This window comes from Trachypithecus francoisi, unplaced genomic scaffold (genome assembly GCF_009764315.1).
Source record: "Trachypithecus francoisi isolate TF-2019V2 unplaced genomic scaffold, Tfra_2.0 Lachesis_group8, whole genome shotgun sequence".
Lineage (NCBI taxonomy): Eukaryota > Metazoa > Chordata > Mammalia > Primates > Cercopithecidae > Trachypithecus > Trachypithecus francoisi.
This window is the reverse complement of record NW_022681473.1, coordinates 2,711,107-2,852,350: the sequence shown is the minus strand read 5'-3', so window position 1 is coordinate 2,852,350 and position 141,244 is coordinate 2,711,107. Positions and strand designations below refer to the sequence as shown.

The 141,244-nt window shown below is 49.3% G+C and overlaps 2 protein-coding genes and 2 non-coding genes across 16 annotated transcripts; all 4 read left to right on the top strand.

Moving 5' to 3' along the window:
* The first annotated feature begins 23,602 nt into the window (after positions 1-23,602).
* CARS1 (cysteinyl-tRNA synthetase 1) lies at positions 23,603-79,956 on the top strand. Its single transcript, XM_033207803.1, is given in 24 exon segments — positions 23,603-23,673; positions 32,964-33,008; positions 33,011-33,211; positions 39,269-39,360; positions 40,538-40,626; positions 41,597-41,693; positions 42,215-42,313; positions 43,309-43,458; positions 52,232-52,372; positions 52,591-52,679; positions 53,869-53,990; positions 60,588-60,700; positions 61,647-61,775; positions 62,156-62,285; positions 62,391-62,494; positions 62,957-63,054; positions 63,626-63,815; positions 65,116-65,184; positions 68,544-68,625; positions 74,328-74,408; positions 75,849-75,916; positions 78,259-78,318; positions 78,809-78,892; positions 79,632-79,956. Coding segments are annotated over 24 exon segments (2,493 nt in total). The 5' UTR covers positions 23,603-23,648; the 3' UTR covers positions 79,767-79,956.
* LOC117081913 lies at positions 32,437-32,598 on the top strand. The gene has a single exon (XR_004436377.1). It is a non-coding gene; the product is annotated as a U1 spliceosomal RNA (small nuclear RNA).
* Positions 79,957-89,837: 9,881 nt separating the features above from the next.
* NAP1L4 (nucleosome assembly protein 1 like 4) lies at positions 89,838-138,460 on the top strand. Of its 13 annotated transcripts, none has more exons than XM_033206493.1 (16): positions 89,893-90,023; positions 102,401-102,431; positions 103,310-103,368; positions 105,497-105,596; positions 109,507-109,648; positions 110,220-110,306; positions 111,837-111,968; positions 116,986-117,057; positions 122,221-122,360; positions 123,579-123,724; positions 126,662-126,684; positions 127,944-128,063; positions 130,701-130,730; positions 131,185-131,241; positions 133,215-133,252; positions 137,260-138,453. In XM_033206493.1, exons 2-15 carry the CDS (start codon positions 102,418-102,420, stop codon positions 133,218-133,220), a joined length of 1,128 nt encoding a protein of 375 aa, XP_033062384.1. In that variant the 5' UTR covers positions 89,893-90,023; positions 102,401-102,417; the 3' UTR covers positions 133,221-133,252; positions 137,260-138,453. The 13 variants fall into 13 exon arrangements, with proteins under 13 accessions (XP_033062377.1, XP_033062384.1, XP_033062378.1 ...); XM_033206489.1 differs by lacking the exon at positions 133,215-133,252 and adding an exon at positions 93,880-93,914 and having other exon boundaries at positions 89,917-90,023; positions 137,260-138,445; XM_033206495.1 differs by lacking the exon at positions 89,893-90,023 and adding an exon at positions 90,157-90,490 and having other exon boundaries at positions 137,260-138,445.
* On the top strand, positions 117,830-117,952 carry LOC117081876. The gene has a single exon (XR_004436350.1). It is a non-coding gene; the product is annotated as a small nucleolar RNA SNORA54 (small nucleolar RNA).
* Positions 138,461-141,244: the final 2,784 nt, after the last annotated feature.

Below are 141,244 nucleotides of genomic sequence, written 5' to 3'. Positions count from 1 at the left end.
ACCTGGTCTCAGTCCCCGGCCCTCCCCTGCCCTGGGCCACACCATTTGAGGGGCTGTGCCTGGACCACCTGGGCTTCTGTTCCACATCCCAGACTGGACAGGAGAGTGCAGGAGCAACTGCAGCCTTTCCGCAACCTGCCCCTGCCCCCGCCCCCAACTCCACTCAGAAAATATTGTGGGAATGAGGGAAGGAGGAGGGACAGACGCGGGGGGCTGCTGGCTGGGTACCAGAGCTGGAAGGGACCCCCAAGACATCTTGTGGGGAGAACAAGGCTAGAGGTGGTGCTTGCCCTGGCGGGGCTGGGGAAAGGCAGGCCAGCGAGCAGCCTCCTTTTCTCTTCTCGCCCGCCACCATGCCCGGCTAATTTTGTCTTTTTAGTGGAGACGGGGTTTCACCATGTTGGCCAGGCTGGTCTTGAACTCCTGACCTCAGGTGATCCAGCCGCCTCGGCCTCTCAAAGTGCTGGGATTACAGGCATGAGCCACCACGCCCGGTCAACATAGTGTTGTTAACGGTAGTCACCATGTTATACATGGCAGTTACTCCTCCTGTCTAATGACATATACCCAAAAGTAGAATCTCTGAAGCATGCAGTAATTCTATTTTTACTTATTTTACTTTATTCTTTAAAAGTGACAGGGCCAGGCACAGTGGCTCAGGAGAATCACTTGAACCCAGGAGGCGGAGGTTGCGGTGAGCCGAGATCGTGCCATTGCATTCCAGCTGGGCAACAAGAGTGAAACTCTGTCTCAAAAAAAAAAAAAAAGGAAAGAAAAAGAAAAAGAGTGACAGATAAAGTTGAATTTATTACAGTGTACACCATGATCTTCTACAGTATGTATAAATTATGGAATGGCTAAATCAAGCTAAGTGACATAAGCACACCTCACATAGTTCTTGTGATAAGAAGACTTAAAATCTACTCTCTCAGCATTTTTCAAGAATATAATATATTGTTGGTTTTTCATGGGTTTTTTTTGTTTGTTTAAGAGGAAGTCTGACTCTGTCGCCCAGGCTGGAGTGCAGCGGTGCAATCTTGGCTCACTGCAGCCTCTGCCTCCTGGGTTCAAGCAATTCTTCTGCCTCAGCCTCCTGAGTAGCTGGGATTACAGGCGTGCACCACCATGCCCAGCTAATTTTGTCTCTTTAGTTGAGACAGGGTTTCACCATGTTGGCCAGGCTGGTCTTGAACTCCTAACCTCAGGTGATCCACCCACCTCGGCCTCCCCAAATGCTGGGATTACAGGCATGAGCCACCAGGCCGGTCAATATATTGTTAATGGTAGTCACCATGTTATACATGGCAGTTACTCCTCCTATCTAACAGAAATTTTGGAACCTTTGACCAACATTTCCCCAGCCACCTCCTCACCACCTCTCCAGCTCCTGGTAACCACCATTTTACTCTTCACTTCTGTGGGTTCAACTTTTTTAGACTTTGCACGTGAGTGAGATCGTGCAGCATTTGGCTTTTGGGCTAGCTCATTTCACCTAACATAATATCCTCCAGACTTACCCATGTTGTTACAAATGACAGGATTTCCTTCTTTTTTCTTGCTGCATTGTATTTCATTGTGTATACATAGCACATTTTCTTTATCCATTCATCTGTTTATGGACACAGGTTGATTCTCTATCTTGGCTGTTGTGACTAGTGCTTCAATCAACCAGGAAGTGCAGATATTTCTTTGATATACTGACTTCGCTTGTTTGGAGCATCTACCTAACAGTGGGATTGCTGGATTATATAGTAGTACTATTTAAAATTTTTTTTTAGGAACCTCTGTACTGTTTTCCATAATGGCTGCAATAATTTGCACTCCCACCAAGAATGAGCAAGGGTTCCCTTTTATCCACAGCCTCACCAACAGTTGTTATCTTTGGTCTTTTTGATAATGCCCATTCTGATAGGTGCGAGGTGGTATCTCATTGTGGTACTAATTTGCATTTCCCTGATGATCAAGATATTGACTATTTTTTCATATACCTGTTAGCCACTTGCATATCTTCTTTTGTGATATGTTTATTTAGTCCTTTGCCTATTTTTTAATTAGGCTGATTTCTTGCTATTGAGTTGTTATATATTCTGGATATAAACCCCTTATCAGTTGTATGGTTTGCAAATATTTTCTCCCATTCTGCAGGTTGTCTGTTTACTCTGTTGACTGTTGCATTTGCTATGCAGAAGCTTTTTGGTTTGATGTAATCACATTTGTCTATTTCTGCTTTTGCTGACTTATTTTTAATTTTTCAAGGAACTGTTTTCCACAACAGTGACACCACTTTGCACCCCCAGGAGCAGTACTCAAGGGTTCTAATTTCTTCATTAACACTCTCTTTTCTGTTGTTTTGCTTTGTTTTGTTTTTTGATAATAGTCCTCCTACTGGATCTGGAATGGTATATATCATTGTGGGTTTGATTTGCATTTTCCTAACGATTAGTAATGTTGAGCGGTTTTCTTTTCTTTTCTTTTTTCTTTCTCTTTTTTTTTTTTTTTTTTTTTTTTTTTTTTTTTTTTTGAGGCGGAGTCTCGCTCTGTCGCCCGGACTGGAGTGCAGTGGCCAGATCTCAGCTCACTGCAAGCTCCGCCTCCTGGGTTTCGCCATTCTCCTGCCTCAGCTCCCAAGTAGCTGGGACTACAGGCGCCCGCCACCTCGCCCGGCTAGTTTTTTTTTTGTATTTTTAGTAGAGACGGGGTTTCACCGTATTAGCCAGGATGGTCTCGATCTCCTGACCTCGTGATCCGCCCGTCTCGGCCTCCCAAAGTGCTGGGATTACAGGCTTGATCTTTCTCTTTTTAACGGACGCGAGGTCTCTCCATGTTGCCCAAGCCGGTCTTGAACTACTGGGCTCAAGTGATCCTCCAGTCTCAGCCTCCTAAAGTGCTGGGATTACAGGCATGATCCATCGCATTCAGCCAAGCATGTTTTCATCTGCTTTTTAGCCATTCCTATATCTTCTTTGAAGAAATGTCTGTTCAAGTCCTTTGACTTTTTTTTTTTTTTTAGACAGGGTCCCACTCGGTTGCCCAGACTGGGGTGCAGTGGCATGATCACAGCTTACTGCAGCCTCAATCTCTGGCTCAAGCCATCCTCCCTCAGCCTCCCAAGTGGCTGGGACCACAGGTGCATGTCACAACACTCAGCTGATTATTTTTTATTTTGTGTAGAAACAGGGTCTCCCTATGTTCCCCAGGCTGGTCTTGAACTCCTGGATTCAAGTGATCCTCCTGCCTCGGCCTCCCAAAGTGCTGGGATTACATGTATTAGCCACCGCACCTGGCTGGTGTTAGTTCTTCTTTAAATGTTTGGTAGACTTGGCCGGGCACAGTGGTTCACGTCTGTAATCCCAGCACTTTGGGAGGCCGAGGTGGGTGGATCACTTGATGTCAGGAGTTGGAGACCAGCCTGACCAATGTGGAGAAACCCTGTCTCTACTAAAACTACAAAAATTATCCAGGTGTGTTGGCAAGCACCTATAATCCCAGCTACTCAGGAGGCTGAGGCAGGAGAATCACTTGAACCCGGGAGGTGGAGGTTGCAGTGAGCCTAGATCATACCATTGCACTCCAGCCTGGGCAACAGAGCAAGACTCCATCTCAAAAACAAAAAAACAAAAAAAAAAAAGAAAAAGAAAGAAGAAAAGAAAGGAAATTCCTAGAGCCAGGTTTACTCTTCTAACATCGCAGCAAAAAGCCTCATACCAGGCAGGCTGGTGGAGGGCTGCCGAGGTGAGAACTAGCGAAAACCTTCTAGAATAAAGACCTGGCTTGCCCTTAGGAAATATACCTAAGGGACCCCGCACTGTCCAAGTGAAATGTTAGTGAGATTGCTAAAAGAAAAACCTTAGCCAAATTAAATTTATTTATTTTTATTTTATTTTATTTTTCATACAGAGGCTTGCTCTTGTCACCCAGGCTGGACTGCAGTGGCTCACTGCAACCTCCACCTCCCAGGTTCAAGCGATTCTCCTGCCTCAGCCTCCCGAGTAGCTGGGACTACAGGCACCTGCCACCACGCCTGGCTAATTTTTTGTAATTTTTTAGTCAAGACGGGGTTTCACCACGTTGGCCAGTGTGGTCTCAAACTCCTGACCGCAGGTGACCCGCCTACCTCAGCCTCCCAAAGCGCTGGGATAACAGGCATGAGCCACCGCGCCTGGCCTAAATTTAAGAGTTTAATTGAACAAAGAATAATTAAGAATGGGGCAGCCTCCCAAGCCAGAGTAAGTTCAGAGATTCTAGCACAGCTAGGTGGCGGAAGCAGATTTATGGACAGAAAAAGAAAGGAAGGTGATGTACGGAAACTGGAAGTGAGGTACAGAGACGGCTGGATTGGCTGCAGCTCAGCATTTGCCTTATTTGAACATGGTTTGAACAGCTGGCCACCTCTTATTGGCCAGAACTCAGTGACCGCTGCAAGAATCGACCACAGTCTGTTTACAACTCCATTTAGGTTTTAGTTCATGATGCACAGAGAAACCTTTAGGCTGAACTTAAAACATGGAAGGAGGCAGCTTTAGGCTAAACTTGATTTAACAGGATGTCAAACGGAACATGCCTCCTTTTCTGCCAGGTCTCAGGTCCTTCGGTGGAAACCAGCATAATGATTCATATGGAGGCAGCAGAGCCTCTGACCCCACGGAGCACTCACCTGCTCTCATTTGCAACACGGGCAGTTGGGCGGTGAGCTCTGTCCGGGGAGGCGGAAGAGCTGTCCTCCTGCTGACCACTAGCTCACCCTCAGTAGCCTCAGATTCTGAGGTCGGAGGGAGCCTGGGGTTCCTATCGTGGCTCACAGCACAGCTGTTGGGAGAAGCAAACCCAACACAGATAACCGAAGCCCTTGGAGGCCACCAAAGCAGTCTGTCAATCATTTATAGGAAATTGTAACCACCCAGAGATTATTTTGATCCTAAACTCCAAGACATAAGTATGTCTATTTTCTCATTCCAGGTGTGAGCCTCCTGGGCCTGGATGGGCAGACAGCACAGCCCAGGATGCCAGAGTGCCCTGGTGCAGGATCTGACCTCTGCCCAACCTCTTGCCCAGGTGAGTGCATTGGTGAACCCTGTGGGAACCCCCACGCCCAAGGAAAGTGTATGAAGTGTGACCAGGTGACACTTACAGCCTTCCCCAATGGCCTGGACTCCTGCCACCATGTTCTACCTGCTGTGAGGGTGGGTGCATGGAAGGCATCCCCTGTGACCTCAAAACCTGCAGCCTCTCGGTCCAGCAGTGGCCAGGCTGGGAATGTGCCCTAAAGAAGTCAATAAAACTGAACCTAATATTTAGTCATGAGGATGTTTGCTGTTTAGCTATGAAAATTTAGGAGAGGCTAGGCACGGTGGCTCACGCCTGTAATCCCAGCACTTTGGGAGGCTGAGGCGGGCGGATCACCTGAGGTTAGGAGTTCAAGACCAGCTTGGCCAACATGGAGAAACCCCATTTCTACTAAAAATATAAAAATTAGCCAGGCATGGTGGCACACGCCTGTAATCCCAGTTACTTGGGAAGCTGAGGCATGAGAATCACTTGAACCTGGGAGATGGAGGTTGCAGTGAGCCGAGATGGCAGCATTGCACTCCAGACTGAGGGACAGAGAAAGACTCTGTCTCAAAAAAACAAAAAACAAAAAAAAACCTTAGGAGAAAGCCAAATACCCATTGATCAAACATTTGAATAGAGGAACGGAACTATCCAGCAAATGGCCATTGATCCAGCATTTGGATAGAGGAACCAGCCAGGACAGTTTTGGCGCTCAGCAGTTGCTGGGAAGATGTGGCTGCAGGATTTTTATTGGCATAAAAAATGGTTCCCAGCCAGGCATGGTGGCTCATGCCTGTAATCCCAGCACTTTGGGAGGCTAAGGCGGTCAGATCACCTGAGGTCAGGAGTTCAAGACCAGCCTGAACAACGGAAAGGCCCCCCCCCATCTCCACTAAAAATACAAAAAAATTAGCTGGACATGGTGGCACACGCCTGTAACCCCAGCTACTCGGGAGGCTAAGGTAGGAGAATCGCTTGAACACGGGAGGTGGAGGTTGCGGCGAGCCGAGATCATGCCATTGCATTCCAGCCTGGGCAACAAGACTGAAACTCTGTCACATACACAAAAAAAATTGTTTCCAATATATTTTCAGAATGGGACAAAGTAACAAGAATTGCACTTATATTCTGATCCAAATTTCAAAGCAACGTTTTTTTTCTTTGTTTTGAGGCTGAATTTGGCCCTTGTTACCCAGGCTGGAGTGGCTCTTGCCCAGGCTGGAGTGCAGTGGCGTGATCTCAGCTCACCGCAACCTCTACCTCCCAAGTTCAAGTGATTCTCCTGCCTCAGCTTCCCGAGTAGCTGCGGTTACAGGTGTGTGCCACCATGCCCAGCTAATTTTGTATTTTTAGTAGATATGGGGTTTCGCCATGTTGACCAAGCTGGTCTTGAATTCCTGACCTCAGGTGATGCACCCGCCTCAGCCTCCCAAAGGGCTGGGCTTACAGGCGTGAGCTACCACGCCCAGCCTGATGAGAATGTATGCTTTGTAGGGCATCACTCCTCAGACTCCTTAGATAAGAATTTGGGCAAGACTTAAAAAATCAGACTTTAGGCCTCAGTCCTAACAGTTCATGTGCATAGGCACCTGGCAGACAGTGAGGTGGTCTGTAAAGAGCGAGTTCGCCTCCTCTCTTTGGAAGCTCTGTGTTTTCATTTCTTTTCTGGTTTTGTGCTGCCATGCAACTGATGCCAACAGAATGAGGCCAGTAATAAAATGCTACTGGCCTCATTCTGTTTGCATCAGTTTACAGTCACCCTACAAAAGTACGTGGATTACTTTCTGTCCTTCTCCTTTCTCTACCAGGAGAGCAGACAAGGAGGATTCAGAAATCTCTAGCTCCTCCTTCTCAGAAATCCTGGATGACCACAGTATCTTCTAGGCTTGAGGAGATAGCTTTGGTCAAGGAGACCATGCTTACCCACTCCAGTGCCCCTCTGCCCTGCCCCCGCCAGCTCTCTGCTTTCAGGCAGGATGATCACCTCCAGAGCCCAGTTTCTTCTGTAAAAGTCCCACCCGGCAGGCACAGCTGATGTGAGTTGAGATATACAATGATGGACCTGGCACTGTTCCCACTGCCCAAGACCCACACCTGGCACCCCATTGAGGCTGTGCCCTGAGGTCATGGCCTCCTGCTGCCATGGGAGAGGTCTCCAGTTCAGTCTGGCTGCTAGAGAAGCAGCTTCCACAAACAGCTTAGACAGGAAGGCACTCACCAGAGAGCCGCTGGGCAGTGGGCCGGGCTGACGGGGGTGCAGGCGTGATGATTCCCAGGGATGGCAAAGCTCAAGTTCACAGCCTGGGTTAGGTGTGGATGGCATGCCTGCAGAGCCCCTGCTACCCACACACCAGGCCCTAAACGCTGTACCCCCCCACAGCCAGATGTGGGCTCTGCCACTAATGCCAACATTACCACTGGTGGCACAGGCAGCCAGCTGCAGAGAGACCCTCAGTGTCTGCTTCTTCACGTACCAGATGCCAATGGCAAGTCTAAGGCCGGGCACCCACCAGGGACCCACTTGTCTGGCTTCTCCCATTACTTCCTCTGTTTTAGCACTGAAAGTGCAGTGTCCTGGGCAAGCCAGGATGGCTGGTACCTTCACTCCCTGAGGCTGCTGGAACAAAAGACCATAAACACATGGCTTAAAACCTCAGGAATCGGCCGGGCGCGGTGGCTCAAGCCTGTAATCCCAGCACTTTGGGAGGCCGAGACGGGCGGATCACGAGGTCAGGAGATCGAGACCATCCTGGCTAACACGGTGAAACCCGTCTCTACTAAAAATACAAAAAACTAGCCGGGCGAGGTGGCGGGCGCCTGTAGTCCCAGCTACTCCGGAGGCTGAGGCAGGAGAATGGCGTAAAACCCGGGAGGCGGAGCTTGCAGTGAGCTGAGATCCGGCCACTGCACTCCAGCCCGGACGAAAAGCAAGACTCCGTCTCAAAAAAAAAAAAAAAAAAAAAAAAACCTCAGGAATCTATTCTCTCGTAACTCTGAAGGCTCCAGGGGAGAATCCTTCCTGATTCTGGCTTCAGTGGCCTTCTGTGGCTGGGGCCGCATCACTTAGTCTCTACCTCCATCTTCACATGACCTTCTCCCTTCTGTGTCCAATCTTCCTGTGTCACCCTTCTTATAAGCACACCTTGTCACTGCATTTAGGACCTACCCTAAATCCAGAATGCTCTCATCTCAAGATCTCCCCACTACCTTTGTTTTCTTGAGACAGGGTCAGGCTCTGTGGCCCAGGCTGGAGTGCAGTGGCACAATCTCAGATCACTGCAACCTCCCCACCTCCCAAGCTCACGGGATCCTCCCACCTCAGTCTCCTGAGTAATTGGGACTACAGGCATGCACCACCATGGCTGCCTAATTTTTGTAATTTTTTTTTTTTTTTTTTTGAGATGGAGTTTCACTCTTGTTGCCCAGGCTGGAGTGCAGTGGCACAATCTCGACTCACTGCAATCACCACCTCCCAGGTTCAAGCGATTCTCCTGCCTCAGCCTCCCAAGTAGCTGGGATTACAGGCGCCCGCTACCATGCCTGGCTAATTTTTGTATGTTTAGTAGAGATGGGGTTTCAGTATGTTGGCCAGGCTGGTCTTGAACTCCTGACTTCAGGTGATCCACCCACCTCGGCCCCCCAAAGTGCTGGAATTACAGGTGTGAGCCACCGTGCCCGGCACTTTTTGTAATTTTTGTGGAGATGGGCTCTCACTCTATTGCCCAGGATGGTCTCAAACTCCAGGGCTCAAGCTGTCCTCCTGCATCAGCCTCCCAAAGTGCTGGAATTATAAGAGTGAGGCCCTGCACCCTGTCTTTTTTCAAGGGTCATTATTCTTCAAAATTACATTGTCATAATAAATGATGGATGTTTCCAAAAGCAGCAAGTAGAGAATATGACTACTACATGACTGATTCCTCGGTAAACTCAAATCAAGAAAGTGTAAAAGAAGGATCTCCGGCCAGGCACGGTGGCTCACACCTGTAATCCCAGCACTATGGGAGGCTGATGCGGGGGTGGATCACCTGAGGTCAGGAGTTTGAGACCAGCCTGACCAACATGGTGAAACCCCACCTCTACTAAAAATGCAAAGATTAGCTGGGTGTGGTGGTGGGCATCTGTAATCCCAGTTACTCAGGAGGCTGAGGCAGGAGAATCACTTGAACCCAGGAGGCAGAGGTTGCAGTGAACCAAGATCGTGCCATTGCACTCCAGCCTGGGCGACAACATCAAAATTCCATCTCAAAGAAAAATAAACAAAGAAGGATTGTTCATGCCCAGGGACCTGTTGCACAGACTCCTGTCCTTTCAACTTTTAAGTGCTCCCAGAGAGTCTCAGACTTTCCACCCCTCCTGCATCGCTGAGTTTTTTTGAGTCAAACTTTCCACAGGGTGGATATTTTTCTCCCTTGATAATACTGCCTTTCCTGTTTTAGTTCTTTTAAACAATGAGTATTGCATCAACAACTGTTTTTTTGTGTGTGAAATTCCTGGCCTTCATGTTTTTTTACTTCAAGTACATTCATGCGTAACAGCTCCTGAGAAGTGTGCTCAGCTCTCCGGGCTGCCTGCTTCTGAATGTGTACTTGCTGGATTTACATAGGCCCTATCTGTGGGCTTCTTTTCCACAGCAAATTCAGATGAGGGAGTGTGGGGCTGATGCTGCGCCCTCACTGTCTCCATCCTGCCCTCCTGGCTGGTAGTTCGTAGCTTCCTTCTTGGAATCAATTGTGCCCTTGAGCAAAGTCCTGCCAGTGATGGCGAGAGGCAGAGGCCATGGTACCTACTTTTCTCGTTGTTTGTTTTTTCAGACAGAGTTTCTCTCTGTCGCCAGGCTGGAGTACAGGGGGCACCATCTCAGCTCACCGCAACCTCCTCCTCCTGGGTTCAAGCGATTCTCCTGCCTCAGCCTCCTGAGTAGCTGGGACTACAGGCGTGTGCCACCATGCCTAGCTAATTTTGTATTTTTAGGGTTTCACCATGTTGGCCAGGATGGTCTCGATCTCTTGACCTCATGATTCACCCACCTCGGCCTCCCAAAGTGCTGGGATTACATGTGTGACCCACCATTCCTGGCCTCATGGTACCTACTTTTAAGAGCTGAAGAGCGGCTGGGCGTGGTGGCTCCTGCTGTAATCCCAGCACTTTGGGAAGCTGAGGCGGGCAGATTCCTTGAGTCCAGGAGTTTGAGACCAGCCTGAGCAACATGGGAGACCATGTCTTTACAAATAATGCAAAAAAAAAAAAAAAAAAATAGCTGAGCGTGGTGCCATTCAACTGTGGTCCCAGCTACTCAGGAGGCTGAGGTGGGAGGATTGCCTGAATCTTGAAGACTGAGGCTACAGTGAGCCACTGCACTCCAGCCTGGATGACAGAGCGAGACTCCATCTCCAAAAAATAAAAAAAAAATCAATGTTAAAAACTTACCAAAACAAATACAGACTTTTTTTTTTTTTTTTGGAAAGAAGTGGGTCTTTTTGTCACGTAGCTTTGTTACCTGTGACAAACTGTATACATAGAAACTTAGTACAACCTAGAAAAACTTTTTCCAAAGACTGTTACCTCTTTCAAAGTAGAACTGGTGGAACTTATTGAATCACAGTGGAAAACACAACTACTTAGCCTAATTAAGGAGAGAGGGGTACTGTCTACTTCCATGGTAACTGGACATGGGAAAAAGGCCAATATCTGTCATCTCTTTGGGGACCTGTTTTGCATGCCCACCCCGTCCCCATCTTATTGTTTGTTTGTTTGTTTGTTTTGAGATGGAGTCTCACTCTGTCACCCAGGCTGGAGTGCAATGGTGCGATCTCACCTCACTGCAACCTCCGCCCATCGGGTTCAAGCAATTCTCGTGCCTCAGCCTCCCAAGTAGCTGGTATTACAGGTGCCTGCCACTGTGCCCGGCTAATTTTTGTACCTTTAGTAGAGACGGGGTTTCACCATCTTGTCCAGGCCGGTCTTGAACTCCTGACCTCGTGATCCACCTGCTTGGCCTCCCAAAGTGCTGGGATTACAAGCATGAGCCACTGCAGCCCAGCCTTATTATTATTATTATTTTTGATGTACAAACAAACGAACAATAAAACAAAATTAAAAAAAACTAAGGTTGTAGAATTATAAAATTGCTTCAGCCTCAGAACCTTAAGTAGGATGCCCTCGAATTGACTTATGTTAGTCCTTAGGGAGTCAACATGTGTGCTGCTGCTTATTTAAGTACAGTTTAGTTGAAGCCCAAGATGCAATGTCCTCCCCAGGCTTCTTAGACGCCTTCCTCTTCCCGAACCCCAGAAGAGGTGGGCACCTGAGTGGAGAATCTCAGGTGACTTAATTGAGCTTGCCAGGGCCTACTCTATTGAAGAACTGGGTTTTCGTTCTTGAGAAGAAACTCATGGAAGGGCATGTTTCCTATCAAGGTTCACATATTAATTTTGTTGTTGTTGTTTGAGGTTCTGTTGCCCAGACTGGAGTGCAGTGGCAGGATCTAGGCTCACTGCAACCTCCACCTCCTGGTTCAAGCAACTCTCCTGCCTCAGCCTCCCTAGTAGCTGGGATTACAGGCACATGCCACCACGCCTGGCTAATTTGTGTGTGTGTGTGTGTGTGTGTGTGTGTGTGTGTGTGTGTGTGTGTGTGTGTGTGTGTGTGTGTATGTGTTTAGTAGAGATGGGGTGTCGCTATGTTGGCCAGGCTGGTCTCAAACTCCTGACCTCAGGTGATCCACCCACCTCATCCTCCCATAGTGCTGGGATGACAGGCGTGATCCACTGTGCCCAGCCAACATACTAATTTTTTTGTTGTTGAATTTCCTTGGTGCTTCTTATGCCAAGCAATTATGAAGAATTTTTGCTTTTCTTATGGAACATTTCATGAAGGCAACAAAGTTAGAACAGGCAAGTCCGGAGTGGGAAAGCTGTATCTACCTCATTTATTTTTTATTTTTTGTAGCCATAGAATCTTCTATTCTAAGACTGCCGAAGTAGTCCCAGATCCTGTCTAAAACCTAAGAGTTGGCCAGGTGTGGTGGCTAACACCTGTAATATCAGCCCTTTGGGAGGGTGAGGAAGGCAGATCACCTGAGGTCAGGAGTTCCAGACCAGCCTGGCCAACATAGTGACACCCTATCTCTACTAAAAATATAAAATTTAGGGCTGAGTGCGGTGGCTCACGCCTGTAATCTCAGCACTTTGGGAGGCTGAGGCGAGTGGATCAGCTAAGGTCGAGTGTTCGAGACCAGCCTGACCAACATGGAGAAACCTTGTCTCTACTAAAAATACAAAATTAGCCAGGCTTGGTGGCAGGCGCCTGTAGTCCCAGCTATTGGGGAGATGGAGGCAGGAGAATTGCCTGAACCTGGGAGGTGGAGGTTTCAGTGAGCCGAGATCGCACCTTTGCACTCCAGCCTGGGCAACAAGAGCGAAACTCCATCTCAAAATAAATAAAATAAAATAAATACAAATTAGCCAGGTGTGGTGGCACACTCCTGTAATCCCAGCTACTCGGAGGCTGAGGCAGGAGAATGGCGTAAACCCGGGAGGCGGAGCTTGCAGTGAGCTGGGATCCGGCCACTGCGCTCCAGCCTGGGTGACAGAGCCAGACTCTGTCTCAAAAAAATAAATTAAATAAATAAATAAATAAATAAATACATAAATAAATAAAACCTAAGACTTGATGCATTGGTGGGACGAGCTGAACGTTCAACATGGTTTTGTGATGGCTTATTTTGTAATCTCCTTTTGTAGGTGTAATAGTGAACAAGTGAAACATTGCTCTCATGGTTTAACAAGAAAGGAGAAAGAGGCCAGGTACGATGGCTCACGCCTGTAATTCCAACACTTTGGGAGGCTGAGGCCTGTGGATTGCTTCACCCCAGGAGTTTGAGACCAGCCTGGGCAATATGGCAAAACCCCCATCACTCCTAAAAAGACAAAAATTAGCCCAGTGTGGTGGCATGCACCTGTAATCTCAACTACTCAAGAGGCTGAGGTGGGAGGATCACTGGAGCCTGGGAGATCAAGGCTGCAGTGAGCTGTGATCATGCTACTGCACTCAAGCCTAGGTGACAGAGTCAGACCCTGTTAAAAAAAAAAAAAAAGGCCGGGCATGGTGGCTCAAGCCTGTAATCCCAGCACTTCGGGAGGCCGAGACAGGCGGATCACGAGGTCAGGAGATCGAGAACATCCTGGCTAACATGGTGAAACCCCGTCTCTACTAAAAAAAATACAAAAAATTAGCCAGGCGAGGTGGTGGCGCCTGTAGTCCCAGCAACTTGGGAGGCTGAGGCAGGAGAATGGCGTAAACCCGGGAGGCGGAGCTTGCAGTGAGCTGAAATCCGGCCACAGCACTCCAGCCTGGGTGGCAAAGTGAGACTCTGTCTCAAAAAAAAAAAAAAAAGCACAGCAATAAAGAAAACAAATTACCAATATCATTTTTCACAGAATGAGTAAAACTATTCTAAAATTCATATGTAATCAAAAAAGAGCCCAAATTGCCAAAGTAATCCTAAGCAAAAAGAACAAAGCCAGAGGCATCACATTACCTGACTTCGAACTATACTATAAGGCTACAGAAACCAAAACAGCATGGTACTGGTACAAAAATAGACACATAGACCAACAAACAGAAATAAAGCCACACACCTATAGCCATCCCATCTTTGACAAAGTCAACAAAAATAAGCAATGGGAAAAGGACTCCCTAGTCAATAAATGGTACTGGGATAGCTGGCTAGTCATATGCAGAAGAATGGAACTGGACCCTTGTCTTTCACCATATACAAAACTTTTTTTTTTTTTTGAGATGGAGTTTCACTCTTATTGCCCAGGTTGGAGTGCAATGGCACGATCTTGGCTCACTGCAACCTCTGCCTCCCAGGTTCAAGCAATTCTCCTGCCTCAGCCTCCGTAGTAGCTGGGATTATAGGCATGTGCCACCATGCCCAGCTAATTTTGTATTTTTAGTAGAGACGGGGTTTCTCCGTGTTTGTCAGGCTGGTCTCGAGCTCCTGACCTCAGGTGATCCACCCGCCTCGGCCTCCCAAAGTGCTGGTATTACAGGCGTGAGCCACCGCGCCCGGCCACCATATACAAAAATTAACTCAAGATGGATTAAAGAGTTAAATGGAAGACCTCAAACTGTAAGAATCCTAGAAGAAAACCTAGGAAACACCATTTTGGACATTAGCCTTGGGAAGGAATTTATGACTAAGTCCTCAAAAGCAATTGCAACAAAAACAAAAATTGACAAGTGGGACCTACTTAGACTAAAGAGCTTCTGCACAGAAAAAGAAACTAGCAGCAGAGTATATAGAAAACCTACAGAATGGGTAAAAGTATTTGCAAACTATCTGTCTGACAAAGGTCTAATATCCAGACTCCATAAGGAACTTAAACAATTCAACAAGCAACAAACAAATAATCCCATTAAAAAGTGGTCCAAAGGCTGGGTGTGGTGGTTCACGCCTCTAATCCTAGCACTTTGAGAGGCCAAGGCGGGTGGATCACGAGGTCAAGAGATTGAGACCATCCTGGCCAACATGGTGAAACCCCATCTCTACTGAAAATATAAAATTAGCCAGGCATGGTGGTGTGTGTCTGTAGTCCCAGCTACTCAGGAGGCCGAGGCAGGAGAATTGCTTGAACCCTGGAGGTGGAGGTTGCAGTGAGCTGAGATCACGCCACTGCACTCCAGCCTGGTGACACAGCAAGACTCTGGCTCAAAAAAAAAAAAAAAAGTGGGCAAAATACATGAACAAACATTTCTCAAAAGAAGACATACAAGCAGCCAACAAACATGAAAAAATGCTGATATGATCTGGCTGTGTCCCCACCCAAATATCATCTTGAATTGTACTCTCATAATTTCCCACATGTTGTGAGAGGGACCCAGTAGGAGATAATTTCAGTTATGGGGGTGGTTTCCCCTATACTGTTCTTGTGGTAGGAATAAGTCTCACAAGATCGGATGGTTTTATCAGGCGTTTCTGCTTTTACATCTCTCGTCACTTTCTCTTGCCGCTGCCGTGTAAGAAGTGCCTTTTGGGAGGTTGTAGTGAGTGGAGATCGAGCCACTGCACTGTGGCCTGGGCAACAAGAGTGAAATTCCATCTCAAAAAAAAAAAAAAAAAAAAGGTGCCTTTTGTTTCCTGCCATGTTTCTGAGACTTCCCCAGCCATGTGGGACTGTAAGTTTGATTAACCTCCTTTTCTTCCCAGTCTTGGGTATGTCTTTATCAGCAGCATGGAAACGGACTAATACAGAAATGGGTACCAGTAGGGTGGGGCATTGCTGAAAAGATACCCGAAAATGTGGAAGTGGCTTTGGAACTGGGTAACAGGCAGAGATTGAAACAGTTTGGAGGGCTCAGAAGGAGACAGGAAAACGTGGGAAAGTTTGGAACCTCCTGGAGATTTGTTGAATGGCTTTGACCAAAAGCCTGATAGTGATATGGGACAATAAGGTCCTCTGAGGTGGTCTCAGAGGGAGATGAAGAACTTGTTGGGAACTGGAGCAAAGGTGATTCTTGTTATATTTTAGCAAAGAGACTGGCAGCATTTTGCCCCTGTCCTAGAGATTTGTGGAAGTTTGAATTTGAGAGAGATGATTTAGGGTATCTGGCAGAAGAAATTTCTAAGCAGCAAAACATTGAAGAGGTGACTTGGGTACTGTTAAAGGCATTCAGTTTTATAAGGGAAGCAGAGCGTAAAAGTTTGGAAAATTTGCAGTCTGACAATGTGATAGAAAAGAAAAAGGCCGGGCACGGTGGCTCAAGCCTGTAATCCCAGCACTTTGGGAGGCCGAGATGGGCGGATCACGAGGTCAGGAGATTGAGACCCTCCTGGCTAATACAGTGAAACCCCGTCTCTACTAAAAAATACAAAAAAACTAGCCAGGCGAGGTGGCGGGCACCTGTAGTCCCAGCTACTCGGGAGGCTGAGGCAGGAGAATGGTGTAAACCTGGGAGGCGGAGCTTGCAGTGAGCTGAGATCTGGCCACTGCGCTCCAGCCTGGGCGACAGAGCGAGACTCCGTCTCAAAAAAAAAAAAAAAAAAAAAAAAAGAAAAACCCATTTTCTGAGGAGAAATTCAAGCCGGCTGCAGAAATTTGCATAAGTAACGAGAAGAGCTGAATATTAATCCCCAAGACAATGGGGTAAATGTCTCCAGGGCATGTCAGAGGTCTTCACAGGCCTGGAGGCCTGGGAGAAAATGGTTTTGTGGGCTGGACCCAGGGTCCCGCAATGTGTGCGTCCTAGGGACTTGGTGCCCTTTGTCCCAGCTGCTCCAGCCATGGCTGAAAGGGGCACTTCTTACATGGTGGCAGCAAGAGAAAATGAGGAAGATGCAAAAGCGGAAACCCCTGATAAAACCATCAGATCTTGTGAGACTTATTCACCACCACGAGAACAGTATGGGGGAAGACACCCCCGTGATTCAAATTATCTCCCACCAGGTCTCCCTGACAACACGTGGGAATTAGAAGAGTACCATTCAAGATGAGATCTGGGTGAGGACACAGCCAAACCACATCATTCCACTCCGGACCCCTCCAAATCTCAAGTCTTCGCATTTCAAAACCAATCATGCCTTTCCTACAGTCTCCCGAAGTCTTAGCTCATTTCAGCATTAACCCAAAAGGCCACAGTCCAAAGTCTCACCTGAGACAAGGCAAGTCCCTTCTGCCTGCGAGCCTGTAAAATCAAAAGCAAGCTAGTTACTTCCCAGAAACAACGAGGGTACAGGTATTGGGTAAATACAGCTGTTTCAAATGGGAGACACTGGTCAAAATAAAAGGGTTACAGGGCCCGTGCAAGTCCAAAGTCCAGAGGGGGAGTGGAATTTTAAAGCTCCGAAACGATCTCTTTTGACTCCAGGTCACATAGATGCAAAAGGTAGGTTCACATGGTCTTGGGCAGCTCTGGCCCTGTGGCTTTTCAGGGTACAACCTCCCTTCTGGCTGCTTTCACAGGCTGATGTTGAGTGTTTCCACTCAGTGCAGCCTTGACTGCTGGGCTCAAGCCATCCTCCTGCCTCAGGCTCCCAAGCAGATGTCCACGACAGAGAAAGGGCTGTGAACAGCGGTGAGTTCCACAGCGGCACACTGCACAGCTGTGAGAGAGGACTGGGGGTCCCTGCACACCACAAGGGGTCCCACAGAGGTGAGGGCATGCTACAGGATGGTATGCACAGCATGACCCCCTTGATGTCAGCTTACAGGCATGTACTGTTCGACACGTCTGCTCCAGGGCTGTTCAAGAGGGTGGTATAGTTATAGACAGAAGACGAAGGCTGACGTGGGATGCGAGCTGTGCATGGTCAAGTTCTTGGTATCAAGCCAGGAGAGACCTGCTACTCGAACCAGGGAGGTCCTCGGGGGAGTTGGGGGGTTCCGGGCTGGGCACTAACAAAGCCCACCCCTCCGTGTTCTGCCAGATGTTCAGCAATGGGTTGACAAGTTTTTCAAATACAAGCAGGATTTCTTGGTTATGAATTAAAAGCGTTTTCATTCCTTCACAGAAGTTATGGTCCCAGTTAATAGAAATTCATTTCACGTCTCTTCTTTTTGCTTTCAGAAGAGGCAAATGAGCCCGGCAGCCCTGGAAGCATCATGCTGTTGTTTGGGCACATCCTCCTGGAAATGCCTGACCGTGTCTCAGAGCCCCGGCACAGTGCTGGATGTTTAGGCCTTCACACGGGCAAAGCAAAGTCCCCAAAACTTCCAGGAGTTGGTGTGGGGCAGCCCCAGGCCTTCGCGCCTGCACCCCCAGTTTTAGCCTGTGTCATGGTGTTTGCATTCACCTTATTGCAGCTCCAGGTGTCTGTGCTGGAAGACTGAAATTCTGGTTGTTTAGACCGCTGAGTGGAAACTGAGGCACAGAGAGGAAAAGGGCTTCATCCAAGCATCCCAGAGCTGCAGTAACAAATGACAACAAACTGGGGTGTTCAAACAATCAGGATTTACACACCCACCATGTACCCACAACAATTAAACATTAAAAACAGAAACAATAGGAATTCACACATCAACCATGTAGATTCCCACAATAATTAAATATTAAAACTAAAAGCAGAAACAATCGGGATTTACACAACCACCAAGCACCCACAACAATTAAACATTAAATATAAAAACTGGCGGCCGGGCGCGGTGGCTCAAGCCTGTAATCCCAGCACTTTGGGAGGCCGAGACGGGCGGATCACGAGGTCAGGAGATCGAGACCATCCTGGCTAACACGGTGAAACCCCGTCTCTACTAAAAAAAAAAAAAATACAAAAACTAGCCGGGCGAGGTGGCGGGCGCCTGTAGTCCCAGCTCCTCGGGAGGCTGAGGCAGGAGAATGGCGTAAACCCGGGAGGCGGAGCTTGCAGTTAGCTGAGATCTGGCCACCGCACTCCAGTCCGGGCGACAGAGCGAGACTCCGCCTCAAAAAAAAAAAAAAACTGGCTGGGCGCGGTGGCTCACGCCTCTAATCCCAGTACTTTGGGAGGCTGAGGCAGGCAATTCACCTGATGTGAGGAGTTCAAGACTAGCCTGGCCAACATGGTGAAACCCCATCTCTACTAAAAATATAAAAATTATTACATGGCTGGGTGTGGTGGTGCATGCCTGTAGTCCCAGCTACTCAGGAGGCTGAGGCAGGAGGATCACTTACACCTGGGAGGCAGAAGTTGCAGTGAGCTGAGATTGCACCACTGCACTCCAGCCTGGGTGAGGGAGCGAGACTCTGTCTCAAAAATAATAGTTTTAAAAAACCAATAGGGGGCCGGGTGCGGTGGCTCATGCCTGTAATCCCAGCACTTTGGAAGGCCAAGGCGGGTGGATCACGAGGTCAGGAGATCGAGACCATCCTGGCCAACACGGTGAAACCCTGTCTCTGCTAAAAATACAAAAACTTAGCCGGGCATAATGGCGGGCGCCTGTAGTCCCAGCTACTTGGGAGGCTGAGGCAGGAGAATGGCGTGAACCCGGGAGGCGGAGCTTGCAGTGAGCCGAGATCGCAGCTACTGCACTCCAGCCTGGGTGATAGACTGAGACTCCTTCTCAAAAAAAAAAAAAAAGGCAAAAAACCGATAGGGATTTACATGCCTACCATATACCCACAACAATTAAACAGTAAAAACAAAAACAGAAACGAAAGGGATTGATTCTTTCACAGCTGTAGAGGCCAGAAGTTCCAAATCAAGGCATCTGCGGGTGGGTTCCTTCAGGGGCTCTCCAGGAGCTCCTTCCTTGCCTCTCTCCTGGCTGCTGGTGGCCACTGGCCATCCTTGGCTCGTGGTTACGTCACTCCAACTGCTTCCCCCTTCACATCTATCTCTGTATCTCTGAATCTCTCTTCTCATAAAGACACAAGGCTCATTCTAATCCAGATGACCTCATTTTAGCTTGATTATATCTGCAAGGACCCCATTTTCAAATAAAGCCAGCCAGGTACAGGGGCTCACACCTGCAGTCCTCTCACTTTGGGAGGGCAAGGCAGGAGGATCGCTTGAGCCCTGGAGTTCAAGACCAGCCTGAGCAACATAATGAAACCCCATCTCTACAAAAAATATAAAAAATTAGCCAGGTATGGTGGTGCACATCTGCAGTCCCAGCTACTCAGGAGGCCAAGGTGGGAAGATCACCTGAGTCCGGGAGGTTGAGGCAGCAGTGAGCTGTGATTGCACCACTGCACTCCAGTCAGGGTGATACAGTGAGATCCTGCTTCAGTAAATGAATAAATAAATAAATAATAAGTAAAAATCAAGTCACAGTCACAGGTACCAGGGGCTAGAACATGGGCATAATCGTTTTGGGGGGAACACAGCTCAACCCACAACAGGCTTGTCTTGGGACCCCCCAGGAGTTGGTAGCAGAGCTGGGAACTCACCCATGTGTGTTCATCTCTAACACTGCGCTGCCCCGGCTTGCAGGCCATGTGGCATTTCTTTCCCTAAAAGTGGTTTGGGTAGGACCTGAGCTGCTGGCTGTGCCAGCAAAGAAATGACTCTGCTTTAGTCACCGCAAAGCGGTGGGTCCAGCGACATCCTACTGCCCACGGACACTGAGGGGGACCATCCATCCTCTGGCATGGAAAGAGCAGCGTTCTTGGAGAAGAACTTGGCCTTGGCCCTTAGGAGACTCAAGGGAGAGCCCTGCATGGTGGCCACTGGTGGCCGAGAAAAGCCCAGCTGCCCAGGGAAGGTGCTGTTCACTCACCCACTGCCCGTGGCCCAGGGCCAGACCAAGGCATCAGCCCCTCAGCCATCCAGAACAGGCCAATGATGCATCAGGATGGGTCTGCACTTGCGGAATATTTAGTAGGCAGGGTTCTGTGTTATGTCCTTACCCTACGTGCTCTTGTGAAATCCTCATTATCAGTTTCCTGGGGCTGCCACGCTTGGGGGCTTCAGTAAGGATTTATTGTCTCACAGAATCTGTCCCAGGTTCTCCCCTGACTTCTGGTGAGTTGCTGACAATGCTTGGTGCCCTTTGGCTTGTAGAAGCATCGCCCTGATTTCTGCCCTTATCTTAACATGGCACCCTCCCTGCTTGTCAGTGTCCAAATTTCCTCCACTTAAAAATTTTAATTAATTGGCCGGGCACAGTGGCTCATGCTTGTAATCCCAGCACTTTGGGAGGCCGAGGCGGGCAGATCACCTGAGGTCGGGAGTTCGAGACCAGCCTGACCAATGTGGAGAAACCCGTCTCTACTAAAAACACAAAATTAGCTGGCTGTGGTGGTACACGCCTGTAATCCCAGCTATTCGGGAGGCTGAGGCGGGAGAATCTCTTGAACCCGGGAGGCGGTGAGCCAAGATCGCACCACTGCACTCCAGCCTGGGCAACAAGAGTGAAACTCCGTCTGAAAAATTTTTTTAAATTAATTTACATATGTGTATTTATTTATTTATTTATTTACTTATTTATTTATTTTAGAGACAGGGTCTCACTCTACACTCAGGCTGGAGTGCAGTGGCACAATCATAGCTCACTGCAACTTGAAACTCTGGGGCTCAAGCCATCCTCCCTCTTCAGCCTCCCAGAGTGCTGGGATTACAGGCGTGGGCCACCATGCCCAGCTGAAATTTTCCCTTTTTTTTTTTTTTTTTTTTTGAGACGGAGTCTCGCTCTGTCACCTAGGCTGGAGTGCAGTGGCGTGATCTCGGCTCACTGCAAGCTCTGCCGCCTCCCGGGTTCACGCCATTCTCCTGCCTCAGCCTCCTGAGAAGCTGGGACTATAGGCGCCCGCCACAACGCCCGGCTAATTTTTTTGTATTTTCAGTAGAGACGGGGTTTCATCGTGTTAGCCAGGATGGTCTCGATCTCCTGACCTCGTGATCTGCCCGCTTCGGCCTCCCAAAGTGCTGGGATTACAGGCATGAGCCACCATGCCTGGCCAATTTTCCCTTTTTACAAGGATATCAGTTATACTGGATTAAGGTCCACTCTAATGACCTCATCTTACGACTTTATCATCTGCAAAGACCCTATTTCCATATAAGGTCACATCCACAGGTCCTGGTGGTTATAGGACTTCCACATCTTTTGGGAGAGACATAATTCAACCCATAAGAACCTGTGACCCAATGTGCCATCCCAACGAACTACGACACCAGGGGGATGCTGAGGTTCAGAGAGTGTCCTTGCCCTGGTGGTAGGGCTGGGACGCAGCACGACTGAGGAGGCGGGACCCACTGCTGCTGGACACTGCAGCACTCTTAGACACAGCTTGGCCACCTGAGCAGGTGATCGTTTTCCAGTTCTGCTCTGCAGACTTTTTTTTTTTTTTTTCCAGTAGAGATAGGGTTTCACTATGTTGGCCAGGCTGGTTTCGCACTCCTGACCTCAAATGATCTGGCTGCCTCGGTCTCCCAAAGTGTTGGGATTATAGGCGTGAGCCACCGCGCCCGTCCCCACTTTGCAGATTTAAAAACAAGACATCTGGAAGCTCAGAGAAGTTAAACTCACCCCAGATCTTACAGCCAAACTCTGGTTTGCCTGACCTGATGTCAGGAGGCCTTCTCAGTGCGAGAAAGGAAGGGCGGGGCAAGCCTTAGCCGACTGTTTACCTCCAAGAGGCTTCTGACTCTCCTGGGCGCCTCGGGTTCCCTCTCCAAGGAAGGCATGTGGCCGAGCTGGGCTTGGGTGATTCATGGTCCTAGAGTGATGAGTGAGCAACAGGCACCGTGAGAGTCATGGTAGGACCTGGCCAGACCTTCATCCCCTAAGTCCTGGACCTGGTCCCTTCTTTGGGATCAGTTGGGATCTCACAGAGGCTCCCACATCCTGGGCAACAGTTAGGGCACATGCTACAGGGGCTTTGCAGAAATGTAAACAAACTCTTCCTTCTTGTTTTTGTTTGTTTTTGTTTTTTTGCCACCAATAGAATTTAGAATTAATTAATTAATTAATTAATTATTATTTTTATTTTTTTGAGACAGAGTCTCCCTCTGTTGCCAGGCTGGAGTGCAATGGCGCAGTCTCGGCTCACTGCAACCTCCACCTCCCGGGTTCAAGCGATTCTCCTGCCTCAGCCTCTCGAGTAGCTGGGACTACAGGCAAGCGCCACCATGCCCAGCTAATTTTTGCATTTTTAGTAGAGACGAGGTTTCACCATGTTGGCCAGCATGGTCTCTATCTCTTGACCTCGTGATCCTCCCACCTTGGACTCCCAAAGTGCTGGGATTACAGGTGTGAGCCACCGCGCCCGGCCTTAGAATTTATTATGAAATTAGACATGAGGTTCCAAAAAGTAACTAGAAGATTTTTGATTTTTTTATTTTTTGAGAAAGGGTCTCACTCTGTCACCTAGGCTGGAATGCAGTGGCATAATCATAGCTCACTGCAGCTTCAAACTCCTGGACTCAATGATCCTCCTGCTTTGGCCTTCCAAGGTGCTGGGATTACAGGCATGAGCCACTACTCCTGGCTAATAATTTTTCTTGACATACTAAAATTCTGTTTCTCAAATAGCATTTCCTCTCATTTTGGGTGGGTGCACGAACCTTGGGTGGGATATCCTTGGGAGATGACATCATGCCCACAGAGGGCAGGAGCCCTAACGGGGTTGGGGATGGCTCCAGAATGGGGTCTGAGAAGGAGATGGAGAAGCCTGTTCACGGAACACTTCATAACGGCTTGCTTTCCGCAGGGTCATTGGCAGGGCGGTCCCTAGGTCTGGAGCGCGCTTCCCGTCCATCCCCAGGCCCTGCTCCAGGTCGGCCTCCTGGGAACCATCCCGTCTCACACCCAGCCCTGAGGCCGCCTCTGACCTCCAGGCTGGGCCTGGTCCTCACGGCGCTTAGTGCAATGGTGACTTAAACACCTATTTTAGGACGCTCAGTCTTTAGTGCCTGTCTCCCCGCGACTGGGCTGACTACTCCCAGCACCGACACTGAACGCTTTGCCGCGCGATGCTCCGGAGAGCGGGTCGCCGGGGTTGAACTACAGCTCCCAGCATGCTCCGGGCCAGCGACAGCCTGAGCCGCTGGTGGTTGCCTAGCGACCGGGCGTGTCCCGGAAGACGGGCCCGGCGCGGGGCGGGACTTCCGGGGCGGTGATTGCATCAGATTCTGGGAAGTGTCTGTAGCCGCAGCTGTGGGTCCGGGATTCCCAGCCATGGCAGGTTCCTCCGGACAGCAGGGTGAGCGGCGCGGCCGGGCCGGGCTGAGGGCGGCTAGGGTGCTCGGCTCGAAGGGCGGCGAGTCCTTATGTCTGAGGGGCCTGGGTGTCTGGGGTCTGAGGGGCGGCTGTGTCCGTGGTCTGAGGGGCGGAGGCGCCCGGGGTCTGAGGAACGGCACGTCCTTGGGTCTGAGGGGCGGCAGTGCCCGGGGTCTGAGGGACAGCAAGTCGTCGGGTCCAAGGGGCGGCGGGTCCTGAGGTTCGAGGGGTGGCACGTCCTAGGATCCGAATGACAACGGGTGCCCGGCTCCGAGGGACGGCCACTGGGACCCCTGCGTGAGGGTCTGCCGGACCCGTGCCTGGAGCACAGACCCGCGGGGACCCGAGCCTGGCCGGGGAGCTGCCCAGACCACCCAGCCTCAGTTTCCTCACTTGGTTCCTGCCGAGGTCCCCTTGCATCCTCACCCCGGGAGGTGGCCCTACATCAAACAGCCTCTCCCCAGCCGGTGCCTGGGCGGGCCCTCGCCCCCTCTTGTCCCAGCTGGACTTTGGGGGGGAGACAAAGGCCCAAGGGTTGTTTTGGTTTTCTGCCCAGACCTGGCAGCTTCCGGGAGGTGGGCGGAGGGCACCTGAGGTTGGTACTTAGGGAAATGGGGCAGAGGACGCCAGGGGTACGCGTACACACAGTAAAAGGGCTTGGGGCTTTAGGAAGGCTTTCATCTCCAGTTCCGCAGGCAGTCCACTGCAAGCTGATTGTGAGAGCATTACTGCCCCACTTTATTGCCAACCTGGGAGGTTCCCCAGGGACACAGCTGTGTCAGCTCCCCCAGTCACTCATGTCACCAGCGGGTAGACCTCGAGAGACCAGTGGGTCTTGTCTCACTGTCCCTCAAGCAAAATTTTAGGTGCTGAAAAGGCAAGAGACTGAATCAGAAAGCCCAGATTCTTAACAGTCTGGAGCAGGCTTTCCAAAGGAAACATTGTCAGTGTCTAGTTTTTCATTTTCTTGGCTGCAAAAATTAGATGCAAGTTCTTCTAAGATACCTCCAGCCCCCATCTTCAGTTTAGATTGCACCAAGATTTCCTTGGCATCCGGTGGTGCCCTTTGCCCCTGAGAGTTTATTGGGTTATAGATAGGTAGTTCTGACAACCTGGGTAATCTGGCGGCGTGGGGACACCCAGAGGACAGGGCTACACTCTTGTGCCTAGTGGCAGGAGGTAGTCACCTTCCAGGCATGCCACCTACCACCCTACCTGTGTGCCTGGATTCCAGCACCATCTCCACCTGTCCCAGAGCCAGGCAGTCCTCAGAAGTCACCCAGATTCCTGTAAAACAGCATCATGGGGCCGGGCGCGGTGGCTCAAGCCTGTAATCCCAGCACTTTGGGAGGCCGAGACGGGCGGATCACGAGGTCAGGAGATCGAGACCATCCTGGCTAACACGGTGAAACCCCGTCTCTCCTAAAAATAGAAAAAACTAGCCGGGCGAGGTGGCGGGCGCCTGTAGTCCCAGCTACTCCGGAGGCTGAGGCAGGAGAATGGCGTAAACCTGGGAGGCGGAGCTTGCAGTGAGCTGAGATCCGGCCACTGCACTCCAGCCCGGGCGACAGAGCAAGACTCCGTCTCAAAAAAAAAAAAAAAAAAAAAAACAGCATCATGGTTAACAGCCCCGACTCTGGAACCACATTGGCAGGGCCAGGGTCCCAGCTCTGCGCCCCCCTCACAGCAAACCATGGGTAATGGCTCCTACCTTGGAGCATGGAGCGTAAATGAGTTAATAGATGGGAAGGACTTAGAGCAGTGCCTGGCACACTCAGTAAGTGCTGTGTCCATGCTGAAAACTAGAGCTTGTTTGTTTTCAAAGTAAAAATGTGTTTTTGTTCATTTGTGAACGTAAACGACGTATTAGGAGTGTTTTATATCTTGTTTTTAAAAATAGCTTCAAAATTTTAGGTTTTCAGAGCCTTGTAAGAATTGCCTTCTTTTTGGAGCTTGGCATATAGCTTGGGATTGCCCACTCCCGGCTGTGAGGGCAGCAGGCAGATTGCCCAGTCCTCAGCCTGCGCACAACATCTCCAGCCGGTGTTCTTCTGCCCCAGGGCATGGCCCACCTGCCCTTTACTATCAGCTCCTCCCATCACACACACACCTCTCAAAGATGAGAACAGGAAATAAAATCCAATCGTAATTGCTTTCAGTGGTCATATTCCTTGATTTTTCAAGGAGGCCCTCATTTTTGTACCATCTTCCGAAAGTTGACTCAGAACGTCTGTTTCTTCTTCAATGTCTCATTGGGTGTACAGCTTCTCCTTTGTAGTCTTGAAGGTGCATAGGCTTGATGCCTGTCCAAGGGCCTGGTTATTTCAGAAGGATGAGTTTCGTTTCTGAGATTTCTGGGGTAGGCGGAGCCTACCTCAGGGCCTTTCCATACAGACTTGGGATACCACTTGGGTGGCTGGCTACTCATTAGGTCAGACTTATAGTTTAATTTTTATATAGTTTAATTCAAGGGTCTTCATAATAACACAGCCAGCATTTTTTCAGCATGAGTCTGTGCCAGGCACTGCTCTAAATGCTTTACATCTGTTCTCTCCTGCCACCCTTGGAGGAACCCCTTTGAGGAAGATGCTGCTGGCATCTTGTACAGATGAGAACCCCGAGGTTCAGAGAAGTCAAGCAATCTGTCCACCATCATGACTAGCCAGAGGCACAGCCAGGCTCCCAACCTGGGCAGCCTGACTCAGTAGGGACCTTAACGACTGTGCTGTGCTGCCTTTGATGATTCTCTTCAGACTCAGAGTAACTCAACCGAGTGAGTTAAGGCAGACGAGAATGAAGCGGATGCCCTTCGATGTGTTCCCCAGAGCCGCATGAAATGTTTGCTCCTCTATGAACTCAGGTACCATATTTCCAGATATTCGAAGAGTCTTAGGCAGTACCCTTGGGATAGAGATCAAGCCATTTCCAGTGTGGGTGCTCTGGGTGGCAATATGGCTGTCTGATCACCCCACAGGCTCACTGTGAGGGATGTTGGATTTCCCTAATAAGGAATAACCTCCCTGCCAGTAAGGAGGAAGATGGAGATGCCATTCTTGGGGGTGAGAGAGGGTGCCTGGGGGCCAGCTTTGTGAACGAGTGACAGCCGGACCTCCGGGGCTGGTGATCAGGAGAGATGGAGGCAGGGCGGGTGAGTGAGCCCTCACCTGTGGGAGGAGGCTCTGGTGTCTGCGAGTGGGTGGTGTTGGCTCCTAGTTGGTGAGAGCAGGGGTGCATGCCCCTCTCTCCTCCCCACGATTCATGTCTGGGGCTTTTTCCAGTCCTCTTTCTGAGCACTTCTTGGATAGGGAGTGGGTCACTAGGAAGGACCCAAGAGGAGCCGCTGTAGAGGGTGGGGGGCGGGGTGGGACCAGGGAAACATTTGCAGAAAGGGAGTAACCTGCAGGGTGAGGTGTTGCCTGGACACCCACAAGATGAGGACCCTAGTGGGACCTTAGTAGTAGCAGATTCAGAGGGCAAAGAGTCAGGGTGAGTGCGGGGTGCAGACCCCACCAAACCCAGGCACTTCTTAGGAGCTCAGACCTGCTGTAAAAGGGTCTGCATTTTTGTGAGCTGCCCACCCATGAGGAAGCTAGTTTAAACCTTACTTGCTGGGCCCACCCCAGAGATTCTGATTTGGCAGGTCTCCGGTGGGTGCAAGAATGTGACTTCTGTGGAGCCCCCAGATTCTGCTGCTGATGGCAGACCAGGACTATGCCTGGAGTGGAGCTGGGAGAGCCTCAAGGGAAGGCAGGAAGAGAAACAAGGCAGCCGATAGGAGGCCAGGCGCGGGGGCTCACGCCTGTAATCCCAGCACTTTGGGAGGCCAAGGTGGGTGGATCACCTGAGGTCAGGAGTTCGAGACCAGCCTGGCCAATATGGTGAAACCCCATCTCTACTAAAAATACAAAAATTAGCTGGGTGTGGTGGCAGGCGCCTGTAATCCCAGCTGCTGGGGAGGCTGAGGCAGGAGAATCGCTTGAACCCGGGAGACGGAGGTTGCAGTCAGCTGAGATCATGCCACTGCACTCCATCCTGGGTGGCAAGAGCAAGACTCCGTCTGAAAAAATAAAATAAAATAAAATAAAATAAAATAAAATAAGTAAATAAATAAATAAATAAATGCTGATAGGAAAGAGCCAGAGAGAGGGAGAGGTCGCACCGCCATGGTTGTTTGGCGTGTCTGGGATGGGGTTCATTTGGTGTAGATTTGTTTTGGTATCTGCTGAGTGAGTGCTTGGTACTTGCATTTGATTTCAATAAATGTTCTGTAGAGACTCCACCTTTGTAGCCAGTGATAACCACCCTCCACCTCTGGGACATTGCCATGTCCTTCAATGTGTTGATGAACTGAACTACAAGGTCACCCGGTAGTGGACATTCCTTCCCATGGGGGCAGAGCAGGCGTTTTGGCACGGAGTGTGCAGGCTCTACAGTGAGGGCCAGTGTCGAGGAACAGGCCCCTGGGAGGTTTTCCATCAGCTCAGAAGTGTTCTCATCTGATCTCAGCATCAGACTGATAGACCACAGCCTGGCTCAAACCCATGACCACTTGAGAGCTGATCTATTTTTATTTGTTTCCTCGAGACACACTTAAATGCAGCTACCACAATTACCCAAATGCCTGACTGCATCCATCTCATGGAAGCCTATCGTTCTCCTCTGCTTCCCTGGGCACCAGCACCTTTCTGCTCTGAGAAGATCCTTCTCAAGCGTGGACTTGATTCCCTTTTGATGAGTAGTCTAGGCTGCTCTAGACGGTACATTTAAGAATGATGTGATCCAAGATCAAGGCAGATTTGGTAATAAACTTTTAAAATAATAAAATTAATTAAATAAAAATGAGTGTGTGATCCTCAGGAAAACTCCAGGAAATTCTCTGTGTGTAGCATGCGGCTATTACCAGAACACTAATAACACCAGAGCGATTATGATAATAATGATGGCAAGCGGGGCCCCTGACTCTGTGCCAGGCAGCTTTTAAACATTTTACAAGTGTAATTTGACTTAATGGCCTGCAGCTTTACAAGGCGGACGTTCTGAGCGTGTTTTACCACGAGGAAATGCCGCCATGGGTGTGAGTGTAGGCACTCAGCCCTGGAGGGCGTCAGGGCCGCCCCTCGGGTCTCCAGAGAGCGGATCTGCGGCAGCTTCAGTTCCCAGGCTGCTTCCTCAGCACTCAAAAGCCACTGCAGCCGTTAGGACATTTTATGTTTTTCTCATTTTAAAAATAGCAGATGCTTACCGCAGAAAATGTGAGCAATGAGGAAAAAGGGAATTAAAATCACCTGTAACCTCCCCATCAGCCACCGTCACTGTCAGTGTTCGGGCTGTTGCCGGTGGTCTCTTCATCAGAGTGGATTCTGAGTGTGAGAGGCGCGTGCCCGTCAGCTCGCTGTCGGAGCTGGAAGCCGACGCTGTGCCACTGTTTCTTAGGGTGCTGCTGTTGTCTGGCCCAACCCAGGCATGAGCAGTTGCAGAAGACCAAGGCTCAGGGAGGGGACAGGAGAGGAGTGTGGAGGGTCAGCATCGGGGAACAGCTTTCGAACTGTGGCCTGACCCATGAGGGGACGAGGCTCACCTTCCGGCTCTGTCCATCCCTCTGGCAAGTTCTCTAATCTTTAGTGAACTTCATTTTATCATGAAATGGGACCACTGCTGGCGGCTGCAGAGCTGTTGGAGGGAAATATCCAGCTAAACTAGAAGTCTCCTGGTTGGAAGTTGCTCTGCAAAAGAGTTCGTAGGAGTCTGATATTTATTTAGAGTTAGTTTTCCAGGACCTCGCTTTGGGGAGCCTGGAGCTGCCATGGTGGGTCTGCCTCCGCCTCCGTCCTCCCTGGTCTCATCTCCAGCTGGGAGGAGAGCGCATGTCCATGTAAGCAGCCTCCTTCCTCTCTCAGAGGGAAGCCCCGGCAGTGCCAGTGCTGACACTGGGCCTGTAACTGTGGGGCTGGGGCAGGTGAGCTCACAGGCCCTCAAGGGCTCCCGGCACCCCCCTGGCACCTTCAGCGGGGCCAGAGTCCACCCCTGTGTTTCTCTTCCTCGGACTGTTGGAAGAGCTGAAGTGAAAAGTGACTTGTTCTTGTGTCTCTGGTATCTTTGGGCAGCAGGGCCCCTGCTAAGCAAGCCCTTGGGGGCTCAAAGCAGCAGAGGCTGTGGCCGGTTCCCAGCACTGGTCCTTGTGCAGGTGTCCTTCTGAGAAGCGTGCGTGAGGCCCAGTGCCATAGGGGAACGCCAGCCCACCACCGGTGGCAGGCACTCTGTGGTGCCATTCTGCTGTCCACTCATCTGTTCCCTCGGCAACGTTAGCTGGTATCTGGAATGTCACACGCTCAGTTGTAGATGCTGAAGATCGAGCAGTGACTAAGGTAGATGGAGCAGTGGGGCAGATGGTGAAGGAAAGAAACGCGTGCATATGTTAGACAGGGGTGCTGTGGAGAGAAACAGCAGCCAGACTCGGGGTCTAGAGGCGGGCACCATATGGACTGAGAGTCCTTGAAGACCTGGTGGAGAAGCCAGCACCCAGCAGAGCTGTGAAGGATTAAGGGGCCTGCTGGTGTCTGGGGAGCATTCCCCCTAAAAAAGGAGCAGCAGGTGGAGGGGACCCATGACCAGGGTATGGAGCGCCAGGTGGGGGCCCATGGCCAGCATGAGGACGGGCTTGTGCTGCTGGCGAGGTGGGTGTTAGGGGACAGTAATGTGAACTTTCCCTTTTCAGCAAAGCTGCAGGAGCCCTGTGGCTGTGAGGGGAGAGCCATGCTGGCTACAGGTGGCAGTGTCTGACTTGCAGGAATCCAGGTGACAAAGGCTGGCTCTCAAGTCCAAAGCCTCTTGAGTTAAAGGCCCTGGATCCTCCCATGGGTTGGCTATAGGTGCTCATAAGGAAAACTCATAAAGGGGTGTGATTCCAGTTTTGGCTAGAGAGTGTGCCCAGAGCTTTGCTTCTGGGTGCCTCTGGCTGCTTGGAGTGGGTGGCCATCTTATTGGAGTCAGATGGGCTGGTGGCTCCGTGCAGGGGGAGGGAAGCAGGGCAAGTTAGAGGGACACTGCACTCATCATCCCAGCAGCGAGAGTCATCCCAGGAAGTCATTTTAAGCCCTGCATCCATGTTGAGATTTCAGGAAGGGTTTCCCACACAGTGCCCACCCCTTTACTGCAGGTGGCTTCAGGATATCCTCTCCGGCAGCCACAGAGGCCGGGCCCTGGGGCATCACGTGGCTCTGTGGGCTCCCTGGCGGGTGAAGAACTCGACCCAGGGGGACATTCTTGCTGCTGCAGCTGTGCACTCCGTTCTGACTCATCTTTGCTGACACCACAGCATTGTCAGAAATGCTAGTTATTGGCCTGACACTAAGGGTTTTCCCCAGCCTAGGCAAAGCAGAGAAAGGCATTTGTGTGCAGTTACCTCCACAACACACTCTGCTCTCTGTTTTCAGAAGCTGCGTGGGTCTGGTTGGGGTGACTCTCTGGCTCTATGCCAGGGAGTAAACACAGAGATGGGGGACAAAAGGAAATGGGAGAGGGCAGAGAGGGGGACTGTGACATGCAGGTCATCCATGCCGCATGGCCGTGATGTCGGGCAGCTTGTGCCCAGGAAGGGGTGGCCAGACATGTGCTTTCCCACCCTGAGTGAACTCTGGGGTGGGAGGGTGTCTGTGTGGAAGGAGCAAGCATTGGTCCTTTTCCCGCAGTTCTCTCAGCAAGCACAATCACTGGTTCAAGGTTTGGATGCACTTGTGCTCATGGGCGCAGGAACCAGACTCCCTCCCCTGGCCGGAAACATGGTACCATCTGCCTGCTGTGCCCCCACTTTAGGGAGGTGGGCTGTGGACACAGCACCTGGTCCCCAACTCTGGTGTCGGAGGTAATTGCAGGCAGATATTCCTTAGAATGGTGAGACAGATTTTATTCCCTAATTCCTGACAGTAAGGGAAGGAGCTACATTCCCTGCCGATTCAGCAGAGGTGACTTTTGAATTTAAAGGGAGAATGATTAGCTGGGCCTGGTGGCATGTGCCTGTAGTCTCAGCTACTCAGGAGGCTTAGGCTGGAGGATCACTTGAGCCCAGCATTTTGAGGATGTGATGAACCTTGATTGCACCACTGCACTCCAGCCTGGGCAGTAGAGTCAGACCCAGTCTCTAAAAAATAAAAATAAATAAATAAAAATAAAAAATGAGGGAGAATGAAGGCGGAGAAGGAGGGTGAGCGGGGGCTCAAGTGAGCAATGCCATGGGGCTGGTCAGCGTGCATGTGCCGAGGCAGCCTTGTCTGCAGCTGGCAGTGGTGAAAGTTAGGGTTCTGCTGCTCCTCCCGATGGTGACATGCAGAACAGCGGCTCTTGGGTCCTTGAGTGACACACCTGAGTGGTGGAGGTGCATGCTTACTGCTTTGAAGGCTCTAAGGAAGGAGGCTGGGGCCTGGAGCGAGGGGCCAGGGGCCAGGTGAAGCTGGCTGGAGCAGCCACGTTATCCTGGCAGCCCTGTGCTTTCTTGGGCTGGTCCTTTGAGGGGGCTCAGTCTTCCTGAGGCTGTGGCCTTGACCTGCAGAAGGCACACTAGGGTCCAGCTGTCTCTTGGTACAGGGGTGTAAATGGCACACATTGTCAATGTGGGGTTCTCCCTACCCCTCATCCCCCAGCACCCAGAGGGAGAGGGTGCCACTGCGGCAAAGAGACTTGAAGTTGGTTTGGTTTGGGAGATTTTTGTTGTGAGTTTTAAAACATTGAGGTAAAATTCACGTAACGTAACGTACTTACCTGGCAGGAGGGATACCACGATGGTGTAGGCAGCTCTCCCGAGGCGAGGCTTATCCATTACACTCCAGATGGGCTGACCCCTGTGATTTCCACAAATATCGGAAACTGAATTGCACAATTTGTGATAGTGTGGAACCGTTTTGTGCTTTCCCTGATAGAAAAAATAAATTAAAAACTTAAAAACTAAGTAATTTATATGACATAAAATGAAAAGTGCATAATTCCGTGGTATTTGGTGCACCATGTTGTCACGCAGCCTTCAGTTCTGTCTAGTTCCAAAGCATTTCATCACTCAAGAGGAAATCTGTCCATACCTGTTAGGTAGTCACTCCCCCGACCCCAGTCGACGCGCTGCCCTGTCCCTTTGCCTGTTCTGGATGTTTGGCGTCCAGGGAAGGGCTTGAGCACCTTTTTCCTTGGTTCCGTGCCATCCCCTGGTCCCTGTCTTTCTGAGTTCTGCCTGGCGGCCTCTGGGCTGCCTGCCTGCTGCCTGACACCGTGTGCCCTCTGTCTTTGCAGCTCCTGACTACAGGTCCATTCTGAGCATTAGTGACGAGGCAGCCAGGCACAAGCCCTGAACGAGCACCTCAGCACGCGTAGCTATGTCCAGGGGTACTCACTGTCCCAGGCAGACGTGGACGCGTTCAGGCAGCTCTCGACCCCGCCTGCTGACCCCCAGCTCTTCCACGTGGCTCGGTGGTTCAGGCACATAGAAGCGCTCCTGGGTAGCCCCTGTGGCAAAGGCCAGCCCTACAGGCTCCAAGCAAGTGAGTAACAGAGTGGGTTCCCTGGCCATTAGAACCTCTCCCCCCAAGGTCAAGGGCTTTCTCCCTCACCCTGGTGCTTACCTGGCACCTGTGGATACCTCAGAGGGAACCTCGCCCAAGTGTGTCTCGAGCAAGTGGCCTGGATGGGCAGATCCAGCGCTCGCTGGGTGGAGGTTGGGATAAAATCATACCCTGTGGAGTTGGGTATTCAGGAGCGAGATGTTCACATCACTATTGTGGCAGAATTGCCTGAGGTGGTGGGGTGCAGAGCTGCTGCGGCTCTGGGGTTCCACGTAGCATGCCCAGGCCACGGGCCCTAGCCTTGTGATTTTTAGCTAAGGCTGTGCCTGGCTCTGGTTGACTCAGTTCTTTCTCTTTATTTTTTCCATAAGATTGCAGTGTGTCTATCCTCCAGCTTTAAAATCGTTGTATCCTAAAGTTTTTCTGTTTTTTTTTGTTTTTTTTTTTTGAGGTGGAGTCTCGCTCTGTCGCCCAGGCTGGAGTGCAATGGCGCGGTCTTGGCTCACTGCACCCCCCGCCTCCTGGGTTCACAACATCCTCCTGCCTCAGCCTCCCGAGTAGCTGGGACTTCAGGTGCCCGCCACCACGCCCAGCTAATTTTTTTGTATTTTTAGTGGAGACGGGGTTTCCCTGTGTTAGCCAGGATGGTCTGGATCTTCTGACCTCGAGATCCACCTGCCTCAGCCTCCCAAAGTGCTGGGATTACAGCCGTGAGCCACCGCGCCCAGCAAATCCTAAAGTATTAATTGACATTGAACTTTTTAAAAATCAGAAATAAGTCATTTTTTCTCTTTGAGATGATGTCTGTCCCATAGCTCCAGCCTGTGAGTGCTGGTTGTGTCTGGGAAACGTGGCTGTGGTTATCTGAGGGAGATACTCTTGGGTGCCTGCATGGCTTTGTCACTGTGGCAAATCTGAGGGGGCTCCATGTCATCACTGAAGTATGCCTTTGGGTGGCTCAGCTCCTCCTGTGGCTGTGGCCACTCCTCCACCTTCATGTGGGGGCAGGTTTTGTGCCCTGGTGATCCTGGCTGTACCTGGCGGCCTCTTGAGGGCTTCTCCAGACTCCTTTGGGGCCTGGGATTTGGCACATGCCACCCTGCCTCTGCCCCATCGCTATGAAAACCCCATCGCTATTAAAAATACAAAAAATTAGCTGGGCATGGTGGTGGGCGCCTGTAGTCCCAGCTACTCTGCCATGGGTCAGGCCTCTGCTAGACCACTGTTTGAACCAGGGTGGAGGTGGGGATGTCACATCTCCTAGGGGCTGTGTTTTCTGGATAACTCTGCAGCAGACACTCCTTCCCCGGCATAGGGTGGAGGCCATTGCTGTGCAGGTCATCTCCTTCCCCATGTAGCCATTCCTGCCTGAGCCTCCAGTGTGGTCACCCAGGTGACACCTGTGCTATGAGGTGCCTTCTCTCCAAGTGCTCCGGTGTCAGGTTGTTGCCCCTGCCATGTGCCGTTCCAAGACACAGCCAGAGAGGGGCGGGATTAGGGGGTGGAGTGGGCCTCGTACCTCCAGCTCAGCAGTGGCCTGTCCAGTTTTCCCTCATAGGGACTTGTTGAAAGAGCGGTACAGACACAAGCCTCCATCCACACTGTGAGATGAAGGAAGGGTTTTGCTCCTGCAAACACCTTTTAACCTACAGAGAGGAAGCAGAGCCATGTTGCTGTGTAACAGAATGGACCGTGGATAGCACTCATGGAGTTGTTGTGCCCTCCCCAGGTTCCAAATCCCCTCATCACCCAGGCTGCCCAAGAGGCTGTCAGGGACTGCTTGTGCCAGGAATGATGGACATTATGTCAGGCGACCCTCACTCAAGCTTAGTGTACACTGAGCAGGGGCTGAAGAGGGAGGTGGGAACTGGAGCCTGGGACTGCTAGAGCATCCAGTGACCTCGAGTGGGTCTGAGGCGCCATGGAGTCCAGTGGAGTGTCCTCGCTCATGTCCCCGGGATGACGGTAGCTGTGGATCTCCCTCCATGTAGCTGTGAGAATCAGAGCCGCTGCCCCCACTGAGTGGGAATGCCCTCCATTTCCATTGCTCATACTCCCCAAGTATGCACCTTCCCTCCTGGCACGGTAGGCCACGTGCCCCTCGTCCTGCTCACCCTTCCACCTCTGCTGGCCATCCCAGCAGCATCAAATGTGCCCGTGTCCGGCCCTCAGCATGCCCGCCTGTCACCAGCCCCTCCCATGTGCCTTCTGTGTCCTTTCTCCGAGACCATGGGCCTCAGCAGCCCGAGGGATCTTCTCAGACGTGGAAGGCCTGTGCTTGGCCAGGCGCGGTGGCTCACGCCTATAATCCCAGCACTTTGGGAGGCCGAGGCGGGTGGATCATGAGGTCAGGAGATTGAGACCATGCTCGCTAACTCAGTGAAACCCCATCGCTATTAAAAATACAAAAAATTAGCTGGGCATGGTGGTGGGGGCCTGTAGTCCCAGCTACTTGGGAGGCTGAGGCAGGAGAATGGTGTGAACCTGGGAGGCAGAGCTTGCAGTGAGCCGAGATCGTGCCATTGCACTGCAGCCTGGGCGACAGAGTGAGACTCCGTCTCAGGGGAAAAAAAAAAAAAGGAAAGGCTCTGCTTAACCCCCAGGGCTCTATTCCTGTGAAACCAGACCCCTTCCAGGGGGATCCCTTCCCTGGATCGCCGGCCTCCAGCACGGAGGTCCACTGGATATCAGGACGTTGAACTTGTTGGGCACTTCTCGCCCACAGTGGAGGCTCAGCCCTTGCAGCCTGCCGGCTTCTGCCTGCCCCCCTGGGAAGGAGTGTCAGGCACACCCTTCACTGAGGAGGGTGTGGGTCTGTCAGATGCCGAGGCCGTGGTTTTATGAACGTGAAGGTTTGGTGTTGCTCTCACCCCTCGGATGGAGGACCCTTAACTTCCTGATGAAGGATTTCTCTCCGTGAACCCCTTGCTTGGGTCCTGACTTCTCTCCATGAACTCCTTGCTTGGTCCTGATTTCTCTCCGTGAGCCCCTTGCTTGGTCCTGATTTCTCTCCGTGAACCCCTTGCTTGGGTCCTGACTTCTCTCTCTGAACCCCTTGCTTGGTCCTGATTTCTCTCCGTGAACCCCTTGCTTGGGTCCTGACTTCTCTCCGTGAACCCCTTGCTTGGGTCCTGATTTCTCTCCGTGAACCCCTTGCTTGGGTCCTGACTTCTCTCCATGAACCCCTTGCTTGGGTCCTGACTTCTCTCCGTGAGCCCCTTGCTTGGTCCTGATTTCTCTCCATGAGCCCCTTGCTTGGTCCTGATTTCTCTCCATGAGCCCCTTGCTTGGGTCCTGATTTCTCTCCGTGAGCCCCTTGCTTGGTCCTGATTTCTCTCCATGAGCCCCTTGCTTGGTCCTGTCTGCATCTGATGTGATGTAGGCAGACACTGCTTGCCACTTCCTGGCTTCTCTCTCCATCGTTTTATCTTCAGCCTCCCACATCCCTGTTTCGAAGGCATGTCTCTCACAAGCGGTTCATAGTTGTTCTGTTGTTGGATCTCTCAGGTCAGGGTGGGACTGTGGAATCAATGAATGTGTGTTCATTTTTTCCAAAGAAACAAAAGCACAGGCCGGGTGCGGTGGCTCACGCCTGTAATCCCAGCACTTTAGGAGGCTGAGGCAGGCAGATCACAAGGTCAGGAGTTCGAGACCCGCCTGGCCAATATGGTGCAACCCCATCTCTACTAAAAATACAAAAACTAGTGGGGCGTAGTGGCGGGCCTCTGTAGTCCCAGCTACTCGGGAGGCTGAGGCAGGATAATCGCTTGAACTCGGGAGGCGGAGGTTGCAGTGAGCTGTGATTGTGCCGCTGCACTCCAGCCTGGGTGACAGAGCGAGATTTTGTCTAAAAAAAAAAAAAAAAGCTGGGGGGCAAGGGTCCTTATGTGGTATCTCTCAGTTCTTCCCTTTTGCAAATCTGAATTTGTGTATCTGGGCCTGGTAACCCGTTTCCTGGGGAGCCCATCACCAGCTGTGTGGAGGTAGCAGCCTTCGGGGAGCTGGAATGCTGGCTGTGGCCAGGCTTCTTGGACGAACTTTCAGTCCTGGGAACCCTGGGCCCTTTCATCATAGCAGGGCAAGTGTGATGATCCCGTGGCCTCATGGCTGTGCTTCTGGGCAGTGTCTCCAGCTGTCTGAGATGGCAGCAGCGTCCTATGGAAGGAGCTCCAGGGTCTTAGGGAGGGAGGAGAGTGAGGGATCCTAGAGTGACCGGTTGAATGCCTGCAGGCATTGAGTGAGATTCTCCTTCAAGGGCTTGGGAGGCATTTAACGTAAACTGAGGCCAAGCTACACTTGGCCTCAATAAGCACATGATGTTTGATTAGGATTGGGGGTTTCCTATGCTTTAGAATCTGACCACCTGTGACTGCTGGAACTCACCTAGAGTGGGGGCTGCTGCTGAGCACTGGACCTTTCTCCATCTCCTGCCCCATCTCCTATCTGCCCACACTTCCCTTCCTGCCCAGACACACACACTGCAGCCGCCCTCCTTCCTGCCCTTGGCCTGTTTGTCATCAGCGTCTGCCGTCCTGGCTTTTGTGGCCCAAGCAAGAGCCAGGAAGCCAGGAGATGGCTGGTGCCCAGGACCAACTTCCCCGTGATCGCTGTGTGGTGATTTGCTGGCCATGCTGCCAGACTCTCTGGCACAGAAACCAAGGACAGGAGGAGGCAGGATGCGAGCACCCTGGTGAGCTGCCAGGTGACCTGCTGGGGTGGGCACAGGTCGGTGCCAGGAGTATCCATCTTGTAGGCCTTCCTGGTGCCACTCAGCAAGACATGTGAAACCCTTCCCAGGGCCAGGCACCAGCTGGGGTCACAGGTGTCCAGCAGAGCATAATGCAGAACCTGGACCTGTAGGCGACAACTGTGGAGGAAAGTGGGGATCTGCTGAGGGCGCAGGGCAGGCAGGAGTCAGCTGAGGACAATGGCCAAGTCACCAGGTACCGTCCTCCACACCCAGCTTTGCAGGATTGACGTTTCAGAGGATGAATAATCACCCTGTGGCTGCCCCTGGCCCCAGGGACAGAGCTCTGCCCTTTCAGGGGTCCCAGACGTAGGTTGTGTAAGGACAGCCTCATGCCAGGTTGGAAGACAGGCCTAGAAGCAGTGTGGTCAGAGCAGCCCAGGCAGCCCGCAGGCGAGTGGAGGGGAACAACTGGGGAAGTCTGGCTAGGAGGAGGTGACTGCACCGAGGGGCTAGCTGGCAAGGGTCTCTGCCTGGGGGCTGAGAGGAGCTCAGGTTATTTCTGAAGGCAGTATAGACCTGTGTGGAGCTTGAAGCCCAGTGTCTGGATCAGAGTCTGCTGGGCTGCGGGCCCAGAGCTGGGAGCCAGCCACTCGCTTCTGCAGTGTCCGAAGTGGTAAGGAGGGGCTGGGCTGGAGCCAGTGTTGCCTGCTGGCAGTGGCCACGGTGGGGTCCTTTCTGCTCTGACTCCTGGCCTCTGTTGCCAGGGCTTGGAGGCTTGGAGGTGGCCTCTGTCCCAAGAAGAGTCCCCAGAATCCTCACTTTGTCCAGGTGAGGGATTCTGGGAGGGGGAGGTTCCCAGGACTGTGGCGGCACAGACTATACCTTGTCAGTGTTGAGCCCTGACTGACCCAGGAGTGCCAGGTGGTGGCGTGCTCACTGCCAGCAAGGGGTCAGTATTTGAAGAGCAGTGGAGTGTGCTGAGCACGCTGTGTAGGCATTCCTCAGTGCTGCTGGGGTTCTAAGGGTGTTACTGGGGTATGCTGCCATACAGAATATGAGAAAGCAAAAGAAACACACCGTTGTCAGGAGGCGGAGCTTGCAGTGAGCCGAGATCACGCCACTGCACTCCGGCCTGGGCGACAGAGCGAGGCTCCATCTTAAAAAAAAAGAAAGACGCAATTGTCATTGACCTGCGTGATGTTGACCGAGGTTCATGTGGTTTCACGTCGTGTAAATTTCATGGAAAACTGTAGTCCTGTTGTAAAAACCAAGTCTCCAGACGAAGAGGTGACTTGCACTTCCTGGTGCTGACCCTGGACCCTGACCCCGCTCTCTTCGCCTCCCAGGTAAAGGCCGACGTGTGCAGCCCCAGTGGTCCCCTCCTGCTGGGACCCAGCCATGCAGACTCCACCTTTACAACAGCCTCACCAGGAACAAGGTAAGGAGGACACAGATGCTGTGGTACATGCACACGATGGGAGGCAGGACGGCCCCTGTGCCTTGTCACACAACAGACTTCTCCATTCCTTGTGTTGGGCTCTGGAGTTCCATAAATCCAGGTTTAAGATCCTTCAGTTACTTCCATGTTAGAATCTCTGTGGCCCGGGGCAGAGCTGTCCTCTGAAACTCAGACACATGAAGGATCACGCCTCATGTGGCAGCCTGCCCATGGCTTCTGGGCATGGATCACCCTGGCTTGTCTCTCGGACTCTGCCCAACTGTGAATACTTGAGGTCATCCACAGCCAGGCCTTTCAGGAGGACATGTGGTTGCAGCAGGTGTCACCATGTGAGCCAAGCAGGATGGGCAAAACTGTAAACCGGCTGGATGTTGTTGGGAGCACAGCAGGTTTTGAGAAGAAGGCAGGATTGGTTCCTAACAGAATGGAGTTTGCATGGTTTGCTTGGCTCAGGGCATGGCCAGTGACTCCAGAGATTTCAGACCAGACTCTGGCCGGGGGTGCTTGGATTTCCATCAGGGAGCACGTTCGGCAGACAGAGTCAGGTGTGAGGGAGTTCATGGCCTTCCTTGGGAAACTGGTTGAGGATACTGCCCCCAGAGAGGTCTGAGGATGCTGGGATGTTGGGGGGTAGTGCCAGAACAGTGGTGAGCAGCACCACGATTCAGGGGTCTTGGCTTCCAAGCCGGGCTCCTCCAACAGGGACTGACCCTGGCCAAGTGCTGTCTGCCTCAGTTTCTTTATCTGTTAAAAGAAAATGACATAACCTGCATCCTAGAGTGTACTACGTATTGAGTATTTAACTCAGGGCCTAGCACATGGTAGGTACTCAGTAAATATTAGCTGTGTTATGGTTAAATAAGCAGCATTTCAGCAATAAATAAGATCATGGATTCCCTTTATAGCCTCCCTCCAGAGGTGAGTAGAAGCCCACGGAGGAAGAGGCTCCACCCAGCCAGGGCTCAGTCGGTGGGAGGTGCCGTACACATCACTGGGCTCCCACTGAGACTGACTTTTCACAGTAAAACAAAATGGTCTCTGTTGAATTGTTTACACAAAACACAAACCACACTGTGATGTTTGTTGCTGTTTTTGGTAATCCTGTGCAGTGTTTCTTGCATTTCTTGTGATCGTCATTCCTTCATTCCTAACAAAGGAAGTGTTCATACCTCAAGATGGGAAAAAGGTGACGTGGTATTGCTGTGGGCCAACCGTCTATGACGCATCTCACATGGGGCACGCCAGGTAGGTCCACTGTGGAGTGTCCCTGCGGCTTCTGCAGTTGTACACAGAAGTCAGAACCATTGGGATCTGCAGCGGGAATCTTAGGTCCACAAAAATCTTAGATCTGCTACAGAGACCTGAGATTTGAGGAATCAAGCCTGAATTTCTTCTCTTATTTTTATGATGAAAATTTTAATTCCATAAGTAATCCATATTCGTTGCAGAAAGACTACAGATCACCAAAAACAAAATGTCCGTAGCCTTACTGCTAACATGCTGGACTCAACCTAGGCACTTTTTCTCATGTACCTTAAAGTTTTCTCTCATCCCTCAGGCCCTGTTCGGGGCCCCCAGATGCTGAGTTCCCGTGACACTCAGACCTGACAGGCCTGAGGCTGAGTTGGCTGTGACCCCCCCGACCACTGGATGGTCATGGCTGTAGCTCCTGATGAGTAGCTGGCTGTAGATGCCACAGAGTCCTTTTATTTGTTCATGTTTTAGTTGCAGTGCCAAGGACATGTATAGTCAACCCTTGAACAACCTGGAGGGTAGAGGGCGTGACCCTCTGCACATTTGAAAACCCACACATAACTTTTGATTCCCCGAAAACTTCACTACTAAAATAGCCTCCTGTTGACCAGAAGCCATACCAATAGCATGCCAGTCAATGAACACATATTTTGTATATACATTACATACTGTATTCCTAACGATAAGGAAAGCCAGAGAAAAGAAAATATTATGAAGAAAATCTTCAGGGAGAGGACATATATTTACTATTCGTTAGGTGGAAGTGGATCATCATGAAGGTCATCTTCCTTGCCATCTTCACGTTGAGTAGACTGAGGCGGAGAAGAGGGGGTTCTTGCTGTTTCAGGGATGGCAGCGAAAATCATGTATAAATGGGCCCGTGCAGCTGAGACCTGTGTTGTTGGAGGTTCAGCTGTACATATCGTCTGGTCTGGAAATGTTTGTTTTTTCGTTGCTTTAGGTCCTACATCTCTTTTGATATCTTGAGAAGAGTGTTGAAAGATTACTTCAAATTTGATGTCTTTTATTGCATGAACATTACGGATATTGACGACAAGGTAAAGGGAATTTGGATGGTGTGAAAGAAGATAGGACTTTCGCAGAAGTAAATAAAATAATAATGTAGGGTTGAGCTAGCTTGTGTTTTGACCTGATAAACATCATTTTAATCCCCTTGATGAGTTAATATTACCACTTATGCTGCTGATATCATTTCTATGATGCTCAGACAGGTTAGAAACCTGCGTGTTGCTCAGGGGTCAGTAGCCCCTGGTGTTATGCAGAAGGAAGGCCTCCCATAGCACGCACTTCAACATGTGGCTTGCAGGGGACGCTGGGGCCCCCGGGGCTCATTTCGTTAAGCGTCACAAAGATCACGTTAGGCCTTGGGCACTACTTGGCAGGTGGGAGATGGAGGGTGGTGTTTCTATTTGATGATGGTATGCATGTCTGGGGCCCACGGTTGTCTGCCACCACCCTCACCCTCACTTAGACTTGGCCAAGGGAGAGAGTGGCCTGCTGCAGAGGGACGCAGCTGGGCTCCAAGCTTCACTCCCCAATGTCCGCCTTCCCTCCCCAGATCATCAAGAGGGCCCGGCAGAACCACCTGTTCGAGCAGTATCTGGAGAAGAGGCCTGAAGCGGCACAGCTGTTGGAGGATGTTCAGGCTGCCCTGAAGGTGGGCCTCTTGCTGTCTGCTCTAGAAACCAAACCCTGTGCTTTCTTTTCTCGGTCCTTTGTAGGTTACTGTCCGTAGGGTAGTGTCAGTCTCACAGGCTTTCACAAAGTGTGTGTTACTCAAGCCGGTTCCATCAGGGGCACTGAAGTCTCGATGGGTAAGGTCCCCTGGCCTGTGACAAAGTCACCAGGAAAGATGCACTGGGGTGGAGTGGAGGGTAGGTGACCTTCCTACCACTTACAGGAAAACAACTGAATTCATCACGGTGCCACTAATTACACTTATAAAAATGCTTACCAATATTGCTATCTAATTTTCAATGCCAAGGTCACAACTAAATCAGAAACTTCTGCCTGAGATACAAAAGCTATACTAAGCTTTTTAATTTGGTAATACTGTAAATTTCCAGAATCTTTTGAAGAAGTTAGTTCTCTCTAGTATTTTCATTCTGAGTAACCATTATTATATAGTTATTTTTATGACAATAGTAAGAATAGGTCACTTTACTGTCTACTAAATATCCTTAGTAATTACAGTAATCATTACGGATATGTTTATGGCATTTTATCTCTGGACTTAAAAACAGGAATGAAATTAGAGCTTAGCAATCTTTTAGGTCAGTGAGGCCTGAGTGCCTTCTTGATGGAGGTATCTGCAGCACACCTCAGAACTCACTGGGTGGCCCACTTTTCCTCATCCCCAGAACAGCCCTAGAAATACTGCTCTCACACCCATTTTGCGTTGGAGAAACTGAGGCACAGAGAGGTTAGGTGCCCTGTCCAGGGGCACACATGAGAGGGCAGTACCAGGAGCTCCTGAGCGGGCTGCTTCAGTCTCCCTTAGTTACTTACTGCCCTGCCACTTGGGGTGCAAACTTCTCTACCTCTATGGGGCCATGGGAAAAACTGGTCTGTTTTCTACCTGGAATCACCTTTATGAACTTGGGGCTTTGCTGAACAGTATCTAATAGGTTTGACATTTCTTTATGGTTGTAGCCATTTTCAGTAAAATTAAATGAGACCACGGATCCTGATAAGAAGCAGATGCTTGAACGGATTCAGCATGAAGTGCAGCTTGCCACAGAACCGCTTGAGAAAGCTGTGCAGTCCAGACTCACGGGAGAGGAAATCAACAGCTGTGTGGAGGTGAGGCCTCACACGTCTCCAGCCAGCCCTTTCAGCTCACGTCGGGCCGTGCAGAGATGGATCTGTGTGCGCGGATTGATTCCACAGTTTGTCTTAGTGGAAGACGCGCTGTGTCTCCTGTAGCCCCACTGTGGCAGGTGGCCCTGTTCTGTGGTGGCTGAGTCAGTGCCCCTCCCCTCCCACACCCTCTTGCCGCATTTCGTGGGTGCAGAGCCTGTGCCGCTGGAAGGAGACTCGGGATCCACACCCTCCTGGCACTCCCATCAGATAGGCAGGAGGTGCACTTGGAATGTGGGGAGGCCGCCTTCTGTGGAAGTGTTCCAGGATTCTCCAGTGGACTCTCCCCACACCCACTGGAGAAGGAGGAGCAGGGATTACCAATGAATTGAGAATTGAGGCCTGTGGGTGCCTACTGAGCTTGGGGCCTTCACGTTGACCAGCTCTGCTGCCCCTGCCAAGATCTCCTTCAGGCACAGGGGAGAGACCTGGGTGCAGAGGGGACCCTGCCCTCTTCCTCAGGCCTTCCCCCTGTGGCTGGCACCCTGTCAGGAAGGCCTTCTCCTTCGTGCCAGCGCCACCTGCTGGTCACCCTTTAAGAACTCGATGGAAAAGAGAAGAGATGGCTGCAGCTGTGCGTGGAAAAAGAGGCCCCACTTAGGCGGCAGCCCTGCCTTCCCTCACCACTGCCCTGGCCCCACCTCAGTGATGGGGCAGGGAGTCCGCGTCTGCCCTTCGCCGGCATGTTTCTTTCTAGTTTGGTCTCTTCTGTGTCCTGACTCAGCCGATTGCTTCGTTGTGCCTGTTTCCAAACTTCATGGAAACGCGCCACGTGTGTGTAGTCATGAGTGTGCTTTCACCCAAGCTGTGCTTCTGGGATGGACCCGCATGTGGTTGCTGTCACTCCCTCAGTGCCTACCTGGGGGCTGAGCTGTTTGTCTGTTCTCCTGGGACAGGCAGTTAGGTGTCCTTGTTACCAACAATGCTGCTGTAATTTTTTTCCCAGTTTTTCCACTAATAAATATATTTTTAAATTGTGGTAAAACACACATTATAAGAAATTTACCATCTTAGTCATTTTTAAAAGCTTTTTTTTTTTTTTTTTTTGGAGAGACAGGGTCTTTTTGTGTCTGGTTTATTTTGCCCAGCGTAGTGTCCCCATGGTTGACCCATGCCGCAGCACGTGTCAGACTCTGCTTCCTTCCCGTGACTGAACGATGCTCTGCTGTATGTAGATGGGCCACGTTTTGCTCATCCTCTCACCTGCCCGTGGGCACGTGGATTGTTTCCACATGTTGACGATTGTGAGTAATGCTGCTGTAAACCTGGGTGTACAAATATCTGTTGGAGTTCTTGCTTTCACTTCTTTTGGGGACATACCCAGAAGAGGAGTTGCTGGGTCATATGATGATTCCATGTTTGAGAGTCCACGTAACCACTGTATTGTTTCTGCAGTGGCTGCGCTATGACACATTCCCGCCCATAGTGCACCGGGGTTCTGTTTTCTCCGTATCCTTGCCAAAGCTTGTTGTTCTTCATTTTTTCCATTCTAGTAGGTGTGAGGTGGTATATCCTGTGGTTTTGGTTTGCATTTCCCTAATAACTAGTGACGTGGAGCATCTTTTCCTGAACCGTGAGTTGTTTTGTGTTGTCTCTAGGTAGACATTTGCAAGTTTCTTTAGGCCATATACCTGCGAGTGGAATTGCTGGGTTGTATAGGATATATGTGGGTGACTGTGTTGGGGGTTCCCAACACTGCCCACACATTCTGGGGTCCTCTAGAAGAACTCATGAGACTTGGCATTGACTTACCATCTCGTCTGAGGTTTCCAACAGTGACACAGCGAGGAGCAGAACCTCAGGCAGAGTCTTCAGTCATCCACGGACAGGCTGCTGAAGCTTCCTTCCTCCCTCCCATGAGGGGACACAGCACGCTTTCCCCCACCAGGAAATACTGCAGCCATGTGTGTGAAATGTCCCCCCAGGGAAGCCCATCACATAGCCCCCTCTGCCTGGCACATGCCACAATACCCGGCTCCCCAGAAGGAAAGCTGGGGTTCCACCTGCATGAGCCACAGTGTTTGTTCAACAGCCCACGGGGGCTGCTGCCACAGAGCTGGTTTTCCCGGCCTCTTAGCACAGGGGACATTTCAGCTCCTGGATGCCAGCCAATGGCCAGCTCTGCAGGCAGGCGTTTCTCAGGTGGCAGACACAGGCCTGCTAGGCTCGTTCTTATCTGCACAGTAGCCATATCAGAAATGTCTGTGGCCAGGCACAGTGGCTCACACCTATAATCCCAGCACTTTGGGAAGCCAGGGCAAGAGGATCACTTGAGCCCAGGAGCTCCAGACCAGCCTAGGCAATATAGTGAGACTGTTTCTACAAAAAATTTAAAAATTAGCCAAGCGTGGTGACACATGCCTGTGGTTCCAGCTACTGGGGAGGCTGAGGTGAGACAATCACCGGAGCCCAGGAGTTTGAGGCTGCAGTGAGCCATGATCGCACCACTGCACTCCAGCCTGGGCAGCAGAGTGAGACCCAGACTCTTAGAAATAAAGAAATGTCTATGCAAATTTCTTCTTCCTCTGCCACATTTCGGGTGTGCTGTGTATTTGCACATACACCCACCCCACATTTGTATTGTCAGATGCTTCCCTTTCAACAATGCCATGAATGCGAAGTGCTGATTTCTTTGGTTTCAATGTCCCTTTTTCCAACCTCTCCTGAGACTGAGCATCTTGTCACGTGCTTGCTTCAAGCTGTGATTCTGTGCTCCCATGTCTCCCCCTTTCCCATGTGGTTATTGGTCCTTTTCTTACTGTTTTGTATCATTCTTATGTCTTCCGATACTGATTTCTATGATTTGAATGTTTGTCCCCTCCAAAGCTCCTGTTGAAACTTAATCCCTAGCGTTACAGTATTAAGAGGTAAGGCCTTTTAGAGGTGATTGTGTCATGAGAGCTCTGCCCTCATGAATGGGTTAATGGATTAGTGGGTTATCACAGGGGTGGGGTGGTTATCATGAGAGTGGGGCCGTAACAGAAGCCAGTTTGGCCCCTCATGAGGCCCCAGCCGTGTGATGCTCCACGCCACCTTGGGACTCTGCAGAGAGTCCCCACCAGCAAGAAGGCCCAGAACAGATGTGGCCCCTTGACCTTGAACTTCCCAGCCTACAGAATTGTAAGAAATACATTTTCTTTTAAAGTTACCCATTCCCAGGCCGGGCATGGTGGCTCACGCCTGTAATCCAGCACTTTGGGAGGCCGAGGTGGGCAGATCAAGAGGTCAGAAGATCGAGACCATCCTGGCCAACATGGTGAAACCCCATCTCTACTAAAAACACAAAAAATTAGCTGGGCATGGTGGTGCGCATCTGTAATTCCAGCTACTGGGGAGGCTGAGGTGGGAGAATCCCTTGAACCAGGAAGTCAGAGGTTGCAGTGAGCCAAGATCGTGCCATTGCACTCCAGCCTGGCGACAGAGCAAGACTCTGTCTCAAAAAGAAAAAAAAAAAAAATTTACCCATTCCCGGCCAGGCACAGTGGGTCACCCCTGTAATCCTAGCACTTTGGGAGGCTGAGGTGGGCGGATCACCTGAGGTCGGGGATTTGAGACCAGCCTGGCCAACATGGCAAAACACCGTCTCTACTAAAAATACAAAAATTAGCTGGGTGTAGTGGCGGGCGCCTGTAATCCCAGCTACTTTGGAGGCTGAGGCAGGAGAATAGCTTGAACCCAGGAGGTGGAGGTTGTCATGAGCGGAGATCACGCCACTGCACTCCAGCCTGGGCAACAGAGTGAGACTGTCTCAAAAACAAAACAAAACAGAACAAAAACAGACTAAGACACAAATTATCTCCGTTACATGTTGGGTCTCCATGTGTTTGTGTCTCCTAGTTCTGTTTTGTTGGTCCAATTGTCCAGTCCAGACCAGGTGCAGTGGCTCATGCCTGTGATCATAGCACCTTGGGAGGCCAAGGCAAGAGGATCCCTTGAGCCCAGGAGTTTGAGATCAGCCAGGACAACATAGTGAGACTCTATCTCTACAAAACATTTAAGAATTTAACATTTTAAAAATTCATAAAAATCGTCCAGTCCTGCAGGAGTGTCGTGCTGTCTCACAGGTATGTGACGGGTGAGAGGCCCCATCTTGGTTTTGTCGTTAGGTGTGTTTTGAAGCCTCAGCTTGTCAAGTTCCATGTAAGACACTGTTGGGATTTTACATGTTGTATGTAAGAACCAGTATCTCAGCCGGGCGCGGTGGCTCAAGCCTGTAATCCCAGCACTTTGGGAGGCCGAGACGGGCGGATCACAAGGTCAGGAGATCGAGACCATCCTGGTGAACACGGTGAAACCCCGTCTCTACTAAAAATACAAAACACTAGCCGGGCGAGGTGGCGGGCGCCTGTAGTCCCAGCTACTCGGGAGGCTGAGGCAGGAGAATGGTGTAAACCCAGGAGGTGGAGCTTGCAGTGAGCTGAGATCCAGCCACTGCACTCCAGGCTGGGCGACAGAGCGAGACTCTGTCTCAGAAAAAAAAAAAAAAAAAAAAAGAACCAGTATCTCAGATCCAGTTTTGTTGTGTTGATCCTCTCTAGTCTTTTTGTTTTTATCAGTTTTTGTCCATTCTTTATTACTTCTTTTCTTCTTTTTTCTTTGGATTTATTCTATTTTTCATTGTCTCACTTAGCAGTTTAGCTTATTTTCTGATTTAAGAATTTAAGGCTATACATTTTCCTCTGAGTATTTTTGCTGCAAAATTTGACATCATGTACTTGTGAACAATTTCTAATATCCATTTTGGATTTTTTAGCCCAGGAATGATCTAGAAGTAATTATCTAAAAGTTAATTATCTAGAATTACCTAGATAATTAACTTTCCGAATTTGAAATTTCCGAATGGATGGTATTTTTTCGTATTAACTTATTGTTATTCCCTTATAACTTAATTACCCAGTGGTTGGAGAGTATGGTCTGTCCCGAGCTGGATCGGAACAGAGACTTGTGTTGTGGCCCCTGTTGTGTGCTGGCTTCTGAATGTTCTCTTGTGCTTGAGAAGACTTTGTCTCATCACCTACTGCACAGTCCCACACGCCATCCGCTTAGCTATACCTGTTGGCCATGTTGTTAATATTTTGTGTGTCTTTGCTAATTTTTCCTGCTGGCTTAGCCTATTCATACAGTTTCTTAAAAAACAAAAACAAGAACCAAAACAAAACTCCTCCTCTGATGGTGAATTTGTCTGTTTCTCCTTATTTTTTCACTTTTTAGAAAAAAAAAGTTCTTTTTTGAGAGTAGATTCTGGTTCACATCAGAAATGAGAGGTCATATGTATATCCCCTACCCACCTCACCGTCACCTCCCCCAGTATCCGCACCCACCAGAGGGTACGTTTGTTACAGTCAGTGAACCTGCACTGAACGTCATTGCCCTGAGTCTGTGGTTTACATTAGGATTCACTCTCAGGATTGTACATCCTGTGGGTTTGGACAAATACTATCTCGTATCCACCATTACAGTATCACACAGAATAGTTTCACTGCCCTGAACATCCTCTGTGCTCCAGCTATTGTCCCTCCCTCCCCACCCCAACTCCTGACAACAGCTAGTCTTTTTACTGTCTCCATAGTTTTGCCTTTTCCAGAATATCACATACTTGGAATCCTACAGGGTGTAGCCATTTCAGATTGGCTTCTGTTTGAGGGAGGGGGAAACAGTGTTTAAATTGTGTAGGGATTTCTCCCTCACCCAACCCACCTCTGCCCCAACAACCCGTCAGTTCTCTAGCAAGCACGCTGGGAGTCCTGTAATTTAATTCATTTCCACACAATCTGCCAGGAGGCAGTGTCAGATCTGACAGGTTGAAGGCTTAGTCCCGTAAGACTGTCCCCAATTCAGATGTCAGTTGAAAGTAGTAGTCTGTTACCTGTACTTCTGACCTACTAGTTATTGGCCGGGTGCGGTGGCTCACGCCTGAAATCCCAGCACTTTGGGAGGCCCAGATGGGCAGATCACGAGGTCAGGAGATTGATACCATCCTGGCCAACATGGTGAAACCCCATCTCTATTGAAAATGCAAAAATTAGTTGGACGTGGCGTCACGTGCTTGTAATCCCTTCTACTCGGCAGGTAGAGGCAGGAGAATTGCTTGAACCCAGGAGGCGGGGGTTGCAGTGAGCCGAGATTGCACCACTGCACTCCGGCCTGGTGACAGAGCTAGATTCTGTCTCAAAAAAGAAAGAAAGAAAGAAGGAAGGAAAGAGAGAGAGAGAAGAAAAGAAAAGAAAAGAACAGAGTGCACTGGTGTATTTTGGAATGCTTCCTTTCCCTTCTTGCTATTGGAAACACAAGGGATTTTTCTCCAATATTCACCGTGAGAGCCTGGTCGGGTTCCTAGAGGTAAAACTCACAAAAGTGTGGGGTCCCCTTTGATTGGGTCCCTGGAGTTTTCAGCTGTCTGGCTTGCCTACACCAAGCATACAGCAGTTTCTCAGTTACAGTCCCCCAGTAAGTTTTCAGCTTATGAGTCTCTGCTCTGGTAAGTTGTGACTCTCTGTCTTCTCCTGTTGGTCTCTCCAGTTTGGGAGCCAGTGGTTTGCCCTATGACCTTACTTCTCTTACGGATCTAAGAAGAGTTGGTTTTTCAGTTTGTTCAGCTTTTTACCTATTGTTAGATAGAGTGGCAACTTCCAAGCTCCTAACTTACGTGAAACTGAAACCAGAAGTCTCTTATCTTTTTGTATTTGTACATTTTGATTGTTAATCTGTATGCTTGACTAGCAACATTGAGTATTCCAATCCTATCATCAGGCAAGTTTTAGAAACATTATCGTAGAAGTATTGGTGGGAAGCAGCTCTTGTCTATCTCGAAGTGTGTATGTCTGCCTGTTTGTTCGAGGTGGTCGCTGTCTTCTGGCTTCCATTGTTGGCTGTTGTTGAAAACGTCGCTTGCCCTTCAGATCACTTTTCTTTGATCGGTAAATATGCCTCTTCTATCAGGCACCTTGTAAAAATATTCTCTCTTTTCAGTTTTCTGCTATTTGACTAAGACATTATAAGAGATTTGTTTTTACTTACCCTATTGGATATTTTGTGTGCTTCCTGGGTCTGGATTGTTGCCTGGGTTTCGAGAAATTCTCAGATGCATCTTCAAGTATCACTTTTACTCAATTCCCTCCCTCTTCTTCTCTGGGATGCCAATTAGATGTGGGTCTCATCATTTCATCTCATCCTTCTCCGTGTCTCTTAACCTGTCTTTCATATTTTCCTTCTTGTCTCTGTTCCATTTTGGATGACTTCTTCAGTTCTGTCTTCCTGTTCACAAATTCTCCTTCAGACAGGAAGTGAAACACAGTCAGTCACTCAGTAGGATGTGCAAGACTCTTTCGCCTGTTAATAGATGTCATCTCTGCAGGTTCCATTTGCTTCTGTTTTCAGATCTACCTGAGCCGTCTTGCTGGCCTCTCCCTGCTTGCTAGTGCGTATCTGTCAGTCTCCTTATTTCTTTTAGCATGTCATACTTAGTGGATTGTATTATGTATCTGATAACTCTTGCATCTGAAGCGTCCATCTGTTTGTGGTTTCTGCTGACTCCCATTCACAGTTGCTCATGTGCTTGGGCGTTTGGTGCCTTGATTAGGACATCAGTTCGTGCTGGGTCATGGCCTTGGTGACCCTGAGGGCCAGGATGCACGTGTCCCTGTTCTTGGGACAGGCCCAGAGTTTGCTTTCCAGGCAGCAGACTTGACAGCCTCTGCTCCCCAGAGCGCACACCCTGCTTTTGGTGCTTGTCTACCCACTGGATGCCCCGCCGTGATGGGAGGGTGCGCTCATTCCTGCAGACGTGCCTTGCCGCTCGCAGGCCTGCAATACGTTAACACATCTGTTTGATTCAGGAGCTGTAGGCAGGGACTGCGTCAAGAGCCTGGCCCACATGGGCCCTGTTCCCCTTCTCTGTCTGTGTTGTGGCTTCTCTTCCACCCTGTGTCCTCACTGTCTGCCAGGCCATTTTCCTACACTTTTTCCCTCTATCCTTGGTTCTTTGCTTCCCATCCCCGTAGTAGGCCACAGACCATCCGCTTGGTGCCACGCCCTGTCCTAGGTCCAGGTCAGTGCATTGTGAGCGCTAGGTCCCTCCAAGGTAGGCGGAGGGTAAACGTTTCTCTCTTCTGACATGAGTGCATTTGAGACATGTCTCATGCCTACAGTGTGTGTGATCAGTACCTGGGTCACACAGATGCCATGTTGTGCTGGGATTGGTGGTTTTTCCTCCCATTCCATGGTGTGTCAAGTGGGGATGGCATCTTCAATCAATGGCATCAGGGAGATAGGGCTTTTGAGACCTCCGGGACCAGTGCCTTGCCTGTCTCTCCTAACCTCTGGCCGTCTCTGTCATGAATCTTTTCCTGAACGCACCAAGTGGTTGTGCTGTAGATGACACACTGTGTACTCCTGCCCAGCCTCTGCCCATGACCCTGCCCTGCACGGCTCACCAGGCCCACCGTAGCCCTCCCACCTCTTTGTGCCTCTGCACCCACGGTCCCCTCGGCTCTGCTCTTCTGAGTTCATGTGAGACCCGCCCATTTGTGGAGTCTTGTGTTTGTCCCAGCCGAGCCAGTTGTGTAAGCATCGCTGTCTCCCTGGGAGACGGTAACTCTTCACAGATCAAGGCCAGCACCTTTGAATTCAGGGCACTGATGGGCTCACACCAACTGCACAAGATGTGCTCATGCAAAGTATGTGGCCCACTCCTGGGTTTTTGTTTCTTTCTCTTCAGGTGTTGCTGGAAGAGGCCAAGGATTTGCTCTCTGACTGGCTGGATTCTACACTTGGCAGTGATGTGACTGACAATTCCATCTTCTCCAAGCTGCCCAAGTTCTGGGAAGGGGAGTTCCACAGAGACATGGAAGCTCTGAACGTAAGTGTCACCATTGTTTCATGCTGGCTGTCTTGCACTAAGGGCCCTGATTTCTGAATTCCTGTTTTGGCAAAGCTGGCTCAATTAAGTGGCCAAGTCAACATTGAACTTGAGTTGAGGGGCATAATGGGCTTTTCGTTTTATGAATTAGTAACGTTTTTATGGAGCGTGTGGTTTTCAGAAGGGAAAATCCCAGGACTTTCTCATGTCTTGCTCAGGTTCTCCCTCCAGATGTCTTAACCCGGGTTAGTGAGTATGTGCCAGAAATCGTGAACTTTGTCCAGAAGATTGTGGACAACGGTTACGGGTAAGCACAAGGGCCCTTCCTAGGGAGGGAAGGGAAGGGCTGCAGAACATCGCACAGGGAGGAGCTCCCCAGCTCTGAGTCTGAGTTCGGGAAGCAGAGGAGCAGGTGTTCTGGGGCTGCGTAGCTAGAAGTCCCCAGCAGACCCTCCTGAAACTCTGGGCCCCACCCAGGGGCTGAGGAGCATGGGTCTGCACTGCTCTGGGGGCCATGGTGAGAACCTAACCCAACATCTGCTGGGAAGCTGGGCAGCCGAGACCACTGGTCCCGGGGCCCCAGAGCTGCATAATGGTGAGTGTGATACTGCTGGGCCTTCACAGACGTCAGTGCCATTGCACGGACATTTGGAGAGCGCCAGTCCTGGTGTCACATCCCGAGGGAGAGTGCGTTTCATCAGCATCTATTGCTTGGCTATGATTTTAGTGACTTTTTGTTGGCGAGTCCATGACACACTTCCCTGGCCTGTATTGTCTCAATCTCCAAAGTAAGCATTTTCAGAAATGGCCAACAAATGGGAAGGCAGACAGGAACCTGGTTATCTGTCTGTAGCGCTCAGCGCTGTACCGCGCCCCCGCTCCCAGAGACCCACGGTGCCCAGCCTCAGGTTGCTTCCCTCCCACAGGAGCCGCACTGGCTGGATGAAAGAGAAACGAGAGGTTGTGGCAGTGCCAGGAACGGGCAGACTCTTAAGCATTAGCGCTGCTTCTCTCCCCACTTAACACAGACTACTGTGAGGCAGCATAAGAGGCTGTGCCAAGCTGAGAGGCACGGGCAAGCCGAAGCTCAGAGAGGACGAGTCATTCCAGACTGGAGGAATCTGGAGTGCTTCGTGGAGGCCAAGAGCCTCAGCTGGCCAAGCTGAGGGTGTGTGGACATTCAGGGAAAGGCGAGGCCACACAGGAGTGAGGATGGCCGCAGCCCTGAGCAAGGCAGGGTGGGAGCTGCATGGGTCACAGGACGCCAGGCAGAGGGATGAGCTGCCAGGGCAAGCAGGCCGCCTCCTCAGCGGGATGGGCCCTCGTGTTCCACTCAGTCCAGACAGCTGATGCCGTTTTCAGTGGCCACTACAGAGAGTAGATAGGCCACAGATTTCGCAGTTTTATAGCCCTGCTTTATTTTGTTACTGTCATCCTGCTGAAACGCTTTTGGGTCTGTTAGATTCCCCCCACCCAATCCTTTTTTTGTTTTCCAGCTATGTCTCCAATGGGTCTGTCTACTTTGATACAGCGAAGTTTGCTTCTAGCGAGAAGCACTCCTATGGGAAGCTGGTGCCTGAGGCTGTTGGCGATCAGAAAGCCCTTCAGGAAGGGGAAGGTGAGGAGGGCATTCCTGAGAGCACTGTGCACTCTCCCTCCTGGCACAGCTTGGGTTGTGTTTACTCTGCATGGCCACGGAGGCTGCGCTGAGCCCACCCCTCAGTCTCTTGGGAACAGTGCTTTTTCACCTGAAGGAATTTTAGGAGTTTTCTACACTCACCATTATGTAGCTCTAAGACCATGAAATGTGTTTTTTTTAATTGATACATAATAATTGTGCAATTTACGGAGTACATGTGATGTTTTAATACATGCACGCAATGTGTAATGATCAGGGTAATTAGGATGCTCATCATCTTAGACATTTATCTTTTCTTTGCATTGGGAATGTTCCAGATCTTCTAGCTATTTTGAAATATACAACAAATTTTTTGGTAACTGTAAAAAACTACTGTGCTGTTGAACACGAACTTATTCCTTCTGTCTGTGTGTTTGTGCCTAGAAGCCAACCTCTCTTCACTCCGTCCCCCTGACCTGACCCTTCTCAGCCTCTGGTGACCACTGTTCTACTCTGTATCTCCTTGAGGTCCACCATTTTTTAGCTCCCACATAAGAGAGAGAACATGTGATATTTGTCTTTCTCTGCCTGGCTTATTTCACTTAACAGAACGTCTTCCAGTCCCATCCATGTTGCTGTAAAAGACAGGATTTCATTTTTTTATGGTGCGTTATTTTTTTTTTTTTTTTTTGAGACGGAGTCTTGCTCTGTCGCCCGGGCTGGAGTGCAGTGGCCGGATCTCAGCTCACTGCAAGCTCCGCCCCCCGGGTTCCCGCCATTCTCCTGCCTCAGCCTCCCGAGTAGCTGGGACTACAGGCGCCCGCCTCGTCGCCCGGCTAGTTTTTTGTATTCTTTAGTAGAGACGGGGTTTCACCGTATTAGCCAGGGTGGTCTTGATCTCCTGACCTTGTGATCCGCCCGTCTCGGCCTCCCAAAGTGCTGGGATTACAGGCTTGAGCCACCGCGCCCGGCCAGGTGCGTTATTTTTTAAGAAACAAAGGACAGTAAACACAGTGCTGTCTTGAGAAACATAGCAGCCCCTGGGGCCTGGATTCTCAGGCTGGTGTTTGCTGGCTGAGCATGTGAGGTTTAGGGGGATTGTGGGGTGCCGGGATGTGTGCTGAGTGATGCATATTTGACAACAGCCTCTGCACCCATCTGGATCCAAGTGCTTCAAACACAGATATCGGGCTTTTTATAGACCAGGCAGAATTATATTGGGAACCCTTTCATTGGCGTTTTCTTCATGTTTTTTCCTTAAGTGAATCTGGGGACACATCCACAGGAGGCAAGGTTGGAAGCCTCCCTGCAGAGTGGGAATTCCCTCAGTGTGCCGGGCACGTTCTGTGCCCCACCCCGCCTGCCCTAGTGTTTCTGGAAGACAAATTTGGCCATAAAAATGTTCATACTTTTTGATCTAATTTTAGGTCTCTCTCCTAAAGAAATATTAGAACCTAAAATAAAGGTGCGGTGGCTCATGCCTATAATCCCAGCACTTTGGGAGGCTGAGATGGGTGGATCACCTGAGGGTTGGGAGTTCGAGACCAGCCTGGCCAACATGGTGAAACACCATCTCTACTAAAAATACACAAATTAGCTGGGTGTGGTGGTGCCTGCCTGTAATCCCAGCTGCTCAAGAGGCTGAGGCAGGAGAATCACTTGAACCCGGGAGGCAGAGGTTATAGTGAGCCAAGATAGTGCCACTGTGCTCCAGCCTGGGTGACAGAATGAGACTCTGCTTCAAAACAAAAAATAATAAAACCACACAACACAGACTGAGAAAAGATAGAGGTAGCCAGGTTAACACGTAAGTATCAGACCCATGGCATTTTAGGCTCCAGGTTTGTGAGTAGAAGGGTGGGTTTGTGATGATAAATGCCTCAGCTCTGAGAGGACGCACCTTGGGCCTCTGTGGACCAGAAGCCTCCACAATCCTAGAACCAGAGTGCACATGCCCACATTTCACACACTTCCCAGGAGTTGACAGATCAAGTAGGCCAAGAGTTAACATGGGTATGGAAGGTTTGAAATACAGTTAACAGGCTTGGTTTGAGAGCTGGGAACTTCGCACTCAGGAATTAAAGAACATCCTTTCCTTCTAAGAACACAGAACCATACGCCAGGCCACAGAAAGAGATTTCCACAAATCCCAAAGAACCGTTTTCACGGAGACCTCATTCTCTGACCACGGAGCAATTGTATTAGATAACAACACTTAGCCGGATATGGCAACCCACACCTGTAATCCCAGCACTTTGGGAGGCCGAGGCAGGAGGATCGCTTGAGCCCAGGAGTTCAAGACCAGCTTGGGCAACATAGGGAGACCCCCTTTCTACAAAAAGTTTAAAAATGAGCTGGATGTGGTGGCATGTGCCTGTAGTCCCAGCTACTTAAGAGCCTGAGGCAGGAGGATCACTTGAGCCCAAGAGGTCGAGGCTGCAGTGAGCCCTGATTGTGCCATTGCACTCCAGCCTGGGCAGCAGAGCAAGACTGTCTCAAAAACATTAAAAAAAATTTTTTTAATAAAAAAGATACCAACACTGACAGGACATCTGAAGTGTACAAACTTGTCTGGGCGATTGAAATCATGCTCCTGGATAGCTCCTGGGAAAGAAAACCACGATGGGAAATAAGGGGTGTTTAAGCAGAGTAGCAGCAAAGCTGCCACACACCGAATCTGGAGAATGCCCCTAAAGCACCGATTAGAGGAAATTGATGTTTTTAAATGTAGCTATTAAAAAACAAAGATTAAAAATAAGTGAGCCGCTGGGCACAGTGGCTCACTCCTGTAATCCCAGCACTTTGGGAGGCCAAGGCAGGTGGATCACAAGGTCAGGAGTTCGTGACCAGCCTGGCCAATGTGATGAAACCCCATCTCTACTAAAAATACAAAAATTAGCCGGGCGTGGTGGCGGACGCCTGTAGTCCCAGCTACTTGGGAGGCTGAGGCAGAAGAATCGCTTGTACCCCAGAGGCGGAGGTTGCAGTGAACTGAGATCGGGCCACTGCACTCCAACCTGGTTGGCAGAGAGACTCCATCTCAAATTTAAAAAAAGGAAATAAGTGAGCTAAGCAGTCAGTCAAAAAGTCGAGAAAGGAACAAGAAGTGGAAAGAAATAGGAGGACAGAAAGTAAAATCAGAGATTAAAGAAACAATTATAAAAGCCAAAAGCTGATTCTTCTCAAAAAATAATACAGAAAAACCCTTAGCAAGTTTAATTAATGAAAGTAGAAGATTGAAAAGCATATTAGGGCTGAATTACAGTTCATGCCTATAATTCAGCACTTTGAGAGGCCAAGGCAGGAGGATCGCTTGAGGCCAGGAATTCGAGACCAGCATGGGCAATGTAGTGAGACCCTGTCTCTACAAAGAATTTAAAAGTAACTGAGTGTGGTATCGTGCACCTGTAGCCCCAGCTACTCAGGGGGCTGACGTGAAAGGGTTCCTTGAGCCAGGGAGGTCGAGGCTGTAGTGAGCTGTGATTACACTGTTGCTCTCCAGCTGGGGTGACAGAGCAAGATCCTGTGTGTATGTATGTATGTATGTATGTATGTTTGAATAACAAGACAAAAACGGAATGTAACTATGGATATAGTCGAGCGTTTCTTAAAGTCCTCAGAGGAAGCCATGAATAACTCACACTGCATTTGACACTTAGATGCCAGGAGGAAACCGGCTGCGCATGGGAAAGATGGGAGTGGTAAGTGGAGCAGTGCCCTCAGGTCACGTGGTGAAGGAATGTTCTGGAGGCAGCTAGAGCACACTGACTCACCACTTTGTGATGAATTTTGCTATGGGCCCCATCTAGGCTCTTTTTCTTAAATATCATTTATTCTTGGACCCATTTTCTCCCAGAATGACTTCAGCATTGGTTTAAGTTCCAGGAAACAGGAGTAGAATCTAACAGCAACTATGCAGGACCGAAGAGGGACATGGATTTCCACCCCTTCATAGTCAGTGATCAGACCTGGGCACATGACCACCCCTGCAACCTCCCCCCACCATAGGGAGTCATAAGGATTGTAGCCTTAGCTCTGTGCAGTCACGTGCCTCTAGCCATGGGGACTCTAAAGGTAGAGGAAAAGGGGAGAGGTGATGCTGGGGCCCGAGTGGTCCTGGATGATGACAGCTCCTCCCTCCATCAAGTAAGATGGCCCACCAGAGGCCGATGGGCCATGCAGACCACTTGGGAAGGCATGTGGCAGGAAGGCCTAGTGCAGGGAGGAAGCTCCCTCAATGGGAGAGAACAGGACCCTGTTGTGCTGGTATGAACATGCTTGTAGGGTCAAAGCTAGAAACACTCCCTCTGCCTCTGGGGAGAGAGACAGGAAGTGAAACCAAGAAGGAAAACTTGAAAGAGATTGTGTTGTAACCGTAATAGGTCTGTTGCCCAATGCACAGTGAGTCAAAATACCGGGATACCAGGGGTTGCCACAGAAAAAGTGTAGTAATTGCGTGGTGGACAAATGGAGATGGGAGGAAACCTCAGATCTGCCTCCCTGAGATATTTGTGGAGGGGTTTTTAATTGGCCTGGACAGGTGATGGGGATTGCTGGTTGCTGGGGAGGTGAGGGGTGAAGTCATGGGACAGGGAGGTAAACCGCATTTCTGCGACGAGTCAGTTCCTTGGCGCAGGTCTTCAGACCAGTTGGCGGCAGCTGTCCTACCGGAACTCAGAATCTAAAAAATACCTTAAGCAATTCTTGGTAAAAAGGCCCAGGGTCAGCGATTCTATCTCTAGGAACAGTGGTGGAGCAGGTGGTCAGTGGGCTGTGTGACTCTCAGTTAGTTAGAGCTTCAGGGAAGCGGGTGGACGAGCACTGCACCTGGCTGGCGACCGTCATTCTGCCTGTAGCCTGGCTTGGAATTCTTATTAACCCTATGAGGGCAGTTGCAGTGTGACATTTGCTGGAGGATAGGGTATTTGTGGGGAGGGTCCTGTGTTCTCTTTTTCGAAGTGTATTTTTAAAAAATCAGATATAAACTTTCATGAGTAACTTCATAATAATGAAAAATTAAAAACGTAAATGTACATTTTCTATCAAAGAGCATCTAAAAGAGAATGTCATGAGCCATATCAAATTGTGCTTTCGCAAAATTGTCGATGGCAGAACGGTGAGTGGGTAGAAGGAAACTAGGACAGAGTCCTTCCGTGTTGGTGGATAAATCTGGTGGATAAATCAGAGGTTTTTTGTTTTTGTTTTTTAGTCTGGGATTCAGTGCTCCAAAATGTTAACAGTAGTAATTCCTAGGTTAAATGATTATGGCAATTTTTTTCCTAGTTTTCTTTTTTTTGTCTTCCAGATATTTTACATTTAGTACATACTTTATAATCATGAAGTTGGTGTTTTAAAAAATATAGTTAGCAGTACTTTTCCTCTTGACTCTGTTTCTCAGGGCAGCTTAGGTCTGTTGCCTGATTAGGTACCTGAAAAGTGGATTTGTTACCTGGAAAGCTCTCACTGCAGCCTCTTCAAGGTCACCTGAGTTAAAACCCTAGGTGGAGTCTGTTCTTCCTCCACAAGGGGGTGACAGCACCTAAGGCAGCCCTTAGACCAGGGACCAGGAAAGGCTGCAGCAGCCAGGTAAGACCTGGAGTGGGTCCTGGCAACCTTGTGCCTGCAGGGAAGGCCTCTGCTCTGCCCATTCATCGAACAAAGGCTGATTCTCTGTGTGGCCTTTGGACTGGCTCACAGGTTTCTGTGTTCACAGCAGCTGCTCTTTTCCATTGGTCCTGCATGTATCGAGTGAAATCTGCAGTGATGGTGCGTGCCTTTTCTGGGGACTCAGAACATCTTGTACTCTGAGTATCGGGTGGCTGAGTGTCACCAAGTCAATACATGGAATTCACCAAGGGCTTATTTCTCATCCCTCCAGCAAGGCATAGACAGTCTCATTTGTTGTTGGCCGGGTGGTCATTGGCTTTGTCTAGGAAAGAGAGTTTGTGCCAAGAGTCATACTCCCCTTTTCTTATGGCCTTCCTGGACTATTCTTTAGTTTCCTTCACCTTTCTTCCTCTTACAAATACACAAGGACAGCAAGTGTCCTCTTCACCACTGCACTGCTGCCAGGTTCCCTGCAGGAGTACACGGCAGCTTAGCTGCATCCTTGTATCCCCTGGAACCTGTAAGCAAATAGTCGTGCAGGCCCTTGACATATTGGCCCCACCTGCATGAACCAGGCAGGATCCCTGAGCCATGCCCCCGTGGGCTGTACCACTATGTCACCTCCTAGCTTTAGCCCAGAGTGCTGTCACCTGTCCTAGACACTGGTGGGCTAATGCTGTGAGAAGGCAGCAGGAAGGAGAATGTCTTACGGAGACCCCAGATGTGGCCTCAGGTCAGCCAGGTCTGCTTGGACACTGGTGTATAAGCTGGTGACTTTGGGGCTTATGAAGCATTCTGTAAATCTAGACACTGGGTCAACACCAGAATCTGGTAATACACAGTAAACTTGAAGAAGTGTTTGAGCCAAGTTAATAAACAGAAGTTAATCAGAAGGACTGACCATTAGGCACCCAGGATGGCCTTGAAGTGCGACACCTGGATCTGTGGGTGCTGCTGAGTGACCTTGCCTGGCATCCCTCGTGTTTGCAGGGGACCTGAGCATCTCTGCAGACCGCCTGAGCGAGAAGCGCTCTCCCATCGATTTTGCTCTATGGAAGGCCTCTAAGCCCGGAGAACCATCCTGGCCGTGCCCTTGGGGAAAGGTGAGCGAGTGGCCTAGAAGGTGTGGGACTTGGGCAGGGGCACTGGCACCAGCCGCACTCTCAGGCCGCCAGCAGAGGCCGCTCTAGGTGTGAAGGATGTCACTGGGCCAGAACCTGGTGTTTGTGCAGCACAGGCTGCCTGGCCCCAGGGACCTGGACATCATGGAAACTCCCTGAGTCTCTGGACAAATCACTTCCCTCCCGGGACTTCTGTTTCCTGGTCTGTACGTGGAGATGTGATCAGAGTAGACATACATGCAGGCGTCTTGGTTCTTGTGTTCTGTGACTCTAAGTTGAGTATTCCAGGCCCCAGGGTGTAGGATGCCTTCTGATATTCCCGGTGACAGCAGTTCTCGACTGCAGGGTAACCTGGGAAGGGGCGTGACCATCTGCAGCTGTCAAGGGCTCAGAGGTCTGGATGTAATTCACTAACTTCACCTAAGCCTCAGCTCACACAGGACTGGTTTATGAACTTCACCAAAGAAGGCTATCCTTAGTCTTTTTTTTTTTTTTTTTGAGATAGAGTCTCGCTCTGTCACCAGGCTGGAGTACAGTGGCGCCATGTCACCTCACTGCAACCTCTCCCTCCTGGTCCTGGTTCAAGCGATTCTCCTCCCTCAGCCTCTGGAGTAGCTGGGATTACAGGCACATGCCACCATGCTCAGCTAATTTTTGTATTTTTAGTAGAGACGGGGTTTCACCGTGTTGGCCAGGCTGCTCTTGAACCCCTGACCTCGTGATCTGCCTGCCTCGGCCTCCCAAAGTGCTGGGATTATAGGTGTGAGCCACCTCGCCCAGCCTTCCCTTAGTCTTTTCATGTGTGGGATTTAACACTTATTCCGTTAAAGTTCAGAGGGTTTAAGGGCCATCAACTTGAAGTGATAAATGATAAAGGCCTGGACACGCAGGTAGGCCGGTCGGTCACTGTGTGTTCGACTTTCTCCAGGGTCGTCCGGGCTGGCATATCGAGTGCTCGGCCATGGCAGGCACCCTCCTCGGGGCTTCGATGGACATTCACGGAGGTGGGTTCGACCTCCGGTTCCCCCACCATGACAACGAGCTGGCGCAGTCGGAGGTAGGCGGAGACAGGGTCCCCTTGTCAGCTGCAAGAGCACTGCAGTGGAGGAAAAGTCAGCCCGGGCCTCGCCTCAGGAGGGCCTCTCTCACTAGCACTTGACACCTTCCTCAGAGCTTGTGGAATCTGAACCCTGATGGTTTAGTGTGGTTGCCTGCATTGACAGCCTGGCCTTTGGCAATAGACTGGCCTGGATTTGAACCAGTTGTGGTACCTACTGGCTTATTAACCTGGGCTCTCTTTCCGAGCCCTGCCTGTACCACCTGGGAAATGCAGCTCCTGCCTGTGGACAGCACCCACAAGGCAGCAGACAGTGCAGGTGGCAGGAGGCGGCCCCAGGGACACATGACTGTTGACATCCTATGTCTCTTTCCGCACAGGCCTACTTTGAAAACGACTGCTGGGTCAGGTACTTCCTGCATACAGGCCACCTGACCATTGCAGGCTGCAAAATGTCAAAGTCACTGAAAAACTTCATCACCATTAAAGATGCCTTGAAGAAGCATTCAGGTATACGCTGGCTTCTCCCACAGACCCTACCCACCTTCTCATAGATGTGTAATGGCTGTAGCACTCGGGAAGATAAGGGCGTCGCTGTCTTGTGTCCCCCTGCAGCACGGCAGTTGCGGCTGGCCTTCCTCATGCACTCGTGGAAGGACACCCTGGACTACTCCAGCAACACCATGGAGTCAGCGCTTCAGTATGAGAAGTTCTTGAATGTGAGTTCCCAGCCCTTCGTGGAGGTTGGCGGAGCAGCCTCGCCTGCACAGTGGGCTCCTTGTGGAGTGGTGATAGGTGCAGCAGCCTCCCGATGCCTCTAATGGAGACCAGCACATTGGTGAAAGCACCTCCATGCTAGTGGGTAAAACAGGCTCGGGACCACTCCTGAAATGGCCGACGGCTCAGCAGAGTGGACGGAGGCCTCATCCTCCTAGTCACTGCAGTGCACGTCCTTCTGACTTGTACTTCCCACCAAATGAGCATCCGTGAACCTAAAGCAAGGACATGTTTCTGTCAAAGAAATATCTTTTCCTTTCTTTCTGACCACTTGCATAATGTCATTGTATTCTGATCTTTCAGATTTTTCCAAAAGTAAAATCACAGCAGTAGAACAGTTTTATCAGATATTTCAGGATAGAAAAGTTGTCTAAATGCTGTTAAACTGATTTTTCTAACTTCAGGAGTTTTTCTTAAATGTGAAAGATATCCTTCGAGCTCCTGTTGACATCACTGGTCAGTTTGAAAAGTGGGGAGAAGAAGAAGCAGAACTGAATAAGAAGTAAGGTGGTGCCTTTTCTTTGGGGTTTTCCAGCACGCCCATGTTCTATGCCTAACCTCGCATCTTGGCCACCATGTGTCCTGGACTGTCGAGGAAGGGCTGGGGACACTGTCGTACATTGTGCAGAATTCATTCAGGGCAGGCGGCTCCGCTAATGGGAGCTGCTCTGGTTGTTGAAGTGCGTGGAGAATTTATTTTTTGTTATTTTCCTTTTGAGACGGAGTTTCGCCCTTGTTGCCCAGGCTGGAGTGCAATGGCATAATCTCGGCTCACCGCAACCTCCACCTCCCGGGTTCAAGTGATTCTCCTGCCTCAGCCTCCTGAGTAGCTGGGATTACAGGCGCCTGCCACCACGCCCAGCTAATTTCGTATTTTTAGTAGAGATGGGGGTTTCTCCATGATTGTCAGGCTGGTCTCGAACTCCTGACCTCAGGTGATCCACCCACCTCAGCCTCTCAGAGTGCTGGGATTACAGGCGCTGTAAGCCCTGTAATCTGTGCCTGGCCACATGGAGAATTTCTATGGTGTGTTATCAGGTCTGACTTCACATTCCTTCCTCTTTGTTGCTCAGCTTTTATGACAAGAAGACAGCAATTCATGAAGCCCTCTGTGACAACGTTGACACCCGCACAGTCATGGAAGAGATGCGGGCCTTGGTCAGTCAGTGCAACCTCTATATGGCAGCCCGGAAAGCCGTGAGGAAGAGGCCCAACCGGGCTCTGCTGGAGAACATCGCCCTCTACCTCACCCATATGCTGAAGGTAACCCAGGCCCCAGGTAGGCATATCCCTCAGCCTGTGCAGACACAGGAGCCAGGCCCCAGGACTGGGAGAACAGAGGCCTCTGGTGCCCCCCAGTGCTGTGCCTGGGGCCCAGCACCTCTGAGTCATGGAGACATGCCTCTATCCACGTGTTTGGTTCCTGGTATACTTTTCACGCGTTAGAGATGACACCCATAAGCACAGCACAGCTATAACCTATAACCTGTAACACTTCGGGAGTTATAACCACCTGTAACCCCAACACTGTGGGAGGCAGGTGAGTGGATCACTTGAGCCCTGGAGTTCAAAACCAGCCTGGGCAACATAGTGAGACCCCATGTCTATAAAATGCATGAAAAATTAGCCAGGTATGGTGGCACACACCTGTTATCCAGCTGCTTGGGAGGCTGAGGTGAGGTACTCGCTTGAGCCCAGGAGGGTGAGGCCACAGTGGGGCGTGATTGTACTACTGCACTCCACCCTGGGCAGGAGAGGGGAGACCCTGTCTTAAAAGCAGACAAAAAAAGTGACATCCATATAGTTGTCCCTCACTCAGAGCTATTGCTTTCCTTTGCCTCAGTTTCCCTCTACTCCCATCTTGGAGTTTGAAAGCAAAACCAGGCCAGGCGCGGTGGCTCAAGCCTGTAATCCCAGCACTTTGGGAGACCCAGACAGGCAGATCACGAGGTCAGGAGATCGAGACCATCCTGGCTAACATGGTGAAACCCCGTTTCTACTAAAAAAAAAATACAAAAAATGAGCCGGGCATGGTCGCGGGCTCCTGTGGTCCCAGCTACTTGGGAGGCTGAGGCAGGAGAATGGCGTGAACCCAGGAAGCGGAGCTCACAGTGAGCCGAGATTGCGCCACTGCACTCCCGCCTGGGTGACGGAGCGAGACTCCATCTCAAGAAAAAAAAAAAAGAAGAGAGAGAAGGAAAACCAGGGACAAGGCCTCCTCTCTGAAGACATCCTGTGCAGAGCCCTTCCCCGCAGTGCACGTTGAAAGGCCCGCAGGGCCTGGACTCACTCCCCTGCCCTCTCCTCCTCTTTCCTTGTTGTCAGGCTCCAGTGGCTTCTGGCTGAAACAGAGCTGCAGAGGGTAGCTGTGAGTCAGGGCCATCCTGGAGCAATGAGGGTACCCTCAGGCTCTTGTTTCTGGGGCTCCTGGAGCTGCTGCTTCCGTCTCTTTCCTGGTTTTGGGGCACCCCCTCCCGTGAATGAGGAACACAGCTCATGGCTGCTCACCACGTGCGGGCTTCATTTCCCCACAGCTTCAGGTCCCATCTGTTTCTTTTCCTAGATCTTTGGGGCCATAGAAGAGGAGAGCTCCCTGGGGTTCCCGGTTGGAGGGTCTGGAACCAGCCTCAATGTGAGTAGCATACAGCGTCCTGCCTTCTGCACCTGCTCCCTCCCCACGCCCTACCGCTCTGTGTCCTTCTGAACTGCCCCTCCTCTGTCTACCCACCCACACCAGACCCTTCCGGATAGCGCCTGGGGCTGAAAGGCAGATCTGGCTCTGAGAGTGCTAAGTGTGGTCAGCTGCCCTGCCAGTGTGGAGGGTCTGTCTCGGTTGTGACTGTTCGTTTGGGGCACTTTGCCATTGTGCTGTCCCATGAGCTTAGTCTTGGACCCCAACTACATAATGCCACTGCTTATTTGCATTTTGCTGTGGCCACTTGGCATCATGAACTCTCACGTGACTTTGTCACATATACTGACCTGTATTCAGTAAACGCTTCATCGAAAGGCTGCAGAGTTCACAAACAGCACAGAGTTTACACTGATGGGGAGATACACCACTGTCTGCCTCAGTCCCCATGGGGCTGGGCAGATGCCCTACCAGGCCCAGTCCTGACCCTGAGCCCAGGTCGGTCCACATGGCCTGAGCCAAAACCCCCTGCCCCAGAACTGTGGCCCACAGGTCAGGGGGAGATCATCCTATAGAGCCCCCTGTCTAATGGGTCTGTGCAGTGAGAAAATCTATCCAGAACACCCTGGCTTGCGTTGCTGGCTTCCATTTGCAGTTGGCATGTGAGCAGACACACGCTGTCAGTCATATCCCTCTGCTGTAGAACGCCTGTCCCCTCTGACATGACCACAGTCTGGCTTCTTCAAATGAACTTCCCCCCCCCACTCCCAGGTCAAGAATTCTCTTTATTCGATTAGAATGCAGATCTAAATATTTAAATATAACAACTGTAATTTTAATTAAAACAGGAGCTTAGTACAAAGTGAAAATGCAAAACCTTTTTAAAATCTTGTTTCCTAATGACAAGTGGTGTGAAGAGCCCCCATGCAGATGGAGCTTACAGATGCTCCCCCAGGAACCAACTTGCAAAGAGAAAACAGTCCATGTTGTAAGAAGTCCTGCCAGAGTGCCTAGCCTGTGTACCTGGTGCCTTTTGCCAGCCTTAGCACTAGCTAGCTGTTGGTGTGGTATTTTTGAGACTTCCTGATATGAGCCTTCTTTGGTGCTTTTAAGAAAACCCACATAGCTTCTTTGTTCTCTTGCGCAAATGATACTAAGATACTTATTTTCTTTATAAACAAAAAACCAAAACGTACCTCCTGGGTTAAAGTCAGCCTGCGTTTGAACTGCAGTGTTTTTCATCTTAATGGCTGCTGTGGTTGGTGGAGGGTGCCTTCAGTGTGCTGTGTACACGCATCTGCATCCCCCAAGCAGCCTCGTTTGGCCTTTGCAGTCAGCTGATTGGGAAGCAGCAGCTGTGGCGAATGGTGAGCCTGCTGGCAAAACGTCCTGTGCCCACACATCATGGCCTTTTGACATTCATAGATTAACTTCCAAATCCAAATGGTTTTAGTAGCAAGCGAGGCAGCTCCTACATCTTGTACCACCTCAGTGTTGCCACACAGCCACCTGCTAGTGTGCTTAGGTGGGGGTTGCAGCCCCAGGCATCCTTGAGACAGACCCCTGCAGCCATTCTGAGAGCTCCCCTCCAGTGCCCCTAAGGCTGGGGCTGAGCCTGGCAGTGGGGTCCTTCCCTGAGGCTTGTCTGGGTTGGCTGTGTGATGGGCGGAGATACAGATCTAAAAACCCCAAGAAGTCCAAAGTTCAGATGCAGAATTGGATGTAAGGGAGCTTGGCTTAGACTCAAGGGCTTGTTAGCCTGCCTGACTTTTGCACTTGCTAAATTTGTGTGTTTTTGTTTTTGAGATGGAGTCTCACTCTGTCGCCCAGGCTGGAGTGCAGTGGCGCCATCTCCGGTCACTGCAACCTCCACCTCCCGAGTTCAAGTGATTCTCCTGCCTCAGCCTCCCAAGTAGCTGGGACTATAGGCGTGCACCACCATGCCTGGCTAATTTTTTTGTATTTTAGTAGAGACTGTGTTGGCCAGGCTAGTCTCGAACTCCTGACCTCATGATCCACCCACCTCGCCCTCCCAAAGTGCTGGGATTACAGTCGTGAGTCACTGTGCCCAGCTAGCACTTGCTAATGTTTTTGTTTTGGTTATTGAGCTGCTGAATCAGCTAAGGGGCAGGGAGCAACCTTGCTCAAAAGCCTAAAACCTTTTCTGTCCTGTTAAAAAAAAAGGGAAATGCTAGCCCAGCGTGGTGGCTCACGCCTGTGGTACCAGCACTTTGGGAGGCTGAGGTGGGTGGATCACCTGAGGTCGGAAGTTCGAGACCAGCCTGACCAACATGGAGAAACCCTGTCTCTACTAAAAATACAAAATTAGCCAGGCGTGGTGGCACATGCCTGTAATCCCAGCTACTCGGGAGGCTGAGGCAGGAGAATCGCTTGAACCTGGAAGGCGGAGGTTGCGGTGAGCCAAGATCACCATTGCATGCCAGCCTGGGCAACAAGAGCGAAACTCTAAAAGGGGGAAATGCTTTGGGAGGCCGAGGTGGGCGGATCACGAGGTCAGGAGATTGAGAACATCCTGGCCAACATGGTGAAACCCCGTCTCTACTAAAAATACAAAAAATTGGCTGGGCGTGGTGGTGTGTGCCTGTAATCCCAGCCACTCGGGAGGCTGAGGCAGGTGAATCTCTTGAACCCGGGAGGCGGAGGTTGCGGTGAGCTGAGATCACACCACTTCACTGCAGCCTGGTGACAGAGCAAGACTCCGTCTCAAAAAAAAAAGGGAAATGTAGTAGAAAGGTTTTTCTATCCTGTGGCTGCCTCCCCAGTGTTACTGTGGGTAGTGAATCTTAGTGTAGCTGCTATTGTGCATGTAGATAGTAGGTACTTAATGGAGTTCATTAATCTTAAACAAGTGTATGTGTGACCACAGATCAGACGAAAGCACGGCCCGGGAGCCGCCAGCCTCAGCATAGGTAAGGCCCCAGCCTGGGGAGTGATGTCCTTGGGCCCCTTAGGAAATAGTCCCTCCCAGAGATGGCCCCTCTGCAACCATAAAGACAAGCTGTTTCACAGCAGCGTGTCTGACCTGAGAAAAGCAGGGCCTGTCAGCAGCTGGGCAGAGCAGCTGCAGAGCCCACCTGGTGCAGTAGAAAGGAAGCTCACTTCATGCTCTCTGGCCTTCATGCTCTCTGGCAAGTCTCTGTGTGACTTGCACACCTAGCAGGGACCGCGTGTCGGGGACGAGAGCATCCAGACTCTGGGATGCCGGTCACAGCTGTAGTGTGCACAGCAGCACTGCCCATGGCAGTCCCTGCCCTGTGTCATGGCCGCTGAGTTATTCTTCAGTTATGAATATAGGAGTGTGAGCAGCTCTCAGCGAACCAAAATTGTTCTTTCCACAGCTCGAGTCCACAGTCATGCCCTACCTTCAGGTGTTATCAGAATTCCGAGAAGGGGTGCGGAAGATTGCTCGAGAGCAAAAAGGTGAGGACCAGTTGCTGGAAAGAGTGTGGGAGCCGTTCCCCTCACTGGGCTCCCTGGACTCGGGCGTCTCCCCCTAGGCAATATGGCATTCGGGCCGGATCATCCTCTGTGAAGGCTGCCCTGTGCACCACAGGGTGTTGAATGGTGTCCCAGGCCTGGACCCACCAGGTCCATTAGCACCACACACCCCAGTCACCACAGCCCTGCCTGTCCCTGCAGGGCAGACTCCTTGAGTGAGCGCAGCTGAGTGGGCACTGGGGACTAAGGATGCGATATGATGGGCCAGGGCTGATTTGCCTCTCCTTCTCTGAGCTGAGACAGAATGGAGGGCCTTCTGACCAGCCGTCACCACCTGCCCTTTGGCTTGCACTGGGGCTTATTTTTGCTCCTGGTGACCTGGTAGGCTGCGTGCCCTGGGGTGTAACTCGTTCCTGCTGCAGAGTGGAGCTAAGGTGGAGCTTCCAGGGTTCCCTTGTCTGCTGAGGCATGCCAGATGAATGCTTGAACTTGGGGTTCACACAGTGGCCCCTCACTGTCCATAAGCAGCCATTCCTTCACCTTTTGACATTTCTGAGATGTGTGTGGTTTAAGACTTAGAAAGTGCTGGATCTGAGCATTCATTTTGAGGGCCAGTTTTTAAAAAGTGTTAAACACAGCAACAAGCAGCGTCCGTCAGGCCTTTGCTTCTCACTGAGTAGTTCTGATTGGTGAGTAATAGCACAGCTGGGAACACACACTGAGGACTTAGGATGTGCTGGGCCCTGCCTACTGCTTTCTGCACATTGCCTCATTTACCCCCATGATCCTCCAAAAGAGGAAAGCAGAGCCCCAGCCAGGTCACACTGACCTTGAATGCTACTCCGTCACCTGCTGTGCTACGCTCCCTCCCCAGGGGGCCTCTATGTTGTGGGAAGTCAGACCTAGGATCCACCTGGTCCCCATCTGTGCATAGCCCATCATGGAGGGTCACAGTGGGGCAGCATCCCGGCAGGGCATGCTGAAGATAGAGCAGACAGAGACCCAGCAAGCCTCTAGGAGAAGCTGCACGTTGAGGAAGGTCAGGAAGCCTGGGCGGGTGGAGGGGCTGAGAGGTGGAGGAGCTGAATCTGGGCCTGTTTCAGGCAAGTGACAGCGGAGCAGGAGGTGGGAGGGCAGGAAAGAGTTTTAGGAGCTCAGAGCTCCACAGGCTGCAGGACAGAGTGCAGGACACTGGGTGAGAGGAGAGGCTGGCTGGGCTGCTGGGCTGCCACAAGTGCTCTGTGGAGAGGGGCCTGGGCCTGACCAAGCCCCTAACAGGCCGTGGTGGGTGCACTTGACCTGACCAGGTAAGCACCATCGCCTCTCTCCAACACCTGATGCCCTCAGCATTTCAAAGCACTTGAACCAAACGGAACCAAGCCTGGACCAGCCATTCAGGACCAGCATAGGGCTCTCCAGCAATCTTGGCAGCATTGACTTAGCGACATCGCTGGGGTCATGGGCTTGGGAAGGCCATTCCTGGAGGCAGCCTGGGCATTTCCACCTGCCTTCTGGGGAACATCGAAGGCCGAGCCCGGGCCCCAGTAACTCGGGTCACACAAGACTGTGCATGTGGCCTTGGCTTCTCTGGCATGCCACAGCCCCAGGAGGGCACTGAAGGGGGACTGGCCAGGCACAAGCTCATGCTCGGTGGCACTGACCAGGACAGGGCTTGCTGAGGCCTGGAGAGTGGCACCAGCCAGCCAGCATTGGAAATGGTTTGGTTTTGCTTTCTGTTTGCTTTTCACTTTTGTTTTGTTTTGTTACTTGGAGCAGGTAGATGGATGATGTGGCCTCAGGTTAAGATGGTGGTGACCCCTACCCTGTACATCATCCCATATGTGCCTTGTGAGCCAGAGACCCTGGGGTTCCAGGGGCTCAGACCTTCCGATGGGGCAGCATGTTAGAGGTGGCTCTGGCGCAATCACCCTGTCTCCCCAGCAGCAGCAAATAATGACTTTTTTGTTATTCACTGTTATCTCGTGGCTGGCCGAGGAGAAAGTGAGTGTATAACAGACTCAGGGGTGGCCCTCAGATCAGCTGGGATCTGCTTGGCCCAGGCCAGGTGCTCCACAGACGAAAAAGAAACCGTTTCTCCTGGAAATGCCTCCACGGTCTAGTCAGCTAGAGAGCACAGGCCTGGCAAGGAGGGCCGTGGGTTCGGGGTTTGACCAGGAGAGAGGCATTGAAGTGAGAAAGCCAGGGGCTAAGCCAGGGTCCTCTGCACTGGCGAGATGATGCCATTTCCCCATCGCCAATTTTTTGTTTTCATTGTGTTAAAATACACAGCTCAGTGCCATTAGGGACATTCACAGTGTTGTGCAGCTGCCACCATCCGTCTCTGGAACTCTTCCCTTTTCCCAAACTGGAACTCTGTCCCCGTGGAACAGCAGCTCCACATCCCCTCCCTCAGCCCCCGGTGCCCACCCTCTACTTCTGTCTCTGTGGATTTGACTACTCCAGGGACCTCACATGAGTGGAGTCACACAGTGTTTGTCCTGTGTCTGGCTTATTTCTCTGAGCACAGTGTCCTCAGGTCTGTCCACGTCGCAGCCTGTGTCAGGACCTCCTGCCTTTTTAATGGCCGAATCATATTCCGTGAACGGATGGACCCTGGTCTATTCTTCTGTGGATGAATTCTCATCACCTTTGCGTTATCTTTGTAGCTCACGTTTCTCTTCAGTAAATCCCTGATGATGATGTCACTGTCTGCTCCTCCGCCCCGGCTCTGCTAACAGAAGCCACAGAGGCTAGCAGTGGGTGATCATCGGTGCAGGCACCAAGAAGCCTCCCGGGCCACACTCCCTGTGGGAAAAGGACACACGCCGTACCCCTCGGGCCCACACCAGCCTCGGGGTCTGGATTCTGAGGAGCTGAGGAAGAAACCTCGTAGCCACTATGGCACCCAGCAAAGGAAAATGTAGTCCCTGGGTCAGGGGCCACTCACGAGGGCACCTGTGCCAGCTGCCCAGCTTCACAGGGTCAGGGGCCGCTCACGAGGGTACCTGCGCCAGCTGCCACACCAGAAGAGGTGTGCCCGTGCCTGGCATCTGCTCTTAAGCTCTGTGAACACAGGTTCCTGGAGCGCCAGGGAATGCCTACCGTGTGCTGGGCCGGGGGCAGGAGGCAGGACACTTGCTGGAGAGGCAGCAGTTGCACTGTAGGTATTCAGGTGCTGTGGGGTCACCTGATGCTTCTGAGGAGCTGCTCACTAACAGGTGGCCCCAATGCACCTTCTCCTCCTCAAATGTCATGGAGACAGCCTCCTACATGCGACAGGACTGTGAGGCTGGGCAGCTGGCACAGGTGCCCTTGTGGGTGGCCCCCGACCCAGGGACTACATTTTCCTTTGCTGGGTGCCATAGTGGCTACGAGCCTTCTTCCTCAGCTCCTCAGAATCCAGACCCCAAGGCTGGTGTGGGCCCGAGGGGTACGGCGTGTGTCCCGTTCCCTCAGGGAGTGTGGCCCGGGAGGCTTCTTGGTGCCTGCTCTGATGATCACCCATGGTGGGTGGGCTGGGGTGCTGGCCTTGTGGCCTCCCATGACACCCGTGACGGTAACCACGGGTGCTGGCTTGCCTTCCTTCTAATGAGGGTGCCTGCCGTCCAGGGGTGGCTTTCAAAGACTGAAGGGCAGGCACCTACCTCAGCTCATGCCCCAGTCAGCCCCTCCTCAGATGGCTGAGGAGGGCCCGTTCCCAGGAATGATACTGCGGACAAATATAAAGGCCATTGTTCCCCTAGGTCCCTGCCTGGGGAGGTTGAAACTCAGGAAGCTGCCCAAGGTGGCTGTGCTTGTGGGCAGGGCCTTGAAACCCAAGGATATGCATTTTTTTTCTTTTTTGAGACGGAGCCCGTTGCCAGGCTGGAGTGCAGTGGTGTCATCTTGGCTCACTGCAACCTCTGACTCCCTGGTTCAAGCGATTCTTCTGCCTCAGCGTCCCCAGTAGCTGGGATTACAGGCACGTTCTACCACACCCAGATAGTTTTTGTATTTTTAGTAGAGATGGGATGTCACCATGTTGGCCAGGACGGTCTCGATCTCCTGACCTCGTGATCCACTCGCTTCAACCTCCCAAAGTGCTGGGATTACAGTCATGAGTCACCGTGCCTGGCTGGATATGTAAATGTTCTATCTAGCAGTGAATGAAGGTGTGGGGCGCCCAGCAAGGAGCTGTAGGGGTCTCGGTCATGAGGACACAGCAGGGAAAGGACAGGTGAGAATGGCAGCATGCACGTGGCCAGTGCTGCCCAAAGGCAGGCCAGGCAGGAGGATGGGGTGGGATGGCGAGGGTCCCAGCAGGCTGCGGGCAGGGCACCTGCCCGCCTAGCACAGTTGGGTGCAGCAAGCTGAGGGGCCGGAAGAAAACGAAAGGGTGTGGTGACTCCAGCAAACCCAAGGTCAGATTTCAGAGCAGAAAGTTGTCACTTGGAGAGCAGCAAGCATCCGTCCTGTCCATGTAGTCAAGGAGATGCGGTCGCATCACCCAGCACTCAGGAGTCGTTCTGAGATAGGTTGGCATCGCATTTACCCTGCAACACCCAAAACTCCTTATGTCCTGTTCCCCACCTGGGCGTTGTGCATGGGCTGGGGACGGGGAAAACTTGGGCAGAGCAGAGGCACAGGGGGCATCTGGTAGAGACTGCGTGAGGAGCCCCTCAGGAGAACCGTGGGATGCCGGGCAAGTCTGCAGTGCTGTGCTCTGAAGCCAGTCAGCCACAGACGCCTGGGTTTCCAAGTGAAGCTCCCTCCCCGTGTGCTGGAGGTCATAGCTGCTCTTCCTGTCATGCTTCCCTTCACCCTCCCAGCTGGGCTTGGTCCCCAGTCAGAGGCAGAGGTGAGCACAGTCTTGGGAAGCAGCCTGTGGTCCAGCCCCACTGCTCACCCCTGCCTTTCCAGCTGCGTTTGCTTCAGCCCTGGGAGGCCTGATTCTCACAGAGCCAGAGCTCTTTAGTGGTCCTGGGACTCAGCTCTCCTGGGTCCCGGTCAGGACCCCCATCCCAGTCCTGTGTGCATTTGGGAACCAAGTCCTTAGGGGCTTGAGTCTAAACGGTCCTTCCGTAAGAAAACTGGGCCGGGCGCGGTGGCTCAAGCCTGTAATCCCAGCACTTTGGGAGGCCGAGGCGGGCGGATCACGAGGTCAGGAGATCCAGACCCTCCTGGCTAACACGGTGAAACCCCGTCTCTACTAAAAATACAAAAAATTAGCCGGGCGCGGTGGCGGGCGCCTGTAGTCCCAGCTACTCGGAGGCTGAGGCGGGAGAATGGCGGGAACCCGGGTGGCGGAGCTTGCATTGAGCTGAGATCGCGCCACTGCACTCCAGCCTGGGCGACAGAGCGAGACTCCGTCTCAAAAAAAAAAAAAAGAAAAGAAAAGAAAACTGATTTTAGCACCAGCAGAGAAACTGCAACCCCCAGGCCTGTCCTGACCCTCCCACCCCTGCTATTGGCCCAACTTGGGTCCCTTTCCTGGAAGAACCACTTCCAGCAGCCATTGTGCTGTGCTTCCTCCCAGCTCTGCCCTGCACCCCCAGAACAGCCCCTGGGCTTACGGGGGACACTAGTCTCTGGGCTTCTGTAGCCGATCCAGCTGCTGGCCCCTCCCTCCCAAGCACCGGAGGAGGCACTCGTTCTGGGGGCCCCGGCCCCTCATATCTAACGGAACTGCTCTGCTTTCCCCGCAGTCCCTGAGGTTCTGCAGCTCAGCGATGCCCTGCGGGACGACATCCTGCCCGAGCTTGGGGTGCGGTTTGAAGACCACGAAGGTGGGTGAGCCCTTGCTCTTTGCTATGAAGTTACCAGGAGCTTGGAGAGGTGTCACAGGGAGAGCTCCCGGGGCTGGGCCGAGGCTCATGCATCATAATTGTTGATGCAGAATCCCAAAGTGGCAGCCCCATGGGTCCCCTGGCACCATTCCTACGCTGGCCAGCCTGGCAGGGGCGGGGAGCACCCTGTAGCTGCATCCCACTGCGGCGTGTGGTGGCGTCACCTCCCCTGCGTGTCGTCTCCCCTTGGGGCTTGGCTGCCCACTGCTCCTGTTGCTGCCGCCTCTGGTGCTCTCAGCTAAGGAAACCAGCCTGTATCCTGTACACTGTCAACAAATGTCATGCTGTCCTCCCACTTGGTAGAGATTTTTTTGTTCTACAGAAAATTAATTTTTTTGTTTTTTATTTTTAATTTTTATTTATTTGTTGAGACGGAGTTTCGCTCTGCTGCCCAGGCTGGAGTACAGTGGCGTGATCTCGGCTCATTGCAACCTCTGCCTCTGCGGTTCAAGCGATTCTCCTGCCTCAGCCTCCCGAGTAGCTGGGATTACAGATGCCCACCACCATACATGGCTAATTTTTGTATTTTTAGTAGAGACAGGGTTTCACTGTGTTGGCCAGGCTGGTCTTGAACTCCTGACCTCAAGTGATCTGCCCACCTCAGCCTCCTAAAGTGGCATGAGCCACCATGCCCAGCCTTATTTTCAATTTTTGTGGATACATAATAGTTGTAAATATTTATCGGCTATATGTGATATTTTGATACATGCATATGATGTATTATGATCAAATCTAGGTGACTGAGATTTCCATCATCTCAAGCATTTATCATTTCTTGTGTTATGAACCCTCCAATTCCACTCTTCCACTCTGTCCCTGGTAATTTTAAATCTCAGATGACATGTCATATTTTCCTACTCCTGGCTGGCAAGACCTTCCTACCTTCCAATTACAAAATGTTCTCGCCAGGTGTGGTGGCTCATACCTGTATCCTAGCACTTGGGAGACTGAGGTGGGCGGATTACCTGAGCTCAGAAGTTCGAGACCAGCCTAGGCAACATGGTGGAACCCTGTCTCCACTAAAATATAAAACATTAGCTGGGTGTGGTGATGTGTGTCTGTAGTCCCAGCTACTCGTAAAGCTGAGGCACAAGAATTACTTGAACCTGATAGGCAAAGGTTGCAGTGAGCTGACATCATGTCACTGCACTCCAGCCTGGATGACAGAGCAAGACTGTCTCAAAAAAAAAAAAAAATCACACACAAACCAAAATGTTCTCTTGTGCTACACTGCTGCTATGGAGGTTCTTGTTTGTTTTTCTCCAGTGGGCCCTTGCTCTGACTGGGCAGCACGGCATGGTCTGGGCAGGGCAGGGCTGGCCCAGCAGTGGGGATGGCCCACAGAGCCCAGCCTCTTCTCACACGCTGTTTATTTTGCAGGACTGCCCACGGTGGTGAAACTGGTAGACAGAAACACCTTATTAAAAGAGAGAGAAGAAAAGAGACAGGTGAGTAAAGTGAAAATGACCTAAGCTTGATATTTTTTGAAAATGTAAAAACCATTGCGGTTATTACATAGTTTACTTTTTAAGCATTGATGTTTATACTTTTTTTAAAATCCCAGTATTTATAAATGTCAGAAAGAAAAAATTAACTAGTATCTTCTAATGAAGCACCTCTTTTAAAAAGATTATTCCCTCAGTTTAAGTGAAAACCAATCACTTTTAGCAAACTGTGAAGCTGACACGTTAAGATCCCAGTCACACCTTGCCCTTACCTGGGTGGTACGTGTCGCTGATGCATCTCCACCTCCTATGCCCAGCATACTCCCCACTTGCGCCCCCCAACACTCCCAGGATTAGGGATGGTCCAAGTTCCTCAGTGCCTGATAGGAGAGAAGAACAGGAACAAAAACGCAGTGTCAGAACCTCTGGACACAGTGCGTGGGGCACCCTGGGATGTAGGCAGCAGGATGAGAGGCACGGGGGCCCCCAGTGCACACTATGGGAGGTAGCCCTTGGGTGCTGTTGCCACCAGCAGGTCGGTCCCCAAGAGGCTTAAAGCAGGAGACCACCGTGGAGGGCGAGTTTGGATGTCACAGTTCTCAGGAAGGAGGCTCTGGGAAGAACTGAGGAAGGAGAATCCACAGGGTGGGTGATTGACAGATGAGATGTGCAAGGTCAGGGAAGGCATCTGTGCCCAGCCCTGGACTGGCCCAAGGCACAAGGGGAGAGCTGATGCCAGATGCAAGTGTGGGTGGCTAGAGTTTGCAGTGCTTTGGAGGAATGACAAACTGGAACTCTGGGGAAAGCTCCAGTGGTGAGTGGTCTGCAGGTCCATCCTGGTTGGCAGGTTGGGAGGAGCTGGGCTTGCCCTGTGAAGTTGGCTGGTGTGACTGCCTCATCAGGGCCCCTCCTCATTCCATCACAGTCACTCACCGAGCCTTGGGTCTCGCCTGCCATGCTGTGCTGTGAGGTGGCCTGGTGCTAGCTGTACAAACACCCTGGCTTGCTGCACTCCCTGGCAGAGTGCTCAGAAGCAGGAAGCAGACAAGAGGAGCGCCAGGGCGGCCCAACCAGAGCCTCGCAGGCCCTGTACTCTTTGTGCTGGCCTTTCCACTGGCCACCTTGGCTGTGGCTTGTGACTTCTAGTAGCTCCTGTTTCCCAACCAAGGGACTCTTACCTCACCAAACTGCCGCTAGAAGGCATCCCCAGGCCCGAGGCACCATGGGGGAGGGATCCTGCCTCTTCCTATACCATTCCCATCAGCACATAAACACATCCTAACTTTTAAAGGGAAAAAGCAGAAATCCTGAGCACTGCCTCTCTGGTTCCTCCAAGCTCAGTGCCCAGCTCCTTCCTCCCCCACCTCAGCCCCTTCCCCTCGGCCGGCCCTGCTCTCCCTCCATCTACCTCGAAAGAGCTCGATCCTGTTGGCCCAGCCCCATCCTGAGTCTCTGAGATCTTTGTGCCTTCCTGGTTTCTTTTCCCCAGCTCTGTGTGTGGAGCCTCCCCAGGAGACCTTACCTGGTCCTGCGGCTTCTCCACCATCTATCATGTATCCGATGGCCCAAAAACACTTGTGCCTAGCTGCCTACCTGATAGCTCCACTGGGCTGGGAAGCACCTGAAACCTAGGCTGTCCAAAGGAAATGTGAAAATGTGATTTTCAACTCCCCAAACTTGTTCCTTTTCCATCAGTGGAGGGCATGTCTATTCGTGGAGTGGCTCAGGCCAGAACTTCCCAAAGCAACTGAGGGCCTCCCTCACCAGCACACAGCCTGCTGGCTCCACTAATAAGCTCTTCCTGCAGCATCAGGCTGCGCTCGCCCCTGCCTGGGTGCTGCCTGCAGCTTGGAGTGGGCTCTGGTCTCCTCACCCAGCCCCCAAGGCTGGCCTCCGCCACCCTCTCCCCATCCTGCCCTGGGGCTCTTGCTCCTTCCCAGGTATCCCAAGACCCGCTCAGGGTAACCCTCACAGTGCTGTCCTGGTCATTGCCTGACGGATCCTCTCTCCTTAGGCCAGGCTGACCATGCTGGTCCATTTCTTCATGTTAGTGGTGCCTGGATCTTTTAGCATTGGTTCTGTTTGTCTGCCTACTGCATACCTTTGCATCTAGGGCAGGGCCAGGCATCCAGGGGTGCCACCGAGGATCCCCAAAAGGAACGGAAGAGGGTGGGTGTGCTGCCCAGCACATGGACTTGCCTCCCCACAGTGGAATGGGCCTGGTCAGAGTTCAGCCCTCCATGCCAGGCCCTATGAGAGGGGCTTGTTTTGCGGGACCTCTCACTCCGACAGACCCAGCAGCCTGAGGCAGCCCTGTCTCATCCGGCTCTGTGCTGCCCCTCTAGGTTGAAGAGGAGAAGAGGAAGAAGAAAGAGGAGGCGGCCCGGAGGAAACAGGAACAAGAAGTAATGCACTTTGTTTGTTTGGGGGTGGGGGCTCTCCTGGGCAGGAGTGCACCCTGACCCCATGCCCTGTGGCTCTCTGTGCCTCCGTGGACCTTAGCCAGGCCCCTGCAGACTCTCGCAGAAGGCACTCCGCTCTCTGCCTCTACCACCCAAGGCCTGCCAGGCCCTTCTCACATCGGGTGCAGGGAAGGCCTGGCCAAGGGGAAGGCTGTGCCATTTGTTCACAAGCTCCAAGACAGCATTTACAGACTTACTACTAGTAGTGTTTCTAGCAAGCTTTGCACTATTGCTATAGAAATAACATCTCGTTTAATTGTAAATTCCTTGTGTGTTCCCTCCACCTTGGCTCTCCCCTTCCCGTCTTCCGTAGCGCTCTGAATCTGAGGGCTGGGAAGCAAGTTGAGAGCTGGAGGTGTGAGCAGACGCCGCTCACAGTGCGGAGCCCCAGGTGCTGCTCAGTGGCATGACTCTGCTGTGTTGTGTGTTCCAGGCAGCAAAGCTGGCCAAGATGAAGATTCCTCCTAGTGAGATGTTCTTGTCAGACACCAACAAATACTCCAAGTTTGATGAAAATGTAAGCATCCTTCTCTTCTTTTCGGAACTTTATTAGACCACATTAAATTGGGAGGACAGGAATTTTCAACCTTGGACAGGCAGATTTTCTGTCTGTAGAAAATTTGGAATCAAATCTGACACCTGCTTTAGGTCCAGGGCCTCCTGGCCCAACTACTGAGCTCCTTCCACAGCCCAGGCAGCTAGGCAAGCCGTGCCAGGGCCACCCCTCCACTGGTGTGGCGAGCTCTGGTCCCTAGCCCTGGGAGTTGTGGCCCGGGCCGAGATCCACCCAGGCCCTCACAAGCTGGCTAAAGTGCGGTGGCGCAGATAGGCCTCCTGCCCCCAGGTCCTTCGTCATAGCAATTCACAGCCACTGCCTCCAAACCTCTAGACCCCTCCCTGCTGGCATTTGGATGTGTTTGCTGTGTACCTTTGGGCCGGCTGTGTCAGAACTCAGCCATGGGTAGGCTCTGAGGGGCATAGTGCCCCTCACCTTAGTCAGGAAGCACCCCCAGACTCTGGCCACCCCTCTCCCATTCTTAGCTGCTAGAGCTGGCACTGCCAGATCAGTGTGCTGGCTCCAGAGCAGTGTGCTGGCGCCAGAGCAGTGTGCTGGCTCCAGAGCAGTGTGGTGACTGTCCAAGCAAGAGGACATGGCTGCATCAGGGAGATGCACACTTTGAGACAGGAGGGCAAAGAAAGGGGAGTTGGGCTTACCCAGGTGCAGAGACCAATAGCCACTGTGCTCTGGCTTTCAGGGTCTGCCCACACATGACGCGGAGGGCAAAGAGCTCAGCAAAGGGCAAGCCAAGAAGGTGAAGAAGCTCTTCGAGGCTCAGGAGAAGCTCTACAAGGAATATTTGCAGATGCCTCAGAATGGAAGCTTCCAGTGAGGGGCGCAGCACTGACTTTTTAAACCATTGCGGACTAGTGGCTCCTGTCTGCCTCCGTGACAACGCTCCAGTGCTCCAGTCATGCTTACAGTTGCCCTTGGGTCCTAAATTAAGAGTTGTGTTCATGTAGGTTCGTGTCGTCATTGGCTCTGAGACATTATAATAAATTTTTCTGAACAGTGAGACCCTCTCTGCCTTGTTCTGCATGTTCAGCACTTGGCAGGGGGCCTGGTGGCCAGCCAGGGCCGCTTGGTCAGCAGGTCACAACCTAGGTGCTTGGGTCAGTAGAGCTGCTTCAGCTGGCTGAGGAATTTCTCCCCCATGCTGATGGCTATCGGCTAATCTCTGGTGTGTGGGCACATTTGGAGGTATTTGAGTGGGAAAAAGACAGGCTCAGACTGGCAGAGCCTGCTGAGCCCTAGACAAAGGCCGCTCAGTCTGCCCTCGGGTTCTGATGAGTAAACACACGGCAGGTTTTCCTAGAGCCATTCCACACTGGGCAGCAGCATAGCCGGTGGCTCAGCAGGCGGGCCCCTGGCGAGCTGCCCAGAACCGCCGCTGGAGACAGCAAGTCCAGGATGTGCATGGCTCATGGGTGAGATGTGGGGTGTTCTCAACACAGCAGGGACCTTCTGTCCCCAGTGCCCAGTGTTGTCCTTGCCACCCTGCCCCCACACTTGGTTCACCTAGACTGAGGATCAGCACCCAGACGCGAAGGTGCTTACCCACCCTTGGCTGAGGAGGGCGTAAGCAGAAGCCAGAGCCTGCCTCATGCCTGTGGAAGCTGGGGCCGGGCCATATGCGTCCGGACAAAAGACAGTCATTGGTGCTGTGGACAGCCAGGAGACACTCTACCCAGTGCACGTGCATGGTGGCAGCAGCCCCAGCATGGGGAGTGTGGCAGTGTTGGGTTGTGGGCGCGCCGGTTCTTGGTTGTTGCCCTCCACGTGCGCTTGCTGTTTACTGCAGTAGTGTGTGACACAGCAAAAGGCTGGAACCAGCCTGTCTGTGCATCAGCAGGATGCTTGGCACAGCTTGAGAGCACCCACCCAATTATGTAGGGAGCACTAAGGTTATAAATCAATGGGGACAGTCTCTGGGTATTGATAGGTCTGACTTTGAACCTTGTCAGTGTTTTTTTTATATCTATATCTCTATCTATCTATCTATCTATCTATCTATCTATCTATCTATCTATAAATTTAAACCAGCAAGAAAGAAAAGTCCCCCAAACAAAGTAAAACAAACGTGTTCCAGTTATCTGTTGCCACTTAACAAATCACCCCAAAACTTCATGGCTGAAAACAACAACGATCATGTTAATAACTCATGGCTCTGGATTGACTGGACTCAGCAGATTGGTTTTCAGTTGCAGGCAGATGGGGTCATCTCTAGGTTTGTGCCTGGGTCCCATACTGGGGCTGCTTGGGCACCTTTTATCTCTGTGTGGTTTCTCTAGCTTGGTGGCTTCAGGGTGGCTGATTTCTGTCGCAGCAGCCTATAGCTCCAAAGGCGCAAGTCCTGAGAGAGAGAGAGACAGGAGCTATCTGGCCTTTTAGGATCTAACCTCGGAGGTCATGTCCTGACTTCCACTGTCCTCCCTAGTGGAGGCCGTCACAAGGCCCACCCACGTCCATGGGGAGGGGGAGGCATAGACACCACCCTGTGGTAGGCATTAGTGGGTTCCAGAAGGGAGGGGAAATACTACTGTGGCTATTTCAGAAAGTACCATACGGCACAAAACGATAAATCAAATTGGCAACCTCAAGAACTTGAACTTTCTGAGAATTGGCCATTTTTTGCTACACATCTTTAATGGGGTATCTTCTAAGGTCAAAAAAGGGGCAGAAAAGTCAAACAATGCAATAGTTTTGTTGTTAGTAGTAATATTGGCATTGTAATTTTCAAACCCTATATGCCAAGACAAATAAGATCACTGACACCCAGGCCGGAGTGCAGTGGTGCAATCTCAGCTCGCTGCAACCTCCACCTCCTGGGTTCAAGCTATTCTTCTGCCTCAGCCTCCCAAGTAGCTGGGACCACAGCCACATGCCACCAAGTCCAGCTAATTTTTGTATTTCTAGTAGAGATGGGGTTTCACCATATTGGCCAGGCTGGTCTTGAACTCCTGACCTCAAGAGATCCGCCCACCTCAGCCTCCCAAAGTGCTGGGATTACAGGCGTGAGCCACTGTGCCCAGCCTAGCAACCAAGTTTTTAATGTAAGAGAAAAAAATACAAGAATAAAAATCAAAGAAGTCAAGGAAAAGCACTTTACTATTAAATATGAGTTAGAAAAAACAATAGGCAGTAACTTGTGATTTTAAAAAGCAGATTGTTTCCTGGCTGTGTAGATGGGAAGGGTGGAGAAGCAAGGCAGCCCTAGCCCCGATCTGGGGCTCTAAATCCCATCTCCCCCACCCCCTGGAGACATGGCCAGTTCCAGGTCTGCAGCAGCAGGAGTAGCAGAGCACCCTTGTGCCCCAAAACGGGAGCCTTTGAACACCAAGAAGTCAGGTCAGAAGGACACTGGACAAGCTAGTGACACATAGCAGCTGGGTGGTATATGTCAGGGGCATTCTGCTGGGTGGAAAAGCCACCCCTGAAAGGTTGCCTGCTGTGTGATTCCATGTAGATAACATTCTCAAAATCCAAGCTGTAGGAATAGAGAACAGATGGTGGTAGCTGGGGTTAAAGATGGTGAGGGGCAGGTTGGGGGAGTGACTGTACAGGGACAGCGGAGGCGGGGGTTGGTGGGGAGGGTACTTCCATGTTCTCGTTGCCATGGTGATCACACAACCCTGCATGTGTGATAACAACGTAGAGTCACACACATTGTACCAGTGTCAGTCTCCTGTGTTGATCATGAACTCTGGCCAGGCAAGGTGTGACCATCAGGAAACACATTTTGCAGTTTTCTGGGAGCCTGTACTTACTTTAAAATAAGGCTTCAGGAGCTCCTACTGGCTAAGTTTGGGACAATTTGAACATTGAAAAGAATGATTCCAGCCAGGGCAACATAGTGAGACCCCATCTCTACTAAAAATAAAAAGAATTGGCCGGTGTGGTGGTGCACTTGTGATCCCAGCTACTCAGGAGGCTGAGGTTGGAGGATTGCCTGAGCATGGGAGGTGGAGGCTGCAGTGAGCTGTGATCACACCACTACTCTCCAGTCTGGGTGACAGAGCAAGACTCTGTCTCAAAAAAAAAAAAAAGAAAAAGATTAATCAAAACCCAGGCATCTATTTATTCTCAAAAATAGAGAAAGCTAAAACATATTGTCATTACTGGAGGTGGCTCCTGTGTCAGCTCCGTTCTATAGAGTTACTCACTGGTGACAGAACCAAGTATTTCACCTTGCATGGGAAGTGTATTTCTGGGAAGTGAATTTCAGGAATGGCCCTAGCTGAAAGGAGAAAGTCGTTCTTTCCCCAGAGATGCCAGCTAAGGGAAGAAGCACCAGGATCAGACATCTCCATTCTGCAGCCCCAAATGAAGTCATTGATTCAGGCAGGGGCTGACCGTGGATGCTGAGACGCCTGGGTGAAAGCTGGTAGGTGCTGGGTAATTTCGTGGTGCCAAAGTGTCACCTTGTGCGTGGCTTGTAGGTTTCCAGGAGGGAATATATGTTACTTTTTGATGCTGGGCTCTGGCTCTCAGCCCCCCGACAAAAAGAAGGATTTCCTCTAAAAGTATAAGTCAGTATTGAATGAAGCTTTTAGGCTAGGGCTCCTCAACCTTGAATGAGAATATAAACTGCCCAGGGTTGCTTGTTAACACAAATTCCAGTTCAGACCTAGGAGGAGCCCAAGATTCTGCATTCCTGCAATCTCCCAGCTGTGGCCTGTGCTGCTGGGCTAGAGCCCCATCAGGAGCAAGGCTGTCCAGCTCACTTCCTGTCTGCAGGAAATACTGGGCCCAGAGGGACAATGCAGGTGAGGCCATGAAATAGCCATCACACTTGTGCAGAAGGTGGGGTGTTCTGCCAGATGCCCAGCCGGTGTCTTCAATATGCCTGCGTCAAAGGGAGCAGAATAGGGCATAAAAGAAGGACTGGGAGAGAGACTCAAGAAACAAAACCACCAGGTTTGAGGGATAATCTTTGAAGGATTTGAACAAACCTGCTGTAAAGACATTTCAAGGGGGGCCGGGCATGGTGGCTCACGCCTGTAATCCCAGCACTTTGGGAGGCCGAAGCGGGCGGATCATTTTTAGTAGAGATTCCATTTCTACTAAAAATACAAAAAAATTAGTTGGGCATGGTGGTGCATGCCAGCTACTCAGGAGGCTGAGGAAGGAGAATCGCTTGAACCCAGGAGGTAGAGGTTGCGGTGAGCCGAGATCGCACCATTGCACTCCAGCCTGGGCAACAAGAGCGAAACTCTGTCTCAAAAAAAAAAAAAAAAAAAAATCAAGAAATTTGAATGACCAGGTATTGGATGACAGTCAAGATTTTTGCTAATTTCGTTAGTGTGATAATGGCAGCTGCCTCCAGAGGTGTCTTTAATGAGACACAAAGTAGCCTGAAGCCTGTAACTCAGTATCCTTCAGCCAAGGAAACTGATGAAGCCCAGTCACCCCAGCAGCAGCAATCCCTTCCACAGTGTATCCTCTCTACCGGCCTGTGCTGGAAACCACGTATCAAATGTCCTGACAACTGGGCCATGAGGAAATACCCTGGTCTGTAGCTGCCACTACTGGGGTGAGTGGAGGTTGGCCCAAGGCCATGGTGCCATCCAAGGAGACAGGAAGGAGTGGCCTGTGCCCCCCCCCCCCCCCCCCGTTTCCAGTGGTGAGTGCACAAAAACGTATTCAGATCACCAGGGGCACGCCTGGTCCCCACAGCTGGTGAAGGCCTGGCTCTACCTGGACTGGAGTAGAGTCAGGCTGTGGCCCCTGTTTCACGCCCCCTCCCCCATTCAGAGTAATTCTGGGCCGATTTTCTGAAAGGGGTTTACTCCCTCTGAGTGCCCACTACCTGGTGCGTCTTCTCCCTGCCCTCCCCCAACTTCCTCCAGTCTCCCCAGGTTGGGTCGAGGGCCTGCAGTGACAACAGGCTGGCTGGCCAGGCCACTGGCTTGGTCCCCAAGAGGACCCCAACACCCTACCCTGCAATATCTTGCTGTCAGGCTGCAGCAGATCCTTCTTGATCAATGTGGGGTGGACACTTTTCTTAACTTGTATAATATTAGTTTGCCTGTGAAAAGTGTTTTTTTTTTTTTGTCTGTGAAAAGTGTTTCTTTTGTGTACATGAAAGCTCTGTTCAGCTGTAAGAGCCAGATTTACATCTTCCTGTTTTTCCACAAAGGGCAATCTTTGGTGTCTTTACTATAAACAGTCATGTATTCATTATTTAAAAATAAATAATATAGAAAATTTCCAATATAAAGTAGAAACTGAAAGGCCCTGTGCCTTACCTCTCAAATCCCTGCAACATTGGGGGTACAGTCTTCCAGATGCCTTCTTTCTGAGGCTGTGAAGTTCACGAAGTCACTCCCTGACTGTGCACCCCTCTTTTTTTTTTTTTTTTTTTTTTTGAGACGGAGTCTCGCTCTGTCGCCCAGGCTGGAGTGCAGTGGCCGGATCTCAGCTCACTGCAAGCTCCGCCTCCCGGGTTTACGCCATTCTCTCGCCTCAGCCTCCCGAGTAGCTGGGACTACAGGCGCCCGCCATCTCGCCCGGCTAATTTTTTGTATTTTTTTAGTAGAGACGGGGTTTCACCGTGTTAGCCAGGATGGTCTCGATCTCCTGACCTCGTGATCCGCCCGTCTCGGCCTCCCAAAGTGCTGGGATTACAGGCTTGAGCCACCGCGCCCGGCCTGTGCACCCCTCTTTTGTGCGCAGTACGCCATGGCTGTTTTCTGTCCTCCATACACCAGAAGAAACCTGCCACCTCTCTTGGATGTCTCCAGGGCCCCACGTTGTTAATGCCCCATAGGCTGAGCCACCACCCTACTGAGGAGGATTTGGGCACTTCTGAGGCCTAGGCTCCAGCTCTTGGCGGCTGCGAGGTCGTTTGAGGAGTGGCACCCCGCCGCAGGTGAAGGGCATGGTCCCCTCCAGGGCCAGAGCCACTTAGCTGGGGGCGTTAACAGGGGCTTCTCTGTTTTCTCCTCGGTTGAATGGGACAGTGATTCCTGCCTCCACTTCCAGGCCAAGATGTAGCCATGGTCAGTAGCACCCAGGTAAGGGCACAGCTCGCCAAGTGCCAGGCACTTTTCCAGGTGCTGGCAATGTGAAGGAGAAACACGTGGTGTCTGTCCAGGACTGTCTCCCGGAACCCCACTGAGCACAAGGCAGCCAGGAGCAGAACCACAGGCAAGGCAGCCTCTGGAGGGGACTCCTGATCTCCAGGTTGGAGAAGGCTGAGATGGCAGAGGGGTTGTAAACAGGTGTACTCATGCCTGAGGCCTGGCAGAGGCAGCGCTGGGAAAACGGATGAAACCCACCGAATGCTGGCTACCCTGGGAGTCCTGATCCCAGTGGTCCTCAGCCCTGGTTGCATGTCTGTCATCTGGGGACTTCTCTTTTTTGACACAGGGTCTTGGTCTTGCTCTGTCACCCAGGCCACTGCATGATCACAGCTCACTGCAGCCTCCAACTCCCGGGCACAAGTGATCCTCCCACCTCAGCCTCTCAAGCAGCTGGGACTATAGATGCACCACCATGCCTGGCTAATTTTTAGATATTTGGTAGAGATGGGATCTCATCCTGTTGCCCAGGCTGGTCTCAAACTCTCGGGTTCAAGCAATCTGCCCATTCGACCTCATTACCTAATTGCATCTGTGAAGATTCTATTTCAAAATGAGAACCTTCCAAGGACAGAAACCACCAACCACCAAGAGAAAAACACCACCACAATCATTCCAGTTCCAGCAGATCTCGCAGGGAGCAGGTCCAGCTGCCCCCAGCCCCAAGGCCCAGCTCCCTCAGAGGCTCCACCCACCCGGATGCCACCCCCACCAACCCCAACGTCCAGGAGCAGCTGGATCCCATTACTACAAATGGACTAGAGACTTTATTAGACGGGAGGAAGGACCCTCAAAACTGCAAATGCCCAGGTTCTTGTGTTGTTTCTTTCCTTGTTTATGCTTCCACAAAGCATAAAGTATGACCATTGTAGAAAAGTCTGAAAGTCTAAATAAGTAAAATAGGAATTGAGAGCACACACACCCTCTCCTAAAACACAGATGGCCAGACAGGACTGAGCACGCTGTGTGGATCAGGGCTCAGCCATGAGCCCTCCGGTCACCTCCGGTTTTTATGTTTTTTGTTTTAATTAGTTTCTTTTTCTTTCTCTTTTTTTTTTGAGACGGGGTCTCGCTCTGTTGCCCAGGCTGGAGTGCAGTGGCACGATCTTGGCTCACTGCAAGCTCCGCCTCCCCAGTTCATGCCATTCTCCTGCTTCAGCCTCTGGAGTAGCTGGGACTACAGGCCACCACGCCCAGCTAATTTTGTATTTTTAGTAGAGATGGGGTTTCACCGTGTTAGCCAGGATGGTCTCGATCTCCTGACCTCGTGATCTGCCTGCCTTGGCCTCCCAAAGTGCTGGGATTACAGGCGTGAGCCACCCAGCCCGGCCCTTGTTTTAATTAATTTCTTTGGCCAGACAGGACTGAGTAGGCTGTGTGGGTCAGGCCTCAGCCATGCACTGGTCACCTCTGAGGGGTTTTTATGCTTTTTGTTTTAATTCCTTCCTTCCTTTCCTTTTTTTCTCTTTTTCTTTCTTTTTGAGATGGAGTTTCGCTCCTGTTGCCCAGGCTGGAGTGCAATTGCATGATCTCTGCTCACTGCAACCTCCGCCTCCTGGGTTCAAGCGATTCTCCCAGGTTCAAGTGATTCTCCTGCCTCAGCCTTCCTGAGTAGCCGGGATTACAAGTGTGCATCACCATGCCCGGCTAATTTTGTATTTTTTTAGTAGAGACGGGGTTTCTCCATGTTGGTCAGGCTAGTCTCGAACTCCTGACATCAGGTGATCCGCCCACCTCGGCCTCCCAAAGTGCTGGGATTAGAGGCGTGAGCCACCGCGCCTGGCCTCTTTTTCTTTTCTTTTCTTTTCTTTTTTTTTTTTGAGACTGAGTCTTGCTCTGTCGCTGAGGCTGGAGTGCAATGGCACGATCTTGGCTCACTGCAAGCTCCGCCTCCCGGGTTCATGCCATTCTCCTGCCTCAGCCTCCCGAGTAGCTGGGACTACAGGCGCCCGCCACCACACCCTGCTAATTTTTTTGTATTTTTAGTAGAGACGGGGTTTCAAACTGTTAGCCAGGATGGTCTGGAACTCCTGACCTCCTGATCTGCCCACTTCGGCCTTCCAAAGTGCTGGGATTACAGGCGTGAGCCACCGCGCGCGGCCTCTTTTTTGTTTTTTTGAGACAGTATCCCCCTCTGGTTACCCAGGCTGGAGTGCAGTGGCCCATTCTCTGCTCACTGCAGCCTTGACCTCACGGGCTCAGGTAATTCTCCCACCTCAGCCTCCCAAGTAGCTGGTATTACAGGCCTGAGCCACCACGCCTGGGTAATTTTTTTTTTTGGAGTGGGGGAAAGGTGCTCTCGCTATGTTGCCCAGGCTGGACTTGTTGCCTCTACCTCCCAGAGTGCTGGGTTTACAGGCCTGAGCCACGACGCTCCGCATTAAATTCTTTTTAGAGATGAAGTTTCACTATGTTGCCCAGGCTGGACTTGAATTCCTGGGCTCAAGCGATCCTCTTGCCTCAGCCTCCCAGGTTACCTCTGAGGTTTATAACTGACGCTATGTTCTTAATCCCTCAACCAGGAGCCTTTAGATGGTTACAAATTTTCCCCATTACAGGAATGACTTGCTAATAATAATAATAATTAGCAATTGTTTCAAAAGTAACCTCACCCCCAAAAAAAGAACGTTTCTGAAAAAAATGCACAAAAGACTTGAAGACCCCCAATGGCACGGTTGAACATGGAAATGACCAGCCTCAAAAGCCCCAGCGCAGGGGTTATTTTCCGATCAAATTGGATATCTCTTTTTTTTTTTTTTTGAGACGGAGTCTTGCTCTGTCGCCCAGGCTGGAGTGCAGTGGCCGGATCTCAGCTCACTGCAAGCTCTGCCTCCCGGGTTTATGCCATTCTCCTGTCTCAGCCTCCCGAGTAGCTGGGACTACAGGCGCCCGCCACCTCGCCCGGCTAGTTTTTTGTATTTTTAGTAGAGACGGGGTTTCACCATGTTAGCCAGGATGGTCTCGATCTCCTGACCTTGTGATCCGCCCGTCTCGGCCTCCCAAAGTGCTGGGATTACAGGCTTGAGCCACCGCGCCCGGCAAATTGGATATCTTTCTACAAAATATGCTGTGGAGAGGCTGGGGCTGTTACCTTCACCCCAGCCCAGGGGGCACCCTGAGAGGGAGAACAGGGTGGGCGAAACGGGCCAGCTTCTCCCTGCCCTGCTCTGCTTCAGGGGCCTGATCTGAGGGCCCAGTGCGCACTGTTTTCCCTCCTTGTCCGATAGGGTCTCCCCCAGGCCAGAACTAGGCTGCTGGGACACTGCGGAGCTCAGGGCGTGCGGGAAGAGACGCAGGAAGTGGGTAGTCCCGTCGTGTTCGCGGAGGCGACCCAGCCCCGACCTTTTCGCAGAGGAAATGTTACCCAACCTGGGACCTGGGGTATGAGCAGGGGTTAAGCTTAGGTCCCAACCACTAACGGGACTAGTTGAAAACGGCTCCCAGGCGGAGGGGCCCCCTGCGATGTTCTCAAGGAGTAGCGCCAGGGGACGACGTGGGAGGTGGGGTTCTCCTATCAGCGGGCGCACTGAGCGCTGGAGCCACCGACCCGCCGCGGACGGGATTGAACTAGGGAACTGGGAGGGCGCAGGGGATAAAGACGGCCGGGACCCACGGAGAGAGGTGGTGCCCGGTGTCCCGCGAGGATGCAGTGCCAACCGGAGAGGGTCCCGGGAGCGGGGACCCAGGCCAGCCCAGCCCAGAGCCACACACGCGGTCTACACCTCGCCCCGCCCCATCTAAAGAGGCGGAGGAGCGCAGGGCGCCGGCCCCGCGGAGGAATATTTGCATAAGGCGGAGATATTTTTCGGTGGCTTCTGATTGGCTGCCGTCTGCGGCGCGAAGCGCAGTTGACTTGCGCCGTGCTCGCCCAATCGCAGCCCGTCTTGCTCGTGGAGAGAGGAGCTAGGAGCCTCGGCCAATGGGAGGCGGCGTTGTTGGCGGCCACGGCGGCGCAGCTCCAAAGCGAGTGAAGCCAGGGTCGCCGCCACTGCCGCAGGAGGCGTGAGGTGCGGAGACGGAGGTGCCTGGCCGGTAACGGCGCGCTGGGGTGGGCGGCCGGGAGGGGCCGCGGGGCCGGCGCGGGCGCGGCGGGCGGCCATCTCTGGAAGCCGCGGGGCGGTGGGGCAGGGGCGGGGCCGCGTCCTCGTCAGAGCAGGCAGCGGCGGCCGCGGTGGGCCTGGGGCCTGGGGCCTGGGGCTTGGGGCTTGGGGCCTGGAGCCCGGGCCTGGGGCGCTGGCGGGCGGCCCCTCCCAACTCCCGGCGCGCCTGGCCCGGCTGCTGGCCCCCCTGAAGGTCAAGGCGCTTTGTTCTGCGCCGCGGGCGGCCTCCTGGGCGGCGGCCCCGCGGAGGAGGCGAAGACGGCTAGAGGCGGCGGCCGCTCAAATCTCCCGCTAGCCCGGCCCGCCCCGCGTGCGGGGGCCGCGGCGGTTACACGGCCGGGCGCGCCGGAGCGTTCAGGCTTCCCGTTTTTAAGGTGGAGACGTCCAGGACCTCTTTATTAGATGTTTAGGAATTTGAGTTTGTCCGTATGGCAGTGGTCATCGTGAGCCTCCGTGGGGTCAGGCTCGGCTCACTGGGGTTTTGATGTCAGTTTGGTGTGGCCAAGGGCATGTCTGGCGGGGAAGAAAGTCCTTGGCGTTGCTTCTTAGCTGTTGGGAGCTGTGCGGTGCGAGCGAGATGGGCGGCGTGCGCTCCCCGAGGACGGGCCTGAGTGGCCTTAGACTAGTTGCTCGCGGGACTTGGTTTCCCAGCCAAGGTGGGCAGCAAGTCTGTTTACTGTTTAAAACCGTCTTTCACAAGGGAAAAGCAAAATCTCCAAAATAGATGGTACATGTTATGAATGGGAAAGTGCCATGCTTTTCTTTCCGTTCAGAGATGGTGAAAGAGGTCACATTTGTATTTTTTGACCTGACCAGAGTCTTTGTTTTTTTCCATTTTTTCCCCTTCTAAATGCTTTCCGTTCACCCCAGCGAAGGATGGCCTGGTCATGATAAGACTTTTCACCGTCCGCAACCACTAAGTCTGATTGCGGGGCAGGAGGCAGACAAGTTTAGGGTCCAGGAAAGGGGACTCCAGCCTTGGGACCTTTAGACCCTAACGTGTGTGTCACATCACCTGCCTACGGGTGACTGTGCGCTCCGCTGGCAGGAAGGTCCGCCATTTCATTGTGTTCTCGGCGGAATCGTCGGGGCACATTCGTCTGTGCTGTTCACATACCCAGTCTGCATTACTTTTTCCTGTAGTAATCCCTGCCTCATCTTCCTGCGTTAGGTGTACGGTATAAAATAGACTTGTAAAAGTTATCGTATCTTAAAAATATACAAGTATGTAGATTCGGTTGTTGGACCTTAAAGGTAAGTCTTTGTAAGTTACTGCCTTCTTGCAATAGGAACTGTATCTCTAGATGGCTAATACCTGCGCTACCCACCAGGGACTCCAGCCTGTTCGCGTGTATTAACTCATTTCATAATCTAATAACCTGTGAGATGGATACTATTGTTTTTCCGTTTAACTACTCTGGAAGCTGACACCCTAGGAGGTTACGTATAATGACTTGTCCAAGGTGATAAAGCTTAGGTAAAGACCCAGGCAGTTTTGACTTTACCCAAGGTTACTGCTTCTGTAGAGGGAATGAAAGAATTTGTAATCAGAAGTTGTTTTCATCATTGTACTAAGCCTCACTGAACTCTAGCTAACGAGGTTTTGAGCTGGTTGATCATTTCCATCTCAAAATTATATTATTCCACAGAATGCCAAATGCCTCCTGTAGTAGAATTTTGAGATTCAGACTGGGATGAGCAATTACTAATGGAATAAATAATATGCAAATGTAAAATGAAGTTAAGAGAAAGGAACGCGGTGATAGAATCGGGATATATTCCAAAGATAAAATGAGTGACTACAGAGAGAGAAAGTTAGTTATTTAGTAGTAGTTCACAAGTTTACTTAGAGACATTTTTACTAGAATTTTAGGGCCTCATGATGTGATTTTTATGGACCGTTTTAACACGTTACTGCTTTTTTTTTTTTTTTTTTTGAGACGGAGTCCTGCTCTATTGGCAGGCTGGAGTGCAGTGGTGTGATCTCCGCTCACTGCAGCCTTCGCCTCCCGGATTCAAGCAATTCTCCTGCCTCAGCCTCCCTAGTAGCTGGGACTGCAGGCGCCCGCCACCACGCCCGGCTAATTTTTGTGTTTTTATTAGAGACAGGGTTTCACCATGTTGGCCAGGATGGTCTCGATCTCTTGACCTCGTGATCCACCCGCCTCAGCCTCCCAAAGTGCTGAGATTACAGGGTGAACCACCGCGCCTGACCTACTGCTGTCTTAAATAGCTGTTATTACATATCCAGTTGCAGCCTTTTTTTTTTTTTTCCTGGTTGAGCAGTGCTTTTGCTTCAGAATGTCTGCACTTACTTGTGCCTATATGTCATGGCATCTTAACACTTTTGTGAATTTTGTTGTGTAAGTTTTAAATCCGGTACTATTTTTCAAAATGAATATGGAGTAGTCATTGGAGAAATTGGTTGAATTCTTTGCAGTAGCAAATAAATTTTAATCATTTTTAAGTTTAATAACCTTGGTAAACTGAATTTTGCAAAGTTTACACGTGTTTTAGGATCCCCTCAAAATGTACAGGGCATTGTGTTTTGCAAAATAGCCATTTAGCCATCAGATTCTTCTGTAGAATTTTCATCTTTTTGCCCATGTGAGAGGTAGTTCTTATTTGTATGGAGATTAAGTACCTGCGGATGAGATAGGTTCATCACCACTTTACAGTATGAATTTGAACTTGAAACTGAAATGAAACCTTTTCTGTTAACCTGTCAGAGTTTTTAGTAGCCTCTTGTTATTGACCACATGTTAATTCCCTATGTTAGTTATTCGAAGCTAAGTGTGGGAACTGAAATCTTTATTTTGTTTTTCTTCTTTTGAGCAGTTGATAGTCTAGCATCAGGAGGAGGTGACCTCAATATGTATATATAGTAGTGCTTTTCTTCCTTCTCTTTCGTTGTCTGCAGTTTAAAAACTATTGTGATAAGTTTATGTTGTACTTCCAAAAATGTTGTCAAAGAGCCTATATTTTTCAATTTGTTGGAAGAAAATTACTTTATGGGCAAGAAGGTGATTTAAATTCCTGACGGCCTAAGAGGCGTCAGCTGTGTGAAATAGGCCGATGCTGTTAGTGCTTGAAACCGATGATGGTTTATATTTGAATAAGACAGCAGATATGAGCTTGTTGGGAGTTTGACCTGAGATTGCTAGCTAAGGAATGCTTGCTTGTTTGCTTGAAGGGAAATGTGTTTTAGGCATCCAGAGTAAAAAGCTGGTATTACTTAGTTTGATTCTTCGACCACTATGGTGATAGGAAGTAGCCACTCTGTGCAGGAAACTGCTGTTATCCGGCCTCAGCTTAGTTTTTGTGGGACCTCTTGAGGTTAGCAAATTTGTGCTTCCCGAAACTATAGTTGTAAGGTTTGTCTTTGAGCATATGGTAATGGAAAACCATTATCAATAGGTAGATAGTAAATAATTTTGTGTTTGGCTGCTATGAAATTTTTTAGAAACAGTTTGTGGTGATGTAAATTTGTTTTCATCTGGCAGTCACTGGTTTTTCCACCCTGCCCTCTTAATAGAACAGGGTTGCTTTAATTTGTTTGCCAGAACTTTAAATTTTGCATTTAGTAACAACAGAGGCATTGTGTTTTTGTAGTATGAAAACAACGAAAGATCACTTTGTGAACTTTACTTTTTGATATTGACCACTTGCTGTGTAGCCTTAAATTTCTTACAAGTATCCCCTGTTAACTGTTAAACACGAAATCTATGTTCATTTCATGTTCTTGGGACCTTTAAAAATGCAGCGTGCATTATCCGGAAAAGCCTGTTCAAAAACAAGGTGAGATGGTTTCTGTTTAATAAACTTGTGGTAGAAAGAATGACTGTACACTTTTATGTGCAAAGGTTTTAAGTATAATAATTAAAATAGTACTTGTTTACTCAGTTACTGAAAAGTAGCTTTCAGTGATTTGCATCTATTTCCTTATTCATGAGCATCTTCTATGTGCTGGGCACAGTTCTAGGGACTGGGGTCTCCCGCTGAATAAGACAGAAGTCTTTGCCCTTGTTTCTGCTGTGGGAGACAGACGAACAAGGTAGATGGTGGCAGGTGCTTTTGAGAAACAGTGGAGAGGAGTAGGGACTTTGGTGGTTGCAATTTGAAATAGGTAGAGAGGGAAATGCCTTACTTTCAAGATGACAAGATCTTACGGAGTCTCACTCTGTCTCTCAGGCTGATTCACAGTCTCAGCTCACTGCAAGCTCTGCCTCCTGGGTTCACGCCATTCTCCCGCCTCAGCCTCCCGAGTAGCTGGGACTACAGGCGCCCGCCACCACGCTCAGCTAATTTTTTTTTTTTTTTTTTTTTTTTTTGAGACGGAGTCTCGCTCTGTCACCCAGGCTGGAGTGCAGTGGCCAGATCTCAGCTCACTGCAAGCTCCGCCTCCCGGGTTCACGCCATTCTCCTGCCTCAGCCTCCCGGGTAGCTGGGATTACAGGTGCCGCCACCTCGCCCGGCTAGTTTTTTGTAGTTTTTAGTAGAGACGGGGTTTCACCGTGTTAGCCAGGATGGTCTCGATCTCCTGACCTCGTGATCCACCCGTCTCGGCCTCCCAAAGTGCTGGGATTACAGGCTTGAGCCACCGCGCCCGGCCGCCCAGCTAATTTTTTATATTTTTTAGTAGAGACGGGGTTTCACCGTGTTAGCCAGGATGGTCTCGATCTCCTGACCTTGTGATCCGCCTGTCTCGGCATCCCAAAGTGCTGGGATTACAGGCGTGAGCCACCGCACCTGGCCGACAAAATCTTTTAATATGTATTGGATTAAGAAGTTAGCGTCATTGAGGCATGTACTAATGAACTGCCCAGAAAAGAAGGGTGGAGGAGATGGGAGTACAGCAGTGAAGACTGCTGTGCCACAAGTAAACGTAATGTTTCAGTTAAAGGAAAGGAAATCATTTTTTACTTTCTTCTTGAAACCCCAGGGCTTGGCACCCTACAAGTCTCTGAAGAGATGGTCTGCTGCTGTTTGGAGGCAGGTATTTCAGTAGATCTTGTAACCAAACCTGAATGACTAAGGCAGTGTCTCTCTGTCTTCAGAAACTGCTTGAGACAGGCATATGTGTGCATGGAGTCCCGGACACCATGCATGCTGTGTACTGGTAACACAGAGACAAGCTGTCACTTGCTAGCAGTGAGTTAAGCAAAGATTTCTTGGCAACCAGTCTCATCCCAAGTCTTGTGCTGGGCTCTGAAACCGCTGCATTGGGCAAGTAGACAGGCTCCCTGCCCTCGTGGAACTTGTTCTTTAGTGGGCAAACATGTATTATTCATTGCTTTTTTTTTTTTTTGGAGGTGGAGTCTCGCTCTGATGCCCAGGCTGGAGTGCAGTGGCACGTTCTCAGCTCACTGCAACCTCTGCCTCCCAGGTTCAAGCAATTCTGTCTCAGCCTCCCGAGTAGCTGGGATTACAGGTGCCTACCACCACGCCTGGGTAATTTTTGTATCTTTTTAGTGGAGATGGGTTTCACCATATTGGTCAGGCTGGTCTCGAACTCCTGACCTTAGGTGATCTGGCCACGTGGGCCTCCCAAAGTGCTGGGATTACAGGCGTGAGGCGCCGTGCCCAGCCTATTCATTGCTTTTAAACATTATCATGGGCCTGGCACGGTGGCTCATGCCTGTAATCCCAGCACTTTGGGAAACTGAGGTGGGCAGATCACCTGAGGGTCAGGAATATGAGACCCTCTCCAGCCTGGGCGACAGAGCAAGCCTCCACCTCAAAAAACAAAACAAAACAAAAAAACAAAAAACATTATCGTGGAAAGTTTAACAACATGATTAACTTTTGATCCTGGAGAGTGGTAATGGTAGAGTGGATCAGGAGTCTACTGGCCAGGGCAATAAAAATGAAATCTGGAGTGTCTCAGGGCTTCATATAATTGTTAGGTTTTGTGGGTGGGGATGTTGGGGTGTCCTGCAGGGGTATCTTGATTCTTTCTGAGAACAGATCATTCCTTTGTCCCTTCTGATGTCCTAATCTAAAACAGTACTCCTGGAAGATTTGAACCTGTGCCCAATGACTGGTCAGACTCCCTCTTGGATTGAGAATGTTGGATTGCCATTCCTCAGACTGAATGTGGGCCAAGCAATTGTGCTTTAGAAATTTATCTTAGAGGCCAGGCGCGGTGGCTCATGCCTGTAATCCCAGCACTTTGGGAGGCTGAGGCAGGTGGATCACCAGAGGTCGGGAGTTCAAGACCAAGCTTGGCCAACATGGTGAAACCCTGTCTCTATGAAAATACAAAAAAAAAAAAAAAATAGTTAGCTAGGCATGGTGGTATGCACCTGTAATCCCAGCTACTCGGGAGACTGAGGCAGGAGAATCGCTTGAACCCGGGAGGTGGAGGTTGCAGTGAGCTGAGATTGCGCCTCCAACCTGGGCAACAAGAGCAAAACTATCTCAAAAAAAAAAAAAAAAATTTACTACCATCCCTAATTTTTTTAGGATTTATAGGATGTAAGGAAATTATAAGGAGTCTTGTGAAAACAGTAATTACATTTGAATTAATAATTTTTTTTTTTTTTTGAGACGGAGCCTCATTCTGTCGCCCAGGTTGGAGTGCAGTGGCGTGATCACTGCTCACTGCAACCTCCGCCTACCGGGTTCAAGCAATTCTCCTGCCTCAGCCTCCTGAGTAGCTGGGATTACAGGTGTGCACCACCACGCCCAGCTAATTTTTGTATTTTTAGTAGAGACGGGGTTTCACCATGGTGGTCAGGCTGGTCTCGAACCTCTGACCTCGTGATCCACCCGCCTCGGCCTCCCAAAGTGCTGGGATTACAAGCGTGAGCCACCGTGCCTGGCCCCATTTGAATTAATTTTGATCCTTCAATTATCTCCCATAAAGACACTGAGGACCTGGCCGGGCGCGGTGGCTCAAGCCTGTAATCCCAGCACTTTGGGAGGCCGAGACGGGCGGATCACGAGGTCAGGAGATCGAGACCATCCTGGCTAACACGGTGAAACCCCGTCTCTACTAAAAATACAAAAACTAGCCGGGCGAGGTGGCGGGCGCCTGTAGTCCCAGCTACTCGGGAGGCTGAGGCAGGAGAATGGCGTAAACCCGGGAGGCGGAGCTTGCAGTGAGCTGAGATCTGGCCACTGCACTCCAGTCCGGGCGACAGAGCGAGACTCCGCCCCAAAAAAAAAAAAAAAAAAAAAAGACACTGAGGACCTTTGAGTTTATTAAGACAGAGTAAATATATAAAAGTTTTGGGGAGTACGACCACACTGTCTAGCTTTGTCTCTCAAACATGGCCCAATTTTTTTTCCTTTCTTTCTTTTTTTTTTTTTTGAGACAGGGTCTCGCTGTCACCCAGGCTGGAGTCTAGTGGTGTAATCTTGGTTCGCTACAACCTCTGCCCCCCAGGTTCAAGCAGTTCTCCTGCCTCAGCCTCCTGAGTAGCTGGGACCACAGGCGTGTGCCACCATGCCCAGTTAACTTTTGTATTTTTAATGGAGATGGAGTTTCACCATGTTGGCCAGGCTGGCCTCGAACTCCCAACTTCATGTGATCTGCTCGCCTTGGTCTCCCAAAGTGCTGCCCAATTTTATAGTTACTCTAGCTATAGAGTAGATGTTTTCAGTTCAAAATTAGGAATGTAAAGTTATATTTTGTTACAAAAATCTTTTAAAATTCCATATGAAAGCAGTTGTTTGGGGTAAAAGGAAGTTAATCCATAAATAGGATTGTTACAGTGTCTAATATAAATAAAAGAATGTTTGTATAATCATGGGAATTCATTTTTTTTCCCTCAACCCAATTAAAGATAATTTGCTTGCCAGTTCAGATTTAGAATTGTAGACACAGTTAAAATTTTTGATCTTGGGAGGGAATCTGAACTTCAGAAAACTTACAACATTCTTCTGCCTGGTATCCCTGTTATAGTTTAATTTGATTGTCTTTTATTTATTTTTAATTATTATTATTATTATTTCTTTTTTTTGAGACAGAGTCTCGCTCTGTTGCCCTGGCTGGAGTGCAGTGGTCGGATCTCAGCTCACTGCAAGCTCCACCTCCCAGGTTTACGCCATTCTTCTGCCTCGGCCTCCCGAGTAGCTGGGACTACAGGCGCCCGCCACCTCACTCGACCAGTTTTTTGTATTTTTTAGTAGAGATGGGGTTTCGCCGTGTTAGCCGGGATGGTCTCGATCTCCTGACCTCGTGATCCGCCCGTCTTGGCCTCCCAAAGTGCTGGGATTACAGGCTTGAGCCACTGCGCCTGGCCATTTTTAATTATTATTAACACAAAAATTATATTTATGATGTATAATGTGACGTTTTAAAGTATACGTTGTGGAATGGCTAAGTCAAATTAATTCACATTAAGTGGTATACTGATTCTGACAGGAACACTTAAAATCTGCTCTCAGCAATTTTTCAGTTATGTGATACATTGTTAACTATAGTCACCAGGTTATATAGATCCCTGGATTGCCTTTTAAAAGTGAGAGAACCTTCCGGATAAGTCTTTGGGCTCTGATTTTATAAAACTAATATTAAACTGAACATATCAACATTTAAAACAAGTATTTATTTTCCTCAAACCTGTATATTTGATAGTTCCTTATAACTTTCTGTTTTAAGGGTGATAGGGATTGTTAAACAAAAATAAATAATTTGTGTTGCTGAAACCTGACTGAACTCTAGCTTGTTTTTATGATACCACCACTCTACATTGTCTTTCCTTATATAGGTTGAGCACTCCTGATCCCAAAATCAAAAGTCCAAATGCTCCAAATTCTGAAACTTTGTTAGTTTTGACATTGATGTTACAAGTGGAAAATTTCACACCTGACTTCATGTGATGGGTCACTGTTAAAACTTTGTTTCATGCACAAAATTATTTAAAATAATGCTGTATAAAATTACCTTCAGTCTGTGTGAATAAGATGTGTAGGAAACATGAATGAATTTCATGTTTAGATTTGGGTCCCATCCCCAAGATACCTGATCATGTTTGTACAAATATTCCAAAATCTGAAACACTTCTGGTCCCAAGCATTTCAGATAAGAGATACTCAACCTGTGTAAAGGGTGCAGTGTTTAAAGTAACTCAATATGTTGGTTTCATATCAAGGAATAGATACAGTCTATATGCATGACGGTTACAAAAGTGAGAAGAGACCTGGCCTGCTGTTATGTACTAGGCAATTTATCTTCATTAACAGCTTCTCAAGTAGCCACTGAAGTTTGTGGATGATGATACTGAGATACAGAGGAAGGTTCTGCAGAAGAGCTTGAGTGGGAATGAGTATGGGGAGGTAGACAGGGTCTGAATTGGTAGGAATGTGTATTCTGCAAAAGGTGACGGGGGATCACTGAAGTGTGTTTTTTGTTAGTGTTTTGTTTTGTTTTTGTTTTTGTTTTTTGTCTTTGAGACAGTTTTCGCTCTTGTTGCCCAGGCTGGAATGCAATGGCGCAATCTCGGCTCACTGTAAACTCCGCCTCCCGGTTTCAAGAGATTCTCCTGCCTCAGCCTCCTGAGTAGCTGAGATTACAGGCATGTGCCACCATGCCCGGCTAATTTTGTATTTTTAGTAGAGATGGGTTTCTCCATGTTGGTCAGGCTGGTCTGGAACTCCCAACCTCAGGTGATTTGCCTGCCTTGGCCTCCCAAAGTGCTGGGATTACAGGTGGGAGCCACCATGCCTGGCCGCCATTAAAGGGTTTTTGAATCTTCACTGACTAGGGCTGGTTTTGGGTTGCTGCTGTGGTCGTGGTGGTGAGCATAGCCAGCCATTGTAGGATTTGTTGCGCCTTTTTTTTTTTTTTTTTTGGAGACGGAGGCTTGCTCTGCCGCCCAGGCTGGAGTGCAGTGGCCGGATCTCAGCTCACTGCAAGCTCCGCCTCCCGGGTTTACACCATTCTCCTGCCTCAGCCTCCCGAGTAGCTGGGACTACAGACGCCCGCCTCGTCGCCCGGCTAGTTTTTTGTATTTTTTAGTAGAGACGGGGTTTCACCGTATTAGCCAGGATGGTCTCGATCTCCTGACCTCGTGATCCGCCCGTCTTGCCTCCCAAAGTGCTGGGATTACAGGTTTGAGCCACCGCGCCCGGCCACCTTTTTTTTTTTTTTTTTTTTTTGAGACAGGGTCTTTCTCTGTTGTCCAGGCTGGAGTTCAGTGGTGCAATCATAGCTCACTGCAGCTGCCAGGCCTCCAGCTCCTGGGCTGAAGTGATGCTCCTGTCTCAGCCTCTCAAGTAGCTGGGACCAGAAGCATCAACTTCCGTGTCCGGCCTCTTTTTTTTTTTTTTTCCCTGTTTCTATTTTGAGACAGTCTCACTCTGTCTCCCAGGCAGGAGTGCAGTGACGTTATTTCAGCTCACTGCAACCTCTGCCTCCTGTGCTCAAGCGATTCTCCTGCCTCAGCCCCCTGAGTAGCTGGGACTACAGGTTCACACCACCACGCCTGGCTAATTTTGTTTTGTTTTGTTTTGTTTTCTTTTTTTCTTTCTTCTTCTTCTTCTTTTTTTTTTTTTTTTGTAGAAACAGGGTTTCCCCATGTTGCCCAGGCTGGTCTGAAACTCCTGAGCTTCAGGTAATCTGCCCACCTTGGCCTCCCAAAGTGCTGGGGTTATAGGCATGAACCACTGTGCCCGCTGCACTTTTTTTTTCTTTTTGGTTTTCGTCTTCTTCATTAAAACGTAATTTAGTTTTTTGAAAAAGTGTGTAATACTTGTATTTTGAATCTTAAAAATAGCACATTTTATTTCTAAACAAAAATTTTAAAAAGTAGTTAATACAGAACAGTCATAGATCATAATTAGAGCTGTTTTTGTTAAATATAGAGGGTTTTTTTTGTTGTTGGTTTGTTTTACCCTAAAGCTGTGTGATTCCGTGGTTTGGGCTTCGCTCAGGTACTAAAGAACGAACATTGACCAGTTTTCAGCTGGAACAACCCTTTAGCGAGGCCCTCAGGTGTATTTCCCACATCTGAGTTTAAGGAACTCTATAACCACACCTGGGTTATTTTACATTTAAGGACCTTTTAAAGCTATGCATTTAGCTGTTACTTTAAAAGCATTTAGATTAGATTTTGAAATTGTATAGGCCAGGCATGTTGACTCACACTTGTAATCCCAACACTTTGGTAGGCTGAGGTGGGAAGATCTCTTGAGGCCAGGAGTTTGAGACCTGCCTGGGTAACTTAGCCAGACCCTAGCTCTACAAAAAATAAAATTAGCTGGGCATGGTGGCATGTGCCTATTGTCCCTGCTACTCAGGAGACTGAGATGGGAGGATTGCTTGAGCCCAGGACTTTGAGGCTGCAGTGAGCCAGGATTGCATAACTACACTGCAGCCTTGGTGACAGATTGAGATCCTGTCTCAAAAAAATGATAAATTTTTTTTAGTTTTATTTATATCAAGTTCTGTTTAAGAAGTAAATGCCCTAGAACACACCCTTAATATTCAGCTACGATGTCATCTAATTCTACCAATATAGAAATAATCATCTTTTAAAGTGGGATAATACTGAGTATATTACACAAGGTTTTTACACAAGCAATACATCCTCAGTGTAGAAGTAATGAAAGATGTGGAATAAATGCAATTAGAAAATAATCCCATAAGCTTGAAAGTGTAAACACCAGTAAATGCTTTGAATTACTCTAAAATAATTGGGCTATCATTAGTATGTGTTTGTGTTGCCAAATGTATTATAAAAATAAGGCAAATTAGAATTGACGTTATTCTGAGGTCTGGTTATTTTAGTGCCGATAAGAGAGTTCTCTTTTTTTTTTTTCAGATGGAGTTTCACTCTTGTCGCCCAGGCTGGAGTGCAATGGCGCGATCTCGGCTCACTGCAACCTCCACCTCCTGGGTTCAAGTGATTCTCCTGCCTCAGCCTCCCAAGTAGCTGGGATTACAGGCATGCGCCGCCATACTCAGCTAATTTTGTGTTTTTAGTAGAGACGGGGTTTCACTATGTTGGTCAGGCGGGTCTTGAACTCCTGACCTCAAATGATCCACCCACCACGGCCTCCCAAAGTACTGGGATTACAGGCCAAGAAATGTTTTTATGAGTAAAGTATGTGTGTGATGAAATGCACAGATCTGAAGTGTACAGTTTAGTGAGCTTTAACAAATGTATACACCCAGGTAGCCTCAGTCAAGATCTAGAACATTTTCATCACTCTAGAAAGTTCCCTCCTGTCCCTTCTAGTGGACTCCATCCCATAGACAACCATTGTTTAAAAAGTATATTGAACAAGTATTTTTGTTTATGAATATAATTATTATAACTCTTTTTAATTTATAGGGGATAAAAACATTCAGATGGCAGATCACAGGTAAGCCAAAGTGGACTTTGTTTATTAGAGTTTAAAATTCAGTTGGTGAGCAACAGCCAAGCCATAATTTCAGTCAATATTAGAATCAAAGTTAAATGCATTTCAGAGTCTAGCTGATGGCTCATTTCTTGTGTGTGTATTTGAGCACATAAAGAAATTACTTCAGACATGAATAGTGCCTCAGATGTTGATACTTACAGATCTTTTATGGAAAGCAATCATTTTGCTCTCCATGCTTTAACACCTCTGGGGTGAAGTCAGGTAATTTTGACACTATCCTAACGGTCTGTAGTTGTCAGTGATCAAGTGGGAGATTTTGTTTTTTGGATTGAGGGTTACTTTTAGTTGTGTATATTGTTTGATGTTTATTTTTTATTTTTTATGAGGGAGGTGTGTCCAGGCATCTTTGAAAACTGGTTTATGGCTTATTTTACATTTGTTGTGGCTGATTTTACAAAGCCACTTTGGACCCTGTCTTAGCTTCATAAGACTGCCTTGCTCTGTCTGATCACATGAGCTGCTGACCAAACAGTAACATGTTCGTTGGTTGATGGGTTTGGTTTGAGGGCTGGGAGCAGATTTTTTGAGGAAAGAAGCTGTAGAAATGAAAGCTGTCTAAGAAGCTTTGGCTAAGGTTGGAAATAAGAACTTTGTAGGGCTTTATGTTTGGGAGAGGAGGGAGGTGTTAAGTAGTAGAATATTTTTATAGCAGAGAGGACAGCCTCTGAGATAACACATGCACATTAGTAGTTGTCTTCTCAAATCTGACGTCACTGTAGAGATGCCTCTTAATGTATTGAATAAGAAACATGTCCATTTGTGCTACTTCTTTGGAGCTTTCTTGACAATAATACTTTTTAAACATACTGTTGTTTTAGTTTTTCAGATGGGGTTCCTTCAGATTCCGTGGAAGCTGCTAAAAATGCAAGTAATACAGGTCAGTTCACTGCACATGGAGAGTTTGCATCCAGTATGGGGAATCTTCCTCTCTCTGGAAACATTAATGCAAGTAAAGGATTGCTTCCTGTACTTCAGTGGTTTTAGGAAAGCTAGAGTAATTAAAATGAAAAATCGGTATCTTATTAATAAAAGATTTATTTTTTATAGGAATTCAGACTCTACAGTAGTAAACAGAATAATAGTACAGTCTACCATCTTGTACCTGCCATCACTGAGCTTTAGTATTGATTAACAAATGACCAGTCTTTTTTCTTGTTTTTGAGATGGAGCCTTGCTATGTTACCCAGGCTGCTCTTGAACTCCTGGGCTCAAGCAGTTTTCCTGCCTCAGCCTCCCAAGTAGTTAGGGCTGCAGGCACAGACCACTGCACCTGACCTTTTTTTTTGTTTTTGTTTTTTTAAATCTATACCCTTAACTTTCCTTCCTTTGGAAAGCAAATCCTAGGAATGTTATTTTGTTCATAAATTCACAGATGTGGTATCTTTCACCCTTTAAAAAAAACCCTGTATATCTGTACTCCCCACTCCCTCCAAACTGTTTGAAAGCAAGTGGAGGATATCTGTTTTCCTAAAACAATTCTACAATGCCATTACCAAGAAACTTAGCATTGGAGCAATACCGTTCTCTAATAGATAGTCATGCTCCTATTTTCCCTGGTTTTCTCACCAATTTTTACCCCACCACCAAATCTAGCACCTACTCAAAGATCATGCGTTTTGTTTTGTTCTAGGGTCATCTCCCTACCTTTTGCGTCTTTTATTAATACATCAACACAGCAGCGCTCTGGGCCACTGTGGTCTTATAGAGTGCTCACAGTCTGGATTTGCCCAGTCGTTTCTTCCTGACGAGATGCAGGGTAAACATTTGGCAAGAAGGGCACACAGGTGACATGATGCAGTGGTCATTGCTTCCGGAGGCACAGTATGTTGGCTCGGCACCTGTCCGGGGACACTGTGATTGATTAAGACAATGCCTGCCAGACTTCTCTGTTACCAAGGTCCTTTCACCTCGGAAGCAATCTGTCAGGCACGTGTAGACATCCTCTTCTTTTTCAGCAAACTTCCACACAGTGGCTTTAGCACCCATTGATGTGCGTTTGTATATGCATGTAGTATTTACATACTATCCATGTGTACACAATGTTATGTATACAAATTATGTACCTTAAATATACTTGACGTGCTTCATGTTAGTGGTTGTGTTTGCAGTTCTATTACAAATGTTTACAATTGAGTGCCTACTTGGTGTGTTTGACTTACCCACATCATGGGAGAATACTTGGGTATGTACTGGCTCTAAGCAAGGGAAGGGCGCTGGGTTTGGGTTTCTATATTGTATCATTAAGAGGGAAATTGTTAAGAGTCTGTGTCATGAGCCAGATGTCTCCCACTCCTTAGTCACACAGCTGGGTGGAAGGACAGCCACTACCCTCTCATGATCTCCTTCATTGGTTTATTGGGAAATGGGCTTCTGAATACAAACATCTGGAGATTGAGCTCACTACACATGGAGGTTAGCTGTAAGTGGGGTGGAATGGTCGGAAGTACTTCCTGGAACCAGATGGGTTTGGGCAGAAGAACATTCACGGCAGAGGAGAGAAGCACACAAAGAAAACGTAGGGAACAGTGCCGTCAGGAGCTAGTGAGCCTTGCGCTCTCCTGGACTGTGAAGTCCGTGGCACCACAGTGAGCGAGGGCACTAGTGGATGCTCTTTCACTTTGAAAAACTGATCTCATCTCTGTTCTTGGCTTCTGGACACCACCCTGGGACTTGGGGGTAGACCATGTGAACTTCCATTAATGATGTCCTCAGTTGTTTAAGCCTGGAGGTTAAACAGCCGCAGTCCTGGTGAGAACCAGGACTCTCTAGGTATTTATTCAGTGAATTTGTAGCTACCCATCAGGTGATTAACCTAGAGTGTTAAATGCTCTTAAAATAAATTTTAATTATTTTCAAAACGTGTTTTGGAGTCACTGGTATATGTATTTAGAAATTAGTAGATGTAAATCTAGGCAAAACTAAGTAGATATGTTACTCATTTTTGACTCTTGGCTATTGTGTGGGGTGGGCATATTTTAAATATGTTTGGTCTTAACTCTTCATAGAAAAGCTCACAGATCAGGTGATGCAGAATCCTCGAGTTTTGGCAGCTTTACAGGAGCGACTTGACAATGTCCCTCACACCCCTTCCAGCTACATCGAAACGTAAGTGTGCTGTGAATAGGGTCTTGTGCAATTTGGAGAAACAAAAGGAAAACAAAGGAAGAAACCATTTTTCAGTTCCTCAAAACAGGAATAAATGTTTTTTTTTCATTCCAAGACATCGTCTGTGAGAGACAGGCACTGGGATATGAGAAGAATGACCCTACCCTGTGCTTAGTCTCAGAGTTTGCCTGGTGGATGGAATAGAGTGACCTGTCAGTTTCTGATAGGAAGTGCACAGTGCCATCCTGTGGAGGGCTAGAGGACTTCACGGATCAGCCGAGTTGGGGAGGACAACTGGTGGCTCCTACCTTAAACTAAGAGAACCGCTCCTTCTTGACTTACCCACATGAGCCTGTGACACCAACACCTTAAAAAAAAAAAAAAAAAAAAAAAAGCTGGGCATAGTACCATATGCCTGTGAGTTTTCACTACCCTCCAGCCTGGGTGACAGTGAGACTGTCTTTAAAAAAAAAAAAAAGTTGGGATCTTGCTATATTGCCGAGGCTGGTTTTGGTTTTGAACTCCTGGGCTTAATTGGTTCTCCCGCCTCAGCTTCCCAAAATGCTGGGATAACGGGTGAGCCACTGCAGCTGGTTAACACCTTTCCTGGAATCCTAGGATGGCTCTTGTCAGGACCTCCCTGTCTTCTGGAAGGAATTTTTGGTTTTTGAGTTGGAGTCTCACTTTGTTGCCCAGGCTGGAGTGCAGTGGCATGTAATAGCTCATTGTAACCTTGAACTTCTGAGCTCAAGTAATCCTTCTACCTCAGCCTCCAGAGTAGCTGGAACTAAAAGCATATACCACCATACCATGCCTGGCAAATTTTTTTTTTTTTTTTTTGAAAGGGATGAGCTGTTACTGGGCTTCCATCTATAATTGAGTCAATGCTTGGTCTCTCAGGAGGCCCCACCTTCCAACTGGTTTCACCTGTCAGGACTGCTAGGGCTATTATGACAAGAAGGGGACCTTTATTTTTTATTTTTATTTTTTGAGGCAGAGTCTCTCTCTGTCACCCAGGCTGGAGTGCGGTAACTTGGGATCTCAGCAACTTCCGCCTTCCAGTTTCAAGTGATTCTCCTGCCTCAGCCTCCCAAGTAGCTGGAATTACAGGTGCGCGTCACCACGCCCAGCTAATTTTTTTGTATTTTTATTGTTCTGGGGTAAAGATGCTGAATGTGCAGGTTTGTTACATAGGTATACATGTGCCATGGAGATTTGCTGCGCGTTTTTTTTTTTGTATTTTTAGTAGAGACAGGGTTTCGCCATGTTGGTCAGGCTGATCTCCAACTCCTGACCTCAGGTGATCTGCCCACCTCAGCCCCCCAAAGTGCTGGGATTACTGGCATGAGCCACAGCGCCCAGCCTAGAAGGGGGCATTCAGAGTTTGCTTTGCCCATTTAGAAGCTTCTTGGGGATTACTTAGTGGGCCAGGTTTTTTGTTTTTTTTTTTTTGCAGACTACATTGATGGGATGGAGTGATACTGTGTAGGAGTGGCAAGAATTGAGAATGAGTAATGGTTTCTAGTTTTCCCGCTTTAGAAACTGGGTTGGTGGGGTGGCATTCTGTGAGAGGAACTGCTTGAGTGGGAACAAGTTTATGTGAGACTAGAAGTGGTTCCATATTGGCCATATTGCAGGAAAAGTGCCCGCAGAGGGCACTGGGTGTAGTTGGTATGAATGATTGAAGGACTGCTGAGGGCACACTAGGGTCCAGTTTGTTTAACATCCTTTGTCATTTTACTTCAGTTGGAAAGCTTCAAAAATTAAACTAAGTTAAAATTGTATAATTAGCCAGGTGTGGTAGCTCACACCTGTAATCCTAGCACTTTGGGAGGCCAGGGCAGGCAGATTGTTTGAGCTCAGAAGTTCAAGACCAGCCTGGGCAACGTGATCAAACCCCATCTCTACAGGATGCAAAAAAACTAGCTGGGCATGGCTATGTGCCCCTGTAGTCCAGCTACTCGGAATGCTGAGGTGGGAGGATCATTTGAGCCCGGAAAGTTGAGGCTGTAGTGAACCAAGATCGCACCACTGCACTGCAGCCTGGGCTACAGAGTGAGATCCTACCACAGTAAATGAATGAATGAATGATCAGTGCTGAAAAGAGGTACAAATAGCAGTGGGAGTCTATGATTTTGTTAAATTCTTTTTGCTTTTCCTTTGTTCTCATCTACTACTAGCAGTAGTTCTAGAATGTTAAGCATTATTTGAGAGTCTAAACTAAGGACCTTTAGCTTGAGGTAACTGATTATATTTCACCCAGGAGAGTGGTCCTTTGGGATGCAAAGCAGTTGTTCTAATACCTCCCAGACCAGTGATATGTGTGTGTGAATTGCCTACTGCTCTGTGCTGTGTGTTGTTGGAGGATAAGTCAAGTGCTTAGACTTGAGAACTCTGATCGTGTAAATGGGTATCTAAGATTCAGGACTCAGGGCCCTGCCCCAGGTAGATTATTTGGGTCTATCATGAGGCTGGGAATCTGCTGTTCAGTCCACATGATTATGACCAGGGGCTTCGCTTTAAGCAAATAGTTTTGATAGGTTAAAAACAGGGATTTTTCTTCTGATTTATAGAAGTTGTACATACAAACTAAAATATTTTTTAAAACATAGAACAGCATCGAAAGGCAAACTCATAGTTGACCTGACTCTCAAGGACAAAGTTGTGTTACCTGTGGTCTGTGTTTCTCAAATTTTTCCTCCAGTGTGTTAACAAGTGTGGACTCCCACGTGGCACTAAATATTCCTGGACAATGATTATAAACAGGCCATATTTGAATACCGTTGAACTTCCATTGTCCAGTTTTTCACTTTTACAGATCTATCAATGGACAATCCAGCATAAATACTTGATTAGGATAAATTTTTTTTTCCTTTTGGTAAGATAGGGTCTTGCTCTGTTTTCCAAGCTGGAGTCCAGTAGCACAATCATAGCTCCCTGCTGCCTTGACCTCCCAGAGCAAGTGAGCCTCCCACCTCAGCTTCCTGAATAGCTGGGACTACAGGCGCACACCTGGCTAATTCTTTAAATTTTTTGTAGAGAGGGGTCTTGCTATATTGCTCAGGCTGGTCTTGTAGTCCTGCCCTCAAGCAGTCCTCCCACCTTGGCCTCCCAAAGTGGTGGAATTACAGGCATGAGCCACTGCACCCAGCCTTAAGAATAAATTCTTAGAAGTGGAATTACTGGCCGGGCGCGGTGGCTCAAGCCTGTAATCCCAGCACTTTGGGAGGCCGAGACGGGCGGATCACGAGGTCAGGAGATCGAGACCATCCTGGCGAACACTGTGAAACCCCGTCTCTACTAAAAAATACAAAAAACTAGCCGGGCGAGGTGGCGGGCGTCTGTAGTCCCAGCTACTCGGGAGGCTGAGGCAGGAGAATGGCGTGAACCCGGGAGGCGGAGCTTGCAGTGAGCTGAGATCCGGCCACTGCACTCCAGCCCCGGCGACAGAGCAAGACTCCGTCTCAAAAAAAAAAAAAAAAAAAAAAAAAGAAGTGGAGTTACTGGGTCCAAAGAACATTTTCAGTATTTCTGCCCTTAAGAAAGATGAGTCAGTCAGAGGGCTTCTTGACCCTTAGCCTCGTAAAACCTAGGTGTTTTGTTTTGGTTTTTAATTGCCAATTTGGTAAGGAAAAGATGAGCGTTCTTAAATGTTTGCATTCTTTTGGATATTTTATGAGATTGAATCTTCATGTTTGACAATTGTGTTTTTTCTTTTGTGAATTATCTTTTCTGCCTCCTGTATCCTTTTTTTTCCTATTGAGGTATTTGTCCTTTTCTTAATTTTTAAGAGGTCTTGTTCTTTATGTTAATTCCATGTTAACTTAAATTTATTTTAATAAAGTTGAAAAGCATGCTGCCTTATTTTACAGGCATGAGGATGTTGTATTTCTTACTCCTTTTTTTTTAGTTTACCTAAAGCAGTAAAAAGAAGAATTAATGCATTGAAACAACTTCAGGTGAGATGTGCTCACATAGAAGCCAAGTTCTATGAAGAGGTACACGACTTGGAAAGAAAGTATGCAGCACTATACCAGCCTCTCTTTGACAAGGTAGGGAGCTCTGTTAACGAATTTAATATACAGATAATCTTCAACTTACGACGGTGTTAGGTTGCGATAAACCCATTATAAGTTGACAACATCTAGGGTAAGAACGCATCTAAGCTACCAAACGTAGCTTAGTCTAGACTACCTTAAACAAGCTCAGAACACTTACGTTAGCCTGCAGTCAGGCAAAATCATCTTCCACAAAGCCTATTTTATAATAAAGTGCTGAGTGCCTCGTGTAATGTATTGAACACTACACAGAGAGTGGAACAGAGTGTGGTTGTATTGGTACCCAAAGTGTGATGGCTTCTGCACCATCATGAAGTTGAAAATCTTTAGTTGAACCATTGGAAATCGGGGACTGCCTTTATTTTAGATCTTTAGGTGAAACATCCAGATTTACCCAAGAAATCATCTAATATTTTTCTTTGAACCCTAAAATTTAGAATCTTAAAGTAAGTTATAAAAATACTCAGTTTTCAAAGTCTTTTTGTAGACATTATTTATAAATTTAACTCTTGAGTTTCCAAGTAAGCTAATAACATAATTCTAATAAGGTCTCATTTTTATGTAGAGAAGAGAATTTATCACCGGTGATGTTGAACCAACGGATGCGGAATCGGAATGGCACAGTGAAAATGAAGAGGAAGAGAAATTGGCTGTAAGTCTTTAGAAAAATGTGACTTATGTTCTGTTTTAATACTATTAAAAATAAGTATTTTTTAATGATTTTTAATGACTAGTAAACTTACGTGCTTCTAGCAATAGGTGCTGCTGCATTATTAGGTTGGGTTTAGATTCCTTTCTGATACCGACCTAGCATCTGACACAGTACTGTCAGTTCATAGGAGGAGTAAGATGTAGTGCTACGTCAGTTATCTGTGGACAGGAGCATATTGAAATAAGGGATCAGACCAACAAAGATGAAAACATCAGAGAAAGCAAAGATCAAGAAGAGATACCCCTGTGTTCTCAGTCACTGGAAGATTGGGGGAGTTATGAGGGGAGTGCCTTCCTGCTCAGTGGCGTGGACTAGCGTGCGGTCCCTGACAGGTGTTCAGCCAGCAGATTGGTTGCGTATGGTGGTTGTGGTATGGCCGTCAGTTACCTGCTCACAGCCTTTTTCTAGTGACTGGTCCCATTCCAGTGCTGTGAAAACTCCCAGTGTCAGCCTGATTTTCTGTTTGGAAGACAAGTAACTTTTATCCTATAACTAACTTTTTGCAAGGGTGTTTCTTTTTTTTTTTTTTTTTTTTAAAGGGTATATGATAATTTTGGTAGCCTTCTGTGTTTTTTTAAAATATGTAGAACCTGGCCAAATTGAAGCCCTGGCTGTGGATTAATACAGTTGTGAATCAGTTTCTAACAGCTCAAGGAAATCTGCCTTCGCTAATTTAAAAGGCCTACGAGATCATTTCATCATAACAATCCCATTTGGCAAGGCATTCAGAATTTCCCATAGTTCCATTTAGTGTTATGTTTCACCTCCCTTGGTCTACCTTTTCCCTGGGGCGTGATGTTATAAGACTCCCCTTCACTTTACCGTGTACCCTTTCTGATCACTTTCTGATGCTTGCGTGGTGTCCAGGAACCAGCATTTATAGCCACCTGCTTAAAGCTGGATAAGTTGCTGAGCACTTTCTTGCGGCAGATACTGCTGCAGCAAATGTTGTTGTTGTTTTTTTTTTACTTCAACTTACTGCCCCTACCCCACAAATTTTAACCAGAGGTCAGATTATTAGTCCAAGTGAACTTACTGATCCTTGGACTGGACTTTTTTTGCCCAGTGATAGATGTTCTGCATATTTGCATTCCACTTCCTTAAGGTTGACGTACAGTCTTTGCATCTGCATTTGTGATGATGATTGTCTCAGGATGGCACCTCACAGAGTTAGCACTGGATGGCCTTTCCCAGAGTTGGTGGCACTTTTGTCATCTCTTTAGTTTCTTCGCCTTTGATGTGAAATCATAAGGAATTCCATGTGGATGTAATGCCCTGACTGCTTTTTTCCCTCGGAAGCATCTGAGAAGTGTTGCATGGCCCAGTAAATGGTTTGGAGATGCAGACTCTAAAAGAAAGGTTTTTGATCGGAGATAATACAGGATTTGGAAATGATACTCTACATTAAGCCACTGCGTTATTTTTAAATTTGTATTTTTTGCGATCTTTTTGCATCTTTATTTTTTTTAGGGAGACATGAAAAATAAAGTAGTCATAACAGAAAAAGAAGCAGCAACAGCTGAAGAGCCAAATCCCAAAGGAATTCCAGAGTTCTGGTTTACCATCTTTAGAAATGTAGATATGCTAAGTGAATTAGTCCAGGTAAGCACATTTCTGTCTTTTAGAGAGATTATGTGGTAGTCTTCTAACATTACTCATCTATGGCATTTTTTTAAGCACTAAACTGGGCGTTGAAAGGTTGTTCATAGTGGGCGGAAGGGCACTTCCTGTGACCAGGACCTTAGGTGAGCAGTCCTGATCTCACAGTGAGTGCTTTATTCACAGTGGGGCTTCCATGCTGTCTTTTGCAGTTCTTGGTGGAAAGCCGGGCAGCTCAGCCTGATCCAAAACTTTCAAATCAATTCCTTTTACCTCCTGTAAAGGTCTGTTGTCTCGCCTGTGGGAAAGCCTGTGAATAAATTCAAGAGCACATCTGTGTCTTACTGTGTGTGAGTGCCCAGGAAAGGGTGAGGGCGGGAGACCAGAGTAGGAGAATGAATTTTGAAGGGATGAGTTCTGTGTGTGTGTATACACACACACATCCCAGTGAATTTTTGAACAAGTTGCTAATATTTTCTGATAATTTCTCTTGAAAAGTGTCTATTTTAAGAAAAGAAGGCCAGGCATGGTAGCTCATGTCTGTAGCCCTAGCACTTTGGGAGGCCGAGGTAGGCAGATTGTTTAAGACCAACCTGGGCAGCATGGTGAAATCCCATCTCTACAAAAAATACAGAAGTTAGCCGGGCATTGTGTTGTGCACCTGTGGTCCCAGGTACTTGGGAGGCTGAGGCAGGAGGATCACCTGAGCCCAGGAGGTCGAGGCTGTGGTAAGCCATGATCATGGCGCTACACTCCATCCTGGTGGGTGACAGAGTGAGACCCTGTCTCAAAAAAACAAAACAAAACCAAACCAACATTTCTGATTTTGTCTTGCCTTGACATTTTACTTTCTACAGTGAAATGGTGAACAAATTAAAAGGTGATAAATTTGGTTTTCCCTGAAATTAGTTATAATAGAAGTTTCCAGAACACAGAAACAAAGCTTGCCTTAAGTCTCACTGACTGACTTGCTGTCAGTTTTTATTGCTCCAGAGTCCCCAGAAACAGTACATCTACATTCACAACTTGCTCAGGACAGCTCCAGGCTCTGCTTATGTGGGCAGAGTGCTTCTCCCATCACAGAGCATAGCCACTGTCCGTTGTCCTTTGCAAACTGCTGTATTGTAATTTGCACGGGATTTTACAGCTACGTTTTTTAATGGTTTTCACAAATGTATCACATTGCTGCCTCTGCTACCTGCCTTGTTTCATGCTTATCCTGTGTCCTAAGCCGAAACTTGAGAAAAGTTGGAAAGAATGATGTATTTCTTATTCTCCTTCCAGACCAGAAAGCATCTAAAATAGAACAGCCTTGGTTTTTCCTGATCTTGAGTTTCCTTTTTATATGAAAAGGTGGAATTTACGAAGACTAGACCATACTTTTAAAAGAATGCCATGCACCAGAATTTCATTGGAAAAATTAAGTAATGTGTACCAGAGCCGTAGTCTCACCCTGTGTATTACAATCACCTGAGCAGCTTTAAAAACTACATAGCAAAAACTGAATGCCTCATCTGTCACCACGGCACTGAGAGTTTGGAAGTGGTTTGAGGTACTCTGACATGCACGCTGAGAGTTGCAAATCCCCATGGTAGGGAGCAGGTGGAAAGACTAGCTCTTAGGTTAGTTCTTCTGAGACTTCGGGGGCATGGGGAGTGGCCATGGCAGTGCCGATTCTGGTGCTGTGGGGCTGCCTGTCTCATGGGTCCCAGGGTGATGCTCATGCTGTAGGGTTGGAGCATCTTCACGTGGGGTTGGGGGTGCAGTGATAACAGGGTTTGGGAGCAAGAGTTAGGTGACTTGAGTGAGTTTTGGTGTCCCCTTCTGTGCGTGTGGCCGCTTGGTTATGGCATTGGGGTCACTGGCCATGGATGGCGCTGCCTTGGGTTTTGAGAGCACAGCGAGGCGTTTGGCCACATTTTAACGGGGTGTCCCTGCTCGTTCTCCCAGCACCTCTGTGCTAGTGCCAGTGCTTCAGCGTTTCAGCCAAGAAGTGTCTTGTTGCTTTTTGTTTTAAAAGCTTTAAAAAGATATGCAAGGGTTGATAGAGTACTCATTTCATATGCAGAGAATGAGGAAATGTTATTTGTACTGTTTGTAACCTCATAGCAGGTAATGGTAGCATGTTCTATTTTGATTTTTTAACAATTTTTTTTTTTTTTTTTTTTTTTTAACAGAGTCTCACTCTGTTGCCCAGGCTGGAGTGCAGTGGCATGTTCTCGGCTCGCTGCAAGCTCCGCCTCCCGGGTTCACGCCATTCTCCTGCCTCAGCCTCCCGAGTATCTGGGACTACAGGTACCCACCACCACGCCCGGCTAATTTTTTGTCTTTTTAGTAGAGACGGGGTTTCACCACGTTAGCCAGGATGGTCTCGATCTCCTGACCTCGTGATCCGTCCGCCTCAGCCTCCCAAAGTGCTGGGATTACAGGCATGAGCCACCGCGCCCGGCCAACAATTATGTTTTAATGGCTGGTGTTGGAGTCTGCCATTTCTGAGAGAATCCCTTTCCTTTTTAAGGGACATAGTCTTGCTATGATGCCCAGCCTGGAGGTCAGTGGCTTTTCATAGGCACAGTCAGTGCACTGCTGGCTCAGTCTCTTGGCCTCAAGTGATCCTCCCAAGTAACTGGGACTGCAGGTGTGTGCCACTGTGCCCAGCTCATTTTGGTCAAATATTAAATTCCAAAGTTGGATTAACTCTGAGTCCCTTTTTTCCAAATCTGGGGATAGTTGAAATATATTCCTTCAAGTAGAGTGGAAAATTTGAGATGGTGGCTTTATGATCTCAGTGTGACGCTTCCAGTGTTGTTTGTGCCTTTGCTTCCTGAGTCTTGAGTGTCTGCCAGTGTGGGGCATTGCCTTATATCTGCCCTGGACATTTAAATTTTGACCCACAGGGTACATGGCTGCTTGAGGAAATTAGAACCTAATGGTTATTTTACGAAGTTTGGGAAAACATCAGTGGGCACTGCGTCTTTGAATGGGATGAGTTTGAAGTTCCCAGTGCCATCTCTGGAAAGCATGTTGGTGAAGGTGTTCATCTTGGTGATTGAGAGCCAGCGCATGCCTCCGTGGGTGGCACGCGCAGTGTTGGAGACTGAACATCGCACGCAGGTGTGGCCTATTTCACAACTGCTTTTGGGTTACTTTTTGTCTAAATACTTGCAGTTATCTTTTTGTTGCTGTTTTTGTTTTCTATAATGTCAAAGGAGTTGAAAATTAGGACTCACTTAATGGAAAGTGAGGCACAGAAAGGGAAATACCTCATGTTCACACTCATGTGGGAGCTACAAAAACAGCTCACCGAAGCAGAGTTGTTAAAGGCTTAGAGGGAGAGAGGGGAGGATAAACAGGGAGAAGTCCGTTATTGGATACAGAGTCATTGCTAGATTGGAGGAGTAAGTTCTGGTGTTTTCTAGCACTGTAGGGTGAATGTGGCTAACGATAATTTAGTGTGTATTTTCAGAAAGCTAGAGGACGGGTTTTGAATGTTCAAAAATAAATGTTTGAGGTGATGGTCCTGATTTATTACACATTGTATATGTGCATCAAAATGTCACTGTGTCCCATAAATTAGTACAGTTGTTACATAGAACTAAAAAAGGGAAAAAATGATTTAAGTAAAACTTAATGGAACTTCAAGACATTTTGAGGTTCAGTGCCCAGACTTCAGGGGTAAAGAAGCAACTGAAATATTACAAACGAAGCACCTGCTGCCAGTGCATGTTTATGAGGATTCAGGTCTTTCCTCTCCTCTTCTGACTTTCCTCACTTGAACCTTCTAAGCTGATAGGTATCAGCAAACTCTGAGTTTAAAGAAATACCACTTGTAAAATGATACAGACAGATAAGAATTGTACACTCTTCCATGGTGCCTACAAGTTAGATCTCAGACACGCTCTGTGTAAGTGTCCTTAAAGAAGTTACCGCGTGTGGCTGGGCGCGATGGCTCATGCCGGTAATCCCAGCACTTTGGGAGGCCGAGGCGGGTGGATCATGAGGTCAGGAGATCGAGACCATCCTGGCTAACACGGTGAAACCTCATCTCTACTAAAAATACAAAAAATTAGCCGGGCGTGGTGGCAGGCACCTGTAGTCCCAGCTACTCGGGAAGCTGAGGCAGGAGAATGGCATGAACCTGGGAGGCGGAGCTTGCAGTGACCTGAGATTGTGCCGTTGCACTCCAGCCTGGGCAACAGAGTGAGACTCTGTCTCAAAAAAAAAAATAAAATAAAGAAGTGACCGTCTGTATAGTGAGTTTTGGATACAGTCATGAGCCACATAACACATTTTGGTCACAACAGACTGCATATAGGATGGTGGTCCTGTAAGATTATGATGCCATATTCTTACTGTACCTTCTCTGTGTTTAGATACACAAATAATTACCATCACTAGCTGCTTCCAGTATTCAGTACAGTCACAAGCTGTACAGGTTTGTAGCGTAGGAGCAATAGTGGGTAGTAGGCTGTACTGTCTAGGTTTGTGTAAGTATACTCTGATGATCGCACGCCGAATTGCCTAACGGTGTGTTTCTCAGGAGGTGCCCCCATTGTTAAGGCGTGCACAACTTTATTGCCACAGGTGAGGAAGCTGGTTGCCAAGGCTGTAGCTGATCTAGCCTTCTCTTCTGACTTCCAGGCTTCTGCTCTGTTTCCTCAGCAGTCTTGGTTGGTAGCATTTCTGATCTCTGTGTGCAGTGGCAGCTGGTGGCAGGAAAGCAGTGAAGGCCCTTGCCCCAGTATTGCAGGCAGGTGGGTGTCAGTGGCACTGCCCTTCGCTGTCAGTGACACCCACCGTTGCTCCACACTAGGGAAAGGGGACACCTTGGTACTGCTTCTCTATGACAGGGAGTTGGTGAATAAGTTTGAGTTTCTTCCTGGTAGTTATTACTTGACAAGGACAGAATTCCAGTGGGGCTAGTTATGCAGCATCTGGGAGCCCATGCAACTATGACTCTTGGGGAGAGATGTGCTGTTTTTTGAAAGCCGGTTGGAATTTTTTTTCTCTTTTTGATTAGGAATATGATGAACCAATCTTGAAACACCTGCAGGATATTAAAGTGAAGTTTTCTGACCCTGGACAGCCTATGGTGAGTACTGACTTACCTTCTGGTTGGCATCAGAGTCAGTCCACAAAGATGGAAGAACTTGGAGCCAGGGGCAAGAAACCCGCAAAACCCACACTTAGCCACTCATCTGCTGGGCAGCCCTGGGCAAGACAGCTCTCCAACAGTTAGACTGAGTACTGCATTGTCTCTTTGCTCCATGAGAGTTAGACGGGGATCCCATTGCCTTGCTGTCTCATGCTTGGCACTGTAGTCGTGAGTCTGTGCCGGATGATTTGACAGTGATGCAGACCATGTGATGGTTCAGACCCTGCAGCCAGGTGGGCACCAACGCAGGAGTCAGACTGCACCTCCTGGGCTGTGGTGGTGCCGTCCACTGTGCCTGCCCTCGGTCTTGTAGTTTGTTTACTCGGTTGGTTGGAGATGATACCGTTCTTTTCCCAAGCGTCCCTCAAGTTCGCATGCATCTAATGTATATTTTCCACGTTTAAAAATATGGGAGCTATGTACACATATGAACAGCACTTATTCGGAAATCTGAACCTACTGGATTTTACCCTAAAGAAAAAACCACAAAGGCTGAAAAATGTTTTCCTGCTCTGTGATTTGTCCTGAAACAAATCTTTCCAATATGCTTGCTTTGACGCATCACTGCAGTAGTAATGTTGTGGCGTGGGTCAGCCTGCCAGTTGATAAGACAAGCTTGACTAGGTCAGCCCTTACTTTTATCTGAGGAAACATGCTCATCTTCAGATGGCCTCCCCAGGCTGTCTCATCCTAGCCTGGTTCTCCCAGGGAGCACTGTTCGTTAACCTGTTAGCTGGCTGTAGCTAATGGGTTCCATTCCGGTGCAATAGCATTTCCAGCGACACATGACTGACTGACTGGTGGCTTTCAGTTTCAGGTCTTGGAGACAAATGCTGCATGACAGGCTGTGGGTTAGGGATCTTGCGGGTGGGTGATGTTGGTAGGGACCTGGGACCAGTCACCAGTGTCTTCCTTCCTCCCCATCTCAGCACTGGGGCCCAGGCTAATGGATGAGGGCCACTAGGAGTGGGATTTCTTCAGTACCAGGGCCCGGGCTAATGGATGAGGGCCACTAGGAGTAGGATTTCTTCACTGCAAGTGCTGCAAGTAATGCCTGGGGCAGCAGCAGGGGCAGGCAGTGGATCCACCTGTATCTGTCCCTTCTACTTTTTCCTGTCTTGTTTTCCACTATGGAAGGTGACATTCGGGTGTCTCTCTCCAGGTGGGGCACTGGGAGTCAGGAGTGATGCCTGCTCATCACCTGGGGGCTGCCTCCAGAGGGGACATCCCATCTTTCCTGTCCCATGTGGATCATAGCAGGTCCTTCTTCCTGGGCTTGCATCTCTTCTGTTTAGACTTGATCACAGGGCCCCCGGGAGCCGCCTGGGCACGTCTGCCTAGTTTGCCCTCATTGGTGTACATTCTCTTCCCCATGGGGTGAGTGTGTGGTGCTTCAAGGTTTTGTGTGTGTTTTCCTTGTACTTCATTCATCCAGACTCAATTAACTTTCTTTCTCCTTTGGGTCATTTCCTTTTTTTTTCCCCTTTCTTTTCTTTTTATTATTACTATTTTTTGAGACGGAGTCTCAGTCTGTCGCCAGTCTGGAGTGCAGTGCTATGATTTAGGCTCACTGCAATCTCCGCCTCCCGAGTTCAAGCGATTCTCCTGCCTCAGCCTCCCGAGTAGCTGGGATTACAGGCGTGTGCCACCACACCCAGCTAATTTTTGTATTTTTAGTAGAGACGGGGTTTTACCACGATGGCCAGGATGGTCTCAATCTCTTGACCTCGTGGTCTGCTCACCTCAGCCTCCCAAATGCTGGGATTACAGGCGTGAGCCACCGCACCTGGCCTCTTTTTTCTTATTGGACACCTGTTTGATGATTTCCTAGGTCAATGTTCTTTCTTTCTTAGCCTGTCATCTTATTTCCCTCCATCTCATGGTGGCTCATAGACTAGAGCTCTGGTTGTGGTAGACTGTGGACCAGTAATCTTTTTTTCTTTTTACTTCCCTATTATAAAAGTCATATGTAGAAAATACAGGCAAGTGTAAAGAACACCATACAAATCTGTCTTCTATAAGTAAGTATCAGCAGCTTAGTGAGTTTCCCCATACTCTCTTTCCTTTGTAAAATTATTATGAAGCGTCTGAGGCATTTTAAGTTATAAAGAGAAATGAAACTTCAAAATGAGTCTTGGCTGGTGTTTTTGCAGCTCCCGACCATGCCTCATTCCCTTCCCTTGAGCCCTTGCCCACCTGGACACACTGCACACGTGTGCCACATGGCGCCTGCCACACCACATGGTGTGTGCACAGTGTCACCCTGCTGTCACATCGCATAGGCTTGGCTAGGGGAATAGTTGTTACTGCCGCCATTGGCTATAAAATGTTTTAACATTCCCCTGCATGCACCACCTCCCCCGATGTAAATTGTTGCATTATGATCAGCATACTTGAACCCAAATTTGTGTTAAATTAAATGTTTGATGATTTATTTAGTTTAGATTCCTTTCAGTGTACTTTCTGAGTGAAAGAAGATGAAGCTTTAGAAGGCCCAAAGGTCGTTCAGTTGGGATTACAGGCATGAGCCACCCAGGCCCTGCCTCATTTTACATTTCTTTAGTTGCTTGTAAGATTGAGCATGGTTAGGCCGGGCGCGGTGGCTCAAGCCTGTAATCCCAGCACTTTGGGAGGCCGAGACGGGCGGATCACGAGGTCAGGAGATCAAGACCATCCTGGCTAACACGGTGAAACCCCGTCTCTACTAAAAAGTACAAAAAACGAGCCGGGCGAGGTGGCGGGCGCATGTAGTCCCAGCTACTCGGGAGGCTGAGGCAGGAGAATGGCGTAAACCCGGGAGGCGGAGCTTGCAGTGAGCTGAGATCCGGCCACTGCACTCCAGCCCGGGCGACAGAGCGAGACTCCGTCTCAAAAAAAAAAAAAAAAAAAAAAAAAAGATTGAGCATGGTTAGCATATTTGTGGCCTGCCTGACTGTAGTGCATGTGTGAATTAAGCAGTCTTACCTTCAAGCCACTTTTCATTTGGGCAGTTAAACACTTTCTTGAATCATCTCCAGTTGTCTTTGGGTTACTCTTGACTGAACAAAGTCAGAGGGGAGAGAAAAAAGGAAAATAGGAAGAAATATGAATCTGTCTATAGAAAAGTAGGCTGGGTGTGGTAGCTCATGCCTGTAATCCCAGCACTTTAGGAGGCCAAGGTGGAGGATTGCTTGAGCCCGGGAGTTCGAGACCAGCCTGGGCAACATAGACCTGGTCTTTAAAAGAGAAAGTAAAAAGGGGGGGGAAAAATGAGTAGGACGTGGTGAAGGACCACAAGTCTAATAATGCTATTTGTATTATTGGGGTCATCCCATGCCCTGGGTTGGTTGTCCACACTGTGGTCACAGCCTTAAACAGTTCTGGGATCACAGCAGTCTCTCCATTGGTTGGCTGCTTGCCTTCCCGCTTTATGTTGTTGTTGTTGTTGTTGTTTTTAAAGCCCTGGAGGGTTGGGAGATAAATTGGAATTTTATTTGATGCTGATTCCTTGTAGCTGCCTCTTTCTTTCCTTGTGACTTACCAGGCAACTGACTGGCCTTTCCTTTGTGTGGTTCATCTGCAGTGCCCTGCCCGCTTCCTTTGCTCTTGCCAAGGCCAGTGGAGAGCTCCTAGCCAGGTCCTGCTGTCATCGCTTCTAGAAACCAACTAGACTCTCCCTGATCCTGACTTCCTAAGCCCTCATGGCCCCCCTCTCCTCCTCCCCCTTTCTTTAGAAGTTACTTTTTCAATTCTCCTTTGTGCAAGTGATTTGTTTGAACGTCTAAACTTTTTTTTGAGGAAATTATTGCTGTATTTATTTTTTTAGTCTTCTTAATTTCCCCTCCATTGATGGTTTTACCATTACAATGAAAATGGAAACAGCTAGCTAACGTTTAACCAGCCTTGTCCATAAACCCGGCTCTGTTCTAAGTCATCTAGATAACCGTCAAGGCAGCTCCTAGAGAGGGAGAGAGTTATTTCCAGTTTCTAGAAGGGATGACAGCAGGATCTGGCTAGGAGCTCTCCACTGACCTTGGCAATGGAGGAAAGCAGAGCACGGAGACATTGAGTAGCTTCCGCGAATTGCCCAGCACTGAAGGCAGAGATGGGATTTGAACCCAGGCTGTCTGAGCGCAGAATTGGTCTTGTAAACTATCTATAAATTACTCAATCAAGCTCATCTTCCAGGTTTTTCTTTGATAAATAGGGATGAGGTAAATGTCTTTGCATATACCAATGTATCATCCAGGTATTTTTCTCAAATTGAAGAAATTCCTCAAAATGGAATTATTGAGTCATGGACTATGCCTTTTTATTTTATTATTTTTTTGATATTGCCAAATTGTCCTTCATAAAATCTGTTGACAGTGTATGAGTGTGCCCAGTACCCCAAAATCCTGGCTGGATCTACATATTGTTATACATTTTGCCCCAAAGAAAGGCATCTCATTTTGGTGTTCCTGTGTTTTGTTACTTGTGAGCATAAATGCCTTGTTGCTGCTGTTGGATGTTACCTGTGCCTGCATTCGTGGTTGCACCGTTTTTCCCGGCGTGCTTCCCTCTCTTCCAGGTCTGTAGCGTGCTCTGTAAGTGAGGGATGAGCTTTCTGTCCTTGCACAGATTTGGTCTTTTCTCCCACCCGCCTCCCGGGAGAAAAGCTGTGGGTCATTGCTTTTACTGCACAGCACAGAAGACAGACCCTGGCTTCCCCCAGCAGGGTGGGGGCTGGGGCTTAGGCTGAGCGGAAAAGGAGAGGAGGAGGATGGACTGCTGGTGCCCCTACTTTCCCTTAGTCACCTTCCCTCCTTCCAGGAAGCAAGGATTGGGAGCAGCTAAGAGAAGCTAGGATTCTTTAGGAGAGCTTGACCCCTATTGGTGAGGAGGCATTGGAGCGGGACATGCCCCTCCTCATGAACTGAACAGATATTTCCCTCCAGTCCATCATTTGTTTTTTTTAACTTCATGCTGGCCTTTTTTGCAGTGGAGGAGTTTTTCTCGTTCCATGGCCCTATCTGTTGAGCTTTCCCAAAATAGCTTCTAGTCAGTGTTGTGTACTCCAAGCAATGTGTCCTCGTTATTTTTCGATTTTAACTAGTGCTTACTCTGAGTTTCTGCTTTTAGTCTTTTGTGTTAGAGTTCCACTTTGAACCCAACGACTACTTTACCAACTCAGTCCTGACAAAAACCTACAAGATGAAATCAGAACCAGATAAGGCTGATCCCTTTTCCTTTGAAGGTCCTGAGATTGTGGACTGTGACGGGTAAGAAAATGTCATTCTACCTTGTTTTTCTGAAACAAAATCAAGAGATAATTTTGTAACTTGATGCGTAAGATAGAAGTAAGGAGTAAAGTACAGTCTTGAGTCTGCTTAAAAGCCTAGTAGATGGATATTTCAGTAGTCTTTCAGTTTGAGAATGCTTGTAGTGCAGAACTTGGAGATGGTGGCTGAACCTGGGAAATGAGTCACGTGGTTGCATGTGCAGGCCTTTGGGATAGTGCCCAGTTTCTTCATTTTAATGAAAGTATTGGGTTCTCTAGACATCATGAATTGAAGTTCTTAAAGTTGAATTCATGGATTACCCTCAGCAAATAAATACTTATTGAATGAATGAGTCTGAGTCCAAGGCTGTCAGTTGATTGCTTTGGAGATAGGTGGGGGCAGCATAGCTGTTGTTTGACTCATTGATTTCAGGCTTTATAAATCACTAAAGAGAGAATTTGGTTTAGAATTAATTTCTCCAGGTTGGATTGACTGAGAAATGGTTTTAGTCTTGACTTGAAACAATTAAGTTTATTTACCAGAACTAAGTACGAATTGTTAATTCAGGACTTTATTAAAATCCTACTGGAGTAATTTAGAAAAATGATTTTCCAGGGCCAGGCCCTCGTGTGAGAAAAAGGCCTGGCCTTCCCAAGCATGTTCTTAAGCGGGCAGTATTGAGATCTGCCAGGTGTTTCCTGGGTCCATGGTGATTGTGTGTTAGAGAACGTGCTGTGCTCAGCCCTTGCCAGCCTCCCTGGGGCTGGAGTGGTCTGCACTGGCCATCAAGATTCCCAGTGGCCACCTGTTTCCTTTTTTCAGCTTGTTCTGCTCACTTGGCTGCCTTGAACAGCAGCGGCAACTCCTGCTTCCTTGGGAAGCCGCGGACCACTTGTTGTGCATCGTGCAGACTTGACACAAGGGCTTTGCCACAGAACACACGTTTCGGAGTCCTGAGGAAGTGTCTTGGGAAAATAATACCATTGTTCCAGAAGTCTGAAGTTTGAGGCAGTGGTCACATCCAAGTTGAAAGAGGACCAGGCCATTTCTCTTTTGCCAACCTCCAGATGAACTTCATGGGCCATTGTATTTGGTTTGCAGATTGGTTTTATTTAGTTTTGCAGGTTTGGCATAGAGCTGTGGTTTGCTTCCTGCCTGCATTTGTAATGGATTTTTCTCCTGGATTGTGTGTTCATGACAGCTGTCTTGTCCTGGTAGGTGTACCATTGACTGGAAGAAAGGAAAGAATGTTACTGTCAAAACCATCAAGAAAAAGCAGAAGCATAAGGGTCGAGGCACTGTGAGAACAATTACAAAACAAGTGCCCAATGAGTCCTTTTTCAACTTCTTCAATCCACTGAAAGGCAAGTCTGTTGGTTGTTAATATTCATTATGTACTTGTATAAAATAATTTTGGTCACCTGATAGATTCCTAACACCCAGAGACTTTAGTCCTGTTCTTGCAGGCAAGTGTGGTCAGTAGGGGCACATTGCTGTGTCCCAGGCTGTTCTGTTGGTGCGCTGGCAAGTTTATTGTGGGGGGCAGAGGTAGCTAGGACAGTAAGAGTAGGATTGTCATCTTCTGCAGGAAAGGGAAGAGCTTTACTCTGCTTGGCTGCAGCCCAGGCAAAAACTTGCAGTTCTGTTTTAATAAAACTTAATAGAGTGTTTGCACCTGGGCTGCTTCCTCACCTGAAGCACCCTTCTCCACCAGCTGTCATTTCTGCCCCCCTGTTGTGTCTGTTTTGCACCCCCCAGAGACCACTCCCAGCCTCAGAGAGCTGCTGGGTTTGCTCTCCAGGTACCCATTACTGCTGTACACTGGTTCTAGTTGCGCTGCTTTTGGATCATCTGCTTAGTCCCCCTTTCCTTGTAATTTTATTTTATGCACAGTTTGATAGAAGTTTTTGGAATTTATATATTGTGAGAAACACAAGTAGTTGGGACTTTCAGTTTTGGAAAACATTGGCAGAATCACAGCTTGGAAGCTGCTTCCATTTATTTATTTATTTAAATTTTCGTAAGTGGTAAAATAAAGATGAGACCTTTGAACTAGTAAAGATTGACCAGTTGATTTTGAGAGTAAATTACTTGGGATTTTTCATATAATTTCCTAATCGTGAGAGAATGTGAAGTTCAAACTACTTGTCAGTGTTAAAATATCCATATTCTCTTTAGTTTCCATGAACAAAAACATAATTTGAAGTGAAGAGATGCCATCCCCTGCTGCAGATAATCAGTTAGTGTTTGTATGTGGGGCCACAGGGCGGCTCTCTTCTCCAATCTGAGTGTTTGATTTTTTTGATTTTTGTCTCTGAGCTTAGCACCCTTATTTATCAGGCTACCCTTCAGAGTTCAGTTCGTTATTTTAATTGTGGTGCCTATTTTCTGCAATTAGACTGAATATAGAAGATGCAAATATATATGGTTTGGGGAATGAGAGCAGTCATAAAATTAGATACTACATTTCATTTTCTTTTGCAAGATTCCTTTTAGACATTTGGGTTGGGCATATTGGAGATCGTGAATTCACCATGAAGCAGGGGGGCTTTACTTTCTGGAATCACTGACTTTGTGTAGGAAGTTTTCTTAAAACTGATTTAAATATAATTTTTTTGTTGGGCGCGGTGGCTCACGCCTGTAATCCCAGCACTTTGGGAGGCCGAGGCAGGTAGATCACGAGGTCAGGAGATTGAGACCATCCTGGCTAACATGGTGAAACCCCGTCTCTACTAAAAATACAAAAAATCAGCCAGGCGTGGTGGCGGGCGCCTGTAGTCCCAGCTACTGGGGAGGCTGAGGCAGGGGAATGGTGTGAACCCCGGGGGCAGAACTTGCTGTGAGCCGAGATTGTGCCACTGCACATCTAGCCTGGGAGACAGAGCAAGACTCCACCTCAAAAAAAAAATAAATAATTTTTAGGATAAAAATGGAGTTGATAGTGGACTCAAGGGAATTTTTAAGTGTTTTTTTTTTTTTTTTGTAGGTTCTAAAACTTTTATAGTATGGTTGCACAACTCTAAAGTTAACACACTGAAAGTCATAAAGTTGTACATTTAGAGTGTATGCCTTTTGTGGTATGTAAATCCCATCAATAAAGCCACTTTTAAAGTAATCAAACACATAATACCAAATGGTAAGTGCTATGACGAAAATTGAGGATGGGTGGGGAGTAGGTAATGGGGTAGTGAAGGAACAGACAAAATGAACTCCTGTGGTATGAAGTGAAGGAGGCATTAGCTAGTGAGTCCAGCTCCGTCTTTGTCCTTAAAGCTACAAAGCCAGTCCAGAAGTATGAGCGCTCAGAGTCCTCGTGCTGATTCATGACCCCGGCCAGAGTGCCCTGGGGAGCATGCTGCTCCAGCGTTTAGACACCCAGTCATGACCCTAACCCATATCTTAAACCCCCGAGTGATGCTGGCACACCGAGGCTTGGGAGCTCCGCCTTGCTCATGGGTAGTGTTTACACACCCAACACTCATATCTCAGCAGCAAACAGCAAGTGCTGCCAGGGTTGTGGTTGCTTAATGGGAAGAGAGACTCAGAAGAGCCCAGTGAAGATTGAAAAGGCAGGTATGAGACTAAGCAGAGTAAACATTCAACTCCTGATGAAGGTCAGGGTGTTGTAGTAAATGTTTCTAAAATCAGGGTTGGATCGTGTACCATTTGAATGTTGCATGGCTTCATTGAGTGTGGTGAGAAGTCCCTGTCTGTGTTGGTGTGCTTAGCTTGTCTAAGCATCAGCTTTCACTGAGGAGCTGCGCCACTCTACAGGGACCACTGGTGGGCATTTCAGCACTCTCCAAACAGTTAGAAATGTACTTTCTGCCTCGCTGAGATGGAGTGCCTGAGTAACACTCACAGCTTATAAGGCTTAAGGACTTTCTCTTTCTCTCCTGCACCATCATGTATAGTTCTGCAGGACATGAGTTAAATTTCCCCATAAAGCACAAATGCACTGAATGGCCTCGTGGCCATAGCCTGGGGGCTGTTTGCCTTTCCTCCTGTTAATATATTAACCCTCTCAAAATGATTTTCTCAAGCTTGAGTGCCAGCCCATGGCACATGATGGAGGAGAGGGGAGGGGGGCATAGAGGCACTCAGGCCAGCTTCAGAAGTGGTGGATGGAGCTTGCGAAGATGTCTGTCAGGAGATGCAAGGCTTTGGGGATTTCTAGTTTAAACCTCAAGGTGAAAAATGTTACATTTTGTCTACCAGCACAGCTTTCTCCTGTGTGGGCTTTAAAATTCTGGGACTTGTCACTGTAACTTAAATATATTTTGTCTTTTTTTTTCCCCTAGCATCTGGGGATGGAGAATCACTGGTAAGATGTGTTGTTAATAGTCTAATTTTCCTATTGAAGTCTCTCCTGAGTGAATGTCTACTTGTCTGCTTGTGTAAAAAAGTCCAGTCCTGGCTGCGTATGCCTGTAATCTTAATGCTTTGGGAGGCTGAGGTGGGAGGACTGCGTGAGTCCAGGAGTTTGAGATCAGCCTGGGCAACATAGCACAGCCGCATCTCTACAAAAAATGAAAACCAAATAAAATAACTGGCCGAACACAATGACTCACGCCTGTAATCCCAGCATTTTGGGAGGCCAAGGTGGGTGGATCACCAGAGGTCAGGAGTTCAAGACCAGTCTGGCCAGTATGGTGAAACCCCGTTTCTGCTTAAAATACAAAAAAAAAAATTAGCTGGACATGGTGGCAGCGCCTATAATCTCAGCTACTCGGGAGGCTGAAGCAGGAGAATCACTTGAACCTGAGAGGAGAAGGTTGCAGTGAGCTGAGATCGCACCACTGTATTCCATCGGGCGACAGAGGGAGACTCCGTCTCAAAAGATAAAATAATAAATTAGTTGGAGATGGTGGTGCACTGTGTAGTTCCAGGGTCACTGGGGCCCAGGAGCTTGAGGCTGTAGTGAGCTGTGATTGCACCACTGCACTCCAACCTGGGTGATAGAAAAGTAAAAGTACGTGTTTCATATGTTGGTTTCAGTAGCAAACGTGTAGTGCTTTAATACTGCCCGTTCCCCATATGTGAGACTCTGATACCCCCTACTCTGAGTGAGACCTTTGGACAAGTGATGGAGCTGTGGGGCCCTCAGTTCCCACTTGCTCTGCCATTTTGCTTCAGTAGCTCTTTAAAGCTACTTGAAGTTGTTTTAAAGGGGCTTTGAGTGTCTAGTGGCTGTCCCCCAGCAGTGCAGGAGTTTGGTGTTTTTGGTTTTGTTTGTTTGTTTGTTTTTTGTTTTTTGTTTTTTTTTTGCACGGAGTCTCGCAGTGTCGCCCAGGCTGGAGTGCAGTGGCGCGATCTCGGCTCACTGCAAGCTCCGCCTCCCGGGTTCCCGCCATTCTCCCGCCTCAGCCTCCGAGTAGCTGGGACTACAGGCGCCCGCCACCGCGCCCGGCTAGTTTTTTGTATTTTTAGTAGAGACGGGGTTTCACCGTGTTAGCCAGGAGGGGAGTTTGGTGTTTTAAGTCAAGTAAATTGTAAGTGAGGGGCTGATGTTGAGCTGAGGGTGGTGAAGCAAATGTTTTTATCCCATTAAAATGAGTTAACACGTGGGTTTTTCCTCCTCAGGATGAAGATTCTGAATTCACATTAGCCTCCGATTTTGAAATTGGACACTTTTTCCGTGAGCGGATAGTCCCGCGGGCTGTGCTGTACTTCACTGGGGAGGCCATAGAGGATGATGACAATGTATGAGGCTCGGGGAAGGGGGGCTCCCACCTGGGTGCTTGCTTATCTCTGTTGGTGCAGAGTAGCCCTGAGTTGTGGCTTGGGAAACCCCGTGCCTAATCTTTTTATGACATCATCAGTCAGATATGTAGTCTAAGCTGCTGTCCTTGTTGTGAGGGGAATATACTTGAAGAGGAGAGGTCTGAGGAACAGAGCAGAAAAAGCAGGTGTCTGTGAGGCAGTTTCAGAGGTGATTGCCAGTTTCCTGTGTGAGCCCTGCCTAGTGATTCAACAGTATTCTCTAAAAACCTAAGCTTCAGGGAACTTCTAAACATGGGGAAAATCTCTTTCATGGAGGTCTGACCACAGCAAACATTTATTGACAGTGGACTCATGCTAGCCTGTATTTCATCAACCCAAAAGAAATAGAAATTCCTGAACTTCTATCTAATTAGGTAAAAAGGAAAAAGCCCATGCTCCCAAGAAAACAAGATTGCATGTCACTTTCCTTTCTGGGCTTGAGGGAAGCCAGCTCTTCCACGGTCAGAACTTGCGGGCGCACAGCCCGTGCACCGCTCGGAAACTCCCATCCTCACCAAGGTTCAGGCAGCTTCAAGTCTTCTTGATCTGTGGAAAATAAAGTTTTGTTTTATAGAATGTTACTGGAAGTATGTTCTAGATGACAGTCTCTTGCTTGTGGAGCTCTTAGGTTTTGTGGCTGCGCTAGGTTTCTTTTCTTAGAAGGGCTGGCCCGTTGGGGCTTCAGACAGGGCGGCAAGAGCTTAGGTGGGTTCAAGGGCCTTAGCCCCCTGTGGCAGTAAAGACCAGCATCTCCTCACACCCCTCCCATTGTACTGAGTTCCACCAGTAGGGAGAATAGGCCAGTGTGCTCTTTGTCAGCTGTTAGGTCTGAGACTTCTAAAACTCAACTTGCTGGCTCATCCCTAGGCTGGGAGGTTATTGTAGGTCAGGGAACATGGACAGTCAGGTAGCTGCCAAGACATAGTTTTACGGATTCTAGACCAGCACTTTCCAATAGAACTTTCTCTGTTGATGGAACTAGCTTCTGCCTGCTTGGTCCAGCGCAGTAGAACTGACCATTTGAGGACTTGAAATAAAATACGGCTGCTGTGATTGAGGAACTGAACATTTCATTTACATTAGTTTAAGTTTAAACAGTGAGCTAAGGGCTAGTGGCTACACATTGGAAAGCTTATCTCAAACTTTTTTGATCATACACCCATCAGTTTAAAAGATTTGAATATGCATGTGTGCTATTTGTTTACTTATATGCGGTGTCTGTACTACTGGTGAGCACTGTGCCACATTTGCTTATAGTAAATGTGTATTTCATTCATAATATGTTCAGCACAGGTACTACTGATAAGCAGTGTCATTTAGAGGCTAGAAGTGCCACCTCAGATTAGACTGCTTAGACTCACATCCCCACTCTTCCCCTTAGTAGCTCCACCACCTCCTTAAGCTTCAGTTTCCTCAGCTGTAAGTAGAGCTCATGGTGAAGACTCTGGTTACTTGTTAAGCCCTTAACATAGCACCTGAACATAGCCCTTAACATAGCACCTGGCACACAGCAATGACACAGTAAGTGTCGGCATAAAAAGTCCCACCTGCCCAGGTAGGTGATGCATCTGGAGCAGCCCCTGTGCACGGCCCCTCAAGGGCGAAATGCTGTCCTTAGAGCTTTGGAATAGGCCCTGGAGCCTGCTGGAGGCCCGCTGGGATCTGACCTGAAATGGAAGATTATTAAGAAGTCTTTCCCTGTCTGATGCCAGTTAGGATCCTTAGAGCGAAAGGGTGCTGCACTGTGGCCACGTCTCATCCTGGCTGCTGCATGGCGCCAGGAGGCTTTGCAAACTGTGAACTCCACACCAGCACAGTAAGATCCTTCTACGTTCCACTGAAGTTGGCTCTAAGGAATACATGGTGTGAGCTCAACAAAAAGGGAAATGTTGATAAATGAAACTGCATTTTCAATGTACTACCCTGGTTATGCAACCAGTAGTGATAAGGTGGTTTTGCTTTTAATGTAAGTTTCATGTTTGAAACTTGATTTTCAGTCTGACCAATGATGTCTTTGGATGTAGGAGAAACTGATTCAAGACAATTGACTAATGTTGGAGGTTCACCTTTGAGCACCTTAGTGTTTAAAGATTAAACACCAAAGTTTTAATATATTTCTACTAAGTTTTTTTTTCCCTTTGTGTGAGATGTAAAATGATACCCAGGTTCCTGTATCCAATAACATTATGCTACTGGTTAGATCAGCCTTGTAAAAAATTTAAGGAAAGCAAATTCATTGGTTTACAAAAATCTTTTCCTGTGTGCCTGCTCCTTGGTGTGAGAACGCTCAGGGCAGAGCTGTGGTGCCAGGTTCCCAACTGTGTCCAGTGTACAGCCTGGCTGACCAGCTTCCTATCCTATTCCTTGTTTTGCGTGACTTTCAATTTCCTGGCATGCTTTTAAAATGCATTGCACACAAGCAAATGACTCCTCAGCCAAGCAAGGCCCAGCAGGCAGCGTGGCTGAACTTTCTGCTCTTCTTAGGCTTGATCAGTGAGTCATTTGATGGGACTGGTGTCTCGGGCAGGCTGCTGTCATGTTTTGTAAACTTAAAAATGTTTTTCTGTGTTTTTCCAGTTTGAAGAAGGTGAAGAAGGAGAAGAGGAGGTAAGAGACAGGTTTATGCAGTGCCACTTACCTCCCTGAAGTTGTTTTTTGGCTTCTCTTCTTGAAGGTTATGGACTCACAGGGCTGTGGTGCACCCATTTTTTTGTAACACTGCCTTTGATTCTAACAATGTTCTTAAAACACTAAGCAGAAATGCATAGCAAATGCTGTGACAATTTTTGACCCTGCAGTTGGCTTATGAAAATGTATCTTAGAAAATAATCATTTAACAAAATCTACTTTTTCAGAATTGTGTTTCTTTTAGGGCTGTCTGTGAGAACAAAAAGATACCTAGAAATAATTCTAAGTGTCCAGAGGAAGTGATGAGTCACTTGTGGGTAGCAGTAATTGATTTCCGTCTAAGGCAGTGTATTGCTCCGTGTGTTTGTGGATTGTGAATGCCACAAGAGTTTAAATCTTGTCATTCCAGCTAATTCTCACTTTTTAAATATAGGAATTAGAAGGTGACGAGGAGGGAGAAGACGAGGATGATGCAGAAATTAACCCCAAGGTTGGTAACTTTGGGGCCACCCAGACCTACTTATTATGCTACACTCTTAGACTTTTAAAAATGTTCCCCACTTTGAGGCAGTAGTGTTAACAGTATTCATTATTCCCTAATTAGAAAGTTTAAAATGTGTCAGAAAAATACTGGAATGATTATTCAGGCACTGTGTATATAATTTGAGTGTTGAGTGTACATGTTCAGTAGAAGCTTTTCCAGCTATCTCAGGCTGTGTCTTAGTTACATAGACTCCTCAGTGGAGCAACTTGACTTTCCCAATGTTTCATTCTTTTAAGGTAAGGTAATGATTTAACTGACAACATAAACTTTTCTTTGTGCGTGTTTGGAAAATGTGCACAGAAGGGACTTGGGGGCTCTTTTTGTTAAGGAGCAGAATAATGGGGTTGTGGGCATCATTTGACAGTTGCACTTGAGCTGGGCATGCCCACATGGTGTGTCTAGATACCTCATCTGTCTCAGATAATTTAAAATATGTTGGGAAGGTTTACTAAAGAAAACTGAGTTGGAAATGAGTGGGCAACTTAATTTTACCTGCAGATTTAGATTTTTATTTGTGGTCTCAGAGTAACTTAAGGTACTTTGACCATTTGACACATTTTAAAATCAGAACTGCTTAAATGTCATCCTACAGCTGTCATAAGAGTTTCCTCTCATAAAACATGAAATGTGTAGTTCCCTTGCCTCTTAAAATTAAGTATATTATGGGCTGTCAGAATACTAATGTTACCTGGTGTTTTTGTAATGTGTCTCTGTCCAACCAGATGTTTTTTGCTTGTTTTTACCCTTGTTTTTTGGAGTGTGCACTAAGCTGTCAGTGTGATATCCTGGCTCTGTCATCAGTTGGTTGACCCCAGCTATTCCCATGAATGCGTGTTCACAGTTGTGGTTCCTTCAGGGAAGGGATGGGAGAAGAGCTTTTAAAACTTTTTTGAGAATGTGTCTTTTAAAGACGACTATGGGAATAATATGCCCATGGAAATGTTCATCTTCTAAAGGTTGGCCTGTTGATGTGGGAGGTCTCTGTGCTGAAAGTGTACCTGTGCTCAGCACCATGGTGGTGGGCGGTGAGGGCTGTAGGAGACCAAAGCCTGGGTCTGCCTTGCGTGGATCACAGTGTAGGGACAGGGAAGATGAGGGCTGTCAGTCAGCCAGTGAGCAACGCTGGGGGAATAAATGCTGCCCATCACTGCTCTGCAGGGTGTCTGATGGACCCAAGGGCCACGTGTGTTTATTGGGCCATGTTTCCGCCCTGTGGGCGCTGAATGGACGCTTTCAAGGTTGCAGTTGTAAAGCAAGGACTGGGGGCAGTTGGCAGGGCCACCTCCTCAGACTCCACGCACAGCTGCCTCTGTCCTTGTACTTGTCTCTCCCCCTCCCTGTATTCTGTGCCTCGGCGTCTCTTTTCCTCCCCTCTGTTGTTTGTTCTGCTTCCTTCTGTCACCTTGGAGAACCTTGAGTCTCCTTTCACGTCCCAGGTTTCTAAAAGAGCATTCTCACCAGCCATTATAGAGAACGTGACGTGGTGGATTACAGGCTAACATGCCATGAGACCACTGATAGGTTTTGTTGGCTGGGGGAGAAAGGACTAAAAACATGTTCAGGCTAATGGTGTGAGTGAAGTTCAGAGACGGCCGGGCATGTGTGGCTGGGATAAGGCCAAGCCTGCTATCCCTGTCACATGCACCTTCCAAAGAGATGGGCAGTGTTAGAGTCTGTGCAAGCAAAAGAAAACAAGGAAGGAAGGGAGGTTTTAGTATTGGGGGCAGTCTGATAAAAGCGAAAATCATGCTTCTGCCCGTTTTGAAAGTATGATCTGGTGTTGAAGTTGTTCACCCCGAGTTCAGTATCTTGCAGCCCTTTTGTATCATGAGAAATTGTGGCCGTTGCCTCCTGTATAATTTTGTGCATTTCATTTTCTTTCATGCTGACAGTTCCTTTCAATTTTTTTCCCCATTTAGGTGTAATTTTTGTCTGTTAATCATTCATACGTTTCTAGGTAAGGTGGAATTCCATTCATACCTAACTTCCAAACTTCTGATCTATACTTTATACAATGCATTGTTTTGACTTTGAATAAAGAGGGAGTTGCTGTCCAGGCACACTCACTGTGTCACAGGTTTGACATAGGGCTTTCTGAAGAACACTGTTTTTGCACAGGTGTCTGTTACATGTACTTTTAAAATCAACGAACCAAACCTAGATTTGGTCCCTGCTTTCTGAGCCCAGTGTTTCTTGCTAACCAGGTAGCAAAGATGTAACGTGGGTGTTATTTTCATTGCTGATGGTACTGCTTTCCAGCAAGAGGGCCCTGGATGGTTAGCAGTCTGCAGGGTTGCGCACACAGGCCACCATAAGCAAGCAGTCCTTGTAGAGCGCATAATACACTGGGCCCAGCTGTGCCCAGAACACACGCTGTGGCAGTTGAAATCAGCTCACTGTCATTACCAGCACGTGTCTATTGAATATCTATACTTTTGAATTCATGTTTTGTGCAGACCAATAGGTACCCAGAGGGGTAACAGCTTTTACTGTGCCAGCATTTTTTCTTTTTTTCTTTTTTTTTTTTCTTGTGCCAGCATTTTTTATCTGCAGTGTTAACTGGCATCTGTTTTGGTGTCAGCACTAAAAAGTACTGTTGTGAGGTTGGCGGAGAATTCTCTAATTGAATGAAGCAAGAACCAGTTGTAGATTAAAGTGAGTGTCAGTAAGCCTGGAAGCTCTTTCCCACCCCCCACTTTCTTCAATCCCTGTAGCTCTGCCCTGTCCTGGAATGGCTGACAGGAGGCCGTAAGTAGAGGCCCTTGCCCGTGACGAGACCCGTTCACTCGTGGCACTCTTGGGATGTCATGGGAGAAAGCAGAGAGGTGGGAACAAGAGGCGCCGTGAGAAACGCCATGACCGTAGCAGGGCCTCTGCATGCCGGGGTATGTAGGCACTCCGATTTTAAGGGGCTCATCATGGAGCGGCAGCATGATCCTGGCAGCCCATAGACCAGATGTCCTCGAGGTCTTAGCACCGCCTCCCTGTCTTCCTCATGTAGGCTGCTTTCATGGGAAACTGACGCGTACATAGGGCAGATGCGGCTCTTGGAACGATTTTGTTTTCCAGGGACAGGTTTGAGAATTTGCCTGTATGTTTAAAATTATGTCTAGCTGCCGTTAATTCCCGTTGTCCCCTCATGTCTGAAGAACTTAGCCACTCCTGTTCCACCTGTACCCTCACCCACTCCTCCCATGCCACCAGCTCTTTTGAAGAGAATCCCCGGTGCATGCCACCTGTCCGTATTTCAGCATGCATCCCTGGAAGAGAAGGGCAGGGTGCGACAGTAGCAACCCCAAGGAGTGTTACACTGAGGCCACTGCCTCTTCAGCCATAGAGCTCTGGGCACTTGGGGCTTCTTCACCAGCGCAGCTGTGGTCGAGTGTGTTTTAGTGGCATGTCTTTGTTGCCTTTCTCAGGTCGAGTGTTATCTGTTAAAGCCCCACCTTTTAAATGGTCCCATGAGACATGAGATTTTTTTCCTATTAGTTGGTACGTTTTAAAATGCCACCTCCCCCTCCCTTGATAATCTTAGCGTCGATTAATGACCCAACCATCATTAAAATTTATGACATGAGATGAAGGATGCTTCAGTTTAGGAGTTTAGGTGCAGTTTTGTTTTTTTGTTTTTTTGGGGTTTTTTTGGCATGTATCACAGGCCGAAAACAATTGGTGTCTCATATGTAAAATTCACCTCTGAAACTGTCAGTCACTTGCAGAAGCTCCAGCGTGCTGTGTGAGCACCAAAGCCTGGCAGGGGTGGACCATGTGCTGCCTTCCTGCCCAGAGGGGGCTGTGCCCTCAGGCACGGGGAGGCAGCTCTTCCCAGAGCCAGGTACCTGGCCCACTCCCCTCCAACAAGGCACTGGGTCATGACACCAGTCTTTTTTTTTTTTTTTTTTTTGAGGCGGAGTCTCGCTCTGTCGCCTGGACTGGATTGCAGTGGCCGGATCTCAGCTCACTGCAAGCTCCGCCTCCTGGGTTTACGCCATTCTCCTGCCTCAGCCTCCCGAGTAGCCGGGACTACAGGCGCCCGCCACCTCGCCCGGCTAGTTTTTGTATTTTTAGTAGAGACGGGGTTTCACCGTGTTAGCCAGGATGGTCTCGATCTCCTGACCTCGTGATCCGCCCGTCTCGGCCTCCCAAAGTGCTGGGATGACAGGCTTGAGCCACCGCGCCCGGCCAACACCAGTCTTGAGAGTCTGTTCTATGTGGACTCTATTCCCTCTAGAAGTCTTCACCCAGGATATTGGTTTTATTTAGGACAGATGAATACTACATTCTCATGGTTGAAAATGCCTGTTACATCATTTCTGCAACTTAGGATAATTTAGATTTATTTCTGGTTGAGCATTCCAAATCTGGAATCCTCCCGTGAGCATTTTCTTTGTCTTGGGTTCCAGATTTTGGAGTATCTCAGATTTGGGATTTGGGATGCTCAATCTGTGGTAGGATAAATTATAAAATCCTATGTATGACGTGACATAGTATTTGCATAACTTAAATGCACATAAAGATGGAGTCTGTCACCCTGTTACCAGCCCCAGTCTTCCCCGTCCCTGCACAGCTCCTTTACTGACCTCCCATTTTCTAGGCGTGTCCCTTGGTGGAGGCACACTGCTGGTTCCACTCCTCCCCTCACTGCGCCTGCCCAGGGCGCCCTGCATTCCCCACACTCTTAAGGCCAGTGGCTCAGTGCCCTTGGCAAATACACTGGGCCACCTTCAGTCTACCCTTGAATGTCAGATTGACAGGTCTCAGTTGATCTTTTTGGTGAGGGTTTTTGGTCAGCGTCATTTTGTCTCAGCCAGGCTCTTTAGGCAGCCTGTGGGGTGGCTGAGATTGGGAGCTTAGACTAGGGTTCAAGGTTATTGATTTTTTTTTTTTTCATCTTTTATACATATTTTTTTGACTCTCCCTTAAATGTGATTTCCCAAAGAATGAACCGTAGCCTCAGCTTATACCATGGAAGATGTCACTTATATTAACCCAGCTTATACCATGGAAGATGTCATTTATGGTGACCCAGGGGTCTTTCTGCCCCATACAGTCCAAGTTCTTGGGTTCTATAGGCACGGTGGATTCAGAGCAATTTGTAATCTTGGCCAGAAATCACAGGTTATAGGTCCATGAAGTTACTAGCTCAGGAGCATTAGCAAGATCATGTCCTATTTCTTAGGCTATTGTTGGCCTCCACACAAATTCATGGAGTTGCTGGATGTGGTTTGAATAGTACAAGATCTCTGTGTTAGATAATATTGGAGTTAATCCATTCTTCTGGGAGGGGAATCATGTTTCCCGAATGCCGTTACTGGAAGGATAGCATTCCCCCTTGGTGAGACTGTTAAGAGGGTGGGTGACAGATGGAGCTCTTGGGAGTGGCAGCTCGTCATTTGTTGGTGCAGTACAGGCCACCAGAGAGGATGGATCTGCTGGGGCACAACCTGGTAGTACAAAGAGCAGGAACCTGCTAGAGGAGAGATTTGCTGTCCATGAGCGCCAAGGGTCCGGCCTACCCTGAGACAGATGTGCCCTTGAGAAATGAGGACTGTCGGCACCAAGAGGGGTGGCCTCCGCGGTGGCCTTCCTGGGTGGAGCTGCCCATGTTGAGCGCACTGTGCTCTGTGTGGGCAGGAGTGCCGGCTGCTTCCCAGCCCTTTAATGGGCAGCCTCCTGGAGCTCCACCACCCCAAGGAGTCCCAGAACCCTCCTGCCGAACATGACATGAATTTGAATGCTTCAAGGCATAGCTTTAAAAACAAAAAAAGCAGCCCTGCTTTGACTGTGCAGGGGTAGGGGGAGTTAGCTTTGTTCTTGTCACTATACTTTTAAAAAGTATATTTGCAGTAACCATTTTTTCAATGAGAATGAACTCATTCAGTCTTGGCTTTCGTTGTTGATTGGAGCTAATTGGTGAATGGAGCTGGCTTTGTTCTCTACAAGCCTTGTCTTTTTCATTGACAGAAGGAGCCCAGCCAGCCGGCGGAATGCAAGCAGCAGTAGGAAGCGGAGGCGGGTGCCTGGCAGACCGACTGTCGGGACTCCAGGCCTGTGGGCGGGGCCTCGGTCCTTGCCGCAGCACAATCCCGTCGACAGCGCTTACTCCATCTAACTCGTTTTCAAGTGCATGATTTTCACTTTCACTTTTCCTTTTTCCTTATTATTTTGCTTAACTTGTACAGTGGCAACTGAAATGCATTTCAGAAATAGGAGGTTTTGTCCAGCACCCTCTGCAGCCTTGGTGCCTGTAGCTCTGGACTTGCCTGGGCCCTGTGGCAGGGCCCCGTAGACCACATCGGGGTGGGGGGGGGTCACTTGGCAAAAAGGGCCGAGGTCTGATGTGGTTCCCAGGATCTAGAACCTCTCCCGTCCTCCTGCAGTTGGACTGAATTCTTCCTTTTCATTCGAAGAAACCCACTTGCTGTTTCCAGCCGCTTAATCTGCCGAGTGTGCAGCCTGCGTCACCTGTTACATGCTAATCATCTCAGAAGGGCTGTGTAGAGTAGGGCTGTGTTCTTCTTAGGATGTTGCTTCTAATTTTCTTTTTTTAAGGGGTGGGTCAGGGTTGTGACACACCAGCCCAGGCAAGAGCTGCTGCGGGTCACCTCATATTTATTTATCCCTTCTTGCCTGTGAGGACTGCGGCCTTTCGCTGTCACTTGTCCTTACCATTTCTGAACCACCTTGGTGACCTGAGCGGGAAGATGTGCCACTTCCTAGCGGGAGCAAGGCCTGTGCGGAAGAAACGCTGCTCCTTGCCACCAGGGCTGAAGACGCGAGCCCGTCCTCGTGACGCAGGCGCCGCCCTGCTGCCGGAGCCGGGCTTTGGCGGTCTTCTCCAGTGAGGGGCTGGGCTGGGAAGTCCTGCGTTTCAGTTGAGCGTATGAGCGTCAAGTCCTGCTTTCTCAGTAGCCCCATGGCTGGGCCCCACCATTCATCCTGTCTGAAGGTCCTGGGTTTGGTGTGACCGGTTGGCGGCTGGTGGGTGGGGTTTCCAAGTCGAGGACGGCGCTCTCCAGCACCCTGGGGATGGCCGTGTCCGCACCGACCAGGCCTGTGGAGAGGGCTCAGCCTAACCTTAGAACACATTTGTAACTGAATACAGTGTTTTCAATTTGTACAGAACAGTTAGAATATTCTATTAAAGTTGTGAAACATGGAGTCAGCACTGTGCCATGTCGTTCTTTGTAGGGGAATGTGGTGGGGAAGCAGGTGGGTGCCATCTGCTCCCCTCCGGCGGCTCATAGGTGCCGTACACCCTGTTGGACTCTGTTGAGCCCTGGGTATTGGTGGCTCCAAGACTGGTTGTACAGTTTACTTCTGAGGCCTTGAAAGCTCAGTTTGAGGCAGAGGCTGCTGTAGCCGCCCCCACTACAGACCTTAGTCACTGCTGTATGTAGGCGGCTTCACTGTGGGCCCAGGGGAAGACCGTTCCCTCCCCCAGGAGGGGATCGTTTCTCAGAGTTAGTGGGACTGTGCCTTGTCGATCCAGAAGGCTCCAAGAGGAGAACTTCCTGATAAAGCCCGTATTAGGTTTGTCTGCTCTCTCAAGCTTTTCCCAGTGTGTCTTCCATCCACAGTGAGAGGAGGCACTCCACTCAAACACCTGCCGCACTGGCGCTTCTTGACCTGACCGTGGGAATCCCAGCCTTGGCAGCGCTGACTGCTGAATGAAACTCCATCATGAGAAGGCAGCCATGGAGCTGGCTCATTGCTCCCCACATGGCTGGCCCTGCCCTGCCGCCTCCAGCTCACCCGTGGGCTGCCTTCTCCCTGGGAGCAGCAGGAAGGGGAGGTGCAGGCTGGGAAGTGAATGTCTTTCCAGCATACCCCCAAGGGCTGTGGAGCCTGACGTCTGTGCTTCCTGCACCCGTTCTTCCGTCCCCATCCTGTGAAGTACCTGGGGGAGCTTGGTCTCAGGCTCCCCAGCCTCAGGGTGGCCCCATGGGTGAGCAACACCCTGGCCTTGGTCTGCCCAGGGTCAGACCCCATAATCCAAGGGGCAGGTGCCATTTTGCAGTGACCCCCCATCAGCTGGGGAGATGAGAGCCCTGCACACTGTCCCGTCCACTGGGTGCCCGGCGTGCCTTTTAGGAGGGGCTCTACAGGCTTGTGGAGTGCCCCTCACTACCTAGCTGGGTGGGTTTAGATCAGATTTGCACAAGTGGGGGAAAGGGGATGTTAACATTGTGGCTTCTGGGGATGGGGATATCTGGATTTTCCCTTTTGAGTAAGAAGTGTGTGAGGACCCTGCACCCACCTGCCGTGCATCCTTCACAGAGCTGGGTTCTTGTGTCCCCCACTGAGTCTGCGCCTTGGGAGCGCATGGTTTGTGGATGCTGCCCAGTTCCAAGGACATCATCATCTGGGTGCAGGACCTCAACATGAAGCCCGGGGAGCTGTGGAGGCCCGAGGGTGCAGGTACCTGGTGTCCCCCAAGACCTCAGCACCTGGCCTCTGTCACCCCTGCATGGCCACTGTGTCCTGCCTGCTCCCCAGGGTCTCAGGAAAGGGAAGGTCATTCTCCAGTGGCCAAGGAGCCCAGGAACCATCCCAGGCCCAGGCCATTGTCAGCTCTGGGACCTCAGCCATGAGTGGTCACAGAAAGTTGCTGAGTGGTTGAGAGGTTTGCCCAGAGCCACCATCTGGAAGGCAGCTGGAAAGTGGGGGCTTGTGGCGGCCGCCCGGCCTGGCCTGGGTGAAGGGTGGCTGCTTCCCTTCTGGTCCCGGGGGCCAGGGGGTGCCGCCATAGAACCTCAGCTCTGCTAGCCTGGCCCTTCCTTTGTCCCTACTGAGCCCCCTGCTGGGGAGGCAGACATTCACCGTCCAGCCCCACCCCAGCCCCTGCCCTCCCTGTGGCTGTTGACCCCGTGCAGGAACTGAGACTCAAAATGAGTGGCGCTGGGGTCAGGGCAGGAGTTTGGGGAGTAGCCCAGGAGATGGGAGGTGGGGCCTGGGGCACCCCCCTGCACAGGTGGCTGAGACGCTTCTGTCGACTGCCATCACACGGGTGCTTCTGGGCAAAGAGCTAAAGAACCCACACAGCAAGCAGCCAGGCACGGAAGACGGCCTCTGGAGGGCCCCAGTTCTGTCTGGTTCTAGAGCCTGCAAAGCTACAGTGCCGGTGACTGCCTGGGGGGGGGAACTGGGGCGGGCGGATAGACCGAGGAACCCTTTGGAGGGATGGAAGTGATTACACAGGTATTTACTGCTGTCAGAACTCTTGAGTTGCCTCAGAAGTGGGTGTATTAGGTTATGTAAGTTAGTCCTCAGTGAAGCTCAGTGTGTTTTTTTTTTGAGACGGAGACTTGTTCTTGCCCAGGCTGGAGTACAGTGGCATGATTTCAGCTCACTGCCATCTCCACCTCCTGGGTTCAAGTGATTCTCCTGCCTCAGCCTCCCAAGTAGCTGAGATTATAGGCATGCACCACCATGCCTGCCTAATTTTTGTATTTTTAGTAGAGATGAGGTTTCACCATGTTGACCAGGCTGGTCTCGAACTCCTGACCTTGGGTGAACCACCCACCACGCCCAGCCTGAAGCTCAGTTTTCAAAAGTCCCCAAAACAGGGTGATTCCACTTAAAATTCTACTTTTTCCCGTGAGTCAGGAGCTGTGACTCCCCAGAACCTGACGGCTGCTGCTTTCCCTGGCAGGGTCACCTGGGACCCTCTTCCACAGCTGCCTGGCATGTGGGTCTGTGGGTGGTTGTCCCCCAGGTCACCCTACCTGGCCAGTCTGCTCTCTAGGCTCATGGCCCCCGTTTATGTGGAGCTGGGACCAAGCTGACCCCACCCTGCTCCTGTCCTGCTGCCCAGCAAACCTCTCCAGCCCCAAGGGGCCACCCATGGGGCCAGAGCCCCCTTCCCCAAGTCCCAGGTCCAGGGCTTTCTGCCACCCCACTCATCTTGTCCCTCTCTTGAAATGCCCCAGGCTGCCCCCAACCCCAT

Coding starts and splice junctions, on each gene's coding strand:
- NAP1L4 (XM_033206484.1), top strand. CDS start 90,601: ATGTCAGTTTGGTGTGGCCAAGGGCATGTCTGGCGGGGAAGAAAGTCC. Junction 103,369..105,496: donor TAAAAATGCAAGTAATACAG/GTCAGTTCACTG, acceptor AACTCTTCATAG/AAAAGCTCACAGATCAGGTG. Junction 111,969..116,985: donor TGCTAAGTGAATTAGTCCAG/GTAAGCACATTT, acceptor CTTTTTGATTAG/GAATATGATGAACCAATCTT.